Source organism: Coffea arabica, chromosome 2e, assembly GCF_036785885.1.
Source record: "Coffea arabica cultivar ET-39 chromosome 2e, Coffea Arabica ET-39 HiFi, whole genome shotgun sequence".
Taxonomy (NCBI): Eukaryota; Viridiplantae; Streptophyta; class Magnoliopsida; order Gentianales; family Rubiaceae; genus Coffea; species Coffea arabica.
The window spans coordinates 74,120,545-74,243,731 of NC_092313.1; the positions used below are offsets into that span (position 1 = coordinate 74,120,545).

The 123,187-nt window shown below is 35.3% G+C and overlaps 10 protein-coding genes and 2 long non-coding RNA genes across 28 annotated transcripts; 7 read left to right on the top strand and 5 right to left on the bottom strand.

Moving 5' to 3' along the window:
• Window positions 1–12,582: 12,582 nt before the first annotated feature.
• On the bottom strand, window positions 12,583–15,005 carry LOC140037085 (uncharacterized). The gene is made up of 2 exons (XR_011841030.1): window positions 13,145–15,005; window positions 12,583–13,044 (listed from the first exon to the last, which is right to left on the bottom strand). It is a non-coding gene; the product is annotated as an uncharacterized lncRNA (long non-coding RNA).
• An 11,177-nt stretch (window positions 15,006–26,182) lies between these two features.
• LOC140037086 (uncharacterized) lies at window positions 26,183–30,069 on the bottom strand. Of its 11 annotated transcripts, none has more exons than XR_011841033.1 (7): window positions 29,220–30,058; window positions 28,999–29,129; window positions 28,875–28,922; window positions 27,757–27,786; window positions 27,533–27,642; window positions 27,355–27,420; window positions 26,183–27,269 (listed from the first exon to the last, which is right to left on the bottom strand). It is a non-coding gene; the product is annotated as an uncharacterized lncRNA (long non-coding RNA). The 11 variants fall into 11 exon arrangements; XR_011841038.1 differs by having other exon boundaries at window positions 26,183–26,468; window positions 27,038–27,420; XR_011841034.1 differs by having other exon boundaries at window positions 26,183–26,471; window positions 27,038–27,420; window positions 29,220–30,057.
• Window positions 30,070–30,577: 508 nt separating this feature from the next.
• LOC113733075 (early nodulin-like protein 18) lies at window positions 30,578–33,612 on the top strand. Its single transcript, XM_027259217.2, has 2 exons — window positions 30,578–30,874; window positions 32,834–33,612. Exons 1-2 carry the CDS (start codon window positions 30,661–30,663, stop codon window positions 33,280–33,282), a joined length of 663 nt encoding a protein of 220 aa, XP_027115018.1. The 5' UTR covers window positions 30,578–30,660; the 3' UTR covers window positions 33,283–33,612.
• A 3,789-nt stretch (window positions 33,613–37,401) lies between these two features.
• LOC113733076 (calcium-dependent lipid-binding protein) lies at window positions 37,402–46,104 on the top strand. Of its 2 annotated transcripts, none has more exons than XM_027259218.2 (12): window positions 37,402–37,836; window positions 37,926–38,035; window positions 38,962–39,063; window positions 40,925–40,975; window positions 41,837–41,957; window positions 42,260–42,381; window positions 42,528–42,626; window positions 42,766–42,846; window positions 42,928–43,013; window positions 44,560–44,785; window positions 45,286–45,450; window positions 45,642–46,104. In XM_027259218.2, exons 2-12 carry the CDS (start codon window positions 37,931–37,933, stop codon window positions 46,002–46,004), a joined length of 1,521 nt encoding a protein of 506 aa, XP_027115019.1. In that variant the 5' UTR covers window positions 37,402–37,836; window positions 37,926–37,930; the 3' UTR covers window positions 46,005–46,104. The 2 variants fall into 2 exon arrangements, with proteins under 2 accessions (XP_027115019.1, XP_027115020.1); XM_027259219.2 differs by having other exon boundaries at window positions 37,497–37,831.
• Window positions 46,105–49,262: 3,158 nt separating this feature from the next.
• Window positions 49,263–53,413, top strand: LOC113733077 (receptor-like serine/threonine-protein kinase At2g45590). 5 transcript variants are annotated; one of them, XM_072081075.1, is made up of 4 exons: window positions 49,263–51,593; window positions 51,904–52,003; window positions 52,116–52,185; window positions 53,065–53,413. In XM_072081075.1, the coding sequence occupies exons 1-2, from the start codon at window positions 49,595–49,597 to the stop codon at window positions 51,999–52,001; spliced, it is 2,097 nt and encodes a 698-aa protein (XP_071937176.1). In that variant the 5' UTR covers window positions 49,263–49,594; the 3' UTR covers window positions 52,002–52,003; window positions 52,116–52,185; window positions 53,065–53,413. The 5 variants fall into 5 exon arrangements, with proteins under 5 accessions (XP_071937176.1, XP_071937175.1, XP_071937177.1 ...); XM_072081074.1 differs by lacking the exon at window positions 53,065–53,413 and having other exon boundaries at window positions 52,116–52,445; XM_072081076.1 differs by lacking the exon at window positions 53,065–53,413 and having other exon boundaries at window positions 51,907–52,003; window positions 52,116–52,445.
• Window positions 53,414–56,057: 2,644 nt separating this feature from the next.
• On the top strand, window positions 56,058–57,532 carry LOC113733078 (probable carboxylesterase 8). The gene has a single exon (XM_027259222.2). The coding sequence runs from the start codon at window positions 56,207–56,209 to the stop codon at window positions 57,260–57,262; it is 1,056 nt and encodes a 351-aa protein (XP_027115023.1). The 5' UTR covers window positions 56,058–56,206; the 3' UTR covers window positions 57,263–57,532.
• A 2,234-nt stretch (window positions 57,533–59,766) lies between these two features.
• On the top strand, window positions 59,767–60,991 carry LOC113733079 (probable carboxylesterase 9). Its single transcript, XM_027259223.2, has one exon. The coding sequence runs from the start codon at window positions 59,872–59,874 to the stop codon at window positions 60,829–60,831; it is 960 nt and encodes a 319-aa protein (XP_027115024.1). The 5' UTR covers window positions 59,767–59,871; the 3' UTR covers window positions 60,832–60,991.
• A 3,856-nt stretch (window positions 60,992–64,847) lies between these two features.
• LOC113733080 (UTP:RNA uridylyltransferase 1-like) lies at window positions 64,848–72,064 on the top strand. Its single transcript, XM_027259224.2, has 6 exons — window positions 64,848–66,428; window positions 69,017–69,385; window positions 69,640–69,863; window positions 69,951–70,014; window positions 70,972–71,168; window positions 71,679–72,064. Exons 1-6 carry the CDS (start codon window positions 65,139–65,141, stop codon window positions 71,887–71,889), a joined length of 2,355 nt encoding a protein of 784 aa, XP_027115025.2. The 5' UTR covers window positions 64,848–65,138; the 3' UTR covers window positions 71,890–72,064.
• Window positions 72,065–79,437: 7,373 nt separating this feature from the next.
• On the top strand, window positions 79,438–82,775 carry LOC113733081 (glyoxylate/hydroxypyruvate reductase HPR3). The gene is made up of 2 exons (XM_027259225.2): window positions 79,438–80,058; window positions 82,056–82,775. Exons 1-2 carry the CDS (start codon window positions 79,591–79,593, stop codon window positions 82,590–82,592), a joined length of 1,005 nt encoding a protein of 334 aa, XP_027115026.1. The 5' UTR covers window positions 79,438–79,590; the 3' UTR covers window positions 82,593–82,775.
• A 7,124-nt stretch (window positions 82,776–89,899) lies between these two features.
• Window positions 89,900–92,148, bottom strand: LOC113733083 (gibberellin 20 oxidase 1-D-like). The gene is made up of 3 exons (XM_027259226.2): window positions 91,328–92,148; window positions 90,885–91,206; window positions 89,900–90,477 (listed from the first exon to the last, which is right to left on the bottom strand). The coding sequence occupies exons 1-3, from the start codon at window positions 91,924–91,926 to the stop codon at window positions 90,193–90,195; spliced, it is 1,206 nt and encodes a 401-aa protein (XP_027115027.1). The 5' UTR covers window positions 91,927–92,148; the 3' UTR covers window positions 89,900–90,192.
• A 9,304-nt stretch (window positions 92,149–101,452) lies between these two features.
• On the bottom strand, window positions 101,453–107,865 carry LOC113733084 (polygalacturonate 4-alpha-galacturonosyltransferase-like). The gene is made up of 10 exons (XM_027259227.2): window positions 107,303–107,865; window positions 105,506–105,540; window positions 105,367–105,426; window positions 105,132–105,269; window positions 104,917–104,983; window positions 104,781–104,827; window positions 104,260–104,594; window positions 103,822–104,179; window positions 102,825–103,412; window positions 101,453–102,260 (listed from the first exon to the last, which is right to left on the bottom strand). Exons 1-10 carry the CDS (start codon window positions 107,463–107,465, stop codon window positions 101,985–101,987), a joined length of 2,067 nt encoding a protein of 688 aa, XP_027115028.1. The 5' UTR covers window positions 107,466–107,865; the 3' UTR covers window positions 101,453–101,984.
• A 2,161-nt stretch (window positions 107,866–110,026) lies between these two features.
• LOC113733085 (histone deacetylase complex subunit SAP18-like) lies at window positions 110,027–113,707 on the bottom strand. Of its 2 annotated transcripts, XM_027259228.2 has the most exons (6): window positions 113,515–113,704; window positions 113,003–113,035; window positions 111,415–111,525; window positions 111,235–111,330; window positions 110,341–110,418; window positions 110,027–110,262 (listed from the first exon to the last, which is right to left on the bottom strand). In XM_027259228.2, exons 1-6 carry the CDS (start codon window positions 113,650–113,652, stop codon window positions 110,224–110,226), a joined length of 495 nt encoding a protein of 164 aa, XP_027115029.1. In that variant the 5' UTR covers window positions 113,653–113,704; the 3' UTR covers window positions 110,027–110,223. The 2 variants fall into 2 exon arrangements, with proteins under 2 accessions (XP_027115029.1, XP_071937179.1); XM_072081078.1 differs by lacking the exon at window positions 113,003–113,035 and having other exon boundaries at window positions 113,515–113,707.
• Window positions 113,708–123,187: the final 9,480 nt, after the last annotated feature.

The window sequence follows — 123,187 nt, forward strand, 5'->3', positions numbered from 1 at the left end:
GTTTCCTGCATTATTTACTTTTGAATTGTTTCCAAAGTTACTTTCGAACCATTTTCTTACATTATTTACCTTTAAACTGTTTCCAAAGTTACTTTTGAACTGTTTTCTTGCATATCATGCGTGCTTGCATATGAGTGTTCCTTGTTGGCTGTATTCCATGATTTATTGGCTTGTTGTTATTGATTGATAATGTGTTAAGTGCTTTCAATGATTGTTAAAATGAGTTTTCTAGGCGAGTGTGTATTTTATCGCACTCGACCTAAATAAATATGAAATTTTCAATGATTAATGATTAAATGCTAGTTGCGCATGAATGTAAGCCATTTGGCTGAACTGGCCACTGCCCTTCGTTACCGATCGACTCGAGCCAGAAGCGGACTCGGTCGGGCGATATGGTGACCCTGGGTGAATTTGGTATACTCGAGTATTACCTTGTAGTCCGGCTACGTCCGAATGGGTGGAGTCCGGCTACGTCCGGATGGGTGGAGACCGGCCAACGTCCGGAAAAAAAAAAGATGAACGAATAAAAAGATGAACGAGGGATTATTTATAAAAAATGAACGTATCCTTTTCATGAATGTTACTATCGCTTTCCATTGTACATGTTTCTTGAATTATTGATACTCCATATTTAATGTTTTGTAAATGCTGTAATCGTTTCTGGACTTATCATGTGATTTATGACATCATTGAAAAGAAATATTGTTAAACCGATTGGATTACTGATTTTCTGGTTACTCGCTGAGCTTCTAACTCACCCCAAAAATATTTTATTCCCCTCCACAGGGCTCAAGGCGAAGACAGGACTTGTTGTGCTTATTCACGTGAATGGATGGCCTTTATGTTGTACAATTTGGATTTGGAATCATTTTATGTATAGTTGGGAATTGTTTCCGCTGCAATTGTGACATGTAATTATTGGAGACTTGGATGTATATTTGTGGACCATGTGATGTATATTTGAGATTTATATTGTAATTCATTTGAGGATTGTAGTGAACGACTGAGTTCCGGCGAGAACTGGGCAGGCGACCCGCCGAACCCTCTGGTTCGCCTTAGGGGGAGGTGGGGCCGTCACAGAAATAACTGGCATTCAATTCTTTTTTGTCTTTCTTTTTTGACTTTCAAAGTGCTTCAACATAAAACAAAGAATGTCTAGATCTCCCTTAAAACAGAACAAAATAGAGAGGCAGACAGAAAAATCAAAAGTGGGTCATGCATATTCTCATGAGTGAAAAATCAAAGCACAAATGAGGGAAAGCAACAATTTATTGCCATTCAACAACTAAAGAAACTATCAGCAATCAATTCTAAGTCTTTAGTAACTGAGACAAGTCCATTTTCTTTTCTCTTCTTTTTGAGAATTTCCATCTAAGCAAATGCCATCATTCAATAGACAAATTACTACAGAACATGCCTGGGCAGCATAATTGAAACTAAGCTAGATGTCTTTCAGTAAGTATTTCTAGCATAACCAAAGACAGCTGGTGCAAAAACAAGCAAGAAAAGATAAATTGTATAATTCAACAGTGTAAACAGACCACACGACAGAAAATCTAAAGTAAACTAATCAAAATGCTAAAAGTAAGCAAAAGTATTCACTAATATTTTTTGCCCTGGATAATCTATTTGCTTGACTCAAAAACTCCATGTGGTTTAGACATATACCTTCTATCCATTTGCGGCTTACAAAAAAAGTACCGCAACTCATCAAATGAATAGGCATATGAGCAGATAAAATAAGTCATAAAGGACAGATGTAATAGTATTCAAACTACCAAGATCAAATAACTACTCTAATCCCTTCAAGCATGATAGAAACATGTACAAATAACTGGTGAACAATTTTATGCCATTTAACTTCTATAGAAATAACTGGTATTCAATTCATTTTTGTCTTTCTTTTTTATTTTCGAAGTGCTTCAACACAAAAACAAAGATTGTCTAGATCTCCCTTAAAACAGAACAAAATAGAGAGGCAGACAGAAAATTTTTTAAGACCTTCAGTTTCTAACATGTATAAACCAGACTAAAACAAATTAAATAAAACAGCAATCTACATGATCAGAACTCAATCGGAAGCAAGAATCCATAAATCAAGGCCTACAGCCACTTTATGCAAACCCATGTACAGTGCCAAAATTCACAAATAATTTGGCTTTAGGTCATAATCGATATCAAATAACAGATAAATCAGTTATATGCAGCAAGAAAGCACAAAACTTGAAGAATCTCATCTTCAAGAAGGGAAAGGGGGGTAGAAATAGTAAAGAAATAATACTTATCTGAAATTGTTTCTCTCAAAAATCTTTATTCACTGCTGGAAAAGAAAGCAATTCTCTTCATTCAAACCTTTCTGCTCACTCTCCCCCCCTCTCTCACTTCTTTGAATTTTTGGAAATGGAGAATACAACTGCGAACTTTATGTAGAGGCTACTGGGTGCTGGTAAATGGCTAATTTTTGCTCACTAGTGAGGTCCAAATACTAACGGTGAACTCAGAAAGTTTGGTTTGGATGATTAGTTATCATAAACTGGTAACTTGGGTTGAATAGAAAATTATGCTGGAAAAGTTGAAATCCAATTGAGAGGTGTTTGTAGACAGTTGACATCGACTAATGAACTTTTTGGAATTAAGTCAGTAATGTAGACATTAGTGAGGGGCCAAAAAAATTGCAGAAGTTTAGCTCTCAGAAAAAAGGAGATAGGCAAGAACAATTGGCTCCTCTAGCGCTGAAGACGGTGGCACGGATAGTAATACATAAAGGGCTTTCATTAGAACCAGATTTTCAATCTAAGAATCAAGAATGCAAATATGAAGTTGATGTTGTTTGGATCAAAAGAGTTCACTTTTATGAGTTCAGACTATTGGAAGGACTTCATAGGTCACTAACAATTTTCATATACCACTTTGTGAATTCTTGGCCTACTGTTATGTATATGAAATCTTTGCAGGGGTACAAAATTGTTTGTGATATGCTATTCCATTCCCTTGTGGCTTTAGGAAATACTCATACCCAAGGAAGTGGATAGGTTTACAAGAAGATAAGATAACAAAAGGGAAATGTAACCCAAAGACAGGAGCATTTTCAGGGTAATAATTCCAATAAAAGAATTGAAGAAAGGTGAAAAGGAATATCAGACGACACAAGAAATGATGGATAGAAAAGCCTATCCCTCGGGCCTGATAGCAAGCTGAAGTTTCATCCTAGAGAAATGACTCATGGAAGCTATATCAAAGAAACTACGATAATGTTCAATTGCCTACATGAACTCCACAGAGAAAAGCTAAATTATTTTGTAGAAATCGTAACAGGACAACCTCCAAATGAACCTTGGTGCAACATGCTTTCTTGTCATTCTTCAGGATTTCTAGAATCTGAGATTTCACTTTCTAATGACACTTTTTAGATCTCCAACTTATTTCACCAGAACACTACTTATTCAATCTCACACTTGTAACTCGTAACTCGTACTTGAGATTTGTTGACTATCTCTCAAACTCGTAACAATCTCACAAATAAATTCCAGGTAACTCACCTATATTAATTTCAATTCCCCAACACAATATTGGAATCCAACAAGATGCAAATTACTTTACTCCTCCCATCACCATCCAAATATTCAATTCAAACCCTACAAGGCAACATCCTTACTACAAGAGTCAAACTTTAACTTGCAAAGGGATAAAACTCTGCACAGTTCCACAAGATACTTACTAAGCTTGCTAGATTGGTCACCCTTTGCCTTAAACCTTGAAGATTGGTCAAAAACAACCTTTAAACGAACCATTGTAAAATTTGCATTTTTGAATCAGGATTTCCAGAACCTCAGTTTCAAATTTTATTAACATTTTTTCCTTTCCCAATTATTTCACTAGAGCACAACTTATCTACCAAAAAATCTATTGTCAATAGTCAAAAATTATAACTGACAGATAAATTTCAAGTCACTCAACTACATCAGATAGAATCCAACAAAATCTCAGAATCTAATGATACATCATACATAGTTCATTGTGTCACCATCTGAATACATAAACTCTAAAGTATGACGTTAGAAAGAGTCCTATATTTTCCAGCAATGGAACCAAACTCGGAACAAATATATGAATTCCGCACTAAACTTAGTATGTTTTTGTTACTTTTTGCCATTAACCTCATAGAATGGTAAAAACCAACCTATAAACCTTGGTGAAATATGCTTTCTTGTAATTCTTGGGATTTCCAGAACCTATGTTTCAGTTTCTAATTAACCTTTTTTTTCCCCAAAAGCATCACTTATTAAAGTCATTGACAACATTCCAGATTTTTTACAAACCCAAATAGATTCCATGGCACCCACAGGAATGCTAGAGGAGCTAATTGTATACGTATCTTCTCTTTTCTGGAGATTAAAATCTAGCATTTTTTTGTCCCTCACTACCCAATGCTTTCCATTAAGTTCATTAGTCTTTATTAGCAATCTACAGCCATTTCAACATTAGAATCAAAATTTTCTAATGTGATTTAGGATTATCTCTGTTGGGTTTCAATCTCAAATGATAAGTGGCACAGATCAAAAATATAACTGAGCTCAACGACTGATTGTGCAGTTATTTTTCATTCTTCAGTCTCAAATGTCTAAAGTCACTAGACGTATTAGTCAAAGATTTTTAATGTAGGCAACAAGTAAATCATTCACTTAAGAATTTGGCCAAAAATAGTGCACTTGCATGACTAAAACTCCATATGGTACCATCTATCCCTTTTTGGCTTACAAAAAAAGAACCCATACCCTATCTAATTCATAGGTTTATGAGTAGATAAAATAAGCCAATACGGCCAACGGGCCAATACGGCCAACGGCACATCATTTAAACCATAAAAGGTCTTCAATCATGCAATTACACTATTAGAGGCCAAAAAAATTTAGTGAATAATGACTTGTAGCCTACTTTAAGCACTTAGACTAATATTTCTATTGATTTAATCATTTTCAAACTAAAGTATGAAATAAACTGCACAATCAGTCAACGTGCTCCCCATATATTTTTGAGTTATGCCAATACCATATGAGAATGAAACCCAGTGGAGAGAATAGAAAAATCACGCTACAAAATTTGAAATCTAACTGTGAGGTGGTTGTAGAGAGTAGATATAGACTAATGAACTTACCGGAACTAAGTGGGAAATGCCTGCAGTAATGAGGGTCCAAAAAAATTGCAGGATTTTAAATCCCAGAAAAAATGGAGATAGACATGCACAATTGGCTGCTCTAGCACTAAAGATGGTGCCATGGATGGTAGCAACTAAAGGGCTTTCATTAGAACCAAATTTTCAATCTAACAATTAAGGAAGCAAATTTGTGATGGATGTTATTTGGGTCCAAAAAGTTCATTTTATGTGTTTAGATTATTGGAAGGACATCATAGGTCAACTAATAGTTTTTGTATACACTTTGTGAATTCTTGGCCTATTCACATGGATATGAAATCTCTGAAAGTGTACAAAAGTGCTTGTGAAATGCTATTCTACTCATACCCCATGAAGTGGATAAATTACAGGAAGATAAGATAAGGTATAAAAGGGAAAATGGAATAGCACCAAAACTGAGGGCTTTGCCTAAGACATGTTACCCAAAGACAAGAGCACAAGCAGAGTAATAATTCCATGAAAAATTGAAGACAGGTGAAAAGGAAAATTAGACCAAAAGACAGGAAATGATGGATAGAAAAGGGACATCCCTCCAGGGTGACAGGAAGCTGAAATTTCTTCCTAGAGAAATGACTTTTAGAAGCTATATGAAAGAAAGTACGACAATGTCCAATAATCTACATGAATTCCATAGAGAAATGTAAAATTATTTCGAAGCATCAATTATATCATGATACTGGTTGTCCCCCAAATTATCTTTTTAATGTAATTTCTTAAGGGACCATAAGTATCAAGGACACCTACTGGAGAGAATAGATAATCTCATGCTAGTAATCTGAAAGTTTAGAAGGATGCTGTTACCAGTAATAACTGTTTCATGCTATTTAACCCGTGGAGGAATAGTAATAAATCAACTACAGCAATTTAAAGGGGATCAGGAAATTTCTTTTTATCTTTTACAATCATTTCAGCATAATCAGAATGTTTAGTGGATATCCATTTAAACAAGGGGAAAAAACCTAACCCTATAAGAAGAGTTCTAAAATCATGTACTTCAAGAAGTATATCTTTCTATTTCAATTTCTAAAATGTGAGGTGTTGATCACTGACAATCGAATAAGACAAGGAAAAGCTGGAGAAAAATAGAAAAACACATGAAGCACTACTCCTACCTTGAGCTTGAAGTAGACGAAGATCATGCATAAAGAATGATAGAATGAGAGCAGGCTTTTTATCAACAATGCGTACCCAGATGACTTCCCCTGCAAAGTATCAAAGACCAAATTCCTAGCAGCTGAAAAGAAACCAAAGTATAAATCAAGAAAGCAAGAATTCAAAAATAGAAAATCAAGAAACAAGTTTATCCAAATAAACCTCATGAAAGGAAAAATTGGGAGAAAATGGAGAACTCAGCAATAAGGCTAGAATTTATATAACCATCTAAAAGCAAACTTGGAGGGAAAAGAAATCATTCACTTAAGATAGGCTGGACTTTCATTCAGGAGTTCCTCATTGATAAAAGAGGGAAGATAAAAACAAGTAGAGACACTGTTGACTGGAAAATAGTATACTGCTAAACCAACAATGGGAAAAACCAATATGAAGATGAAATGAAAGTGAAGTACAGGAATTGGACAAGAAAGTTGCAGTTTGGTAAGTTATTTTTGCCATAGGAGACGACCTCTTACAGTTAAACAATATATTTTCTGACTCTTGTAACTTACAAAAGAGTACATGTACCTCAAACTGAAGGCTGATGGTATACAAAGAAATCAAAAGTGGGTCATGAGGATTCTCACGAGTGAAAAATCAAAGCATAAATGAGGGAAAGCAACAATTTATTGCTATTCAACAACGAAAGAAACTATCAGCAATCAATTCTAAGTCTTTAGTAACTGAGACAAGTCCATTTTCTTTTCTCTTTTTTTTGAGAATTTCCATCTAAGTGAATACCATCATTCAATAGACAAATTACTACAGATCATGCCTGGGCAGCATAACTGAAACAAAGCTAGATGTCTTTCAGTAGTATTTCAAACATAATCAAAGACAGCTGGTGCAAAAACAAGCAAGAAAAGATAAATTGTATAATTCAACAGCACAAACAGACAACACGACAGAAAATCTAAAGTAAACTAAATCAAAGTACGAAAAGTAAGCAATAAGTATTCACTAATATTTTTTGCCTTGGATAATCTAGTTGCATGACTAAAAAACTCCATGTGGTTTAGACATATACCTTCTATCCCTTTGTGGTTTACAAAAAAAAGTACCCATTACCCATCAAATGAATAGGCATACGAGCAGATAAAATAAGCCACAAAGGACAGATGGAATAGTATTCAAACTACCAGGAGTTTGTGATTCAATCACCTATATTATCTCAGGCCAAAATATCTAGTCAATCATCTACCTGCTTCTTTTCATTTTTTTTTAGGGTTAAAAACAAAAAAGTCCCCTGTGCTAAACCTAATACACAACTAAGCCCTCTATGGTTTCAAAATATGCAACGCGACACCTCGTGCTTTGAACTAAGTTGTAACACTGACGGAAATCGGTAAAATTAACGGAAACTGATGAAAGGACCAAAATGCCCTTGTATAATACCCAAAAGGCAATTGAGCGGACTCATTTCTTCCCTTCAAACCCTACGAAGAGAGAGAGAGAGAGAGAGAGAGAGGAAGTAAATCGAAGGAGACGAAGGAGACGGAATCAAGTAAGAAAATCGAAGGAGACGAAGATTTATTCCAGAAAATCGAAGGCAAATGGGTATGTATGCTATACTTCGTTCATGTTATAATTAATTAAAATCAGTTCATGCATGTTATAATTAGTTTACAATTTAGGGTTACCCATCTCAGATTTTGAGGGCTGATGATGTTATTTACACCCGTATTTGGGTGTTTACCGTAGAAAATTCCTGATTTTGTGAGTTTTGAAACTGGTACTTTGGATTTAAAATGAAGATTTTTGCTGTTTTGGGACTACGACTTTAGTTTTGAAGCCGAGATTTTTTTTAAAAATTTTGGGTGTTGGAACTAGGAGTCATGCAAATAATTTCTGAAATGTCCATTTCTGATGGGAGATTTTTGCTGATTTGGGACTGCAAGTTTGGATTTAAAGTTGAGATTTTTGTTGATATTTGGGTGTTGACTAGGTGACGCAAATAATTTCTGAAATTTCCATTTGTGATGGGAAATTTTTGCTGATTAGGGGTGTTGAGTAGGATCTGTTTCTGTTTGTGTGTGTTTGTGTGTTTGAGTACAACTCAGTCACTTGCTATTACAACAAGATATTTAACAAAGAATTGTAAGTAAAATTTCTATAATTGTTACTGTCTTTTCTGGTTTAGTGGTCCAGAATGCTATTAAAATTGGTTTTCTGTTTGTGCTTTTATGTTTATTTGGTTTTCTGTATATCAATGATGGAGACATAGTAGTTGGGAGACTAAAGCATATTTATTATATTTCTTGAAACATTCAACAGAAGAAGACAAGTCAGAGGAGACAGTAGATATACATATGTATTTTGATGGAAAATTTAGAGAATATCCTGCCATCCACTACACAGGAACCCGTATGGCTATCTTTAAAAATAGACTTGAGGACCACATCTGCATAGTTAGCCTTTGCAGAATGTTTAAAAAAGTGGATGAGGATGCAACTAGAGTGACTTTCTGGTTTTGTGCTCCAGGAGTAGACTTAGATGGTGGTCTACATCCAATTAGGGACCATGATGATGTTAAATTAATGAATAAAGCACATTGGGGTTTGGCAACAAGGATAATATATGCCTGTAGTGGGGATGATCCTTTTGAAAAGCCACTAGAACATGGTGGGGACAATGTGTTGGAGCCAAATTCGACAATGGATGCATCAACAACAATTAAAAATACAGATGGGGTACATAACACCAAAATAGACAGCAGAGATGGTGGGGTACAAAAAAAAGATGATGGGGTTAGTAATTGCAATCCAAATAAGCCATTTAACACTGATGATGATGATGATGATGATGATGAGCCTGAATGGTTGAAGGAGGGGTTGGAAAAAAAAGAGGATGAGGACATTTTCGCAAGTAAAAAAGATGTGGACAGAAGTAGTAAACCAAAAGGTGGGTCCATACTACATTCCACTCATTTTAAACCTTATCACGTGTTCTCTTTCCCTGAGAATGTGGCTATCAAGAGCCTTGCCAAAAATGAAACTAGTAAGGAAAAAAAGTCTAGTAAAAATAAGAAGCAGTCTGCAGGGCCAGATAGCATTGGAAAAATTCCACCTCATATCTCATTTCAGAATTCATCTCAAGCTGCATCTCAAGCTGCTGACCAACACCCATCTCAGATCCCATCACAAGCTGAAGCAGGGAACAGTAAAAAGGCTGAGGAAAGTTCAACAGAAGAAGGAGCACCACATACACCCGAAGAGGATTGGCAAGAACCAGTAATTTCTGATGAAGAGTTGCTGGACAAGTGCGGATCTAATGATGAAGGCCATGAAGAATGTCATGACTTTAACCCTGAAGTGGAGTTTCTCAAGCCACATTTTGAGTTGAAGGTTGGGCAAAAGTTTTCCAATTTCAGAGTTTTTAGATATGTGTTGATCGAATAGTTGGTAAGAGAGGGATATGAGGTTGATTGGGTAAAAAATTACTCGAAAAAAATTATTGCGAAGTGTGCAAAGGGCTGTTCTTAGAGGATTCGTGCAACACCAGTCCAAGGTGAAACTACTTTTCAAATTAAATAATTGAAGGGCCAGCATGTTTGTGCTAGAGATTACAACAACAAGCATGCAACAGCCAAGTATTTGAGCGTGAAGTACCAAGACAAGATAAGAGGTGACCCGCAGTATGCTGCAATAGGATTTCAGAATGATATTAGAAGAGATCTAATGATTAACGTGTCCGTTGCCAAGATACGCAGAGCAAAGAGATGTGCAAAAGATGAGATGCTTGGCACGGATATGGAGCAATATCACCACCTTTGGAGTTATGCAGCTACAATTAGAGAGACAAATCCTGGTAGCACTGTCAAGATTAAGCTTGATACAGCAGAAGAAGGTTCACAAGGGACATTTCAAAGACTGTATTACTGTCTTTATGCTTGCAAACAGGGGTTCCTCGATGGCTGTCGATCAATAATTGGTCTTGATGGGTGTTTTTTGAAATCTGCATTTGTTGGTCAGTTGTTGTCAGCAATTGGTAGAGATGACAATGACAATATGGTTCCAATAGCTGTAGCAGTGGTAGAGGTAGAGAGGTATGACTCATGGAAGTGGTTTCTGGAACTACTAATGGCTGATCTGGGACTTGGTGTGGAAAACATACCCTGGACATTCATCTCAGATCGACAAAAAAGACTGGTCCATGCAGTGAATGAGTTATTTCCAAATTCTGAACACAGGTTTTGCTTGAGGCATATGTACCAAAATTTCAAACAGAAGTTCAAAGGAAAAGAGTTGAAGGACTTGTTCTGGGCAGCAGCAAGTGTTGGGAATGAAGTGGACTGGAAATTAGCAATGAATTCCCTTGAAAAAGCTTCAAAGGATGCAGCTGAATGGCTGCAAAAAGTGCCAAGTGTTTTATGGAGCAGGTCACATTTTAGACAAAGTAGCAAATGTGATATTCTTGTGAACAATCTTTGTGAGTCATTTAATAACTATATCTTAGAAGCTAGAGAGCTACCTGTCATAGGGATGCTTGAGTGGATTCGAAGAAGGCTCATGCAAAGGATTCAAGTGAAGAGGACTGGTATGCAGAAATTTCAAGGAAAAATATGTCCTAACATTGCAGAGAAGATTGTTAGGAATCTGAAATTCAGTAGGCTGTGTATTCCCACATGGGATGGCAAGAACAAATATGAAATTGATTGTGGGCCCAGAAAATCTGTTGTGGTGGATCTGAAGGAAAAGACTTGCACATGTGGCTATTTCCAGCTTACAGGTTATCCTTGTGCTCATGCATGTGCTGCAATAGGAGCACGTAGATTGCCTTTGCTTGATTATGTGCATGCCTGCTACAGTAGAGAAAATTACTTGAAAACATATGAGCACACTATCACACCTGTCCCAAGTAATAAGTACTGGGTGAGATGTGAAGAACAACCACCAAAACCTCCTGCAGTTCGAAGAATGCCTGGCAGACCCAAAAAGATGCGGCAAAGGGCAGCCGACGAGCCTAAAAAGGGTCAGGTCTCAACCAGAAAGGGTCTTGTGGTAACTTGCAAGAGATGTTTTCAGCCAAGACACAATTCAAGGACCTGCAAGAATGCCATTCATCCCAACTCTAAATTCTACAAGGTAACACAGCTTACAGATTTCATAGGCTAAGACTAATTGCTGTCCCAAATCATTTTAATTGAACATTAAAATGAACTTGTTTTTTATAGGCTCCTGACACCAATGTAGCTTAATCAAGTTCAGAACTTCATTCATCAGCTCCTTCACCAATAGTACCCCCGCAACCAGTCCCAAATCAAGAACAAGCTGCACCTGTTCAAAAAAAAAACTGCAGGCCCGGGAAGCAGTATACGCAGCCAACAATTGCGAGTGTAGCAAAAAATGTGCCTGCTAGACAATCATGTTCTCAGGTTGGATTTCATGTAACGCAAAAGTGATTTAATGAAGCATTTTTCCTTCAAACATTCATATTTTCTACTTCAATTGCAGCCTGTGAGTGGAACAACTTCACTAGCAAAAGGACCCATTCGTCCTACTGTTGCTGATGTTCTATACAACCTAAGATCCAAGAAAGCAAGAAGATGTTAGAGTTGAATTTTGAAGTGGACTGTATGTTTGTTGATTGCCTTTTTGTGTAGTTTTAAGGAATTAGTGGTTGCTGTTAGAGTTGGTGGCAAACAGCTGGAATGTATGTTTCTGATGTATTTTGTCTACTCTGTTTGGAATTGTTATCAATTATTGCAAACTGGAAACTTTGATGTATTTTGATTGGATGCTGTTGGCTTCAGCAATTTGGAGGATTCTTTGCTGATGTTGGACACTTGAATGTACTTATTGACTGTTTTAATGGAGCATTATGATTATGGGCTGCAATGGTATATCTCAATTGCAGAAGAAGCTATTTCTGGGCAGTTTTTATGGGCTAGAATATTTAATGTACTGTTTGTCTGGGCAGTTTTTGTTTGGTGGGATGTATTTTGTCTACTCTATTTGAAATTGTTATCGTTTCTGGAATGTATAGTGGGATATATTTCTGGAATGTTGGGTGGGATATATTTCTGGAATAGTTTATGGACTGGAAATTTTAATGTACTTTGGTGTACTTATTACTCAAAATTGGAATGCAGAAGACGTTATTGTGTGTGCTTATTGCTCAAAACTGTTTTTAATGCACAAATATGCTTACAAGTGTATATAATAGTTAGATGTTTGTTTCATTGTTTTAGGTAGGACATCTTTTGGAAAAACAGAAGAATAAAGTGCACATTTCCATGAACAAAACAAACTACCTGATTTTCTTCATTTCCATTCATAAGCTTCTTCATTGTCTTATTTTACAGACATTTTCATCAACAAAAGCAAAAGTGAAAAAATAGATACCATTAGACAATAGCTAACTAGTACTTTCAAGTTCTTCACTTCATCATTCAAATTCTTCACTTTAGAATTCGAGTTCAAGCACGACAAATGTTCTTCAACCATTGGCCTCTCAAACAAGTTTCCTCTGCCGGTTTCATCTCTATAGATGGGATTACACCATGAGAAAAATCTGCATTCATCCCTTTCACAAATAAAGTACAGCATCCCTTTGGATGGCTTTTCGGACTCAACAATCTTCACCTTTGCCTTTCTTCGACAGTCGCACAGCTTATATTGGTACCGTAGATTCCTAGCTCCACTATCCCCTCGAGAGCTTGAGGAAGACATGAGCAAATTTTTTAGCCAGTCATTTCCCTTCATCAGTAGATAAATCCCAATTTAGTTACCAACATTCTTACTTTAAACCCTAATAACAACAATTTGTTAGCCAAAACCCAAAATCAAATGCTTTTACCTTATGGGCTGCAATTTGTTAGCCAAGATTGTGTAGAAGTTCCTCGCAGGTTGACTTCGTAGATAGAGGATGGCTTTACCTTTCAAACCTCCTGTGTGGTAATTTGATTTCTCCCAAAGGCTAGTTCAATTTCTCTCCATCAAGTAGAAATCGATTCTATACACAAGCATCGCTGGGAGGGAGTTTTATTGGGGGCTAAGGGGTACAATAGGAATATTTGCTAAAAATTAAGTATAAAGAATTTGTTTTTAGCTTCCAGTACATCAGTCCCGTTAATTTTACCGATTTCCGTCAGTGTTACAACTTAGTTCAAAGCACGAGGTGTCGCGTTGCATATTTTGAAACCATAGAGGGCTTAGTTGTGTATTAGGTTTAGCACAGGGGGCTTTTTTGTTTTTAACCCTTTTTTTTATCAGAGTAGGTTTCAAGCATGATATAAACATGTGCAAATAACTGGTAATCAATTTTATGCCATTTAACTTCTATAAAAATAACTGGTATTCGATTCCTTTTTGTCTTTATTTTTTGATTTTCAAAGTGCTTCAACATAAAAAAAAAAAGAATGTCTTGATCTCCCTTAAAATAGAACAAAATAGAGAGGCAGACAGAAAATTCTTAAGACCTTCAGTGTCTAACATGTAAAAATCAGCCTAAAAAAATTAAAGGAAACAACAATCTACACCATCGGGATTCAATTGGAAGCAAGAAGTATTCACTAATATTTTTTGCCCTGGACAATCTAGTTGCGTGACTCAAAAACTCCATGTGGTTTAGACATATACCTTCCATCCTTTTGCGGCTTACAAAAAAAGTGCCCATAACCTATCAAATGAATAGCCATACGAGCAGATAAAATAAGCCATAAAGGACAGAAGGAATATTATTCAAACTACCAGGAGTTTGTGATTCAATCACCTATATTATCTAAGGCCAAAATATCTAGTCAATCATCTACTGGCTTCTTTTCATTTTTTTTATTTATCAGAGTAGGTTTCAAGCATGATATAAACATGTGCAAATAACGGGTAATCAATTTTACGCCATTTAACTTCTATAAAAATAACTGGTATTCGTTTCCTTTTTGTCTTTATTTTTTGATTTTCAAAGTGCTTCAACATAAAACAAAGAATGTCTAGATCTCCCTTAAAATACAACAAAATAGAGAGGCAGATAGAAAAATTCTTAAGACCTTCAATTTCTAACATGTAAAAATCAGCCTAAAAAAATTAAAGGAAACAACAATCCATACCATCGGGACTCAATTGGAAGCAAGAATCCATAAATCTAGGTCTTCAGCCACTATATGCAAACCCATGCAAAGGGACAAATTCACACATAATTTGGCTTTAAGTCATAATTGAAAGCAAATAACAGATAAATCGGTTATATGCAACAAGAAAGCAGGGAGCTTGAAGAAGATAAATCAGTTATATGCAACAAGAAAGCACGGAACCTGAAGAATCTCATCCCCAAGAAGGGGGGAAAAACAAACAAACAGTAAAGAAACAATACTCATCTGAAAGCGTTTCTCCTCAAAAATCTTTCTTCATCGCTGGAAAAGAAAGCAATTCTCTACGCAAAAATCAAATTCGCCCCCCAATTTTCTGATTTCTCTGCCCTCTCTCTCCCCTCTCTCTGTTTTGAACTCTCTCTGTTTTGAACTTTTGGAAAGTGAGAAGACAAGCGCGAGCCCTATATATAGGCTGCTGGGTGCCGCCAAATGGCTATTTTTCGCTAGCTCACGTGGTCGGTAAACTCCAACGGATGGATTAGTTACCATAAATTGGTAACGTAGGTTGGGCTACTTGTATTTAGCATATGACAGACGGGTTTGGTATCAGATTTCATTTGCCTAACCGGGCTTGAGCACTCATTATGGGCCTCAGATTTTATATTCTTAAAAAGAAGCAGTATACGTTAACCCAAAAAAAAGTGACAAAATACAAAGAAGTGATCAATCTATTTCCTAAATTATTCAATATTTATTAATATTATACAAATAAACACTCAGTAGAAGTGACTTAGATACATAGTGGTTAAGGCGCACCTAATGTGTGTGCTACTAATAAAAAGATATTAAAAATAATTAGTATTATTTTTATTGAAAAATAGTAATTTAAATAATTACAGTGCCGTAGTCTAACTATATAAAAGTGGGAGTTGCTTGAATGAACAGTGAGAGAGTGTTTCCGCCGGTTATTTCGGCATTGCTTGAAATGTTGAGGGTATTTCGGTCCATTTGCGTCGGTCTCTTGCATTTCTGGTTGTTCGTATGATTAGGATTAGCCTTAGTGGTTATTCATTTTTCGGTTATGCCATTTCTTATTCCTCTTTTACTCAGCACATGGGAAGATCGATGGTATAGTTAAGTGATTTCTTTGTAATTTTTTTGTTCTTTGTTCCTCGTTTATTTGTATCTTTCTTGCATCTTCTGATCCATAGACATGGCCCACATACATATTTATGAGTATTACTTTAGGCTTGGGTATCTCTTATTTTTCTGTTATGCCATTCATTGTTTCCTTAGTTCAGCATGTATGCTTTAGTTGCTTGGTTCCTTTGTAATTTTATTGGCTTTTGACCCTCATTTTTGTTTACTTACTGTTATCCTATGTGGACCAGACGAATGGGGAAATGGGCTGGCAGTTGACGGCCATGATTTGGCCAAAAAATTTTGTGTGGCTCAGATCACATCTTGTAACTCGATTTTCATGCCGTGTGTGGGACCCACAAAAATTTGTTCTAAAGTTACGTCGTGTGCAAAGAAAGTTACACCATGTGTAATCAAAGTTACGCACAGTGAAAAATGCACGCAACCGGCAGAAACGGTTGCACCTGCAACCGTTTGTGCCCCTTGTCCGACGAATGAGCCGGTTTTTTGTACCATGCTTTTGCCAACCTCTGCTGTTGTTTATTGGAAAATTTCCCTTTTTACTTTGTCCTTTTTTTGTATCCCACAAATTTTTCTTTTATATTTTCTATAATTTACTGGTTTCTTTTATATTCTTAGAATTCATCTTTCTCATTTAAAAAAAAAAACTCTTTCTTATTATCGATATTTTAATTTTTTTCAATTAATTTCGTAATTCCAATGGTTCTTCGAATGTTTGGTTTATGAACCACATGCACATATATAAAAGTATATAAAAGGGTGAATGCTTTGCATGGATAGGCAAATAATTACTTTAATTGATTGCTGTAAAAGTAATTCCAATGATAGTTACAAAATATACCATGCAATGTAAATTCTACATGGAACAATGAGTTTCAACTTATATAGACATTTATATGTATTCATAAAGAAAATAAAAAAAATATCCATAAAAAAATCCGAAGAAGTTGTGCTGGCTAAACTAAAGCAAAGAAAATATTGTTTCTACCAAATTTAGATCTCTTCTTAGCATTTGTTTTGGGTATGCCTTGAGCTTTTAACTTTATATTTTATTACACAATTATAATCATGAGTATTTTAATTATATTGTAAAAATACTATCTTTTTGCCTCTTTTATACAATTATATCCACCAGTTCATCTTCATTCAGGTACAATTACTATTTAAAACAAATAAAAAGCTAATATATCCAATCTTACTTTATAACTAACTATTATTTTATTTCTCGTGTTGGGTTTGGATTTTATCGCACCAATATTCCAAGCCCAACATGTCCATTACAGTTTTTCCAATCAATGCATTCTTGATGCAGTATAATGAACTAGACGATGATACATTGGTATCCATTTTATAAAATTTCCTTAATTTACATCAATTTTGCTCCGAAACACATTTAACACAAATTTAGATCTTAATTGCAGGTCATACCACCAAAAATTATACATTACTTGGGACCACACATAAGAAGAAAAGCAATTTTCAAAGTTGGAAACAAAATATGGTTTCTAAAACTAGATGAAAATCCCCAAAACTTTGGATGGAAAAAATTCATTGATGATCGCAATCTGCAGCCAAACTCACTAATTCATTTTTTCCACATTGGAGTGATGACATTTAGAGTTCAAATTTTCAACCCAAATCACTACACTAGCTTCTATGAATGGAATATCATCCCTATTGAAAGCACATATGCAAAAGCAACATGGTAACATAATTAATAATAAAATATATCCACAGAATTCAACAATACAACTTCCTATTTATTTATTTATTTAACAATTGCAGGAATTTTCTGCAAGATAAAGTTTCCTCATAAATTTTGCATTTTATGTAGTCATCAAGCCCATGGACATGGAAATTTTAGTAAGCCAAAATTTTTAAACAGGTATTAACCCAAAGACATACAAAAAAATTGCACATAAATTTATTTTAGCCATTTATGTTATTCTGCACAAATTCCATCCAGAAGATACAGCAAATATATTGCCAAACAAAAACAATATAATCATCTTCTATTACCAACACAAATGTTGGGACATCAAAGTTGAAGATAAATTTTTAACCTATGAATGCAAAAAAATGCTATGATACCATATTATTCGACCATGCTATGCTCTCATAATTACCCACTTAGGCATGAACGAGTATCAAATGCACATATTCGATAATGAACTTGTAAAAGTTGCTGCAATATGAAATAACTATAAAGTTATGCCTTTCAACATTTAATACTATTCCCATATTCTCCAATTTCATAACTATACAATATATATACGCTATCTTTTTACTTCAACATTAAATCACAATCTATATGATAACCTACCAACAATTCTTTCCAATTACCCTCATTCAATCAAAACAAACTACCTCGTAATTATTTTACATATTGCAAAATATTTTTCTGCATCAATTCATACACCACATTACACAAAATTTTTTTTTAAAACATCACCACACAAATGCACTATTAACACGGGTCACGAATGCTCACCCTGCGCATAGCGCAGGGCCTCTGGACTAGTATTTTAAAAAAATGATAGTTTTTTGTTAGATGACTGATAGTTTATTCAGTAGATCTAGAACGGTTATAGGGAGATGAGTAGTTAAAATGATGCAATTTTCTTTAGAAGTAAGGGTTGTGAGAGCCCGAAAATTTCATGTCTTATTTAAAAATTAGAGCATGTTACATTTTTCCTTTTGTTATTGATTGATTCACATGTTTATTGCTTCTTTTAATAAACAAATTACTCGATACACCTTAAGAGGAATTGTACCCTTTACACCATAAAACATTAGTATTAGTTAGAATCTGTTGTGGTATTAGAAAAAAAAAAACCTGGAATACATTTGTCCTAATGCATATAAATGTCTAACGTACTTTAGAAAATTTAACAAATAATCTAATAAATTTACAAACATCTCAGGGCCCAAGGGTGAATCGAAAGAGGGACTGAGCACCGAGGAGTGAATTTCAACTACTTTGGATGAGTGATCTACATTTGTGTGTTTAAATTGCCTATGTGCCACTTAAACGATAGTTATATGATTATGCCAGTGTTTTATTGGGAAGTGTTTTCAATTGTCCCTCGCTTTCTAAGTCGGGAGTGTACTTTATCGTACTCGATTTAGTTTGAGATTGAAGGTTAATAATTGACCAAGTGTTATTGTAAGTATGCATGACTGCAAGCCGTGTACGTACTTCATCGTACCGGTTGAATTGGGCCCCAAAATTCTTTGTTCAATGGACTATTCGAGCTAGTAAAAATGTTTGGTCAGATAGGACAATAGTTTTGGATAAGTGTTTTGGTATACTCGAATATTACCACAGAGTAGTAGATTACTGAATTGATATGACCATTTAAGTGAGAGAAGTGTTTACTATTTTGGAGGTTATAAGGATAAGTTCGGTGGAGTGTGTAGTATATTGAAGTGACTCTAATGCGAGTACCATATCTTTTTAAAAGTAATTGTTCAGTGAAGTGTTCTTTACTTTATTCAGTGAAGTGTTCTTTTCTTATTTAATTTTGATTATGTGTTAAGTATTTGATGATTATTGCTTGTTTGGGAAACCTCAATAGTTTGTGCTCAATCCATTAGTTTGTTTTCCTTTCAAGAGGGGAAAACGAGAATAGGGAATAGCCAAGAGTTAAGCTAAGACCCAAAATTTTACTTGAAAGATTCCTTTTGTATTTAGTGAGTTGATTGAACAACTTGTATTTTGATCCATTTAATTGTACATATAAGTATGAATTATTTGAAAGATTGGATGGTTGTAAAGTTTAGTTGTGATGTTTTAATACTTACCTTGGAGTTAATGCTAGTGATTGAAAGATTTTGAGTGAGTCCTGACGATAGTTAGGCAAGTGGTCCGCTAAAGTTTAGGGTATGCCCTAGGGTCTGACTGGATCATCACAAGTGGTATCAGAATAATTTCACATAGTCTCTGCGCGAGGTGAATTTGGGTCAATAAGAGACTAAGTGGTCTTATTGAGCGTAAGTAAGGACAGGATTATTGAACCATGAATGTTAGTATATTAAGTATAAAAATTTTATCATGATACTCGGGGAAATTAGAATTGTATATCGGGTAGGAATTCCAAATATGGTTGATTTACTCCTGGGACCGACCGACTTGACTTGTGAATTATTCTATTTTTTGATTCTTGTACCCAAATATCAAATATTTCATTCAATGGTGTATTTACAAATTGGGAAAGATTTAGTATATTGCATTATGATATGATTATAAATTACGATTGAATTTGGGAAAGTAGAACCAAAGAGACCAAGGTTAGCTTTTGAGAGTTAAAGGTGAAGAAACAGTAGTGAGATTTTGAAGATTTGTGCAAATTCTACATTTTAAGATAAATAATTTTACTAGTCCTTCAATGATAAATGGATTATATGTCATCTCTTGCCTAAAAATATTATTTCACATCTGAAATTTGAGTGAAATAGCAGATTAAGTAAGGACTATGCGGCTGTGAATAGCTTTAAATTGTGAGAAGAGTTTTTAACTTGAGGTGAGATAAGTTTGACAAATCTGTCATGTGATTAGTATGCTACCATTTGCAATGAAATTATACGTGAGTTCTCGATGAAATTTGAGGAGAGGTTTAATTATACGTGAGTTCTCGATGAAATTCAGACTCCTTAAAATTGATTAGAGGATTATTGGAGTTAATGTCCAATAGAATAAAATACCTAGTGGTTAAGTTATTAGAAGACCCAATGTATGAAATGTTTGAGTTCATTTAAATACTTAAGAGTCATTGATATATTTATGTAATGATTATACCATTTGATTTGGTATCGGACGTAGTAGATCTACAATTTACTAAAGAATTTTTGATTAGTCTTACTGATGAGGTAATTGGACTTGTGAATACATTTGAAGATATTATCATTTTGACTATTTTGAGATTCAATGATACATTGTTGATTTTGAAATGGAATATTTGTATCTGACAGTTAGTGTGAAACAGGCTATGATAAATCTGAAGAAAACTAGTGCAATAATAATGAAATGAGAAGAAAGTGTAAGGCCTAAATTTTTATTAGTGTATGCATTAGACATTTGTCATGAACCATGACACTTGTCAGCATTTTTCTTTTGCCATTTGTTCAAAGCATCTAATGCTTTTAGCAAGACAAAAAACTTATTCTTGCATGTTCCTTTTCTTGGCAACCGAGACAAGTTTTTGCTTGTTTCTTTTCCCTAGCAAATCGAGAGAGAAGTAGAATAAGTATGGATGATTTGGAATATTGGATGGCTGTAATGTTTAATTATGGTATTTTATTGCTTACCTTGGAATTAATGCTATTGATTGGAAGATTTTGAGTGAGTCCTAACGATAGTTAGACAGGCGGTACGCTAAACCTTAGGGTATGTCCTAGGGTCTGGAGGGGTCGTCATAAGGGTAAATTAGACAATATATTAAATGACACGATTTGTTTATACCGAACCTCTCCCTCCCACTTTATATATAGTAAGATATTTGCCCTTTCATTTTTTTCTTCTAAAAGTGACTTAGATATATTTTTTATCAAAATCATTTAATTTTGCTGGGGACATAATCTATTCTTTTATTGTACCATGTCATGTGACAGAATCTAATTTTACTTGTAATTGTTAGGTTGATTGTATTGTATGAGAAAAAGTTGATATGTACTTAATATATTGACCTACTAGTTAGTTAAATAGTGGCAGTCACTGTCACTTAAACCAGCTAGGTGTTAATAAGTGTTATCCAATATCAAAATATCAAAAAGGGAAAAAATAAAAAAAAATATTTCAACAAGTGACTCTATTTGCAGTGTTATTTAAAAAAATTACTACGGCACTTTTTTATGATATCATATATGTGGTAAAAAGATGATTATGAAAATAAAAAGGTAATTGAAACAATATACATATACGTATACTAACCTCTCTTATATTTATATGCTTTTCCTAATTAATCTTATCTTTCAAAAAATCTAACACCTAAAGTACATCTTAATAAGTGCCTGACAGTTAGTGTGAAATAGGCTATGATATTTGTATCTGACAGTTAGGAAATGGAATATTTGTATATGATAGTTAGTGTGAAACAGGCTATGATAAATCTGAAGAAAACTAGTGCAATAATAATGAATAAACTGAAGTATTTAAACAATTCAATTCAATAATTTAGGGGTGGCAATTCGGGTCCAAATCAGGTTGGCGGGTCGGGTTCGGGTCAACCCGTCAGAAAATCTGTTGACTCGAACCCGACCCGCCAACCCGTGACGGGTCAGGTATGCTGACCCGAACCCGAAAATTTCAGGTTGACGAGTTGGCGGGTCGACCCAAAATGAGCCGAAACTTAATTTTAATTTATTAATTTATCACAGTAATTTCTAATAAAATCAATTTCTCACAAAACTAATTACATAATCAAGTAATAAAAATTTAAATAAATAATTCCAAACCAAATCTAAAATAAATTAAACACCGTAAAAGTGTTTTATCCCAAACAAAATATAAATTAAATTAAAACAATATAAAAGTAAAATATAATATAATATATTATTTGTCCAAATATAATAATTTCAACTTCACACAAATTAAATAAATTCATTTAGGATTAAGTAATTAATGCCTTTGAAAAAAAGAATAACTTAGTTTAGTTAGATAAAATTATTTTTATGTTTATTAAATTATTTTTAATTCGTAAACGGGTCATATCGGGTCATATCAGGTCACCACGGGTTGACCCGAAATCGACCTGTTTTCTTTTCGGGTTCATCGGGTCCAACCCGATTCTGACCCGAATTCCCGAAACCTCAACCCAAACCCATTAATTTCGTGTTAGATTCGTGTCGTGTTTTCAGGTCGTGTCGAAAATTGCCACCCTATTATAGCATATACCAAGAGAATAAAGTTAATATTATTGAAGAAAATGTACCCATTGTTAAAATTATATGAAATTGAACAATGGTAGTACGAGAATTGAAAATTTCTAGATATATCTGCATCTACTGGCTTATCTTAATCTAATATTGAAGAACCTAAAACTTGATAAGTACTCTAAAGTTAACAAAAGTCAAAACATATATATTTAAAGGAATAATCATTCAAAACGTAACTCATATTTTGTCAAATAATTTTTTTTGTCTTTTATTTTTAAAATAGTAATTTTATGTCTCTTACAATATCAAGTTGATAAAATTTAGCCCCAACTTAAATTTTTGATCACTTTTTAGTTTAAAATCACTACATAACCCACATATAGTCAATTTTTATGTACAAAAAGGTAAAATTTCACTTTTTCGATAGTAAAAATAAATATGAATTGGATCCGATATCACTTTTTTAGGAAAAAATAAATATGGTTTAACTTGTATTCTACTTTTTTTAGGGGCAAAAATAAAGTTCTAACCTTTTAATAATTGAAAAGTGATTGTGTGTAAGTCATGTGATGGATTCAGAATAAAAAATGGTCAAAAATCTAGGTTGGGATCAAATTTACTAACTTGATTTTTGTAAGGAATGTAAAATTACTATTTTAAAAGTGAATGACGAAAAACTTTATTTGACAAAATATTAAGGACATTTCAAACAATTTTCATATTTAAAATTAGGCCCCTAAAGAAAGGATTGAGATAAAACAATTGTTAGGTTAAGTTCAGAACAATGTCGGCAATAAAATGTTGCAAAATGACAAAGTAAGGTAAAACTTCAATCAAGTGGCACACGCACTCAGCTATCTTTAAAGTGGAATGGTGCAAACACATTAAATAACCTCTAGGTATTTTGACTTTTGGCACGAACTATGACGTTCTTCGGTTGGTGTCATATTCACATGATAAGGAGAAGGAGGTGGGAGGGGGGGGGGGGGGGGGGGGGGGGTTTTGCAGTGGTGGAGGAGGAGGAGAGGAGGGATGGTGGGTAGAAGAAGAAAAAGGTGGTAAATTTTGATATATATATATATATATATATATATTATTAGGTCTATTTGAACATTTTTTTATGTGTTTTTAAAAATATTTTTGGAGTATTATGGTAAACTCCCAAAATAAAAACTAATATCTCGAAAAATAGGTAATCCATGCACAAGAAATTGTTACGGCTTTGTTTGGACAGCAATTTTCTAAAGAAAAATTGCTATACTTTTTGTACACAAATTTTTCAATCACTTTTTTACTTTACATATATCAAATCGTTACAGTAATTTTCTACCCAAAAAAATCTAAAAAAATACAAGCCAAACAAGGCCTAATCTTCACGGGAAGACACTGGCAAAATTAGTGAAGCCATTGAACCAATTAGTGGAGTCAATCCAAACGCAACTGGTGGGCACCGAATAGGTGGAATGTATAATTTCTGAATCATGATCAAGAAACTGATTATGCCCTCTTTCTCCTTGAATCTTTGACTACTCTAAGCGTGTGAAAGCGCGTTTCTGGATCTGAGTATTCTGCTTATAATTCAGCCATAAGAGAAGTGGTTCGGTACTTTTGCCTTTTGTATGGAAAATCATGTTCTCTTTCCGTGTTTGGAAATCTCATGAACCAATCTTCATCAGTCATCTCCATGTGGCTCTGGCTGGTGCCAGAGCAGCAAGCACTACTACTGAAATCGGTATTTTAAGTCAACACTTCGTTTGGATTAGTTGCTTTTAAAAATATTTTTGAAAAATTTTACTATAACAGTGTATATAAAAAATTTTTACCATAAAATTTTTTGATATATTGTATGAATGAAATGTTATTTGAGTTATTGTGTATTATTGTAACATTGTATTTGAAAAACTTGTTCTTGAAAAAATGGTCAATCCAAACGGAGATATAATTACAAATAAATTAATTTCTAGGTTCTAAAATTGATACTATACATCTTTGGTCCCATTCATCGTGTCCATATGTGCAAAACGAAAGAGCACTTTGAAAGAGATCCGAGGGACTTTTGGATGAGTGTTGTTTTTTGACTACCAAAGTTGGTGCAATGAGTCTGCACTAGGGTCTTCTTTGTTTCAAGATACTAGGAGGCATGAACGCGCTTTGCGCGATAGAAATATAAAATGCCATGCCCAGTTTTGAACTAATCAAAATAATAATTTATGTAGAAAAGTCTATTTTTTAGTATAGGTATTCTACAAGTCTTTTTTTGTCAACGAATTTTCGTCTTTGGAGGCCAGAGAAGCTTGAAATACACAAAGTGAAATTCAATAATTTTTCCTAAATTATTGAGTTGCAATCACTTGTTTATGCCAAGTTCTAAATAATTATATACAAATGAGAGATAAATTTGTTCGTTTCATTATAGTTTTGCTCTGTCTACGTATATTAAATATGTATCTTAATTAAAATAACAAAATGATATTTTGTATTTGTTTGTCTCTTATTGATACATTTTGTTTCTTAATTTTAAAAAAAAGGTTGGCATATTAATAAAGCTTTATAGTTGATCATTTCATGCAAGATTAGATCTTTTGTGAAATCTTGTTCGTTCTGGTGTTGGGTGGGATGGAAGAAGTAGGGAGTCAAAAGTTGATGGTAATAGAGACAGCGAGATTGTAACCCTTCATTCTAAAGTCATATAGAGCTGGTATTTTATTGGAGAATGAATTTATTTTTATTTTATCCGATAAATAAATTTGTTTATGAAAAAATGGGTACTCTGTTCTTATAATGGAGGAAAGTCATAAAGAACTGGTGTTTTTATTGAAAAATGAATTTATTTTTATTTTATCCAATAAATAAATTTGTTTATGAAAAAATGGGTACTCTGTTCTTATAATGGAGGAAAGTCATAAAGAGTTGGTCTTTTATAGAAAAATATGACTTTTATGAAAGTGACCGCGATTTGGTTTATAAAATTATAAACAAAAAATTAGAATGAATTTGTTTGTTTTGAAAGTTGTATAACGGTCGTTAAACTTCAAATATCCCTAACTTCAAAATCAAAAAAAAAAAAAAAAAAGAAACTGGGCAGAGCACTCAAAATCTTCTCAGCGAATTTCCGTCTTTGGAGGCCAGAGAAGCTTGAAATACACAAAGTGAAATTCAATAAGGCACTTCACATTAAAAATGACATTACTTGTTTTTGTATATAAAAATGACATTAATTGTTTTGTATATAAGAAGGCATTTCTTTTAGACACGTTAACAATTATGATATACCCAACACTTTTATAGGTTATACAAACGTCATAAAAAGAAAATTAAGATCTAAATTGTGGAACTGATAATAAATTAATTACTGTTGAAAGTATATTTAAACTATTAATCTAATCTAGGACGAACACAAAAAAAAATGAAAAAGCAATGTGCAAAAAAAAGGAGGTCCAAGAATTGAACTTATTTCAAAAATAATGAACCAAATAAAGAATCAATTTTAGGAAAGCTCTATAATCTCGCTTTACATTACTTTCAACTTTTTCTCTATATGATTTCTTGATTCTTAACCCCAAAGTCTTTTTCTCCCATCAAGAATGCTTCAGAAATTATATGATCAATGTTCACTTGTATAGTGTGACTGCTATTCATCAGCGATTGAGTGGGTTTCAACTTCATGAGCTAGGAAAGTACATCTTCCCGAGCTCCTAATATACCATTTTCACATTGTACCCTTACCATTATTCAAGCAGAAACATCTATCTAGGCAAATAGAACAAAATATGTTCAGAGAAAGTCACTAACTGCATGGAATACAAAAAATGTACATAACATCATGATCCATAAATACATATAAAAAGAGTAAGGTATATACAAACTGAAATGGCAACAACCTAGCTATTACAGAATTTCTGTGCTTGAGTGCTCTAACAACTATAACTACATAATACACATTAACTAAAAAACATCCAATGAAACTGCACTCATAATCAAACGACATGAATGCCTAACACAGGACAGCAGATTCCTTCCTCTTTACTGCTTAGCCACATGAGTACTCAGTTCAGCATTCTGCTGCAAAAAATCAGAAACATAATCATAAAATGCATAAGCATAAATAACCAATGAATTCCTAGTCTGTACACACTATTTATTCAGTCAAAAGCATTCAAAATCATTCAAGAAGAATAAGTGTAATCATTCAGAGTCTGTAATCATTTACCAAGATTTTGATGTGCAAAAAAAGTTAAATGAAATAAAAAGCTTTCATCATGGGCAGATTATTAAGTATATGAACTTGGGATGCTCTAAAAGCCAACAATGCTCCATATCCTTTCTTCTAGTGCATACAAACTAAACCAATCTAATAAATAATCATGACAATCATCCAAGTTCATTTCATGAAAAGCAATTGTAAGAAAAAGACGAAACACCATCTACTTAACTCTTTCAAAATTCCTTGATAGATAAATAAGATAAGATAATTCAAAAATTAAGATAAGACAGATTTTTTCTTAAAAAATAATGAAAAAAAAGGCTGAAAAAAGAGTTCAACAACTCAAGGTATATGCCTAACCTCATTTTTTCTAGGTAAGATTTGTTTTTCATGCAAAAGTTCAGCAGAAATACAGCCAACTAACCACATGTCTACTGCCGAATCATATTTCGTAGCTCCAAGAAGCAACTCTGAAGGTCTGCTCAATACATAGAAGAGTAAATTTTCTTGATTGAAAATTAAGTTATAATATCAAAGACATGGGTCAGCTATAAGGGAAAATCATCATCCATGGACTGTGGTTATTGGAGAATGATTATGGTAGTCCAAAATCTGCTAGCTTCAGGTTTCCCTTATATCTATGAGCATACTGGAGCCTGCCAAACCAAAAACCAGAACATAGTATCATATGCACACCTAAAATCCTAGATAATATGTTTAGAAAAGAATAAAAAAGTTAACCTTTGATATCTGCACGTTATTGAGATGACAGTAGTGAAGACCAGTAAGCAGCTACTTCATATAACACTACAAATACATATTATTAGAACAAGTTGAGTGATGGATGCTTTGTTGACAAAAAAAAAAGTGATGGATGCTCATTATAATGAGTAAATCCTCCTTGTCCAAGGTCACATACATTGATATGTTGAATTGTAAATCTCAATCCAGGACAATCAGCAAGTCCCGTCAAGCTGTGGTCCATATACCCAAAAATCATGTAAATACTGCCTTTGTATCTATTACCTTCTGCATTTCAAAAACAAAATATCATTTTCGATCTCAATATTTGGGAGTTCAGGGGCATTGAATTCTTACAGAAACAGGAACCACAAACTTGAAAATTTCTGCACGTCTAGTTACCTTGATTCACTTGCTTATCAACCTCATGATCTGAAAAATAGTTTATTATATGTAAGACAACAAAACATATAGTATATGTTTGATGTTTATGAATTAAATAACCACTCTGAACATATGGAGAAGGATGAGTACCAGGAGAGGCCACAATCTCTTTCAGTTTAATGACATTTTCATGCTACAACTTCCTTAGAATTTTTATTTCATGCATGGCAGTTACAGGAAACTACAAGAAAAAATTATGAGTGTTCTAAAAAGAGCAGGCATAACCATTTATCCACTAAGGAAATTAAAATGTCATAAGCTAAGAAAATAAGAAATTGGGTAGAATAACAATAACCCTTCTTTTTCATTGTCCATGCGTATCTTCTTTAAAGCAACAACTTCTCCAGTTGCTTTCTTTGGCCATATATGCTTGGTTGAAAATTTGAGAGGAAAAAGAAAAATCATGGACTACAAAGAAAAAATATAAAATAAAAAGAAAAAAAGGGAAGCTAAGCATCCCAGAATGATGTGATAACAAAAATACAAACAATAATCAAAATTCATGTAACCATCTAAAAGGCACAAGAGAAGGAAACCTTTATAATCATCAAAAGCAAATCTAACAAAACAGAACTCAAATCTAAGAGGGGAAGAAAATGAGACAGATAGAAACATAGCAAAATCTTTTGATACAACGAGAGAGGGAGGAGAGAAAGCAGAAGTAGGAGAATGAGAGAGGTAGGAATGGGAGAAAAGATAGAGGAAGTTTGAGGAAGAAAACTGCTGAAAGCGGTAGATTAGTGGAACATTGAACTGGAAATATTATTGGTCACATAATTACTAACCTTCAACTCAACTGATACTTATCCACATACAATTCCAAATTATTTCATTGATAATGCAACTAATCATTCAACCCAATTATTTCCTCACACAACGAGTAAACCAATATCTCAAAATTTGAAATATGCATCTCATTTGATGCAAAAAATGAGAAAGAGGAGGAAACCAACAAAAAAAACACCAAACCACCAAATGCAACAGGCAAGCTATTAAAAACCAGTAAATTAGACCAAGTTCCCAACACCATTGTCGCCATATTGCGACCAGGAAATGCAAAAACGAAAAACATGAACCTTAGGAAACCCTTCGAAAAGTCAATGAATAGCATCCGAACATCGAATCTGCATAGCATCAAGAAATAGTTGAATTAAAGAACTATTTGTACAGTATTATTTCAAGCTACAATCCACAATATACCATCAAAATAAACAAGCACTTGCTTCTCCAAGACGATCTCTTGCAACAAATCCTGACGGGCTCAACTGATTACATAACACCCATGAATCTCAGCACTATCCTGGCCATGGATTCTTAAACATTGCCAAACCCTATACATTTAAAACCTAGACAGGATTAATCAAATCAAAAAATCAATTTACTCTAATTCAAACAAAAATTGAAATATTCTTGGTTCTTACCTCATGGCACATGTGCTTTATTTGTTTCCTTGCAAGAACCAAATGTACCGAAACAGTGCAGCACGTTTGAGCCCACGTTTGGAATAGAAAAGCTTGTTTGAGACCACATTTAAGAGAAAATGAGAAATTTGGTGGCCTTCACAAGCCAACGAGAAAAGCAAAATCAAAGAAAAAGAGGAAAATCACCAAGCTTTAAAAAGAAAACGGGTTCAACTGAATGGAGTTGGCAGAAGAAAGCTGAAATTAACCTATTGCTAATGAAAATGATGGAGACTAAGCAGAAATTAGGTCCAGAAATTAAAAAAAAAAAAAAGGAAAGGCAGAGGAGAGGAGGGGCGGCGCTGTCTCTGCAAATGGGAATGATGCTGTAGAGTAAAGGGAAAGAGGAAAGGGAGTAGCTGAATGGAGTTGGCAGAAGAAAGCAGAAATTAACCTATTGCTAATGAAAATGATGGAGGCTAAGCAGAAATTAGGTCCAGAAATTTAAAAAAAAAAAAAAAAGTCAGAGGAGAGGAGGGGCGGCGCTGTTTCTGCAAATGGGAATGATGTTGTAGAGTAAAGGGAAGGAGGAAAGGGAGTAATGGAGGTATACGGATAGGGCAAGGGAGAGCAAAGGGGAAAGAAGGGAGAGCAGGAGGAAGAGCGGCGGGAGATAAGATACGATACTCTTAGGGTTAGAAATTAGAAAAAAAAAAAAAAAAAGGAACAGGCAGAGGTGAGGAGGAGCGGCGCTGGCTTATAGGGTTAAAAATGGAAAAGGAAGAGGATCCCGCGCAATGCGCGGAGAGGATGAGGGGGTCACGTGAGGACGACGAAATCACACGCGGAACGACGAAACCCTTCGGCTCTTTATCTACTTATGTTGAAAACTCTATGGCCTAATATGATGGATCAGGCATTGGCTTGAACCATGGTCTAATGTGATGGATCAAGTTTTTCCAAAGAAAAAAATTATGGATCAAGAAGTTTCTTGCACCAATACCTTTGGCCACGTTGACAAAATACCTCTTCCGCATTAATTTTTCAGTTATTGTTGTCGCCCCACATCCTACATTAGCGGAAATAGGGCAGGGACGATCATCAGAAGGACCGTTCCTAAGCAGTTCACGGCCAAGGTTTGATCAAAAAAATTTTATGCAGTTCAGATTTTATTTTGTATTTTCATATGTATTTAATATGTGTGAAATTTACAAAATTTTATTCTAAAATTACACATTATTGAAAGTAAGTTATACCATATGCAAATAAAGTTGCGCGCGGTGCAAAATGCACGTAACTGCCAGTGGTCCCACATTAGCCAACTTTTGTACTTGCTCGGAAGCTGTATGTCTTTCACAGGTAAGACTCAACCTCGGCCACCTAAATTAATCTTAGTACAAAAAGTCACTCGGGCATTTCAGATCTTCAGACATCAGCTGTACCCCAATAGCCCACCACCGCCATGGCCACCAAGACCAATGCACTATGTGTAGTGTTGCTGGCTATAATGATCAATGTGGCATCCACTGCAGCAGCAGACACCGCCGCAGCCGGATACATTAATCACACAGTTGGAGGTGCAGCTGGCTGGTCCTTTGACACCACCACTAGCAAGTCTTCCGCTGATTACTCTGCTTGGGCTGCAAAACAAACTTTCAATCTGGGAGATTATTTGAGTGAGTAAACTTATATGGATATGTAATCTAGCATCTTTTTGGTTTGATCTTTTCTGGGTTTTTATCTCAGAGGATTTAATTTTGTTCTGCTCAAGTCGTTAAAGATTTCATTTTGATGATTGTTGCCTTTCTTGTATTGATTTTTTTGGTTTGGTTCATTTTAATTGAGTACATTCTGTGATTTGAATGATGACATTTTAATTGAGTACATTCTGTGATTTGAATGATGACATTTTAATTGAGTACATTCTGTGATTTGAATGATGACTAGTTACTGCAATGGCCCCCCAAACAGGCTTTCAATCTTGGAGATTGCTTGAGCAGAAATAGAAATTTAAGCTTTAGTGCTATGATCTATCTTTTCAAGGTTCTATCTGTCTAATTGTGATATAAGGCGCACTCCATCTTACTTTGCATTTTGTGCTTCACTGATGAGTTATGACAAGTTTAACTGCAGTGTCCCAGATCGACATTCTTGGCTTAGAAGATTGGGGAAGACAAGAACCTTTTTAAATTTAAAAATCTATAGTCTCTGTTTTTCTGATTTTATTTTCATTGTAATCATGCCAGCTAGCCTGAAAGATATAGAATTTTCAAGGGTATAGAGTCATCCCCTGACAGCCTGGGCTACTTAACTGCCTTTACAGAGGCACACGGATTTTCAAGGATATAGAGCTTCTTGTTCTTTAGTAGGGTTATAACTTTATAAGGCTAGAGTAGATTACCATCCATAATAGTGTTTAAAGATTTGCAAATCAACATTTGCAGGAGTTTTATTGGATAACTGAGGCAGATTACTTGCTGCTATTGAGTACACTTGACACTTATGTTTTGCTTTAGTATATTTAAGAGATCTGGAAATTGTAAGTTCGTTGATGACAGGATTAATTCAAATATAGAAGGCAAGTTTATATTGTATTCTGAGACTTGGGATACTTATTCCATTTTGCAAATTGATTTGAGATTTTTCATGTTAGCTTGAGTAATTCGTAATGGCAATGCCAGAATTCTTGCCAGGTGAACCTGACTGATTATTACTTAATAGTTGACAAGCTCATGTCTTTAGATGGATGATGAATCATAGGTCCAGATAAGGCATAATGCTAGCTCTCACACTCTGGAGTAGGCTTCCCCAGATTAATGATTTGGTTGGTCTTTATTTCACTACTTTCAGCACTGAACAAATAAATCAGATGATCCAATTACTTTCCAACTGAAAGGATGGTAAAAGAGTTGCATCTAACTTAATCACATTCTGATAAGGCAAGCACAGGCACTTGTAAAGGTGCAGATGGTTAGAGACATGAGCTTGATTTCCAGACTCCTCATCATTTGGTCATTCAAGAGTTTCATCCAACATCTAAGAGCAAATTCTAATGCCAAACATCTAAATGCTGTTCAAATCAATGTTTTTGGAGTATTGGCAATTTGGTCAGTGAAGTTCATGGCAATATTAGCTCGCAGTTAGCGTATCTACTGGCTTCATCTTAGAATATACTGGATTCATTTCAGAGGGATGATTCAGGAAAGCATTAATAGGACAAATTTAGGCTATTGAAATACAATACTATCATTTCGAGGACTGTGATAAAATCAGGGGGCATGTCCCTCAAATACCAGTAATTATTAAAAAAAATAAATAAAGACTCAAGACACATCTAGTAGTTTGTGCCATAACTATCCTCTCTAACTTTACAAGACATAATTTAGTGCTTTGTATGGCAGTAGTATGTAAACAAGCTCTTTTGCTATTACATTCAATTTCCAATTTTGCTATATAATTTTGTATGTTAGTTGGTAGTCCTCTCTGGATCTTGCAGAATGGAAGTAGAAGGCTTTAACAGCTTTAGAATCAAAATTAATTCTGGCACTGGTTTATGCATTTCTTAACAGCCTATCCTTATGCTGCATGATCGAATTGCATTTCTGAGATACTAATGCGTTCTGTGTACTGTGCAGTATTCAATACAAACTCAAATCAGACGGTGATACAAACATACAATGAGACTACATACAGAAACTGCAGCATGGATGATGCTTTAGACACTGATACATTTCAGTACGAGGGAGGCAGTAATAGCTTTGGGAAGCCACTGACAATAGCTGTACCGTTGACTATTGAAGGTCCCCAATACTACTTCTCCGATGCTGATGATGGTTTTCCGTGTCTGCATGGCATGGCATTTGAGATCAAGGTGGGGCATGGACTGGGACTTCCTCCAAACCTCAACCAGCCTCCTCCTCCCCCCTATGTTGAGCCACCATCCACAGCGGAAGAGGGGCAGTCACCGCCAGTCACGATAATATCCAGTCCACCCAGTGATGGTACGAGGAATGGTGTTCACTTTCCTTTGATGGTTCTGATGGTTAGCTTGGTGTTGTATCTGTACGACGAACCATCAAGCTAACCATGATTAGCTTGGTGTATCTGATGGTTAGCTTGGTGGAATGGTGTTCACTTTCCTTTGATGGTTAGCTTGATGGTTCTGGTGGTGTAAAGATATATTTCAGTGTCAAACAAAACCATCAAAGGATACACCACCAAGCTGACCATCAGAAGAACCATCAATTTACTCTTTCTGATGGTTAGCTAGGCAAATGAAAACGTAACGAAACATATCTGGTCTAGCAATAGATAAAAGGATTTAGCAATTTAACATTCAGTTTATGAACCTTTCAATTTCTTTTAGAAAATTTTGGGGTCAGTTAATTTATGGTACATTTTGTCCAATTCCAAATATGCATTTTGTACAAGTTTTCTTTTTGCAAGTGAAAAAACAAGCAATGAACTAAAACATCAAACACAAAAAAAAAGAAAAGAAAAAAAATCATACTCAATAGAAAACATATCCTAATAACTAACCATAGATAAGATACAAGACAGTTTTTTGAATCAGCTGTAGAGCCTTGACGTATCCTGGAGCCACTGTCCAACGTCTATACTAGAGACGTGTGCATCCTTCAATGGGGACACGATCTGCTGATAAAGCCATTCTTTTGCGTCTGCATCCCAGTATACCTCCAAATGCATTATAAAGACGCAAAAATTGAGACGGAGACCCAAAACTTAGCGGTGAGTTTGCGGCCAAAAATGAGCATTAGTCGTCATTTTCTGTGTTGCCAAGTAGCAACTTGACATGGATGGCTGGCCACCACGTCTCTGTCTTGTGTTTTCAGGAAAAATGCCAAGCTCGATATGCCACTGCCCTTGTCCACGACGCTACAAAGAGGATGAGGGCGAAAGAGAGAGAGAGTAAACAACCTCTATTGTACCAATCATTGAAGATAGCTGTTAATGTTTTTCATGATTTCAGGTTCAGAATTTGAATTTTGTATTACAAAAGAACAATAATCTTGTACCAAAACTCAAACAAAGACTTGTACAGTTTTGCTTCCTGATGATTTTAATAGAAAAGATATTTAAGCAATAGAACTTAGGAAATTGGAACATATGGTGTCTAAAAAAATTAAAAATGACGTGCCAATTAATATCATTTTTCACTAACAGCTCTTTTCTCCTTTTGGTTTACTCCCTCTCAAACTCTCTTCTCTCCCTTCTCTCTAGAATTCTTTCAATTAAGATCTTCTTCATCTTTTCCATGGAAGAGGGACCAAATCTGGTCTTTCCCTATATGGAGAGGGAGGAAGTACTCTTTATAGTTTTTAGTTTCTCTTATTTGAATAAATTCTCTTCTAAGATTTGTTAATGAGAGATTATTCTCTCCTAAGATCTTTTAGTGAGAGTTTATTCTCTCCTAGATTGTTCTAGTGAGAGTTTTATTCTTTTATGAATTTTTTCTCATAAGAGTGGTTTAGGTTTTTATCTTTGTAAAATTTAAGATTTTGTACATCTAGAGTCTAATTTTTTAGATCTGTAATTTCTCCATTATTGTCAGATCTAAATTTCTTTTTGGATTTGAACCAATTTTAATTAGATCTGATTGTCTGCAGACATGCACTGTTGTATTGGTGATTCATCGCGTGGAAGATATATACGAGCATCAATGTCATCTTTATTTATATTATAGATGACTGTTGATTTTTAGATCTATATGTATTTATTTGATGTATTTTCTGTCATTAGTGCAAATTTGTTTAATGAAATATATATATACATATATATTAATATATATATATATTTATATATATATATAAAGTATCTCCATTTGGTTGTCTCCTCAGTTCTGGCTACTTTACCAAAAGCAACACATTAACTCCTTTTCTTTTCTATTCTTTTTTTTTTTGGAAGAAACTTTGATAAATAACTAAGGACAAGTATTAAACTTTGAATCACACCCACGCAACCCCAGAAATTAGAACTTCAAAGTAGGCACGACTTTCACCTGACAAATTACTTATCCCAAAGCAAGTAGGCCAGTTATTTGGCATGCTAGCTTAATATACAAAGCAATAATATGGGGCTTGTTGTTAGTTGATTATTTCAACCGATTATAAATTCTAATTTTGAATAATCGATGTTTGTGATGTACTCAATTCTTTTAATATTTTGATTATAAATTTTTTAGTGATGGAAAAATTTAAAATCTATAATTACTTTTTTCGAACACAATAAATTCTATTCTAAATATACTCCTAATCTATACCAAGGGGAAGGGGTGGATCCAAAGGGGTTAATGAGAAACTTAGAAGGGACTGAACAGCCACCGAATCAGACGAGTACTTTTGCACCTGTTGTTGAAATTTTCAGAAAATTATAGACAAAAATACAAGCCAAAGGGATGGACATCTAAGGAGAGCTGGCCAACTACTCTAGGAGTAATTGGTTTAAAATCTATATTAGTTAAAAAGTAATTTTTTTGTTGATTCTAATTTTTTTAATAATTAATTTCTATAATTAGATTTTATAAAATCTAAAATAATTGAGAACAAAACTATAGTAGTAAACTACTTTTACTTTTTTTTTTTTTTTTTTGCTGACGGAGTGGGTGTCCGGATCAAGACCGTAAAGGCGGCCCGACTAATCCCACTCCGGCCCAACCCAGTGCCCCAACCAGAACCAAGTACGATAGATGCACGGAGGTACCGATGTTGCTGCGGAGGTTCGACCCCAGGACCTGACGGTCCGAGGAAGAGGCACGAAAATTAGTTAAAACTTTTTTTATTTTTGACATACTTGAGTAGGGCGTGAGGAACGAAGAATTGACACCCGGAGTATCCATGTCAATGTCAATGCTAACCTGTCAAGTGAGTACGTGAATACGCGTCCCAATTAAGTAGCTTGGCTTGTGTTCATCTTCTACGATTGGCATTTAGCACAACGTCGGGCAAATGGTTTAAATTTGTCGTTTTGGTTAATGGATATTCAATGAATACTTATTTATTAATTTTGGTTAACAAGTGCCCAATACATATTTGTTAAAAGTGATTCCAAGTTTTAATTTTTTAAAAAATACAATTAATTTTATTAAGCAATGTCAAATTGCCAAAGTACCCCCCACTTTAAAAAAATTGCCAATAGTGGGTGTGCACTAAGCAAGAAGTAAGCTATTGCATGTCCCGGGCCCCACATGTAAAGTTGATAAAACAAGAGGATGATTGGATAAAACCATCCCCAATGATTGGGGACTTGGCCTTTTAAACAAGTGCAAAAGTTCCTGATTCCACTAGAAGGATCAACAAAGTGTTAAAAAAATAAATTGAATTTATTAGTGTTAAAGACGGCTTAATCTACTCTAGCAGGATTAGTACACAAAAGAAAAGGGACGGGCCTTTAATAAAATTTTAACGTTATTATACCCACCGTTGATCTCAAGATATTTTAAGACAAAATTAAATCGGAGCCACCTTTTTTTTTTTCTTGTGTGCTCTAAGATAATAGTAAAAGAGTCCGAAAACAATTAAACAAAGCATTATAATGTTGGTCTAAGTTTATTTTAGTTGTATGATTAAAAAATTGAACTTGATTACTAACATGATTTGTACTCAAATGAGCTATTTTTCAATCAAATTCAAATAAATATTTGAATATTGATGTGTTTTTTTTTTAATTATTCAATTATTTTAGTTATAATTATAAAATTCATTAATCCCTACTCAAAGCCTTGAAAAAGTCTTTTTTTTTTATGAAAGTCATAAAAAATTAATTCATTTATCTAATAATTTATGAATAAATTTTTTATACATCGATAATGTATACATTAGCAAGTTCAGATGTACGCTATATATACAAAATTTAATGTTTAAATTCAAATTCAAATGATTTGACATTTATCCAACTCTGTTGGCCTATACACTAACGGGTGTAGAAAATATTAAACCAAGATTTACATACAAAGCATAGCGATTTTTCAAAAAAGAAAAGAAAAGAAAAGAAATCTTTTGTGTTTTAGCCTAAAATAGAATGAGTTCCCAACTTCCAATACCAGCATTTACAGCAAAATTGAGGTGGCACAATGGCAAAATAAATCCCACCAAAAAACGTAACAGTTGTAAAAAACGGACCGACGAAACTTTGAAAAGTGGAAAAGAAGAAGAAATCTGACAATTCAATGCGTTCCCTTTCTTTCTTCTGCATTGTCAGCAGCAGTAAAAAATAAGAAAGTCTAACCAACCGACCGACCTGTCTCGTTTATCCAATTTCAATTACGGTTGTTTTTGGTTCATCATCGTCAGATTAGATATTTTAGTGATGTGATGAATTTCTCCAATAGTCACTCATAATAAATACAAGAAAATCCTAACAAAATTAAGAAATCTTGTGGAGGAAATGCCAAAGCCAAAAGCCACCAGATTGTAGAGGGCCTCTCTCTATCTCTCTCTCTCTCCCTTCATTAATTTCACTAACATAAAAGTCATGCTGCATTCAATTACAGTATAGTAGTATTAACTGTGGAAATAATTTTCGATAACGGTTGTTGAGGAAGAGGGGAAGAAGTTCTTGAGTTAGTGGTTTTCTGAGTGATCCATTTTCCCAGATCAATTTTTTCAGATTCAGTTGTAAGGTTACACCCTTTTTCTTCTTTCTCGCTTATGGGTTTCTTTTCGAGTTCAATTATCCTCTGATTTTTTGATTTTTTGCGTCAATTTATAGGAAAAATGGGTTTGATATCTGGGGTTGTGATGGGTATGGTATTCGGGATCGCGTTAATGGCCGGTTGGCAACATATGATGAGGTACCGAAGCAAAAAGCGTATCGCTAAGGTACTTCAATTTGTTTTTTGTCTTTTGTTGTCATGAATATTGTTCTCCTCTTTATTGGTTCTTGAAATCTCGTGAAATTGGGCTACCACTCCATGGTAGATAGTTTTATATTTGTCTGAATTTTCATTTGATTTTTCTTTGGGTTTTTAGTTTTATTCTGCAAATTTGGGATTCCATCATGCGTATGTTTTGGGTGATTGGTGTTGTCACAAGAACATTGCTTAAATTTTTTTCTGGGGGAATTTCAGGTATCGAGGATGAGGTTAAGATTGGTAGGTAGTATCTATATGGGGCATGTTTGAGTGTTTGTGATGGAGTTTTTGAGGATAATGCTGACGGAGTTTGTTGTAGTAATATTCAGAAGTATGTAGTAAAAGAAAAGTCGATTCATGTGGATTGCCGGTAAACTAGAAGTACGCTTTCAGTAGCTGAAAGACCAAAACCCTGAATGGAGAAATGACTGCATGAGTGTTATCAAATCACGACATGAAAGGAACCTTTTCGATGGTTTTCAGGGGAATCATTTAACTTGGCGAATAGAGCAAGGGATCTTTAATAAGTGTAATTGCTGGACACCTAATAGTCAATAACCTGGATAGTGCTATGACTTCACTAACATTTTGTATGGAGGATATGTGACCATCTTCTGAGTTTGTTGCTATTTACTTGTGTATGGAATAGTTGGGCTAACTTTTGCTTGTAATTCAAGAATTCTTGTAGTTAACAAGTTATTAAGTTTGTGTTGTGATAGCCGTCATTGTTGGTTGAGTTTTTGGCACACATCACTTTAATCATGCTCAGTTTTCTATTGGCATTTACTGCTGTTTGGTCCTTTACTACAATCAGCTAGCGGTAAACTACTGTTTGTTCCTTTTAATCTTTTAGTGCTAATTTACATGTCCTTCACTTTTGTCTTTCTCTGACAGGCAGTTGATATAAAACTACTTAGCTCCCTTGACAGGGATGACCTAAAGAAAATATGTGGTGAAAACTTTCCAGAGTGGATATCTTTTCCAGTATTCGAACAGGTAGATTTATTCTTTCCTGGTAACCTTTTTCTGCAATATAACTTGAAATTTGGAAAGTGACATATACATCCTAGATTTTAACTTCAAATCACACGTCAACACCTTTTCTTTTCCTTTTACATCAATTCAAATATCTAAATGGAGTGCCATGCAGTTGCTTTTTTGAGTTGTGCATCATCTGAGTATCTACTTCAAACTTGGACACATCAATAACCTTCTCTAGTGTTGACTGGCTAATCGATATTTTAGTTTTATCTGGTGGATTTTAAGCCACATCCAAATCCGCCAAAATAGAAAAGAAATAATAATTGGAGAGCTTTGTAGGACTTTTTAATAGGAGAAAAGAATGTCAAAAACCCAATATCTGAACTTTTAGGCCTAGGTTGGTGGCTTTTGGCATGTGAGCTTCACAGTTTTGTCCGAGTTGGGGTGACAGTGAACTGTGTTTGGATATATGGTATGGGTTGGTGGTGATGACCAAAAATTGGTTTGCCGTGGTGGTATGAAGAAAGTGACTTCATGGTGTATGGAATAGGATACACGGTGGTACGAAGAAAGCGGCTTCAGGTGTGTGGAAAAGGATACACAAGAAAGGGGAGATGAAGAAAATATGTGAAGAGCAAGATCTGAAAATAGCCCCATGGGCAGGGGGTTTTCTAGTAGTGTAAGGCGAAGTTTAATCTTTGCGTTCTAATCCAACCAGGCTTCATGTTGTCCCAATAACTTTTATTATTGCCCACCAATTGGGGAACATAAAATGGAATGGGCAGGGTATCAAACACAGGCCTACCTCGTGAGTTCAAGGGCGACAACAAAAGAAGAAACAAGTTTGGTTATGAGCAGAAAGAAAAGAAGAATATCTTGAGAAATTTCTCTTTGTTTTGTCTGAAGTATAGGCATGAAATTGGATTATTTAAACTCAAGGGCATTGTTCTGTACCATAATGTTTGTGCGTAAAGTTGACATTTCAACAGGTTTATATGGCTTCAATTCAGCTTCATTTCCTTCAGTATGGTCATTTCATTTCCCTCCACCTTTCTTGTAAAAACTGCAAAACAAGGAAAGAGCCTTGTGCCCCCCCCCCCTCTTTATTTGAATCCTTCCATCCAAACTACGGCAGAATGATGTTGGGTTCATATTAAAAACTTGCCTCATCCTTGTTGCGAAAATATCCTTATGGTTAAATACCCGTTGTATGCATTGACTTTGCCTCATTTTTAATAACATGAATCTCGAAAAGGATCTTGGATGTGGAAGAGTAAGGGAAATGGAGGTTTAGAGTCAAGCTATTCACATACTACTGTTTTATTTATTTGGTGTTTATATTATCTTTTTTGGAGTTTTGTGTTGGTATTGGAGGTGGAGGTTGTGATACTTGATTTACTGATCTTATTTCTCTTTGGGCGTAGTCTTAAATTTTAATTATTGGTTGGAAAATCTGGGTTATTAGTAGATAGAACAGAGAGTTATTCCACATCTCAGTCACTCCTGATGCAAGGTTTACCGTAGAACTACTTTTTGATGACAGAAATTTTGACTTCTATGAGATACTTTTATTGAAACAGTTTCATCCAGCTGAATCTTTATTTTCTTGTTGGCCGTATAACAAAATTTTTATGAGATTTTTCAAGAGATACATCTCCAATTAATTGATCTAATTTTCTTGTTCTAAGTATGTTTGGAAGAGCCATGTGCTAGATGTTATACATTATTGAAACTTGGGATGTAAAACATGCTGCAATATATCTGAAGAATGGCATAATGTAATAGGGTCAAATATTACTGAATGAATTGGTGCAGTATAGCTTCTTGGAGCTGTAAATGATACATTTATCTCATATTGCTCGACTGAATTTTGCAGGTTAAATGGTTGAACAAACAACTTGCAAAACTCTGGCCATTTGTTGCAGATGTAAGGATTATTAATAGTCTTCATAGTTAATGTATAAGAGTGCACGCTAAGATACTTACATATAGCCGGCTTTTAAATGGTTTTCTTTGTCATTTTTGTTTAGGAAATTTATGGCGGGCACGTCCTTCCTCTTTTAATGTTAGAGATCATATATCTAAGAATTCTGTCCTTTTATTGTTTTATCCAGCTTTTAGCTGTTCTTGTATTGAATCTGTTGAAACCTCATGGCTCAATATCCATCATATGAAAACCTGAGTCCATGCATTTGCTGCCATCAGAGTTACATGGTTACTAGTTTCAGTTTTGATTACATGAAATTTTTCTAATAAGAAAGATATAATAAAGCCTTGAGGATTATTTTCTTGGGTTTCGGAGTTTATGTTCAATTAGACCAAATTTGAGATAGAGATCTTAGTAGTTAATGAGCTTATGAACTATCTGACACCTTTAAAGCTATTGTAGAAGACTTTTAAGTCATAAACATTTCATCTTCATTTTAATGTTTGCAGAAAGAAACAAAGGAATCTATTTGAAATGTAAATGATAGATTATAATGTTGACCTGCAGAGTATAGAAAATGTAAATTCTAGATTTTAATATTGACCTGCAGAGTATAAAAATGGTGGATAGATAGGCAATTTCCCCTTGAAATGGACCCAACAGTCTGCTAATTGTTTTTCTGGAAGTGAAGGTCACTTCAAATAAAGTTTAGCATGAATAACACTTGTTATGAAACCGCAATTGCAGTAGTTTATCTCTTATCGTCATAGTAGAACCAAGCCTTTCCACATTAAATGTAACAACAGACCTCAGGTAGGAAAGCGACATTTTATAACAATGCTGAATTTGTGTTTTTCCCAGGCAGCAGAGGCTGTGATAAAGGAATCTGTGGAACCTCTGTTGGAAGATTATCGTCCTACTGGAATCACATCTTTGAAGTTTAGCAAACTGTCTCTTGGAACTGTGGCGCCTAAAATTGAGGGTATCAAGTATATCTGAAATTAAATTTTTGTTGTCTACATGTTCGCTTCTCAGCATCATGATGCTCTACATAATTGCCATTTTGTACTTAAAACTGACTGTTATGTTCTTATTTCTGAGATTAATTTTACTATTTTGTTTTAAAACAATTTTTATTAGGGAACTAGTGGAACTAACCCCCTCTCCATGTCTTCATCTCTCTCTGTCTCTCATTATCTTAGATAGCTTTTCCTTCAGATCTATTTGATTGTATATTTGCCGTATTAGCCAAGTCATTTTGCTAATACCTGAAAATTTGAGCAGGTATTCGTGTTCAGAGCCTTAAGAAAGGCCAAATCACCATGGACATTGACCTTAGATGGGGTGGTGATCCAAACATCATTTTGGGTGTTGAAGCTGCGCTAGTTGCATCTATACCCATTCAGGTTTGATAAACATCAACTATCTTAGTTGCATACTATTAATTCACTTAGTTGCCATATTCTTGGTTGTTAACTTCATTATAACTTCATTCATATTCCATATTAGTCATGTAGTTTAGACAATACTCATTAATCAACATTGGCTGCAGTTGAAGAATCTTCAAGTTTTTACAGTTATCCGTGCTATCTTTCAACTTACCGATGAAATCCCGTGCATATCTGCAGTTGTTGTTGCTTTACTTGCTGAGGTACTGTTTTGTTTCCCCTTTTTTAGATACGATGTGGAACTACAAGTTTATAAATTCTTTTTTTTATTGTCTTCCATTGTGGACGGAATCTAAGTTTCTTAACTGCTTTCACATGACTAACTTGATATCTCTCCATCAGCCTAAGCCAAGGATAGACTACACGTTAAAGGCTATAGGTGGAAGTTTAACAGCAATTCCTGGTCTTTCAGACATGATTGATGTAAGCTTTGTCTATGGTGTTTTAAGTTCCGGTTTAAATGAGTTTGTTAGTTTGTCTGAAGGCGCCATCTGTTTTGTCTAGGACACTGTGAATTCCATTGTGACTGACATGCTCCAATGGCCTCACCGTATCGTTGTTCCTGTTGGTGGCATACCTGTTGATTTAAGGTAACTTTGACCAGTCTATTTTTCACGTGCAGTTTGCATGAAATCTGCTTTGTTGCTACAGCCTACGTTCGAAACAGAGTCACGTCGTCAGTTGCCTTTAAAGTAATGGTAGCTGCACAATTTCCTTTGGAATCCTTTGTTGGTGAACTTTTGAAGAGAAATTTTCGCTTGGCACTATGGAAATTCTCGCTGCTGCAGTTCACCCATTTCTGACAGTGTCTCTTTATCTATTTTTCTTGAATCCTGGTACATCCTTAGTTATAGGGTTTGGCACACCTCCGCTGAATATTGGAAGGATCTGATCTCAAAACCAATTCACCAATCTGCTGCATTAGACAGCATGCAATGCACTTAACCACTCATTTTATAACTTGAATTGATGATCTGTTTAAGACATTAACTTAATGGTTTGCTGCCCTGCAATATTAACAATTCCAGCCTGTTGAATTCTTTTTTTTTTTTTTCGATCTTTCGAGATCTATGGTTAAAGCGGCTGGTTCTACTGGATTGTACACCCTGAGATTAATCTATTTTGGCTCATTATCAGCTGATGACTTTGTATTACAGATGCACTAAAAAGAAAATAAATTTTTCTCTTTTTTTTTTGGGGTTGTTGGGGGGGGGGGGGGGGGGGGGGGGGGAGGGGGAGGAGGAGTAGGAGTTGGGGAGGGGGTGAAGAAGGTAAGGCTGAAGTTCTGGTAGTGATCTAGATTTTGAAAGTAAATAGTCTCCACATGACATGTCCCTCCCATCCCGTGAACTTGCATTGCAACTTAACACTTGTTAGATCTTCTGGTGCTACAGATGGTGTCCATTTAGTACATACCCTGAATCTTATAACAGTTTCGAGCTTTGTGCCACAGGGAGAGGACTATCATGAGGCCAGCACCTTCATGTTTAAACAATTTGTTGAAACACTTCAAGCTTGTCTATTTTCACTTCCACAAGAAGATTCACTTGCCTGTTGGTTAGGTTTTTACAGGATGGATCTTTTTTTTTTTTTTTTTTTTTTTTTTTTGTAAATCTGTAAACTTGCGATGCTATATGGCTTTGACCTTTTCTCTAAGCCAGATAGATGGGTATAAAGTGTAGAATGCCATTGTTTAATGGGACAGTAAATAGTTTACGGAACAAGATAATAATTTTGATCAAAAATAGGATACCAAATGAATTTTCTATTTATAGACAATACCGTATCTTTATTGGCATATGTTGAGTGATACTGTGCTAGCCATCACTGGTTAAAAAGAAGGCCCAACGTCCAGGTGTCAAATGATGTTATGTACTGATGTGAAAATATAAGCTCTTTTTTATAAGTTTCCCTGATAATGGGTCGATCAGTTTCTCTAGCACCTTTTTCTTGCCTCGCAATTCAAGGACTTGAGGCTCGTGATAAGAAATTGCACTAACACAGAAAACTTTGTACTACATGCTTAGGCCTGTGTCAACCAGTTGGTAGTTATCCATGATACAGGGTAGCAAGTTTTCTTCTTCATCTTCTTCTCTACTAGTGCATTTGAATAACATTTTCGCATATGATGTGCAGTGAATTGGAGCTCAAGCCACAAGGGAAACTCACAGTGACAGTAGTGAAGGCAAACGACTTGAAGAACAAGGAGTTTATTGGAAAGTCAGATCCATACACAGTTGTCTATGTCCGTCCATTGTTCAAGGTTAAAACGAAGACCATTGATAACAACCTGAATCCTGAGTGGAACCAGACATTTCCTTTGATTGTTGAGGACAAGGAGACGCAGTCCCTTATTATTGAGGTTTTGATCTCTAAACTCATACCCCATATTGTTAGGACCTGTTAATTGCTGAATCTGTATATGAGGCTTCCTAAATCAATTCTAGATATGATAATAAAAACAAGTTTGTTATGCAAGTCATCATCCCTGCCATCTGCATTATTTTATTTGTTAAGCAGTTGAAGTCTGAATCATTTCTTATTTGATTTTATATTATTTCGAGTGATACGCTACTCTTTCTATTTCTACAAAAAGTTCCTTTCTTGTTGGTTTTAACTAGCTGTGAAGTAAATGTTAAGTAAAGCGAGCCCTGGAATTCATAGAATCCTTTGACATTTCAGAAGTTAAACTTTTTTTGAAGCTCTTTAAGATTTCAGAAGAACATCTGGATCAGTTCACACACCCTCCATCCCCCAAGCAACACAAACACATGTTCGCTGTCTCTCTCTTTCTCTCTCTCCCCCCTCTGGTTGTATCTGGCTGAAAATTTGACTATGTGTGTCCTTCAATTCCTTGAACAGGTTTTTGACAAAGATGTTGGGCAAGATGAAAAGTTGGGTGTTGCAAAAGTGCGTCTGATTGAGTTGGAAGCTGAAAGGTCAAAGGAGCTTGAATTAAGGTTGTTGCCATCCCATGACATGCTCAAAATAAAAGACAAGAAGGATAGAGGAACAATTACAATTCAGGTAATCATTTATATCCATGAAACCATCATTTACATGAGCAGGTGGCCTCCTCTCCCTGCCGAGCAATACTTCTCCACCTTCTTCCTTCCTGAGTTAGTTGTACAAAGTGTAACTCCACAACTTTGTATGTTGGGGATGGCATTAATATGATAATAGGCCTGTTGTTGACTAGTAAATTGTTTGAATTTCAGTTATTCTATCATGAATTCAACAAGGAAGAGCAATTGATTGCCCTTGAAGAAGAAAAGCAGATCCTAGAGGCAAGGAAGAAACTTAAAGAATCAGGAGTGTTGGGGAGTACAGTGGATGCTCTTGACGGAGCAGCATCAGCAGTTGGTTCAGGCATAAATGCAGGAGTAGGGCTAGTTGGAAGTGGTGTAGGTGCTGGCGTTGGCCTGGTGAGTACTGGCTTTGGAGCCGTAGGTAGTGGGCTGTCCAAAGCTGGAAAATTCATGGGCAGGACGATTACCGGGCAGTCTAGCAATCATAGGAAGAGTGGTTCGTCCACCCCTGTAAACTCCGTTCAGGAGAATGGTGGTGCCAAGCCACTATAGAGAGACTCTTTATGATAAATTTTCTGATTAGATGTTGTGAAGAAGGTAGGGCTGTTGATTAGGTTTTCATTACTTATGCTTATATATTTTTGTTTGGTTATATTGGGAGTTGTTTGAAAATCAATTGGATAAATTCTTAAACCGCTTTGGGCCAAAGCTGTAGTGGTTATGTGTTGCCTTGAGCACGAATTGTGAATTTGTGTAATCACAGTGTGCAACCTCTCTGCCACTTTATTTGTGTAATTTGTGACAGAGTTATGGTCGACTTGTAGTTGTAGTAATAATGTGCCGCATTTTCTACGAAATAAATTGGTTTTGTTGCACAAGCTTTTGTATCAATGTCTTAATAGTCATAAACTAGCCTCACCAGTCCCCGTGGATCCTTGTGGTTCACGGAAATTGAAGAGTTTTATTATGGTCCTGTTTGACAAGTGAGTTTTTTGATTGCTTGTCTATAATTTTACTGTAACTTATTATAGAAATTTTTTAAAAAATTTTTGAAATGTGTTTTTTTTAGCCCCATTTTGGGTGTTTGTCTTTCTCAAAATTTTTTTTGAGATTACTGTAACTAAAATTTTTTAAAAACTTGTAGCAGACAAACTTGATAAAAAAACTTGTCTGCCAAACAAAGTCTATATTCAGCATCCAAAGTTTTTCCGTGATCCTTTTTTTGGCCTTTTGGTTTGGAGAAAGACGGCATAAAAAGTAATTTAGGTTGTCTCGATGAGTAAATTCAAATCATCTTTTCATGAAAAGTGTGTGTGTGTGTGTCTGAATCTTATCTTACTAGTAATGTATTAGTAATAGTTGTGTTGATCCGAGACTCGAATGTATTCCACTTCTTTACAAATCCTCCAAATTTTTTTGTTTTAGTAGGCCTAGATCAGGGCTTTGCGTGGTATGGAAAAGGCTTCGTGCTGGTTCACCATTTAAAGCATTTCTCTTCTTATACTACTGTATAATTTATTAAAACGTAAGAAGAGGAAGATATTGGTGGAAGAAGAATGAGGGAATCTTGACGGAGGTCAACGTCGAAGATGAAAAAGGGGCGCGTGTGGTGAACAGATAGAAGATTGCGTAAAGGGCACCGGGAGCCTGCAAAGACAGCGAAACTGTGCAAGTTCCTTCCACCTGTTTCAATCCATGCTAATGAGCGACAAGGCGACCTTTTCTCACCAGCACCACCGACGGACTGACAGACAGTCAGCGGAGGATGACACGAGGAGGGGATTGAAAAATATATTCATAAAAATTATAAAAAGATGTACTATTTAGATTGATATTTTTAAAAAATTTTCTTACTATCACTTACTGTGTGTATATATTAAAAAAAAAAAAAAATTGCTGTGTATATTATATCGCTTTACTTTTCTTACTCTTTCTAGTGTTTTTTTTTCCCATTTTTATATTTTTCCATCTCTATCATTTCTCGTGTTCTTCTGAGATAATTTATTTTTCTTTCTCTGGGCCAGCATTAACAATCTTCCTTCTGAATTAAACCTAATGGAGGGAGCCCACAAAAGACCGTTTCTAGTTTGGTGAACAAAAGAAATAAATCATCCATTAACAAAAAGATGATCATCCCAAGCATCAAAGCCCGCAACGGCTCCCTAACTTTTTGGTCTTTTGCTGATAATAAGACTCTTAGATATTAAATTTGTTATCTATCTAAACCGAAAAGCCTAAAAGCTAAGGACCACCACATCCACATCCACATGCAAGCAAGGACCAAAAGGCAACACTAATGTATAATGAAAACCATTGATTCATTGGTTGCACAGTTGCACTAGTCTTCCTCTTGCATCGCTTCACTTACTTGGGGACTCCGCAAGTATTGTATTATGTCATTAATTAATATATTCGTTCGCTAGTCAAAAAATCTTCTCTATACTTTGAACGAAAAAAGAAGTCAAAAAATTTTTAATTTGATCTTCTTAATGCACATATATTTATATTTAATTCAGCTGATCTCTCTTTGTATTTTGTCAACTGATTGAGATTCAATAAATTATGTCATTCGTTGTCTCACATTAAGGATTAAACTAATAAAAATCTGCCCTACGCCTGGTCCCGGCACAGCTCTATCAGCCCCATTTCCCATAAAAATTAGAAACTGAAAATTTTTCAAACACATCCTCCACGTTTAGTTAAATAAATTTGTTCATCGTTCATTTTCAAAATATAAATCATTTACAAATTCAAGTTGATAAATTTTGATATCAATCTAAGTTTTCGACCACTTTTTTATCTGAAATTATCACGTGATCCACGTGCTGTCATTTTTTTTATGTATAAAAATGTCAAATCTCATCTTTTCAGTGACAAAAAATGAATATAAATTCGGTCAAATCTCACTTTTTCTTAGAGAAAAATAAATATGATTCAGGTTAAATTCTATTTTTTAGGAACAAAAATAAATATGGATCATGTAAGGTTGCGGGATAGATTCAGGGTAAAAAGTGGGTTGAAAACTAAGTTGGAATCAAATTTTACTAACGTGATTTTGTAAGGAACATAAATTTATTATCTTAAAAGTGAAAAACAAAAAAATTCATCTGACGAAATGTAAAGAAATTTTCTCAAATCAAAATTTCATTAAAAAAAAAAAAGTGAAATATCTACGTGCAGGACATGGATGGTTGTCAGTGACGACCGTCGTTTCATAACACTTCTTAAATAAATTGTAACTACATCTTAATTGTTTGTACGTACTTATTATAACATGAGTGTAATAATTCTATCATTGTTGATAACTTCATATGAGTCCCATGCGTAATGCGTCTTGTTACGAAGTTTTACAAATAATTTACTTAGATCCTGTTTCATAACTCAATTCAGCACTTAAATTTAACGGATTCAGATCTTAACATATTCATACTGTTGGATAACAAAAAATTAAACATCTGAATTAATTAAGCGGCACTGAATTTTCTAGGTAAAACTTACTCCCAAAATTAAGTGATAAGTTATTTACTTACCACTGAATGTGAAATGCACTCAAATGTATTAAATTTAATACTTAATAATTTAATGAATTCAAATTTTAATTTTATCAAAGGCATGCTTGTAGTTATAAAATATACGGTTACAAATGTTTATAAAGTATTACCTTGTCCCACAAGAGGCCGCTCCCTCCTGAGTCCTCTTGTCGTAACCCATGACTCACCGTCTGTCTTTCACACAGAACACACACATCACACGTGAGAGAAATATATGAAGTCACACACCAAAAAAAAAAGAAAAAAAAAAAGTTCACAGGCCCGTGACAAAAGCCTTTTGACTTCTATTACTAGTACTTGAGTTTCCTCCTCAGTCCTCAGTAACGGATTAGGAGAGGTGTTAGGAACAGAACAAGGACGAAAGGAAACGATAACAACATAGGAGTAATGCATTTTCACTTCCTACAACTCACTGCACTTACACTGCTGCTAACAGCGACAACACTTTACACGCAGTACACGCACTGCTCTCTCACCACCCTTTTCTCATCTCATCTGCTGAACTGAAACAGCTCTATCTCCCTCTCTGCAAAATGCATCCTTATTAACGTATTCAAAGCATCCACTTGGTTGCCCCTCATATTCACAATAATGCCACCCTTAGAGCCACCCGAGGCACCATTCCCGGACTTCCCAGTCTCCATCACTCCACCGCCACCGCTAACCCACCGCCATTTTCACCTCGGCCACCCGTCCCCCCTTCTCCCTCCCATCCTGGCAGCTGCAATAGCTCTAGTGTTCCTTCTTCTTTTCGCCATTATTTACAGAAAGCTCTCAAATCAACGTACTGCACCTGTGGATCTGAAGCCGCTGCAGCCTCACCGCTTCTCTTATTCCGTCCTTCGCCGCGCTACTGCCTCTTTCTCGGCCCACAACCGCCTAGGACAAGGTGGGTTTGGGTCTGTTTACAAGGGAATCTTGCCCTCCGGCCAGGAGGTAGCCGTGAAGCTAATGGATGCTTCAGGCTCCCTCCAGGGCGAGCGAGAGTTCCACAATGAACTCTCCCTCGCCTCGAAGATAGACACCACGTGCTGCTCTCATTTGGTGTCCATCCTCGGCTTCTCATCCGATGACCATCACAGCAGACACCATTGCTCCGTTCGTCATCAGAGGAGGAGACGATTAGTACTAGTTTATGAGTACATGCAAAATGGAAACTTACAGGATGCCTTGTTAGATCGTAAATGTCCCGAATTGATGCTGTGGAGGAAGAGGTTTAGTGTTATATTAGCCGTAGCGAAGGGCATTGAGTATCTCCATAGTTCATGTGATCCGCCAATCGTTCATGGAGATATTAAGCCTTCGAATATTTTGTTGGATTCCAACTTTGACGCGAAGATAGCTGATTTTGGATTAGCACAGGTTTTAAGTAAGGATGAGAATGGAGCTGTGGAGACCTTCATCGAAGACGACGAAAAAACTGAGAAGGGGCAAGGAGGAGGAGGAGGAGGAATTGAGAATGGAGAGGATCATGGGTCCATAATAGAAGAAAATGAGAGTGTGATGACAGAGGAGGTGGCAATAAATGTGGATCAGTCTCCAGAGAGTCGTTGTGTTAGGATTTTGGATGGTGAAATGGGGCCAGTGTCGCCGGAAGCTGGGACAGTGGAGGCTTCACCTTCTGAGGGCCTCGATAAAAAGACTAGCATATCCGAGGGATTTTTCGACAGTGTTAGTGTTGATAGTGGCAGTAGAAGAGCGATCGGAAGGAGGAAGAGCGAGTCAGGGAGGGATTGGTGGTGGAAACAGGACAATGTGAATGGGGGGTCGGAGTCCGGTAGGATTAAAGACTATGTGATGGAGTGGCTTGGGAGCGAGATCAAGAAAGAGAGACCTAAGAAGGACTGGATTGCAACTCCAAGCACGGCGCAGGAGGGCTGCCCTAAAGTGGAGCAAAAGAAGCAAACAAAGAAATTGGAGTGGTGGGCATCTCTAGACGAGGAGAAAATGAGGAAGGAGAGGAAGAATAGGAAACCGAGGGAATGGTGGAAGGAGGAGTTTTGTGAAGAATTGACTAAAAAGAAGAAGAACAGGGACACTAAATCAGATAATGGGGGAGAAATGTGGTGGGAGAGGAATGAGGCTGTGGTGCCTGAAAGGAAGAAGAGGAAGAGCAGGGGTAGTAGAACCAGTATTGACTGGTGGCTTGATGGGTTCAGCGGCGAGTTTCGAATAGGTAGAAGAAATAGTCAAGATTGGGCTAGCGGAGATATCCCCAAGAGCGGAGGTATCAGCAGTACTCCAAGTATGAGAGGAACTGTTTGTTACATTGCCCCTGAATATGGTGGTGGAGGGCAGCTTTCTGAGAAATGTGACATCTACAGCTTCGGTGTTCTGATTTTGGTTCTAGTCTCTGGCCGGAGGCCTCTCCAAGTCACGGCCTCGCCAATGTCAGAATTTGAGAGGGCTAATCTGATTTCATGGGCGCGGCAGCTTGCCCACATTGGGAGGCTCCTGGATCTTCTTGATACCAATATTCAGTCACTAGACAGGGAACAGGCTTTACTCTGCATCACTGTTGCACTGCTTTGTCTGCAACGAACGCCTAATAAGCGCCCTACCATGAAAGAGATTGTGGGGATGCTTTCAGGTGAATCCGAACCTCCCCATTTGCCGTTTGAATTTTCTCCCTCACCGCCATCCAATTTCCCATTTAAGTCCAGGAAAAAGGCCCGGTAACCGGGAGTTTCATCGTCATGGAGTGCTCTGCTCTTTATTAATTTCACTGACAGTAAGATGTACTATAGGCCATTTTTATGTCCCAATTATTTTTTTGGCAGAAATTCTGGTGAAAAAGCAAAAAGTAGAGTTACATGTTTCGTGATCCGCTTTCTCTTTACTTCATTATTTTCAGCATACTTAGATTGGTTTCCAACCTTACTTTTGACTTGTCCTTTTAGAAGTGATGATAAGACTCACAAAATGCCATTCTAATTTGGCTCCCACAAGTTGCTGGTGCCTGGTGGCTGGTGGTGTTGTTGAGGAATCCCAAGCATAAAGGTGAACGATCAATCCTGATATTTGCTCAAACTTTTCTTGAGTGGTGACAAACTTGAAACGGAGAATTTATTCTCCCCAAACTCTCATTACTCCACTCTTTATATATCTCTAGGATTTGCTCTATCGGGTCCCAGGAAATATTTTACCTTTTGGTTGTCTGCTTCCTAGCCACAGCAAGTAAGGTGAGCCTTTTCTAAAGTTGGCATTGATTTCAGGAGTGAGATTTTATTCTTGGTCCCAGTTCTTGAAGTGCATTATACAGTAGTACATCACTGGATATTATAAAGCATTCCTGCCTCCAGAGTCAGTATTGCATCTATGCAGTGTATGCAATTGTCAACATCTTTAATGGTGCAGATTTGCTAGCTGTAATCATACTCTTTCGTAACAGAGGTTCCATTTACATTTGGTGTCCAATTAGAAAAAGAAGAATTATCTGAAATTTTTGAAGTTCTTAGGCTTGCTGGTTTTTCTGGCTGGCGTTTCGTTTCTTTTCCACCATTAACCTACTTTCTTGGCCCATGGTTTTCAACTGCCTGCTGTGTAGAGTAGGAAACCTTAGTAAACAGTGATGCACGTATTAATTAAACAAATATGGTTAAACATTACATGTCCACTGTAGTGTTTGTTTGGATAGTAGATTATTTGAGATAATTTTGTGAAGAAAATACTGGAGCACTTTTTTGATGTGATGTATGTGAGATAAAAAGGTGATTGGAAATGTGTTGATGATACAAGCAAGTCAGTGTGTGTAAATAAAGTGTAAATAAGTGTAATCCAAACAAACTTGCGATACGAGTAGATTCGCAATAAAGCTTCGCATCTCTACCTCAAATCCTGTATGAGTAGATTTTGATCTATAGCATTGATGGATGGTGGTGTGTGCTGGATTCACCTGTTTCTTTTCTGTCCCCTCGAGATTTTTGGCCTCCGACTCTAGCTTAATGCTATCAATTACACATGATTACTCGGCACGTTAACCTTTTACACTGATAACAAGCATTTTACATATTCCCTCTGCAACTTCTAAGCTTAATAATGCTACGGGCACTGCCTTATAGGTCTTTTCCTGTTGAAGATTAAGCTGCTATATATACATGGATTTCTTTTCCTGTTGAAGATTAAACTGGTAGTTTCTGATAAGCCAAAACTATTACGATTAACTTGTATGGTTGCGGCAAGAGAACTCTACTCGGTCATACATACATGCATGCTTGATGCTTCTTGAAGATTGCAGTCTCCTGGTGCGTCGGAGTCTCGTTCAAGTCAAATCTCCACAGCAGCTTATGCTGATCTTTATGTGAATATTATGCATTGCTAGTTTTTGCGAGTATACCTATTGTTGGTCCATGTTTGGAATACCTGAAATATTTCTATGAATCAATGGTTTTACAGACGTGGTTAAAGGCAGGTTGGTGGAATGGTTTCCACTTGGTTGTGCTATTCTCTTCTCCTCCAATATGGGAGGAATAAGTCGGCATCCTCCGTCGTATAACTCATCTCTCGTATACTTCATTAGAATCTTCTATTGTTTAGAATAAGTTTTGTCTAAATAAATAGAGCTAAACATATTAAGGTTTGAACTCATTAAATTTAAATACTGAATTTAAGTCCTAAAAAAAATTGAAGTGCTGAATTAAATTATTAAATGGGACTCAATTACCTGGTAATACGAACGAAGCACTATCGTAAAACTTTGGGTAATGAAGGGCAAGATTTCAGACACGTACGTAGCCGATAAGCTGAAAGAGAAATGTTCTATTCAAGCAATAAAATTGAGTGTGTTTGGATTGTAAGTTCTCTTGCCGCAACCATACAAGTTTACGGAATACCTACCCAAAAAAGCGTTTTAAAACCATCCCCAGGGCTGGTTCTCACGTGCAATTGTTTTTACGGCTAATTACTTAGGATATTGTCAAAAAAAAAATCGGATATTTACCGCTCTGAGAATGGTGTTTTAAAAAATAGCACTGGCTGACACAGCCCTGCAGCAGCTGCAAAAAGTCAAAAAAAAAAAAAAGCCTGGCAGACGCTTGAACAAGCACAAGGAAATTGGAACGAGAAGCTCATCGTAAAGCTACTTCCCTGTTCATGGCTTCATTGGGAGCCTCCTATTTTCTTGACTCCCAAATTCCTGAATGCGGCATTTCAACATGTGAGATTTTCTAGCATCTTTTTCGTTCGGTTTTTCTTCCCCCCATCGTACGATATACTACCAAATAGATGCTAAATCGATGGTTTTCATTGCTTGATGTCTTTACTTGGGATTGTAGCTCATTAACCATGCACGTTTTCGTTAATTTTCCTCTCAGCGACCGTTATGCTGATAATGGCTCAGTTATTATTATAGATGCCGGCCACCCTGTTTGGATTGTCATTTTCTGTCAGAAAATTACGTCGTTTTCCGTGATCACATTTTCCTATTACTTTTTTCCCTCACGTACATCAAATCATTACAGTATTTTTTCCACGGAAAATGATGGAAAATACAATCCAAACGGGAAAGTTTTTCACCGGCGCTTGGTACGTACAGCAACTAGAGTGCAATTTGTGCCATATTCTTTTTCATCGAGTATGCCAATATATACCCATGGCACATAACTTTTCCGATCTATTCATTTGTCCAAATGAAATTTAGTGTTCTAATTGCTGTTGTACTAATTAGAAAGCATTTAACCCACAAAATAAAGAAGCAAAACTTCATTAGTTCTATTTTCTGATTGTGAGGACATGTAAAGAAAGGAAATGTCGTAGGAAAAGATCGAGATAGCCTAAGATCCTATATGAGAGTCCAGTGTTTTTCTAGAACTGTGCTGTATGTAAAAATCTTAGAAGGCACCAGACTTTGAACTTCATCAAATTAAGTACTTCAACCCAACTAACCACATAGTTTCAACCGAAAAGCTGTCCCAATAGATAATTGACATATATTATCATAATGAAGTTGCTTTGTCAGTTTTTCATCACACAAATAAGTTTCAAACACATAATCCAATATTAACTGCGTGCGTACAATGTTTAATTAGGCACCCTGGTGCCTAGGAGAAGTTTGTCAAACGCCTGACACGGCCGCACAAGTTAATTGATTACCTGCCAAATCATATTTAAGGAGCTGCCCGAAGTTGCAAGTTCTAAAGTTAAATACAGGTCCCAAGCTTCCTAGACCATCTCCTCCTCTAGTTGAGTACAACCTATGAAGTTTCCTACAAAATTAAAAAAAAAAAAAAAGGTCCCAATCTAATTAAATCAGTACCATATAAATTATAATTCTCAGCAACAAAAGCATCAGACTGTTATTAGGACGAGGATCATAAGGTTATTGTCATTTAATTCGTGCTAGTTAATTTACTTACTAGAGAAAAGCTGAATGGTAGGGAAGGATCAGTTATTCCGCCATCTAAAATTTATATAATTATTTAAATTCCATTTATACTCTCGATATTCTCTTATAACAAATGCAGACCAAATGTGTTTCTTAGTGTACATTCCTTCAAAAAAAGCAGCAGCCCGGCAGACGCTACTTTTCTTTTTTCTTTTTTTTTTTTGACTTTTTGCAGCTGCTGCATTTTTTTAAAAAAAAAAAATTTTTGATTGGCTGCCGGCCTGTGTCTTTTTTTTTAAAAAAAAAATTTTTGCTTTTGTTGCCGGGCAGCAATAGTTTAATACCATATCATTGTCAGAGTCGTAAATGTCCGATTTTTTTTTGGCAATATTCTAAGTAATTAGCTTGTTTTTTCTTGTCCTTCTTATTATTTTTTTTAATTTATAACAAGCTAAAACCGTTAGTAAGAAAAAAGATGTGTAATTCAATTAAAATATGATATAACAAAAGTATATTATTTTTTTTTATTTTTTGAATAAAAAATATAAAAATTAAAATGATCATTTTGCCCTAAAATGGGATTTTTCAGATGCGGTTGACATGACGGACCGAGCATGCATTTTCCGTAGTATTCAATTCTATGCGGTGTATTAATTGGTGCCCCAACTAAGCCAACAGCAACTTAATGAATACTTCTACTAATAATTACACGTTGCTCTTTCAAGTCTCAACTATTTATTCCCTTCCAGGCTTCGACTTCCAAGTTCCAACTCAACTGCCCCAGTCACTTTCAGTCCCCCGTATTCCTCTGACTCTGAGGCTTTTTTTACTCCTCCGTCTTCCCTCTCTCCACCACCACCCTCCTCCCCCTGTAGCTAAACATGTCTGAACAACAAGCCACCACTCCGGAGCTGTCAAGAGAAGATGCCTACAAGTTCCTCAATCTCCTCCCAAATCCAGATGGCTCTTTCACCAGGCTAAACCAGCTCCCAACTTTACCCCCAACCCCAGAAATACCCCCTAATCATCAGGACCTCGCTGCTCCACCACTCTCCCTCTCCAAAGACATCCCTCTCAACCCAAAAACCAACACTTTCATTCGCCTTTTTCGACCCGTAAACCCTCCTCCCAACACTACGCTTGCCATCATCATCTACTTCCACGGTGGCGGATTTGTTCTCCTCAGTGCAACTGATCCAATCTTCCATGGATCATGCAGCACAATGGCTGCTCATGTGCCGGCATTGGTAGCTTCGGTAGAATACCGCCGCGCCCCCGAACACCGCCTTCCGGCAGCCTACGATGATGCCATGGACGCAATCATGTGGGTCAAAGATCAGGCCTCAGGAGGAACGGAAAACGGGTGTGATCCGTGGATGCAAGAATATGCCGATTTTTCCAAGCTTTTCTTGATGGGCAGCAGCGCTGGCGGCAACATGGTCTACCATGCAGCGTTACGTGCGCTGGACGTTGATCTCGCACCGGTGCAGATCTCAGGGCTGATAATGAACGAGCCGTTCTTCGGCGGTGTCCAGCGGTCGGAGTCGGAACTTAGGCAGAAACATGACAAGATTGCCCCTCTCCATGCAACTGATTTGCTATGGTATTTGTCATTACCCGAAGATGCTACTCGTGATCATGAATATTGTAACATAGCGGCTTCCGTCGCGTCCCAGAAGGATAAGATCGGACGGTTGCCGAGGTGTTTGGTTAGAGGTTACGGAGGAGATCCGTTTGTGGATAGGCAGAAAGAGCTGGTGAAGGTGTTGGAGGGCGGTGGAGTGGAGGTGGTGGCAGCGTTCAGTGAAGACGGGTATCATGCAGTGGAAGTTTTTGATCCAAAAATGGCTCAAATTCTGTACGACGACGTCCAGAATTTCGTGACTTTTTCGTCTTCTGCAGCTGAGAATTTGAATCCAGAAAAGTCAGCCATGTAATCAATGGGAGTTATTATGGCCGTTGAGCGAGCCAATACATATACTACTGGTGCTATTATTAATGGTGGCAGCATTAAATATTCTGCTTGTTTTTTCAGCTGGTTGGTCAAGTATGTTTTGATTTTAACACCCTCCTCAATGGGAGTATGTTTTTTTACTTCTCTAATGTGTGTTTAATTTTATCATCAGCCAGTAATGATTTACGTATTGAGTTAATTATCCTGCCTGTACCAACTTGTGCTAAATTATGAATTTCTTGAACTTTTCTGATTTCTCTGATGCAGTAATTAATACTACTGCACAATTACTTGTAGTCAGGTCCGGTGCTTGACTTACAAGTTACTCGTGAGCTGTACATCGTGTCGTTGTTCAAGTCAAAACGCAAGCATGCTCTGCATGCCTAGATCAACAAGAAAACAAATGAATAAGAGGAGACCTTCTTGTTGGCATTTCATCATCACTTCTTGTTGGCATTTTTCTCGATTTTTTTAGGAAAATTATTGTTACGATTTAATATATATGTAAGATAAAAAAATGATTAAAAAATGTATTCAATTTAATATATATGTAAGATAAAAAAATGATTAAAAAATATATTCAAAGAAAACACGTAACAATTTTTCTTTAAAAAATTGCAATCCAAACGCACTTATGTCCCAATAGTTGTTTCGAATCAACGTAAAATTTCTTGGCTTGGCTTCTTGAATCATGTAAGGATCTTTCAAATTGAAATGGGTGCTAAAATAAGAGGGTTCCTATTGTGGCAAACGCTTACTAGTGGATTGTAAATTATTTGGAGATATTTTTACTGTAACACTTTTTGTAATGTGATGTATGTGAGATAAAAAGATAATTGGGAAGATAAAAAGATGTATTGAAAATTGTAATGGTGTTGTAAGCAAATATATTTGGGCAAATAATCTCCTGTCCAAACACACTTTTGTTTGGATAAGAGTTTATTTGGATGATTTATTTGAGATATTTACTGTAGCACTTTTGTGATGTGATGTATGTGAGATAAAAAGGTGGTTGGGAAGATAAAAAGGTGATTGGGATTTGTGAGGCAAAATTTTTTTTTCTAAATTTCCTTTGTCCAAACAAACTCCTAATGTCTTTGGGATTCTTAATCAGTAAGTAGTGGTGAAAAGATCACCTAGAAGTTACAGAGGTGCGAGTACTTTGACAAATACATATCAGCAAAAGAATTTATAGTTGTCATTGAAGTTAAATTAAAAGATTTTCCATTGTTTCTATTCTAATCATATGGTTCTTGATTAATTGGTGCCGTAGTCTAAGGTTGTTATAACATGGTTCATCTCGACACCACCTCCTCATCTTGGTCAACCATGTAGTAGTAATTAGTAAATCTATTGTTGAAATGGTATTTACAATATTGTTGAAATTTCCAGAAGATTGCGGATAAATAGGCGCATATAGTGTTGGTAAAGCAAAAAGAAACACGCTCAATATATGTTGACTCGCATCAAATGATGCGTTCCAGTTGCATTAATGCATCCATCTCGTAAAAGATAAAAGCGTGTTTTTTAAGCCTGTTTTTCATTAGACAAGTTTTTTTTTTTTTTTAATAACCTCTTGTCTACATTAACTCCTAAAAACATTTCAAAAATTTTAAATTACAATTTACACACACTCCAAAATACCCAAAAATACCTAAAACTTTTTCTTCTTTCTTTTCTTCTTCATCCTCCCCACCTCAGACCACCATCGTTGCTTGCACCTTTGTCGGCGTCACTACCCTTTCTCCCCTCTTTTTTTTTCCCCTTCTTTTCCTCTCTTCCTTTCCATATAAAATAAACTGGTATTAGCTCCACCACATGCCATCTAAATGTTTAATTAAGTTGACAAATGGCATAATAGCAACAAATTGAGAAACAAAAGGCGAATATGAAAAACTAATTAGGAAGAGAAAAACGAGGGTGTGTTTGGATTGCAATTTTTTAAAGAAAAATTGTTACGTTGTCCGTGGACAGATTTTTCAATCACCTTTTTATCTCACATATATCAAATTATTACAATATTTTTTTTTCTATAAAAGTCCAGAAAAATGTAATCCAAACAAAGAGCCTTCTACCCGAGTAATTAATAGTGATGCCAAAATTGTAGGATGACACCTTAATAATAATCTAATTTGTTAAATTTACTTGGTTTTTCATTTAATAAATAAAAAGTTTTGAAATTAATATCTTCTACTTATAATTCCTCCCACTTTATCACTTAATCCAACCCTCTCCCAATTTTACTTGGTCTTCAAACCAGCTATGCATGCAGTCTTTCTACACCGAATGAGATGGGCCTTCTGATCTGGATGCTTAGAAAAAGTAAAACCTTTCAAATTAACAGCTCGCTAAAGCCAAGATCCTATTTTACACATGGCCTTACAAGCTTTCACCGCCCCTGGAATCAAGGGTAGCCACATTTTGTCTCAAAAATTTCAAGACACAGGGACCAAAAAAGGTCAAAAAAAAATGTGAACTCTTTCCTGCAACTACCATCTAAAAGGTGAAAACATCAAACGCAAATTGAAGAATCTTTTTTAATATCCTTAACTCCTCCTAATCACTAAAACTCGTCATCTTTAACATTTAACCATGTCCAAGTTTGATCCCTACGAACACCTTAAAGTTGCCTTGAACCCTGATGGTTCTCTCACTCGTTATATTCGGCTTCCTACAACTCCAGCAACAGGTGAAAACACGCAACTTGTAGGGCAATCAGCAGCGAGCAAAGATGTTGTGTTAAGTGAAGAAAAGAAAACTTGGCTCAGGATTTATCGTCCGGCCAAATTGCCTTCCAATGACAAATCAATTGCCAGACTTCCAATCATCATATATTTTCATGCTGGTGGATGGATTCAAATGAGTGTTGAACAAACCGTGATCCATGAGAGCTGCAACTTGCTCTCTAGTGAGGTCCCGGCCATTGTCGTGGCAGTCGAATTCCGTCTTGCTCCTGAGAGCAGGCTTCCAGCACAATATGAAGATGCGACTGATGCGATTCTCTGGGTTAAAGATCAAGCTGTCAATGAAAATGGAGATCGATGGCTGAAAGAATTTGGTGACTTCTCCAGATGTTATCTGTACGGGGTGAGTTGTGGAGCAAACATTGCTTTTAATGCTGCATTGCGAGTTCAGGATATGAAATTGGAGCCCGTGGCCATTGCTGGCCTAATCATGAACCAACCCTTTTTCGGTGGGAAGCAAAGAACAAAATCTGAGTTGAAGCTTGCGACTGATCCCTACTTTCCTTTGCCGGTGATAGATCTTCTCTGGGAGCTTGCATTGCCGAAGGGGACCGATCGTGACCATAGGTACTGTAATCCATTTGTTGATGGTGCATATAAAGAGAAAATCAAATCTCTCGGAAGATGTTTGGTGATTGGTTTTGGAGGTGACCCTTTAATTGAAAGACAACAAGATTTTGTGCAAATGTTGGTATTGCAAGGAGTCTTAGTTGAAGCTCGATTTGATGACGTTGGATTCCATGGAATTGATATGATCGATACCCGCAGGGCTGCAGCTATAATCAACTTTATCAAAGAATTTGTGTGACTTTTCTATTCTCTTTATTCACTCCATCAATTTGTACTTGGATTACTAGGTAGGGTTGCTGTCATTTTCCTAGAAAATCAGCTGCATGCATGCAAAGATATTCTTGGCTATTGGGCACTTGATCTTGTTAATTAACTTATATAGCTGCTGTTTGGCTGAATTATTTCACAAAATCTTGGCTAATAGTAGTATTAGTTAATGATCACCATTCCTCGATTCATGCATAGCTATCAATTTGACATAGTTTTGCCTTCTGGATTGAGTCAGTTTAATTTAGTTTATAGTTGCGCATGACATAATAATGTGTTTCACCTCTACCGCGATCATCTAATATTTTTTAATGATGACTTTAAAGGATCATCATATTTTCATATAGACATGTGAATGGATCGAGTCTTACGCAAATTCAGATGTAACTCAAACCCTCCTTATTTTTATTGGGGTTTGAGGCTGATTTTCGAAATCTAAACTCAAAAAAAAAAAAAAAAGAGATTTATGAATCTAAGTAGGATTTGCATTCATATAATTCAAGATGAGATCTAGTTTTACCCAAATCAATGGATTGGTATTAAATTAACTAAATAATGCAATAGATGAGGGGCAATAGTGATATCACATTACCTTCTCTCTCCTAATATCATATTTTAGTTACTAATTGGATCTAGATGTTATAAGATAATGAATTACAAGATTGGTATAATTTTTAAAATCTTAAGGGAGGTCAGTGAAATAATCAGAAACTTCGTGAGAGGTTTTTGAAATTATTCAAAAATACAATAAGTTGTAGTATTTCACACTTTTAGTCACAATTCTTGCCTGCCACTTGAATGTTTATTTAATTATTTTTTAGATATTTATTTTTCTATAAAAACTCTTACAAATAGCAATCCGAACATTCTGGTAACCCCAAAAACATTTTATTGAGGCTATGGCTGTTATTTTTCATATTTTTGTTAAGTAAAGGCATGACCAAAAAACGAAAAAAAAGAAAAGGAAAGGAAAGGAAAGGAAAGAAAAGGGTTTTTTCCTATGGAAACATCGAAAAACATAAAGCAAACTGGCTGACAAGGACTACTTTCGGATATTCCTCTGCCAGTGTGAAATCTCCTCCTCCGTTTTATGAGAGCATAGAAAAGGGAAAAGCATGAAAGGACGGTAGTGAAAAGTGGAACCAAGTTTCTCACATGGAAGTGATGGAACAGACACTTCTCCACTAGTTAAGTCTGTCAAAGGCTATTGTGGAGACTTCATGGCTAAGTCAAGCAAAACTTCATGGTTAAGCCAAGCATCATCAATGAATTTGATATGAAGCTCTTTGATAAACCGCCGGCTGCTATCAGGAACTTGTTTTGTTGGGAGCTGATATTATGGGCCAAGCTTGAGGATGGAGCTTCACAAGTTTCATTCTCCATAAGTTTGCCTTTTAGTATAATTAAATTGAAAAATGGTGGAACAAAAGTTTCAATATGAAGTAACTGAATCAAAAAATGATATAATAAAATGTCAAATTATTCATTTATCTTGAAATGGAGTAAAAATACAATTTGTGCTGCCTCGGGTGCACTAGCTGGATATGTGGGTCGGGGGCGCCTGGCTTCCCCTTAGGTGGAATATCTTGCATTTTCATAGTATGATAAATTATAATTTATAAAAGTCCATTAACAATTGATTGCCCTGTTTGGCAAAGTGAGTTTTTGCCAAGTTTGTCTCCTACCAATTTTTTGACAACTTTAATTATAGTAATTTTAAAAAATTTCTTAAAATTTTAAACTACATACTTCAAAGGAAAAATCGTTCAAAACGTCTCTCACATTTTGCAAAATAACTTTTTTCATCCCTTATCTTTAAAAATATAATTTTACGTCTCTTACAAATTCATATTGGTCAAATTTGGTCCCTACTTAGGTTTCCGACTAGTTTTTTGTCGGAATTCACCACGTGCCTTGCACGTGATCATATTTTAAGGTCAAAATTATCAAATCGAATTTTATATAATTCGATTCATAATCCCTCACATTTCATAAAATAAATTTTTTCGTCCCTTACATTTCACAAAATGAATTTTTTCATCCTTCACATTTTTTCAAAATAAATTTTTTCATCCTTTATTGATCATGTGTATGAATAATTTTTTTAAAAATTCATGTATATATCTATTTGATTTCACCTGAATAGTACGAATAGCATATGAAATCAAATAGAGATATATTACATACTATTCGTACTGCTCAAGTGAAATCAAATAGATATATATATATGGGTTTAAAAAAATTGTTAGTTTTTCACTTATATTCATTTTCTTTTACTCGAAATTTGAAAATAAAGAAGGCATTTAATCCTAAATATTATCGAGTGTTTCTATCGAATTAAATTTGGATAGGAAAAGTAAACAAAAGAAAAGTATGACAAAGAGAAATAAGTGGTTGACACTTTAAAATTTTAAGACAATCACAAGGCAAGTAATTCAACTGTTGGTCTTAAAAGTGTTTAATAGAAATTTCAGATTTAAACTGAAATTTGTTAGCATAATTATAGAATTCGAGTTAGGACCCATTAATTAGATGACCTTATTATACAATTCAATAAATAAATTATTACCAAAAGAGAAGATCACAAATATTGAATAGATTCAAATGGTGAAATCATATAAATATATATACGGGTTTCAAACAAAATTATTAGTTTTAAACCCCTATATATATATCTATTGAATAGCATGTGTATAACTACGATTAACATGTTTAGATGAAATCCAATAGAGATAAATTACATGTTATTCATACTGTTCAGATAAAATTAAATAGACATATACGTGGAATAAAACTATTCGTATACATGATCAATGAGGGATGAAAAATTCATTTTTGAAAAATGTGAGGAATATAAACATTCATTTTTTGAAATGTGAGGAACGAAACAATTCATTTTGTAAAATGTTAGGGACGAAAAAATTCATTTTGTGAAATGTGATGGACTATGAATCAAATTATGTAAAAATTTGATTTGACAATTTTATCCTTAAAAAATGATCACATGCAAGTCACGTGGTGGATTCAGACAAAAAACTAGTCGAAAACTTAGGTAGGTACCAAATTTGGTCAATGTGAATTTGTAAGGGATATAAAATTATACTTTTAAAAGTGAGGGACGAAAAAAGTTATCTTGTAAAATGTGAGAAACATTTTGAACGATTTTCCCTACTTCAAAATATCCAAAATTTCTCTTAGGGGAGGGAGAGGTGGCAGGGAAGGAAGAGGAGAGGAGAAGGGGAGAGGGAGAGGGGGAAGACGAGGAGACAGGAAAAAAAAATTTGTTTCTATTGTTGCAACTTTCGGCGGGAGAGGGAGAGGGCGATGGGGAAGACAGAAGAAGAAGATAGAAAAGAAAAGAAAAAAGAAAGAAACAAAAAGAAAAGAGAAAAGAAAAAAAGAAAAGAAAAAAAAGATTTTCATTTAAAATTTTTTTTACGACTTCTAGAGTAAGTTATACTAATAAAGTTACAGGCAAACACTCACAAAACTTATTTGCCAATCTGGCGGATACGAGAAATGCAGCACTAGTTTTATTGTGGGAAATAGTAAGAGGCACTAGCTTGGGTTTATCCTTTGGATTATATTTCCCCATACATTGACAGTTGCTACCTATTGGAGCACTTTTAATTATAATAGGCTTTTCAAGCCTGTGAAAAAAAAATTCAACGGATCTTCTGTTACATTATCTTTATCAATTTCTAACCCACATTCTATTATATTACAATTTATCTTTTATAAATATCATTTTTAACTCTTTTTTTTTAAATCTAATAACTATTAATTGAATAAAAAATAAATATAAAAATTTCAAAAAAATAATATATAATAGAAAATTAAAAAATCTCTTTTTTTTTTGTGTATTTTGATTTTTGAGTATGTTAAATTTTATGTATTATTTAATTAATAGATATTGAATTTTAAAAAAATAAAAAAAAATTAAAACACGATGTTTTGATAGTAGTACTACTTTGACGGTCGCTACTTACTGGAGCACTTTTGATTATACTAAAAGGCTTTTCAAAGACAGAAAAGAAAAGAAACGTTGTAGGAGTGGACGAGTAGAAGTTGATGAGCAGAGGAGCAGAACTCAAATCAAAATGGAGGAGTTCCTCCTCGTAGAAAGGAAACTGCTTCGCAATTTCCTAATCCAATTCTGATCCGATCTGCCCATCCAACTTCACCATCTACCCATCTACCCATGGCGTGTAGTGCTTGCTGCTAGTATTACTGTATCTGCTGCCTCTCCAACTCTTTTAGTCCTCTGCTACTTCAACTATGGCCGGCAGTGGAAGCGAGGCCCCGCCGCCGGTTGACGGCGGAGAATTCCTTCTCCAACTCCTTCAAAAGCCCTCTTACCACCACCACCAGCTTCAGCATGCCCCTTCCCCACAGCCACAACCACAACCACAACTCCCCCCGCCGCCGCCTGCCCAGATTCTTCCTCACGACCCCGCTGTTGCCGCTGTCGGCCGCACCCTCCCCTTCCAACAGCTCTTTAATGGTCCAGTGCCGCCATGGCCTCATCCCCACCACCAGTCTCCACCGCCCTTTGTCCCCCACAGCTACTTCCTCCAAAACCCTAATAGACCCAACCCTGGCCCAAACCCGAACCCGAACCCGAGCCCGAATTCGAATTCGAATTCGAATTTCTCCTCGGCATCTCCGCCGGGCTTCAATCAGGGCAACTTTCAGCAACACAACGTTCAGTTTAACCTCAGCGCAGTGGGGAACGATATTAGAAAATTAGGTAACTTGGGAAATCCTTCCAACCCCAGCTCAGCTTATTCTCAGGACCCAAAAGATATCATTTTTGGGTCTTTGAGGGGTAATGACGTGTTACTGAATGGGAATTTTGGCGAAAACTTGCTAGTATCCCAGCAGGAAAAGAGCAAGTTGGGGGTTTCACTACTGGAGGGGAACGTTGGCAGATTGAATGGTTTTGAAGTTGAATTCCTGGGAAATTCAGTTGACCAGCGAGTTCATTCTAGTGGTTTGAGGGGTTATGGGAATTTCAGAGGTGATACCAGTAGTAGAGGGACTGGGTATTGGGGTTCACAAGGGCCTGATCGGAATGATCATAGGGCAGCAGTACCGCCAGGTTTTATTGGCCAGCAGATGAGTGGGAAGGAGTACGGCAATAGGAAGAAGGGTTTTGAGCATGGTGGGCAGAAGGTTGGGAGTAACTTCGGAGAGTCCAGGTTTCTCAGTGGTAAGAATGAGAAGGAGAGGAGATTTTTGTCAAGGAAAGCGGGAAATGATGGTGATTGTTTGGATGATAGAGGGTTGAGTGTTCAGCTTGATTGCCCTGGTTCTCCTCCAGGAAGTACATTGCAGTCAGTTTCAGCTTCTGATGTTGAGGACCCTATGAGGACATTTCACGAGGAGGATAGTAAGGGTGGGAAAGTATTTGGTAATGGGAGGAGGAAGAATAGCAAAGAAGATGGTCATAATGGTCACGAGGATTTTGATGATTTGGAGGAACAGCTTGTGGATTCTCTGGGCCTTGAAGACGAATCAGATAAGAAAAGTGATAAAAAGAAACGTCACGGTTCTTCTCGCGATAAGGTAATTATGTAATACATATTTCACCATTTTCCTTCTTTAAGTAAGTTGCAATGGATTTGTTCTGGATTTGTTATCTCTAGCATGTACGATTGGCACCTGCTGGTGACAAGCAAGAAAAGGATACTCCTATTTAAAGGAAGATATTGAGTAATTATCCCTGCTATTAGTTGCATCATTAATGTTGAACTATTTGATTAAGTTTGCTTTAAAACAGTATCAACTCCAAGATTTGGAAATTGAGTACTTTATGTAGCACGAAGGTGGTGCAATTACTCGGTTGATCATGACCTTTTGGCTACAACATTGACGAACAAGTAGCTTGGAACTTTCTACGAATTTTCAGCCTAATTTAGAATGAAGTAATTTTTATAGATCTACGTGAGCAGACTATCGGTGCACAGGAAAGAAGTTAAAAACTGGTAACAAATGCTAAAAAGGAGAATGTGAAATATGATGGACGAGGACTCTTATGCTCTGTGGTCTTGGGGAAGATGTGACTTTCGCTTATATTGACCCCACAAACATAAAATCATGCTGCAAATTTATATTTGATAGGGATTTCACTGTTAAACTTCTACATCCCCTGACATCTAGCAACATACATGACTGCTCATGATATCTTAGTTATTTACAAGTGTTAGTTGAATATGGGTTCAAGTCTTCAGTCTCACAAGTCCCGGTCACAATGCAGTTGCCTCAATAAAAGACTTCCACATGGGATGCACTATCCATGTCAGAATCTTTCCTATTTCACAATTGCGATAGGCTAAAACTTATACGGCTCGGCCCTTAATATTTAAGAAAATTAGAAAAATCTAATGCAAAGGATGGATTTTCTTCTGTCTTCTCTCCACCAAGTGCGCAAAAAAATGTGCTTATTTTTCTCGTTCTTTACCATGGATGACCAAAGAACTAGAGAAAGGGCAAAATCCATGAGCATTTTTATTCTTCTGAAAAAATCTCCTAGTGACCAAAGGAAGAGAAGAAATAGGGAAAACCGATGGAATTCATTTAAATATTTTGTACGTGAGTTTTTTTTTTATAAGAAAATCAAATATTTTTTCTTGTTTCTTCTTTTGTAGCGACTGAAAGAAATTTGACAATCTTTGGGATTTAGTTTATAAGCTAACAAATTTAGGGATTCAGGGATAATCTTTCGCGCTTTGCATATTTGCATCGATGTTTGTGGAATTTCTTCATTCCATGTGGTGTTTGGAGGGTTTAGTGTTCCTCGCCTCTAATTTTTTCAATATAGGATGTGGAAATGGTATGTGGATAGTGGATCCAACGTGGAAGTCTTTTATTGAGGTGACTGCATTGCGACCAAGACTTGTGCATCTGAGGATATGAAACCAATTGAATGTGGAGTTGGAAATTTACTCATAAATTAGTGCTTATGTTGCCTAAGGTTAAGATGTAACTTAAGCACGGTTCTTGATATTATATTGGACACATGTATCTTAGCCAATTTAAACTTACATTCCTCAATAAGGTTAGGAATCACCATACGTGGGCCAAATATGGGTCGAAAAGTCACGGCTCCGTTAATGACTATTAGACACGACGAGGCTGGCATTGTGTTAAAATTTCTAGCATATGTATTTGAGAAGTAAATTTCCATCTATCATGAAGCAAAGGCTGACATTGAAAAACTTTTGCTCCGTGAGAAGCATTCACTGACTACATAATGTAAGGTGGATTGAGTCCTGGAATACATTTTCTTGCAAACTAAACGAGTGAAGTGATCTGACAGGTGTTTACTTGATAGAGAGGCTCAGGAATATGCTAGATCAAGGAGATTTGCACCTGATTCCTTCTGGACGTTGATAAATTTCTGATTTACATCTTAGTATCTACAATATGATGCCTGTTCATTAGGGTGCTGAGTTTTTATAGACTAAACTGAGGACATGAACTATTTGTTTGAAGTAAAATATTCTTATGCTATTTATTGAGCAAGATCTGTGCTCCTTTCCAAAAACATGGTACAGAATGTAGTAGGCTGTCAATTGTATTTGGTGATTGACTTGCGCTTGGAACAATCATTCTTGCATCATGAGTTAATGCTTCATTACAATCGCTTGTAGTCTGTGCTCAGCAATTTATCTCTGAAGTATAAGTTGTATAAGTAAAAATTAAAGCTCTTCCTCATCCCATCATCAAGATTTGGTACCTTTTTCCATTTGGTGTCCCGATATGATTTGCAATTTGTTCTTTTTAGGAATCTGAAAGAAAGCAAAATCCGGAAGACGGTTGAAAATTAAATGCAGAAACAACTATTAGTAACTGTCACCCCTGTTTTCTGCCTATCATTCTTAGATGCTGCATTTAATAAGAGATTTCTTAGTGACAGTTCTCGTGATTTGCCCCATGGAACTGTCCAAAAGAAGTGCCTCTGCTGGCAAAGTTCATAAAAGGAGAAAAAATAAATATCATTGGCACTTTGTGGAGTTGATGCTTGAAGTTAACAGTTGGAAACTAATCTTTTCCTATTGACATTGTACTTCTGTGTGTGCACATGATTGGCTTAATTTTTAGTATTTCTTTCCCTTTCCCTGTGAATAATGATGCACATGTTCCATGTTCAGGATTACAGATCTGATAAGAGAGGAAAGTGGCCTCTAGGCCGGAGGATGAGGAAGATGAGAAGTGAGGTCGCATGTCGTGTTGACATAGATGGGCTGAATGCTCCTTTCCTTACGATTTATGAGTCCTTGATACCAGCAGAGGAGGAGAAGGCAAAGCAAAAGCAGTTGTTGACATTATTAGAGAATATTGTCAGTAAAGAATGGCCTGAAGCTCGCTTGGATCTTTATGGATCTTGTGCCAACTCTTTTGGGTTTTCAAAAAGTGACATTGATGTTTGTCTCAGAATTGCTGATGCTAATGTTAAGAAGTCTCAGGTTTTGTTAAAGTTGGCTGACTTGTTGCAGTCAGCCAATCTCCAGAATGTGCAGGTCTGATAGACGTTTTCATGTCTATATTACAAATTGAATTACAGAAGATATGAATTAAGTATATACTTAGATGTCATAATCTGTAGGTATGCTTGAAGTATTAATGTGTTCTGACCCGTTATAAGACGAGGACATATGTACCTGGGTGCTGTATTACATCTGGTTTTTCTGTGCTGCCAATTCTTCACTCTCTCTGGTGAGCACAGACATTAGCATGCATTTTGATTTGGAATTTTATTTGTCTCTTTCTGCAGGCACTAACTCGTGCCAGGGTGCCAATAGTCAAGCTTATGGATCCAGCAACTGGTATCTCTGGTGACATATGTATAAACAATGTATTGGCTGTTGTTAATACAAAACTGCTTCAGGATTATGCACACATAGATGTGAGACTGCGCCAATTAGCCTTTATTGTGAAACACTGGGCCAAGACAAGAGGAGTAAATGAACCTTATCAAGGCACGCTGTCCAGCTATGCGTGAGTTAGCAAAAACTTCTTCCTGAAAGTGTTGTTTAAACCTTTCTCTTTCATGCAAGATCAATTTATTCCAATGTTCGATTCCAGGTATGTCTTAATGTGCATTCATTTCTTACAACAGCGGAGGCCTGCCATTCTTCCTTGCTTACAGGTGTGTTTTGCAAATCCCTGTGAGTATTAGTTTTGCAGTTATCTATTCATCCTGTGATGCGATGGGTTAAGTGTTAAATTTTTGTGATAGAAAGTATTTTCTTCATTTTCTTAGGTTTATGTTCTATGTAGCTCTAAAAGCGGGAAAAAAGGGTAATGACCCTGGGGATGAGATAGATATCTTCCTTATAGCCCCCCCCCCCCCTCCTCTCTCCCCAGGGATTTATCTCTTTCATCATTGGCCTAGAGAAAATTTATCTCATCTTATGTGGATGATCTAGGGACAGAACTTTGGTCTACTCTTGTTTCCAAGTTCTTTCACAAACTATTATCCGAGTCTTTTGCATTTTGTTCTTGTTGTTGACCTTTTTGTTGGCCCCTTTCTTATTTTTTTTGTGAAGACATGAGTGAAGTACTATAATCTTTTCTTTGCTTTCAACTGGATGACTAAAGCTAGTAAATGTTATTCTCATGATATTTTCCCTCCGTGAAACTCTAGAGCAAAACATCTGGTTGGCTGGGTATTTTATCTATGATATTGGATATGATTTTTCAATACCATTTCTGGATGACCAGGGATGTCCTCTCTCTTACAATGCATAAGAGGGCACTCGATTTGGGGTGTATTATGCTGTTTCTTAATGTATATTTACACCAAGAATTTTCCTAAAAGGGAAACATCTAATGGTTGTCCCATTCCTTTTTCCTTGTTTTGTTGGGTTGGGAAGGGGGGTGGGGGTCGGGGCAGGATTATTTGTAGCAATCTGCAGTTTGGTTGAAATTTCATATGCAAAACTGTACTTTTCTTTTTTGCTTTTTTAGGGGATGGAGACCACTGATTCTGTAACTGTAGACAATGTGGAGTTCAGAACAGGATTATTTGTAGCAATCTGCAGTTTGCTTGAAATTTTGTATGCGAACTTGTACTTTGTTTTTAATGCTTTTTTTGCTTTCTTAGGGGATGGAGACCACTTATTCTGAAACTGTAGACAATGTGGAGTGTGCTTATTTTGATCAAGTGGAAAACGTCATTGGCTTTGGATCCCATAACCGGGAGGGTATTGCTAAGTTGGTTTGGGCATTCTTCAGTTATTGGGCCTATTGTCATGATTATGCAGATGATGTCATATCCATTCGTACTGGAACTGTTTTGAGGTAAGATGCACAAATTTCTTTAATTGAAGAGATTGGAGAGGTGCAAATTGAATCTGGTCTAAATATGTTTCTCCAAGTGTAATTTCTCCAACTTGTTAAAAGAATTTGGTTTCTTTATAGTGACTCTCTTGACTTAAGAAGCATCAACTTTATTATTAAAAAAAAGGAAAAACCTTAAACATGAGACATGGGTATGGTGGTCCACTATCCCTTTATACATGGGGATTTTTGTAAAAGACACGATCTGGGATAAATATTTTTAAATAGAATGTTCTCTAGTATCTATTTATTGTCTTTTAATTGTATATTTACACACGTCATCTAATAGCTTATTAATGGTAGAGCAAGTATGCCAAGTGTCTGGTTGGACACATTTAGTTTGACTTCTGATTTTAGGTATCTTCATGATCAAGGGAGGCTGCGTGCTGGATTATTGCACAGCCATCTTGGTGAGTGGTTATTAGCTTTAGATGTCCCTGAATCTGATGGTGTGTTTTTTTTTTTTGACAGCAAGCGCACTAAAGACTGGACTAGGAGGATTGGAAATGACCGGCACTTGATATGCATAGAGGACCCTTTTGAGACATCTCATGATCTTGGCCGAGTGGTTGATAAGTTTAGCATCAATGTTTTGAGGGAGGAGTTTGAACGTGCTGCAGAAATCATGCAGTATGACCCTAATCCTTGTGCGAAACTCTTTGAGCCCTATGTTCCTACTTGATTTCCCTGTTTTTGTTTTGAGAAAGATGTGGATGTAATTATTTTCAACTCATCCAGCTTGTAAATTCTCCTAGCCTTTATTTTGGTTCCAGTTCATAATTGTATGTAGGGTTTTGGCCTGTCGTTAATCTCTCTTGTAAATGACGCTCATAAAGGACCTATTTTGCTTGTATTTTTATCCTGTTGCAGTTGAGCAGACCAGTGGAAATATGTATTGTGTTAACATCATATTCGAAAATCATTAATTTGTACATCAGGGAGGAGAAGTAAATTTACATGGTAAAGTTGTCGATCATGTTTTTACAGACCTGACCATTAATGGTATACGTAAGATTTTCTCCACCCATTCCCTTTGCTTGTATGGAAGGCAAGCCTGTCTCTGACCTAACTCTTGACTAAAAGGGAAAAGAAACCGAACCATTTCTATCTAAACTGCATAGGGTCATCGGGGAAGCAGAGATTTCCAATCAAACGAAAGTAGGAAACGACTGAAAAAGGAAGCCTCCCATCCCATGTGTGCCGTCGAAAGTTCCAAATTGGAAGAAGACTCGTATTTGTGTATCTGAACGTTTAAGCTTACGTAATGCTTTAGTCACATTAATTATTCGTACTTTCTAACCGGGTAACATTGAGCATAAGGTCTCAAATTTTGCTATTTTAGGATTGTTTTTTTTTTTTTGTCAATCGGCAACTTTACTTGCTCTTACTATCTCAATTCCTATTCTACCATATTTAAGGGAAGGTGTAATTGGATCAAGAAAAGTTAAAAGGGAGCGGTTCTTACTTCTCAATCAAAGGAGTGTATTACTGCACGTATGCATACTTTTTGGATTTAGAAAAAGCCACATAGCTATTTCATTGCAGGAAATGGAGTGGAAAAAAAAAAAATCTGTTGCAATATGGGATTGGTTGGTGAAAATCAACCAAAGGACGAGTAGGATCTATCTTCATTCTTGCGTTGTACTCGTTGATTGGAACTGAAGGTCTGGACAGCCATTTAGCACAAAAAAAAAAGAAAGAAAAGTAAAACTACTGTTCTAATTGGGGTTACAGTTACCATCCCTGTTTGTCCAAGGACAACAGTCAGATTCTCTCGTTGATCATGCTTTGACAATTAAATTAAGGTGGATGACACCTGCATTTAAATTCTTTTGTTTCATAATGCGAAAAATTGATTTGTGGCTTCCTTTTACTTTGTAGAACAACAAAGAAATGAATTCTTGACAAATTAACAGAACTGTCATTAAACATACTTTGTTGACAGAATTCATCAAGAAATCTTTTGAAAAGTTCTCGTTCGGATCTATATTTAGAAAGATGGTGATGACAAGTATGAGAAAAAATCATAGTTGATGATTATGTGAGTTTGATTGCTTTAAGAGTGAGTGATGAACATACGCATTTATGGGACCGAACATTTACTACCAATTTCACCACTTACCAAACATCTAACCAACTCCTTTTCATTGACACTTGCGCCGCCGCGTCCAACGTTGATGATGATCCCATGCTTCCCCAGTGCTGTCAAAAACATCCTGCGACGTGTTTCATCTGCTGCATGTCCATGAACAACGCAATCATGAGAACTTTGCAATTTGAGGCAAGGTCGATCGTGAAGACTCGAAAAGAATTGATAGGGAAGGATGGATGGTTTCTTCTTTCTTGAATTGTGTGCAATGCTACCAACCATTGCTTCGAGCCTTTCTGCGACTTTTGAGCCTATGTTGCCGAATCAATCCCAAGTACTCGTCTGCCTTTCAGTCACCTAAATAGCTCAAAACTATGATGTAAAAGCAACTATTGCCCCTGCTATGTGAGTTTATATAATTGGGCTTATTGAGTTTGATAAATTTACACATGCATTGAAACAGATATGAATTTAAGTGTGTTTTGGGACCAGTTCATTTTACTCAATGCATAAGCAAGGATTAAGTTTACATTAAAGCTGTAGATTACATATTTTAATAACATTCGATGCCATTTTAACTTCGAGAAATTTATTCTTAGACTGATAAGTAAAGCTATCAGGTCATGTTCTCGACATTGTATGTTTACACATCTTCAATATGAGATTTCTAATACTCAGATAATTCCAAGTATGCTAGACACAATAGTCATGGAAAAGCTATAGTCCAATCATAAGATTTTCAAAGTTCGAGTTACGCCAAATCAAACTAAAGTAGTATAATGAAGCTTAACTTACATTTGGTGTATATTTATCATCAACAACTTGTTTGTAACTTTCGGGATGTAGAGTCTAGAGGTTTTCGATTCAATTTCCCTTCTTCTTTTCCCACTTCTTAAATCTCATCCTTTTTCTATGAAAGGAAAAAACAAGCACTTATTCATAACTTTCAAAATTATTATGTCTATGATATTACTACTAATTAAAATCCTATGTATTAACAACTCTACACTTCAGATGGGAGCAAAGTTTTTGTTTTGCGTTCTACACCTTACCAATTTAGCATTTGGTAGGACGCAAAACAAAAACTTTGCTTCCATTTCAAATGTTGAAGTGTTGCTCCGCTATCAGGTGCTATTGAAATTCTTTGCTCCAGCTAAACCGGATATGCTTAAAACTTTCAATATCTTAATACTACTCCATCCGTCTCACTTTAATAGGTCTATTTTTTTTTCCACACAGATTAAGAAAATTACTTAATTTTATTAGAAGAATAAATTTGGAATACTACTTTCCTAACATACCCTTACATTAATTTGAAGTTAGTCATAGCCTTACATTAATGATTCATAGAAAGTTGATTGCATTAAATTCATGAAAAGTTGAAATGAAGGAAGAATCAATTGTCACTTTAAATTTTTAGTCAAAACGTTTTCAGCTGCCTAGTGCTTCATTTCATTCTCAAATGAAGGCGAAGGAAGAGTCAATCATCACTTTAAAGTAAACTTTCAATCAAAATGCTTCAGCCGTTTTGTATTCCATTTCATTTTCAATCATCCACCAATGGTGCATTCAAGTTTTTACCATTATAATAGTCTTCAAATTTTACATTGGACTCTATAAATATGACAGATAATTAGGCTTAAACAGAGGCGATAAAAATGGATAGTTCATTCATCCAAAATAAGTGCCATGAATTTGAATGTTTTACCAGAAAATATTTCCTCACATTCCCAACAAAATACTTTCATTGATTTGAATTATCTTCTAAAAGCTGATGATTTTCTTGATAATATCTCACCTAATGATAATCCTATCTATCCATCTTCACAACAAAATACTTTGGTTGATACTTTCATTGATTTGAATCAATTTTCCGAATACGCTAACTCTCTTGGAAGTGACATTCAAGCATCAGAAGGTTCACATCACCCGCTGAAAAAGAAAATTTCACTACTGCCATGAAGAAAGCCATTTATGAAGTGCTACTCAAGGAATGTGAAATAAAAAGTTACCGAAGGGACTGATTGCAAAAGTTGCAAAACATTTTCATATTTCTAGAAGATCAGTTTCTCGAATTTGGCATTATGGAAAGTATGCTACTGCTGAAAATGTTTATCCACCAAATTTATCTCTAAAACTTGTCAAGACGGTTGGTCATAAGAAAATTCAGGTCAATTTGGAAGATATGAAAGACATTTCTTTACGTCGTCGAACAACTATAAGATCTCGAGCAAAAACTCTACATGTGTCAAAATCAATCTTACATAAAAGAGTCAAAGAAAGATCGATTCGACCACACTCAAATCCAATCAAACCATATTTGTCGATTGACAACAAGAAAGCAAGGTTGGAGTTTTACTTGTCAATGGTTAGCGAGTCTACATTTGCTTCTAAATTTTCATTTATTAATATGCACGATCGTATACACATTGATGAGAAATGATTTTACATGATTAAGACATCACAAAAGTATTGCCTCCATTCGTTGGAACAGGAGCCATATCGCACTTACAAAAGTAAAAGATTTGCTCCAAAAGGAGTATCTCATATTGCCCAGAAAATCATCATCTTTTGGAAGTTAATTCAAATCAATGAAAGTATTTTATTGGAAAGGTGAGGAAACATTTTCTGGTAAAACATTCAAATCAATGGCACTAATTTTGGATGAACTATCAATTTTTAAATGCCTTTTAAGCCTAATTATCTATCATATTTATAGAGTCCCAATATAAAATTTGAAGACAATTATAGCAGTAAAAACTTGAATGCACTATTGGTGGATGATTGAAAATGAAATGAAATAAAAAGCGGCTGAAACATTTTGATTGAAAGCTTAAAGTGATGATTGACTGACTCTTCCTTGGCCTTCATTTGAGAATGAAATGGAGCACTAGGCAACTGAAAACGTTTGACTAAAAATTTTCAATTTTTCATGAATTTAATGTAATCAACTTTTTATGAATTATTAATGTAAGGGTATGACTAACTTCCAATTAATGTAAGGGTATGTTAAGAAAGTAGGATTCCAAATTCATCCTTCCAATAAAATTAAGTAATTTTCTTAATTTGTGTGGAAAAAAAACACCTATCAAAATAGGACGGAGGGAGTAATAAATGTTTATGATACATTGAAATTGGTGTCATGCATTCAATCCCCTCCATTCAGTTTCATAACTTCCCATCCACTACTTGCAACTCTTCTCTGTAGCATTATACATCTGCATGCACCAATAATAAGTGTTATGTGCCCGCATCATAAATCATGCACGTCCATTTACCAAAGGCAAAGCAGCCACTCACTTAACTTGTATTTTTTTTTCTTTTAAAACATAAGGAACGATGGGCTAGTCAAGATCAGAAATACACTATTTGATGCCTACAATGAGTATGGGAAGACTTCCAACATATCTGATGCACCCCTACTATACTTTCGAGATAGCAATGAGATGTCTTCTCATGGAGCTAAGAGACGAGAAGACAACCAATCATTTAATGTTTTAGAGGTATGAAAATTAAAATTTTTTATTTTATTGCCTTATAAAATTATGATTGTTATTATGATTTTTAACTATTTTATTTTATTATCATATCTAATATATCTTTTTTTGTAACTTATGTAGGAAATTGATCAATTTGATACTTTTGAATTTGCCTCTAATACATCAAAAAGTTAATTAAACTTATATTTAGATGAATCAAGAGTTAAACGATTATCAGAGATTAATGTTTATGATTGTTGAAAATCATAATATTTTCGATTTTCAGATTTGAGTGAATTAGCAAGGGACATTCTATGTGTTCCAGTGTCAATAGTTGTCTCTGAATCTGTATTTAGACTTGGTGGTAGGATTCTAGATCAATTTCATAGTTCATTGTCATCACAGATTGTTAAATTTTGGTTTGCATCAAGGACTGGTTGTTTGAAGATAAAGGTGAAGGTACATAAAGTTTTTTCTTACATATTTTACTGTTCGAGTTTTGTCACTCATACATTTTCTTCATCCTTATAATGCAAAATCTCTAAATATAAATTTGGAGGATATAATTCAAAACATCATGCCTCTAAATAGTAACAAAAACGAGGCTGATGCAATAATAATTGAGAATTCAAATTCTAAAGTGGTCAATCTCCAATCCATGATGGTTGGTGAATAGTGAGTTCAGTTTCAAACTTGATTAAGTGTATTGCATAAAGATTTTGAACATGGTTTAACATCCATAATGTAATATTTGTTGCTCTCGTAGGTTAAGATCGTTCAATCAAACAGCGGCGTTGGGAAAAAAAATGGAATTGCAACATTGTTGATATCGGAAAATGAAATTGCAAACTTCTCATTTCTGTATCTCGTGCTTTTCTTGAAGCTATTTAAACTGTTAATGAGTGAACTGCGATTTTGTCTTAATACATCTTTCTTGCTTGTCGCTTAAAGGCACAAGTTTGATTTGGATTGTAATTTATTAACTTTAAACTTGTATTTGACTGGCAACAATTTGTTTGGATTGTTCAGATTGAATTTATGTGAATTATGCTTGGGTACTTCGGTGAACCACAAATCTCCAAATTGTCATTTGGTTTCTATGAAATTGAAATCATTATGGTTCATGTAAGAACTGGTCATTTTGGTTGACCTGCGAACCTGAAGGTTCGTGTTTAGGTTAGGTAGCATGACCTATTATATTTGAGTTGACAAGTCGTACGTGTTAATAAGTTTGGATAAGCAGGTTATTTATTATATTCGAGTGTCAACATGATTAGGGTTGCAAACGAGTCGAGTCGAGTTTTGAGCTAATCGAGCCGAGTCTCGACTAAATTTTACCAAGCTCAAGCTCGAGCTCGACGAGCCGGCAATTTTCAAGCTCGAGCTCTACTCGAATCAAGTCGAGCCGAGCTCAAGTCGAGCTCGAGTTCGAAAAAAATAAAAAAAATAATTATTTTATTTTTTAAAAAATAAATAAAATAATATTTTTTTCTTAATAAATAATAAAATATTAAGGATATATACGTAATTTTATTATAAAAATAAAAAATGTATATATATAATATACGTAATTTTATTATTAAATAAAAATAAAAATAAAAAAAATATATATATACTCAAGCTCGCGAGCTAACGAGCTTAATATTCTGAGCTCGAGTTCGAGCTCGAGTTTGGCTCGAGCCGGCTCGAACTCGACTCGATCTCGATTAATATCGAGCTCGACTCGCGAGCAGCTCCATTCGTTTGCAGCCCTAAACATGACATATCAATCCGACACCCCTTGATTATCAAGGGGGTTACCTATTATAGTCGAGTGTCAACGTTATCCATCGTTCTCGAGGCCGACTTGATTGCCACCCTTATCGAATTACACATGTCCAATTCTCGTTCAAAAGCGTCGTGGAATGGTTGTGAAGCGTGAACTCTTTCTCCCTAGTCCCACCCCCTCGTGGACATCTTTTCAATGGCAGGTAACCCGGATACTGGCAAGTGCATTTCTACCACTTTTTGATAATTGTGATATGATCTGGTGGCCATTCGCTCCATGGAAGTGCTAAGTGAGGTGATTTGACTGCATTCCTATTAAATGGTTTGTGGTGAAGCTCAAGTCTGTGAAATTCTTTAACCAATCACATTAACTGAGGATTGATTTGTTGAAATCTCATGTAAGAATTTATAAGTCCCGGCAATATAGATGATGCTACTTGAAAAAAAGAAGAAGAAGAAGCAGAGATGGAAATTTTTATTATAAACTCGGCCTGCACGAACGAGTTTGGCTTAATTAATAAAGATTTGATCATCGACCCATAAAGTCAAGTAATGCACTTGATGAGTAGTTTTTTGAGATGTAAACGAGTCTAATCAAATCAAACAACTTAATATTCAAATTTGTTTGATTATTTTAATGAATTTGAAATTTTATTCAAATTTGACTGATTTATTTGTCGAACTGATCTCCAATGAGTTTTTTTAATCTTGAAAGTTATTAGATATAAAATACTGTTCGTGTTTGATTTGATTAATTAGTAACTAAATTCGAACAAATTATTACAAAAACTGAATTCGATTAGGGTATTGAATAATTTGATTCCTCCTTTCAACCTTTAAGTAATTTTGGAACGGAGTGACCCTGCTCTCTTCTTTATGTCGACGTTACAACAAAAGGGAACGCGAGGTCCCTATAGAGGCCCCTTCACGGGACCCTCTTTTCCAGTAGAGACGGTGCCAGATTAATTAATGTTCGGAAAATGCCCCGTTAGTACCATTAGGCTGCTCTTCCTACTTTCTAAGTTTCAATCCTCAACTCAAAAGCCTCATGGCTCAAATTCACACGAACCAAACATTATCAGTAAATCTTCCCGAAGTCTTAGTCCTAGGTCCGCCAAGTATATTTCGCATATACGAGAAGCATCTTTCACAGAAATTCATGTTGCTTAAACCGTGGGAATCTCCTATTCCCTTGGAAGAGTTCCTCTCCATACATGCACAAAATACAACGGCAGTTCTTACTTCATCCGTCGTTGCGTACCTTAGTTCCGCCCTCCGCCTTCTACCGTCTGTCCGTCTCGTTGTTACCAGCAGCGTTGGCCTTGACCATATTGATCTTAAGGAGTGTCGCCGCCGCGGTATTTCGGTGGCCTACGCCCCTTCTGTCTTCTCCGCCGATGTAGCCAACTTGGCAGTTGGGCTGTGGGTTGACGTGTTGAGGAAAATCAGTGCTGCTAATTGCTTTCTAAAAACTGGGCTCTGGCCTGTTAAAGGAGATTATCCTCTTGCAACCAAGGTCCTTGTCTGTTACCATCTTTCTGCACCCCTTTAATTTTCAACATCCTTTTTAAAAGGGCAAATTATGCTTTACCCCCTGTAGTTTAGTCTTTTTATTTCTACGTAACCCTCTACGGTTTCAAAAACTATACATAATCTCCTCATTATTTAAATTAAAGTGTCAAAATGACGGAAATGACCATTCGTAACGGCACCTTTTTAAATATCGAAATTACCCTTTATAAATACATGACACACTAACCACGTCGAGTTTTATATTTTATCATATAACCCTTTATGGTTTAATACTTTACCATATAACCCCCTTATGATTTTCAAAATATGCACATAACCTCCTTTGGTTAATAAATAATTTTCAACTTTACATAAGGGTATTTTTGACAGTTTAGGTTATTCTGTTACGAATGATCATTTCAGTCATTTTGACACTTTAATCTAAACTATGAGGAGGTTATGTATAGCTTTTGAAACCGTAGCAGGGTTATATGGAAAAAAATACTAAATCACAAGGGAGTAAAGTGTAATTTGCCCTTTTAAAAATGATAAAATTCGGCTTCTGATATTCGTAATTGCACTACTGAATATAGCTTTAGTTTCCAGCAGAAGTAAGATGCTTAGTGTCACAAAATTAATGCTGCAGCTGAGTCGCTGGCTTCATTGCACTTGTATTGCAGTGTTCATTATTAAATATGAAGATATGACTGAGACTCACTTTCGATGGCTTTACCCAATTAACCGAAATAATTTAATCGTGGGAATTGATGTGAGCTATATTTGGAAGTTAATCCCTGTTTGTTGACTTCTTTGTGAAAATAATTTTTAGTTACAGACTTAGGGTGCTTTTGACAAAACTCAAACCTGCAAATTGAAATCTAAAATTTGAATTCATTAAGTTACTGAATTATTAAGTATTAGTCTAACACATTTGAGTGTGTATCATATTAAGTGATAAGTGAATAGTTTATCACTTATTTTTTGTAGCAAATTTTGCTTAATAAATTCAGTGCTATTTAATTAATTCAGATATTTTATATTTGGTTATCAAATACATCTGAAAATGTTAAAACCTGAATCCATTAATTTTAAATACTGAATTAAGTTATTAAACAGTGCCTTAACCATCAATAGTACTTGTTTTTCCATTGTGATTGTTGAGGATTGTAGGGGAAGAAGTCAATAGTGATGTTTGTGACGTCTGGCATGCGTTATTAAGTTTCATTGGTATATTATACTTGAGATAATTAAGTAGTAGGGGTTTCATTTTATTACTACTTGGTTGTGTATTTCTACTTGTAGTTAAGTACACTTAAGTAGGGCCGCGAGGGTTTTGTTTTGTTTTATTGCTTGATTGTGTATTTTCTATTTGGCGGCCCAAGTTGTAAGAATTACTTTTGCAAGTGGTAAATGTGAAGAGTCTCTGCTTTGATTTTTCTTTTCTGAACAAGAGGTCCTCCTCCCAATGTTGGCTGTCCAGTGCTGGACCCCAAATTTATGTGCTAATAGCTGACACTAGCTTATGCCTGATCATGTGAAAACTGTAGCCTTCCAACTTGAATGAATCGCTAGGAATTTAGGCCATACAAGTAATCATCGGAGAGTGGCTAAGGAGATGCTAACTAGAGCAATGCATCTTGAATCCAATTCTGAGTTTTTTTGTGACCTTAGCCTTTGATATCCTAAATTTCGTCGGGAAGACAACTCGAATTGCATTTGTGAATTCCTGGCAGGATGTATTTATCCACAATCTTTTTCCTGTAAATTACCAATTTAAGCTGAAATGAGATGTGTAAATCCACTGTGTTTGATACCGTAAACAAAAATGACTACGGATACTGGGCAGGTTCACTGATTCTAGGGTGCATATCAATGACATCTGAAAATTCCTATAGGGTGCATATGAGAGAGCCAACGCTGCCTATAGGCATCTGAAAATTCCATTGTCGTGTGATTTACCTTTTCAATTCAATATCAATGACTACAAAATTGTGATTGCAGCTGGGAGGCAAGCGAGTTGGCATAATTGGACTGGGTAGGATTGGCCGGGAAGTTGCGAAGAGGCTTGAGGCCTTTGGCTCCAAAATCTCATACCAATCCAGGGAGAAGAAGCCTTCTGTTTCATACCCTTTTTATACTGATGTCTGTGAACTAGCATCCAACTCCGACGTTCTTATTATTTGTTGTGCATTGAATGACCAAACCTATCACCTGATCAACAGGGAAGTTCTCCAGGCACTAGGTAGGCAAGGAGTAATTATTAATGCTGCTCGTGGAGCCATCATAGATGAGAAGGCATTGGTGCAGTTCTTGCAGGAAGGAAAAATTGCAGGAGCAGGGTTGGATGTTTTTGAACATGAACCTAATGTTCCTGAAGAGCTGCTTGAATTGGATAATGTTGTGTTTTCACCACATTCTGCCGTCTTCACAGAGGAATCTTGTAAGGATTTGTACGATCTCGTGGTCGGGAATTTGAAAGCTTTCTTCTCAAACAAACCATTACTTTCTCCTGTACAATTCGATGATTTCATGCGTTGATTGCACTGTAATTTGACAATATCTCGTCCTTCAATCTTGTGGATGAATTACTGGCTTCTTCAGCTCCACAGGGTATTAGGAAAGCTATGTCATCTCATATGATTTAACTCTGAAATGAACATCTTTCTGATGCAAATAAGCAAGTTGTAAAGCAAAGAGACACATGATTCTCTGTTTCCTGAATGTTGTCTTTGGAGGTTGATACACTAAATAAGATTTTATTCTGCAATATTTTCCGGGTAACATTCTAATTTCAATTGACTATGCTGCATACTTATTCATGCTACAACTAGGAATGCGTATCAGGTGACTTTGAGGTGTGAATTTTAGCGGTAAGTATTAGTAGAGGTGGCAAAATGGGCGGGATGGGCGGGATTTGCTTGGGTTTGTGATGGAACCGAGTCATATGGGTTTGGGTCCAACCTTACCCATATGTATTTTGGGACTAACTTGGGCGGGATCACTTTGGGATGGGTTTAGATTGATCCCGCCCAATACCCAAATCTATTTTCTACATATTTTTTTTCCTTTAATTCATTTTTATTTTTTATATAATTTTAATATTTTTTATATATTAAATTTTTTTTAGTTTTATTAAATAAACATGCAAGTGCTTTATACTCAGGATTCCCATAAAAAATTGGATTAACAAATAAAGGAAAAAATAGATATACAGTCATATTCCAACATATATCAAGATGACCAAGGTACTTAAGGTGTTGAATATTTATCCTCATCATTGTCCAAAGATGACAGGTCTAAATTGACTGAAATGTTGAAAATTCTTGTGGATAATGACTAGGAAAACTACTAGATTATATTCTCTAGTATGGCTATAAAAATTGTTAAAGATAATTTTTTAATTTAAGACTCCGTTTGGATTGGCTATTTTTTCAAAAAATAAGTTTTTCAAATACAATGTTACAGTAATATACAATAACTCAAAAAACATCCCATCCATATTAGTATATCAAATAAAACAAAAAAATTTTATAGTAAAAATTTTTCATATACACTGCTATAATAAAATATTTCAAAAATACCCCCCAAAAATAGCTAAACCAAACAGAGCCCTTGTTATTTGAGCCCAATGGGTACCCAAGTATTTCCCAAGTATTCCCATCAATTAATGGGTACAATTGGGATTTGTCCCATTTTAAACCCAATATCAAAATCCAATACCCATCCCGCCCAAAGTCCCCATGGGCATGGGTAACCCATTGGGACTTGGGACAAATTGCCACCTCTAAGTATTAGTGAAACAGTGGATGTGTTGATGAAATTGAAAATGATGCCGCCGCTCATTGAACTGTCCAAGCTGTACGATGACGCGTTTCTAGTTAGTAAAACGTTTCATCTAAAATCGAGAGATCACGGGTTCAAATTGTTAAAGAAATAAGTGGAAACCAATCTTGATCTTCTTCTTTTTTTTTTTCAAAAAAAAAAAAGCACCTACCCAAGCTGACTGATACTGCCCCCCCTAGTTTGCCAATATTATGATTGCTTTTCAACTTGATAATCAGAAACTAATGGTGCATAAATCCCTTGCCCAGGCCGATGATGAAGATTGTTTCCTGAATATCTTCCTACCGCAGTATCTTTGTCTTATGGCCTTGTTGGGTCATTTCCCCTCCTGATTGGGCTGTTTGCCCAAGCTATAAAAGTAAAAGAGAAGTGTATTTGAGTTTCGCAAAGATTGTTCCTTTACACACTGTCAAGTTTTCGAAAACTAATTCCAAGTTTTATAGATTTTTTTTTAGATTTATATGAAAAATTTATTTATTTTTTCTGAATAATGAAACATAGATGTTTTTGGTGTAGAATTTGGAAGATGGGGTTTGTAGGAGTTGTATTTTCAGACCAAACATGAAAAAAAAAAAAAAAAAAACACAGGCCCTCAATTGAGCCAGCCTGCAGAGCCCAACAAGACTTCAGAAGTTTTATTAACCGTGTAAATATGCCATTAGTTCTCGTTTGGCTGGGCTTTATTGTCCGTCAATTATTTGTTACGGAACCCAATTTTGCCGTCTTTTTCCAATGCAACGGGGAATTATTTTCTTTTTTTATTGAATGCCGGGGAATTATTTTCCAGCCACAACTATTGAAATATCTACTATTAACAAACCATAGATGGGATTAAAAGTGATTAATGAAAATTCGTGCACCAATCCCCATAACCAATTAGCTCAATTAGTTTGATAAATATTTCATTAATGTTTGAGAAGGAAGGCTTCATATTGCACAACTTTAATCTCATTATTTTACCTTTTGACGTTGTTAAAATGTTTCACCTGTAACAAATTATTAGGTCCCATTGCGTCCTACATGGGGGTGTACAATGTCAATTAGTAGAGTCATCAAGTGGTAAGTAAAATTATCAATATATGAAATGCTTTAATTATTACTTTCTCTTGCATTTATATATTTTTCTTAATTAGCTTTATTTTTTTTATAAAAAAATTAACACCCTAATTACATCTTAACGAATTCCCATTTAAACACTCATTAGACAGACCCTTTCACTTAATTTTTAATCTCGTTATTTTGCTTATGGACACTGCTAAAACCTATGATCAATAGGCCTCGAGTTCTAAATGAGGGTGTGCAATTTAACGTAGTCGAGTCATCAAAAGATAGGTGAAGTTCCACGGTTGGTTTTTTTTTTTTAAAAAAAAAAAAAAAATGGGAGTGCTCTCAATAGAGAGGTGAAATCCCACCATTGACCTCTTAAAAATGACAGGGAAGCTTTTAATGTTCGCATCACAAAGATAAGAAGTTTATAGTAGGACAAAATTTAATTACCTAGTAAAATATAAGGTTTTACTCATATACACTGTAGCATGATGTTAAATTGTCAATGACCTCGACCATGACACCCTTAACATTATACAATCAAGTCAGAAGACTTAATCCATTGAGTCAAAGACATTGTAGTTATCTCAGACGTGATTCTACTAAAATATCAATATATGTTCGCATCAGGTGTTATCTTCCTGTTATCAACAACAGGAACGTTGTTGTTGAACATTGTAGGTTTACCATTGAATTCAGTTGTCCATTCAATTATTCAGTCACATTTTGTTCTCTCCCTCCTTATAGATTAATCTTAAGCAGTCGTCTCAGTCAAGACAACGTGGGTTTGCCTAGCCCTGCTAATAGATGAGGTAATGATCATGTATAGATTAGAGCTTATGGCTTTTATTAGTGGTTAGATCATGTTTTTTTTCTACTAAATTAAACTAGTTAACAGTGAATTTTGGATAAAGGAAAGCGAGATACAAGCTATATATATGGAATCTCTTTGGCTGTTTGTCGAAAAGTTTCAAGCATAAGTCTCACACATTAGATTGAGAAAGATCGTACAGACAAACAAACAAATGAAAAATAAGGTCACCTCACAAAAATGTGCAGTTATGACTTTCAAAATGCTTACGAGACATGGTGCATGAATTGGTCTAAGCTTCCAAGCTCCAAAACTTGTTCAATCAACTCAGTGCAGCCTGCTATTTCCTTGTCCGGTTTTCTTGATGTACAAAATCTGTCTCGTAGCTTGTTTTTCTACATGCCAAATTCAGCGGATTTCAACTCCAATTGATCTTTGCAATCTCAGGTGTCGTTATCGATTTGTGAAGTTCCAGAATCATCAAAAGCTGAGGGATGCTTGCTTGATCACATTCATGGTTTTTCTTCTTCCTCAATCCATCCAGCTGAAAAGATAGCCATGTATCACTAGAAGAAAGTGCGGAAAAAATTCCATGTCCACTCGAATTGAATTATGCAGCAAAGGAAGTTCAGCTAGGTAACTTATAATGCTAATTGATCTTCAAAACCCTCAATCCAGAAAAGATAGCACAGTTTGATTACAAAAGCACTTCTCCATGGGGAAATGTTGGGATTTTTAAGTTGGGATGTCAATCATCTCATTAGAGCTTATACATTCAAAGCATTTAGTCACCCTGAGGATGAATGCATGATCCCAAAAACTTTGAAAAAAAAAGAAGAAGTCAATTTTCACTTGATTACTTGAGCTAGCTTTTAGTTTATATTGATCAACTAGCTGAAGATAGACTGTTGCAACCTACTTTTGAACATGAAAACAAAGAAAATGACTAGTCTACTAATCTTCCAATTCCATGGCTGACTCAGTGACACCATCCTCAAAAACTAATGTTTCATCGGAGAATCTTTGCACAAGGAAACAAAAGGAGATTTTGACATTTTGTCTCTACCTTGGCTGGTCAAACCAAAACTTCAATTTCAGAGCATCACTGGGTAAAAATATAAAACATTTCCTTCCTGTGAGGCTTGTTCTCCGTCGGACGCCAATGCCATCAATACGTTTGTTTGAAATTTCAAGTAAGAAATTTCTTTTTCTCTTTTGTTTTTCACGGCAAAGTTACCCATGCATGCAGATGATATACAGGGAGGGATTACTGTTGTTGCTGTTAGGTTTTAAATTCAAAGTAGTCCCAAAAGAGAAAAAAAAAAAAGATAATCCAGTGTAACACAAGAATTCAGGTTAGAAGAAAAACGTCTGGTTTAATTCAATTGAACCTCAATTATGGGAGTTCTATGTAGCCTATCCCAAATTAATCTACCTGAAACAATAGTGTATGAATAAGCAAGAAAGGCAAGAAACTTTTCTATGAAAACTAAGCCTGGTGTACATGACAAATGAAATGAGACACAGGGACAAGAAAATGCTCGAAACTGTTGCATGACTGTCGTCTACCGTGTCTCTTATCAATAAAATCCCTTTATTTTCCATTCACTTTTTTAAAGATCACTTTTTGTTAATGCCATTTCTACCTGGAGAGCACACTCAAAACAGGCAAACTGCCCCTAACAGCTTTAATAAATCTCATGCAACCTTGTACTGGTAATGGTTCCATAAATGACGGCAACGATTTGTTTGTTGACTTACACCATTTTAGGTTGTACTTGACCCATTATAGCCTGGGGGATCTTCTTCATCCGCCCAAAATATATGCAATCATGTTTAAAGGATCCCACCACATGTGCACGATGTTTAGCTACTTTTGTTTCTTTCTAGTACATTAAAAAAGAAGAAGAAGAAGCTATAATTAGGTTTTCCAAATTGCCTAATGCTTGCATAAACATATAGCGACATTAGTGATATTTCTAACTTGTACAGTAATTGCCCCTGGACACTTTTCTCCCAATACTCTTCATTTTGAATCGGGGATAATTTCAGAAACCTTCCCTGAGGTTTTTGATAGTTTCACTTGGTGCTCTCAAATTTCAAAAAATCTCATTTGGCTCTCATATTTTAAACTTTTTGTAACATTTGAAACCCATTTCAAAATATAATATTGAAAACTCATATTTGGAGAGAGAATATAATTTCATTCTAAATTTGCCCTTTTTTGGTGATTCCTTAATTATCATAATACACTAAATTTATCTCTTAATTTTTGTTAATTGATTGATATAGTTTTTGTACTGAAAATTTAAAAGTTAATGACAAGATCACTCTTTAATAGTTTTTGTATCTTTGGTCCGAACAAGAAATGTTAAATTACTTAAAATTCTGAATGATTTATAATACTCTTAAAAATAACTTGCAATAATTTACAACCATGATAATACCTTTTTGCCCCAACTTAAAAATAATACAAACAATTATATATATAATTTTTAGCATGTTGTATCCTTTTACTTTTCAAGCCATCGATTTAGGAAAAAAATAGAAAATTTAAAAATATGTAAAAGATTTATAAAACAAATTAACTCAAAACATTCAAAACTTCATCGTCAGATTCGGGGTTCAAATTTTGTACCTGACAGTTGGGGAAGGAAGGATGTAAGGATGGGGTGGGAGGGTTACAAAAAATCTCATACAATGATTGATCCATCTTATTTGGCATCCTTTTTTTATTTTTTTCATTCCACATAACTGCATGACATTTTCTTAAATGTGGACAACTTAAGATTATGATGTAAATTCAAATATTCTAACATGGTGCGATGGGATTGGAGAATAACTTTGTCCATAAAAAAATTGTTCCAGGAATTGCTTTTCTTTTTCCTTCATTTATCGTCCAATTCAAGCCTTGATCTCCCTTTTGCATATCCCGCCCAAAGTTTCTTGTCAAAACGTTATCGGACTTAGTTGGCATTGAGATGCTTGCTGCACCCCCTCAAGATCTCAGTATTCGACCACGGCTGACAACTCAGGTATCAGGAAAAAGAAGGTGATATGATAGCTCTATAGCGGAAAGATACTTGTCAGGGAGGGCCATGAAGAAATTCCTGAAGAAAGGGTCCATATACATGGAATAATTAGTTGCTTCAGGGTAACAGCCATAATAATGATGGTTTAAGATCAAGTTAGTGCTGCTGCAAAACTGGACATTACAACTCCAAGGGCCACCGTGAAGATAATGTAATATCTCTGCCTAATAATTGGAAAACATAGCTCAACCGCAACCCAATACGTGTATTTTTTCACACTCGTGCTTTCAAAGAATTTCCAATCAAGTAGCAACAATTGACTATTAACAAATGTTGATGCAAGTGGAAGGGGGCTTGCATTCCTTAACCATGAAGTTTCAAATTTAAAACCCATGAAAATGAAAGAATAACGTTGGAAGAGCTGTCCCCGTTAAAAATTTGACCATATTCAAATAAAATTACTCGCAAATCATAAAATAAATGCGAATACCTGTTATTTATTTAGTCCAAGGAAAATATTTCTGGGATAATGGGTGGCACGAAAGCATTTAGCATCAATGATTGTATTGGTAAATACAATCCACATATATTTATTCCATGCTGATCTTAGTCACGAGGCGTAGCATGATAACAATATCGACTATTTAAAGCATGGCACCTTATATTTTGTGCTCTTAGGTAAAAGATTAAAAATGGGATCCGTGTAAATTTTTCTGGCAAAGTGCATACCATTTAGAAATGAGTGGTAATTTTATAGTATGGCCACCAATTTTTCTATTCTTTTTCTTTTTGGAATTTTATAGCATCAGCACATGTTAGAGTACAAAAATCGTTAACAATAAATCAAATAAAAGAAACCCTTAATCTATATATCATGGATTTTGACTATTATGTTCTAGCACTTAATCAAGCTTCACTTGCATCTGGTATCATCTTAAACTTTATCCATTTTTCCTAAGGGAAGGCATCATCCAGTTTTTAATTTTGTTTGGTACTTTCAACTGTACTGTACGAGTGCGTACGGATTCAGCTCTCCAAGTCAAGAATGGTCCTGAATGGATGACCAAAGGCAAAGTAGACAGGTATCCCTCAGCAGCGATGAAAAGCTCAAATGCTATCATGAAAACCATAAAGCTCTTTATTCTTAAAAATTGGATATTGCACAGTCTCATACTGGATTTTGTTGTCTGTAGAGGCTATATTATAGTCTAATACTATGTAGCACAGCATCAGCCATATGTAACTGCAATACTACCCTCCATGATCATCATAGGCTTTTTGGTGGATTCTGTCTTTTAACTATTTTCAGGGGTTGATGGTCCATCTTTTTGCTTATACTTTCCCGTCGTCTTGATCTAAAATTCTTAGGTCTAATACACTAGAATTTGCAAAATATTTGACTTGACTAATTAAGTTGCTGTATCTTGAGAATCCCTTCGGTGCTCAGCCATTTCACAAAAGCTTCCAGAGTTTTCATGTCAGCTCTGTAATGTTTCTGAGTGAATTCAAGCAGGGCTGACCATCTAAAATCTGGAAACATCCTTGGATAATCAGAAGAGACCAATTCTTTTGGAGGGCTTACAACCTTATCCATTTTGGGACACAGGAAGAATGCAAGAGATTTTCTCGGAGTTTGAGAGTTCACAATAGCTCTATGCAAGCAACTTTTGTAGATGCCATTTGAAAGAGCCTGAAAGACATCCATCCCCAATTAGTACTTCAATCATACGTGCAAAGAAGACGAACTCTTTAAACAAAATGCATATTGTTAAGGCAGTTCCTTTCTCCTTATTAAGTTGGTCGAGGGGAAATGAGCTTCCTGTTAGACATATTGGATTAAGAGCTAGTAGGACGATGGAGAACTTGTGTCGAAGGTCCGGTAGAAATGATTGGTTCATATTTAGACGTAAAATTAAAGAGATTACTACAAGCACATAGTCTATATCCTAAAGTTAAAAACCAAAAAAAAAATAAATATAGAAAGAAAGAAAAACATAAGACAAAAAATTTAAAGAATTGGAACAAAGCAGTAGTTGAGACAAATCAATGAAAGAGCCAACAATAGTGAGACCAAGGGAATACTATGTTGTAACTCACCATGAACGTGTCGCCAATATTGACAACAAAAGCTTCAGGGTCAGGAGGAATGGAGTGCCATTTTCCATTTACGTACACTTCAAGGCCCCCAACATGATCCTGATGAAGAATTGTTAAGGATGTAGGGTCACAATGAGGGCCCGTTCCAAGAGTTAGATCAGGTTTTTGGCATGGAGGATAGTAGTTTAATCTCATTATTGAATCATTTCCTGCAAAAAATTCTCTGAAATGTATCGGTCCTACTCCAAGACTAATTCCCAAAATCTCCATAACTCTAAGAGAGAGACTGCTCATGGCTTCACAGTACTTTTGGTGTACCTTCCTGAAGGGGAAGGAGAAGCAAAATTATTGCGTCAGTAAAAGTAGGAAGAAATAAAACTCGTAGTGTTGGGCTAAAAAAGTAAGAAGACAAAACAGCAACGGGTATAAATGCAATTGCATACCCGAATTCTCTGTAATCTTCACCCATTGCATTCAAGAAGTAGCTTTCGACGATGTTTGAGGCCTGTTGATCATCAGCACAAAATCTAAACGAGAGTGTTTCTTTCCATGGAAGTTTGGAGGAGAACCTATTAGTGAAACTACTAGCATAACCACAATGGTCCCCAAGCTTTCTCTGGACTCTCTGCTTTTCTTCCAATGGCTTGTCAAAGAAGAAATCCATGCTCTTGTGGGCTGCTTTTAGGAGTTGTGAGTCGACCCCATGGTTAACCACAAGAAAGAAACCATGTTCAAGACATGCCTGCCTTACTAGCTGAGTTGTGGTGGAGACAGCGAGAGGGTCAGCTGAGAGGAAGCCATTCAAATCTACACAAGGCACATGAAGCATGGGAGGAGGTTCAGGACAAGGCTTTTCATGGTCCGGCCATATGAACTCGTGGGGTATATGGGATTGGTTTTGGAGAAAAGATGCATCAAAGACAAGTGACTTTTGTTCATCTTTTGTTTCATTTTTGGTTGGAGATGGTGAAAACTGATGATCAGCACTAGGCATTGCCAAGTTAGAATATCTGACCTTGGCAATTGCCAGTGGATGTTCCATCTGTCTCTCTCTATATATGTGTATATATATGTATATGTATGTGTTCAGAGTGGAAGGTACAAGAAAATTTTTAAAACGATCACAAACAATTATTGAAGGTGATACTTGAGAGGGAGTTACGGGAGAGGGTGGTTGCCAGAAAAAGAAAGACACAGCAGCCTGATGAACGTTTGAGAAAAGGGAATTGAAGATGTTTGGCCAAATTCAGGAGTTGGAAGTGAAGAAGAGAAAATTCTAGACAATAGTCATGGGGGAGCTCGGCATATTAGTACTGGAATCTTTGTATTCACTATTGCGTCATTCTTCCTCTCAAAATTAATGATTGTACGTGCGTTTAATTAAATGAATCACTTGTAACATGGCTTCTAGTTAAGACCACCTTTCCTACATTGATCTTTTCAAAAAAAAAAAAAAAACCTTTCCTACATTGATGGTCAACGGATCTTCAGTCCAACTCCTGTGCCACTGTCCCATTTTTTATTTCTTTGTTTATAATATTTAAACATCAGTCCCTGTACTTTTGTCTTAATTTGGAAAGGTCAGCAAATCACTGCTGCTTGCATTTATTTCCTCTCAGCGTGTGTATGTGCGTTTTATGAATCACATGTGATACGATGGATTTCTTCGTTACTTATGACCATTTAAAAAGTTCCACTATTTTTTGAGTTTCTTTTTTTCGGTGCTTTTCTGCGCCTGTTATTTCTTAACTTGTATTATTTGCACTTTAGTCCTTGTATTTTTGTCTAAGTTTGGAATGGTCAACAAAAAAGCTAGAACTTTGTACTCACTGGTACATCGTTCTTCCTCTCAAAATGCAAGTGTGTGCACGCGCGTATATATATATATATATATGTGTGTGTGTGTGTTTATGAATCATATGCGACATGGTCGATTTCTTTGTCACTTATAACTATCGATAAAATTCCGCCGTTTGAGAGGTTTTTTGGTGCGCTTTTCTAAACTTGTTATTGCCTAGCTTGTAATACGTGCAGTTTAGTTCATGTATTTTGTCTTAGGCTCTGTTTGCTAATTCAATTCATCACTTAAATTTAATGGATTCAGATCTTAACATATTTAAACGTGTTTGATAACCAAAAATTGAACATCCGAATTAATTAAGTGACACTGAATTTTCTAAGCAAAACTTGCTCTAAAATCAAGTGTGATAAGTTATTCACTTATCACTTAATATGATATACATTCAAATGTGTCCGATTTAATACTTAATAATTCAATAACTTAATAAATTCAAATTTTAGATTTCAGTTTTTAAACTTCAACGGCTGTTGACAAATTAATGGTGCATCTTTATATTCATTGCTGTGTCATTCTTCCTGTCAGAGTATGCGTATGTGCGTTTCATGAATCGCATGTGGTGCAGATGATTTCTTCGTCAATTATGATTATTTAAAAAATTCTACCATTTGTGAATCTTTCCGGTGCCTTTTTGTATTCGTTACTTCTTAGCTTTAATATTTTCACTTTAGTCTTTGTATTTTTGTCTAAGTTTTATATAAGAAATTATTCTTAGTCTAATCCTAAATAAACCTAAGAAACCTCCAAATTCCAGTTTTAAGCCAAAACATCATTAGTATAGAAGATCATAATGGTTAAAGTTTTAATTGAGATTATTCGTACATTGTTAAGCTAGATCTTACCTGTTGGGTCCTTTTGGGATAAGCAATAAAAGTGAAAGAATGAAAGAGAAATAATTGTATTGAAAGAGAAGAAAAAGAATAACTTCGTCTAAAATATGTATACGAAACTAATGAAGAAAATCTAGCAGGAATAATCAATTTCTTGGTAGACAGTGGATGAGATATGATAAGCCTTTATGTTAATACTAAAACTAACGTTGAAAAACAACGTAGAGCTTTAAATCAAGATACCAAAAAATTTTTGAGAACTATATCTAATTAAAAGGGAGTTAACCAATTCTAGGGCCATAACGGAAGACAATAATAATAATAATAAAGAACTTCCAAAATGGGAACTAGAAGAGCTCATCATGAAATCTTAATCATAGACTATCAGAAAGAAAAAGGAATAAAAGATTTTTAAACATATAAATAGATAATGGAGCACTGGAGGTCTAGATATCAATAAACCTAGTAAGTATTTAAATTAAATACAAGCATCTTTTAATAACATAAAAATGTATTTCAAAAATATAATTATGATTCTGTTTGGATGGTGTGTTTTTTGGGTATTTGTCTAAAATTTACTGCAACTCATTAGTGTAGATTTTTTAGAAAAATATATTAGTATTTGTCCAAAATACATAAAACGCCTGATCTTTCTAAAAAACGCCCTTTGTCCTTCTTCTCTTTTTTTCTCTCCCTTATTTTACCACCTTGCTCCTTTGCATACCCGTCACGCCCTTCCTCCATATCTTTCCTTCCACATCTTTCCCTTCTACTACCCACCTCGCTACATCCTTTACATTATATTGGATAAAAACAAAGACAACCCAAATCAAATTTCAAGCATTTTCACATCAATAGCCCACAAACTTTTATGAACTTAGAATGAACTATCAAGAAAAAACAAATATCATTGAAACTAAAATGGATCCCATTAATTGTGAAGAAATTTTTTTAACTAATAGTTCGATTAACAATCCAACTCTAAGAAAAATTTCATATTTGATTTCATATTAGAGGGTGGGCGGTGAAGAGGAAAAGAGAAAAAAGAAGTGGCTGGTGGGTAAAAGATGATGGTAGAGCATGGTAAGGAGGAAAACAGAAAGAAGCGAAGGAAAATAATAAGAGGAAAAGAAAAGGGGACGGCAAATGGGATAGGAAAAAGAAGGAGATAAGTAATGTTTTTAAACTCAAACTCAAACTGGAGAGCGAATCCAAAAACCTTTCGGTTTGCGATTCAATCGGTTCAACCGATTCAACTCCGGTTCAAAGGTTTAATAATTTATTAAATTTATCTTCGCATTAAAAATTTTGAATAAAACTAAAATATTTATTTTAGAAAATAAGAATTTAATAAAAATTGGTTGAACCTCCCAATTTTTACTGGTTTAACCGATTCTTGATCGGTTCAATTAATTCTTTGAATTAGTCATTGAATTGGACCGAGGCATGACCGATTCATGGTTCAACTAGTCGAACCGGCTAATCCGGTTCAGTTTTCAAAACACTAGAGATAGGAAGATGAGTTAGTGGGAAAGAGAGAGAGGGGCGTGGGGACATTAGCAGGGAGGGCTCTAGGTGGTGAGGAGAGATATTTTCATGGGAGAATCAAATAATATCAAGCGCTGTTCAAATATTTAATTATGTGCAACTAGGCTTTTGAGTTCAGACTTAGATTCTGAAAATGACGACAAAATTTTAAATGAAGTTAGAATAAAAAGAAGAAGAAACGTCTATCTCTATAGTTATCCCGCTACAGAAGAAGGAAGTAAATAAGTGTAATGTTGCAACTAATATATTTATTCTAAAGAATATAATACGGTAATAGATGATTGTACGCAACAAGCAAATAAAATTAGCACTAAGTAAACACAAATTATTTGATATTAGTATATATGCTGATTCTATGAAATTCTATTAAGGTTAAAAGATATGATTCGTTAGATAAAACAGTTCTTCTATAAACCTTTTAATACAATCCATGGGGAGAAATTTGTGAAAGGTAATAACCAAACTATCTTAAAAAGAACCAAAATACAGAAAACTTATTAAAGACTAGAACAACCTTTTTGTATAGAATAATAAAAGAACAGTAGTGTTTGCCAAGAAAAACACATAAAAATATCAATAATAATTAACTTTCACATTCAAGTTGTGATAAAGTACTTAATAAAGCATGAGAAATAGGACGAGACCCTTATAAAAGAAAAAAAGAAAAAGTATTTTGGGATTCAAAAATAGAAGAAAAGAAATAATATGCTACGAAGATCAAGAAACAATTCTATAAGAAATTGAACTTGCTTGTTTTGTAATGAAAATGGTCATATAGCACCTAATTAATATCCTAAGAAAAATCCTACAGCAATAAAATTCCTTGAAAAACAAGAATTAAAAATACGTCTTGGAAAAGAAATAGAAGGATAGATATGATGCATTGTGTCTGAAGTGAACTCCATTTCTTCATCTGAAAATGACATTAAATTTATATGTATGGTAAAACATGAACAAACAGAAAGTTTTGAGATTGTGTATGAAGTTAACTTTAAATCTTCTGAAAAAGACATTAATTGATATGTATAATGGAAGATGAACAAACACAAACTTTTGACTGTTCAAAAAAATGAACTAAGCAAAATTCATTTAGGAGATGCGGTCAAATAAAAATTGACACTGAAATAAATAAGCTTGCTAGGTATAAGAGTCTAAAAATAAAAAATTTATTAAAAAAAAAAAACTCTAGATTTAAACCATGACAAGCTAGACACTATGATATGCGTGAAAGGGTAATATAAGCTAGCAAAAACTACCTCTGATGGACAAGTTGATATGCAGCTCATTGGTAAAAACAAGATCAAAAAGACTTAAAGAAACAGTATCCTAAAATTAGAATAATAGGGCATGCTTGTTACTCCTCTATGTATGTTGTTATAAATGTCTATAGGGATATTACTAACTGTAAAGCCCCAAGTCCAAGAGCTGGTTCAATAATTTTTGAACGGGACTCAAAAGTCCAAAATAATTTACTCAAATTATTAGTAGTCCATCAACCGTGAACTTATATATCATTCATGTTCATGTCAAATATTACTCTCAATGTGGAATCAACTGGGGCTACAGAAAAGATACCAAAACCAAAAGTAGTGGTCACCTGCTGTGAATTTGAGAAGTACCTTCAAGGAATAATAAGTAGGGTTAATCACAAGAGGTCCTCCTAAAGTTTGGTGTATTTTATAGTTTATCTTCTAGCATTTTATTTTTCTCACTTTATCTCATTGACTAGTAATCAAAGCAATTATATACTCCCTCCCTTTTTTTATAACTGACGTTTAAGGTTTTGCACACCAATTAAGAAAAGTTTTTCATTGCTTAAATCTGTACACTACTTTCCTTTTGTACCCTCATTAATTATCCAATTCACCCATATTTTCTCTCACTAGAGTAATAAATGGTGCTGTTTTACTAGGCCAAAAGTAGTAATTAAGAACCCTGTATTGGAAAAGAGAGATAAAAGGGTAAAATTGTGAAAAAATAATTAATACTGTATGGGGATAATAAAACGACAGATAAAAGTACACTAGAGCAAATTTCTTAAACGTCAGTTATAAAAAAAGGGAGGGAGTATTTAGTAATGGTGTTGACGGTTGATATCAAAAGGACAATGCTACCTTTAAAAATATAATGAATAGAAATAAATGCCATAGGTTCGAGTCGAATATAGCACATATTTCTCTTCTTTTACGCAAATTTCCGACTCTATCCATTTGAAGTCTAGATAAAATAAAAAAAATTCATATTTCAAATTATTTTTCTAAAAAATATAAAAAATAATATAAGTTTATCGTAAAAATCAAATCTTATAATTTGAATATCCAAGAAATCTCCTTCTAGGATCTTTCAGTGTCCAAAATCTTCTCAAGGGTGCTATTTTATTACATCTACAGGTTTCTTAGATTGGTTTTTCTGTATGGTGTGATGAACAACATCTAGAGGAAGAGTAAGGAAATGAATTTGAAGAAATCTGGGATATATACATATATATATATATGTATAAATGTATGTATGTATGAATATAATGTTGTGGATGCAGGAGAAAATTTTTTGGACATGATGAATGTTCAAGACATATTAGAAAACTTCTTGGGATCGCTTCTTTATAGAACATGCATAGTGTCATCTTTGTTAGAAATTTTAACAATTAAAATAGGGTTTAGTTTCATCAACTATAATGTTTTAACGGTCCATTTGCTGAGATGGACTAACAGAAGGGATAAAGTGAGACAAAAAAAACGTTAAGGAGTAAACTACAAAAGACACCAAACCTTAGAGGGACTTCTTGTGATTAACCCTAATAAGTATTAAAAAAAATAAGTGATAAAAAAGTGTCCCCCTGATTTGATAATTTTGGAAAAAAACCGTAATAAACAGGGGAACTGGCCACGGGACGAGGATGTGGTAATGAATAGAGCAGCAATTTCCAAACTAACTGGTAGTGGAAAGAGAGGTTCAAGATCTTTATTAATTAATTAATGCAGAATGAGAAGAGGGAATCCAATGAGCGAAGGAAAAACAAGTAAATCAAAGCATTGTCAGTATAGAAATCTGTAAAGTCTAGCCAATGCACGGAAGAGTCCGAGTCATGTGACTAGTTCTGATATTATGTTAAAGAATTTGGACTTCCATCTCTAAATCAGAATAGAGATAACCAATATCTTCATCGAGCAGTCGAAGTGAATTATCAAGCAGTACTTGCAGAACCGTGCATGCTCCTCTAATAATGGGGATATTCCTCCATAATAATACGGTCACTGAGCAGAACCATGAGTACGACCATATGTATGAAGGCTCTCCCGAATCTCAGACCATCTCCTTTTTGTGGCACAGTTATAACATCAAAAACTTCAGTGGATCAGTTCAGGGAAAGTTTATAACGGATCAGATCTATGTAAGGTACTTCCTTACTTATTTCATGGGTAGAGACTATTGGAAAGTACCAATTGACCATCTGCCCGTCCAATAACTTCAGATCCTTGGAAAACAATCTACGTTTGGAATCAGTAGTATTGCTTACATTCAGTATTTTAATCTATAAACTTTCTAAAGGATGACGTGCTTAAACTAAATTCTAGTTTACTTAAAACATGTACTTTCGTACACAATACATTGAAAAGCAAATAATAGTGTGATATACCCATGTTTGCATGATGAACGTAGCAGCAAAGTGGCTGCTTTTGCATTATTAAAACAAGAAAACCTGATCAGATCCCCCTGTTCAAACTTGAAACAACCAATCAGGTGGGTGAGTAGTGATTCTGTTGAAGACAATAAAGAAGAAATTGATTAGTTGATTCCTCCAATGAATAGTTATATGGTGGAGGATGTCTTGCCTTAAAAACCAAAGTTACTAGTATTAAACTATGGGTATCATTTTGAGCATTCTGAAGGAAACAGAAACACTTTTGAGAGTGGTGGAGAATTTAGGCCTTAAAGAAACTGGGAGGCAAAGGTAATCTGAATCACATTTTTTGGCTCCAGAATGGTGCAGCTGAGGAAAAAGGTGGTAGCACAGACGATGGTGGGTAGAAAAAGGCTGTTTCCTGCAATATAGATTAAGCGAATTGGAATCAGTGAAGTGACAGAGTCACATCACATCCGAGCAAAGAGGATGGCAGAAGCTCGTCTTACTTACCACCCCCACCTAATCCCACCGGCCCACCCCTCCCAAAAAAAAAAAATACCCCCAGTGTGGTTATGCATGTATTGACTTTCAACTCAACATGTTCTACAAGACTTGACTATAGAAGACGATATAATCGTCTCAATCAAACTATTGTGTCAGACGATATACAGACCAACTCTATGAAGCAATGGTGCTTAATTAAATATCTTTGGCCTCTAGCCTGCTCAGTGACAATTCTACTATGCAGACTATCATTCAACAATCAAATGTTCTTCCAGAACTGTTCTAGGCCTTCATCTACTCGTATATATACGCATACATTGCTTACTTCTGTACACCTTGTTGATATAGGGATATGCAAAGTACTCTAATCCATACAAATTCAGATTGTCAATTATGTTCCTGTAAGCACAAGCCCTCTATAACCATGTCCTTTCAGTATTTCATGAAGAGAGGGCAACAAGTGGTTATTTCAGATCATTTGTAGTCTAGATTAGTATGTTAGTTTTACAACGTCAGATGAATGGGTGAGGTTATACATTGTGAGTTTGGGTCTTACAATTATTTGTTCCCTGGTCCAATATGCCCATTTTCAACGTCTGACTTGACTATCATTTTGCACATATATTATGAGTTGACATTTTCATTAGTGCATCCATTATGTTTCTATTTGAAAAGACTTGATTAAATGATGGTATTTGTACTGCTTATGGTGGAGAAATATGGTGGATGTTCCGCTTGTTTGTGCGCATCAAGAAAATGTGTCGTGAAAAAGGTAAAATGAAGTGGACCCAAGGAAACTATTTAATTTTCCTCATAATGCAAGAAATTAGGAATTCTTGTGTTTGTTCAACTAAAAAGCAATGGAAACATAATTGGTTAGCAATGTTAGTTAACAGAAAATTAATTGTATACTGAACTTCTTTTTATTTGCATGTAAAAACACCTTTTACATATTAGAAGAATTGTTTACATAAAAAGGGAGCACAATATGTAGAAAGGAAAAAAAAATTACTAATGTCTATAGACTCAACAAAACGTCTAACTTGATTATTTTTTTTTGAATGTTTTAACAAGCAAAATTTTCAATTCTATGTTCAAGGGTGTTCTAACTTGTATAGAAGTTTAGAACGGAAGAATTAGTTAAGAAGAGAAAGGGTTATAATAATATTCAATAAGTTGAAACTTTCCTATGATGCAGATTCCTATATATGTGCAAGACAACTGTGACAGGGAAAAAGGTAGTGCTGTTGGATTCGGACCGGCCGGTCCAACCGTTTCTTTTCGAGTTGATTTGTAATATAAAATCTTTTTGGTCAAAAACCAGTTAAAATCATCAAAAATTGACTAAATCAGTGATCCGATTCGACTGGTTGACCCGATTCTCAAACTTTTCTTTCTTCTTTTCCCCAAATATAATTTGAGTTAGTTAAATTGTAATATTTTCATTTATTAATAGGAATAAGAAAACGTCACCCATTAGTAGTGTAAATACCAAAATCACTCGCTTTCATAAATAATCTCTAGATCAAGATGATTTCATCCCTATAATCTCATTAAGTTAGCATCAGTGATTCCAACTTGTATTAATTTATTTTAATTTAGTTTTTCAAGTAGTTTTGGAGAATGAACATATTTTAACCATGAATTACATTTTTATATATACTTATTAAGTATATATTTGATTGCAAGTCTAATATTTTTGGAACATTTTTCATGATTGATTCAAATATAACCAAGAACTTAATTTCAATATTTCTGAAACCTTTAAAAATATAAAATAATTATAACATCATGCTAACTTCAGCAAATTTTTGAAAACGGTCTGACCGATCCGACCAGTAGACCCCTGATCCAATAATTTAGCTGTCGCTATCCAATCGAGTTTAACAACATTGGAAAAGGCAGCACTTTTAGAAAATTTAATGTAATTGACCTCATAAATTTCCTGCACTCTGCAAAATTTTGTGCAACGGGCCTTATAAATTTCCTGCCAATCAAACGCCTTCAATTTGCATTGCAACCAAACACCAACTGAAAGATTGGAAGCATGGAGGAAGGATTGAGCCATGTAGTCCAAAGCGTTGGTCATTTCTCACAAATTATTATCACTAAAACAATCAGTTACAACCGTATTTTTCAAGATCCTAGCAACAGCAGCGTTGGCCAAAACAATTCCCACCCAAAAATACGAAGGCAAAAGAAATTTATTTGGAAGGAGATCCGGCAAATGCATTTATTTGGTAGTCTAACCACAATAAACAAACAGCTTTTCACCATTTTTTCCCCTCACTTTTCTGAGAAGGCCAACGAGGACGTTTGCTGACAAGTTACAATTGGTTGAACAAAGTGTGCATACAGCTTAAACTGGTTAACAAAGACAACCTAATTCGTTTATCTCTACAAACATATGGTTGGTCGTCCAAAGAATACTAAAAATTAAATCCTAAAAACAATGAGGTTTACAATCACCCAGATCACAAGTAGCAGGTCCGGAAGCTCAGTCACAGCTTACAGGCGGATGAGGCCCCAGATATAATCCCCTAATCCTGGGGGACTATACTAACAAATCAAATTGAATCACGCACGAGAACAAACAATGCGGGGATGGGCAATAGGTGCATGCCACCGTATCAACCGCCTTCCTTTCCAAAAGGACTACCAAGAATTATATGAATAGTCCATTGCTCATCAGGGAGACGAGGAAATAATGGCTTTACCATTGAATTCATTGTTCTTCACTCACTTAACTTGCAGTTGCGAAGGTAAGGATGATCGAACTTGATGTACTTGGTCCAGTATGAACGGTACTTAGTCATTGCCAACTCAAGCCATGGTTTCATGTTTCCATTATAGTGTATGACAGCTGCACCATCAATTTCGGAACGATCAACACTTGGGTTGTAACCCAGGCCAAGCACATGCCAAGACTTCTCAAGCGGATGAGTAAGCCCATAAAAAGTGATCAGTCCAGGAGGTAAAGTACCCAGTTTCCACAGAACCCTGTCTTCATTCTGAGAGCATGGCAGAGAAGAAGAATAAAAAAGTTCAGAGCACTTGAAAATCCTAACTTACTATCCTACTCCACAGCTAGGTCATTGGCAGGCATTATATATAATTTTATCATATCTTGATCACAACTCAACAAGACTAATTATAAATTAAGTACAAAGAACTAACACGTTGGAAACCGTGACCAAAATCAGGGGAATCAGTCGATCAAGCAACCTATCTGCACACACAACTGACCCATATGCACAGGCCTATGGCACAAGGCCCAGGCCTATGGCACACCTTATAGCGCCTCAAGCAAGCGTGTCCCCAGCAACCAGCTTAGGCACACTTGCCCGTTGCGCAGCACATATTAGCATCTATGATAGTATAAATATTTAAGGTCTAAAAGACAATCACCTTTCTAAGTGATGACATGAAAATGTTTTGCCACAAAAAACCAACACAAAAAATTAGCTAGGTAAACAAAGAAAGTATGTCACATAAATGTGTCACAAATTCGCTCAAGCAAGCTTATGTATACCAAAAGAAAATAAACATAGCCATGGAAGTTTCAAAGGACTTACCATATTCTGCCATTTATGGTATATACCCGTAATATCCTTTTTCTTCCATGCCTTAAGATCGAAAATGTTCATTCCATATGCCCAACCACAAGCATTAGGATCAAAATTTCGAGCGATATGAGGATTTGAAAAGTTCAGATACTTGTCAAAACGATGAAAGCTTTCACCACAGGTTTCAACAGCACCATTAACTTTCCCATGCAGATCCACTGACCATAGTCCCGTCAGGTCTTTCTGAACAACAATATCATCATCAAGAAACAGGATTTTATCCAATTTAGGGTACACTTTGGGGAGATAAAACCTGAGATGGTTAAGCATTGAAAGGTACTTGGGATTTCTATACTTCAGGTTAGAAGACCCAGCAGAAAGTGTGGTGGGATGAGCTGCCTTAAAATAGTACTCCTTCATGGCAGCAGACTCAAGCTGCCGTAGAACTGGACAATAAGATGAGTTAAGCCACTTAAACTCATCAACATTTTCAACATGGATAGTAGCTTTTCCTGGAGGGTTCAACAAAAACCACATATTCATTGCTCCAAAGTTTAATTTGTCAGTCACCAGATGAAAAACATGTTTCTCAGGTTCCTGCAATTTAAAGCAACAGCATATTAGAGATCTTCAAAGTTGCAGATCAAAACTAGACTTGCAAGCATACACCCAGCTGAAAAGTATAGTTCTGTTCAACCCACATCTTTGATGACCATGACCAATTTCAAACAGTATCAAATAATGACAACTGAAACAATACAAAATATCTCACTTAAACAAACCCCAACTTCACAAATCAGAAAATGGGCCACCATGCCTAATGCCTATTGAGCATTCCATTACATACTTAATTAGCATTATGCTCTATTGTAGTAGTGGTTAAAAATTTTCGATGCCTCAAAAAAGAAAGCACAAAACAGAACGAAACAGTATTTTCACAATTTCTTGCTACTATATTCAAGTTGGAACAATAGTATAAAGTTCTATTAAAAAGAAGCACAGGCACCTTAGCATTCATGATGGTTGAGTTAACAACAACTGAGGCAGCAAGAACATTATCAGAGAAGAGGGCATAATGGTAAAGGTTTGGATTTTCTAGATTCTCGCTTCTAGGGAAGATCCTTTTTTCTGGTGAAAGCATATGATAATCAATTGTTAACCGCAGTGACAAGCAGTGGATTCCATTTGGAATGGTCTTGGCAGCCAACTGGCTTAGAAAGGTGCTCTGCTTCTTCAAACTGCGGACTTGTTCATCTGCAGATTGTAGCATTGCTCTAAGCTTCCCAGTCACTAGCTTACAATCATACAGTTGTTCTCTAGCTTTTGATAGCACTTGGCCCATAGCTTTGATCTTTTCAGCCGCACTGTTTCACATGACATAAACACTAGAATAATCAATATACTGGATAGGGCAGGAAGCAGACAACATGATAGCACAAAGTACCTATGGTGAAGATCGGAATCAGTGGTAGCCTCTCCTAATGCACGCTGACTTTCTTTGAGCCGATTTTGTAGCTCTCGGCCCAAGTCCGGCTTGTCCTTCATCGTTGCAAGACTTATGTACACCCTAGCCATAATCATTTGGTCACGCATCAAGCAAACAGTCGAATCAGCATTCTCATTCTCATTCTCTTTCCTCCAAATACTGTATTTGCCCAACACTGCAGAGTCAACAGACTTTGACCGTTCTATGGCTGCATTTTCAAGCTTCACAGTTACTTCTTCATCTTGTTTTACCAAGTCAGCAGCACGTTTTTCACGCCGTTTCTGTCTCAGTTGCTGCAGAATGATTAAAATGCGAAGTAAGACTTGAAGGCTGAATCTTAAGGGAATAGAGAAAAGGTTAAATCAACAGAAGAAGAATGTAGTTCAACGCTGGATATTCCGCAAAGTCAACAGTCACAAGCTGGCACCACCCTGCTATAAATCATCAAAAGCAGAATATATATGAAACCGTAAACTCACCCTTCTTGCTACTTTAGCAGGTGCATCAATAACTTGAGATCGATCCTCTGCATCAGACAAGCATATGTTGACAGTGAAGTCAATACAATTGCAAACAAGCAACTATGAAGCCAGAAAGTATCCAGAAAAGCCATACCTTCTAAAGAGGCATCAACCTTATTTCTAGAAATATCATGTTTAATAGCCGCACCTCTTTGATTGTTCTGGAGAACAATCACATATCCAAAAAAAATGAATCAGAATATAAGTAAAAATTAATCACAATATACGTCTAAGTGATTTGTTAATAAAAAATAATCAAAGATGGGAATAAGAAGTCAGTCTACGTGAAAACAAATCTTTCATCCTGACCTCAAAAGACAAAGCACTATTCTCAGCAGGAGTTTCTTGTCCAACGAATTTCCATGATGCAGACAGGTTGGTTTTCCTGAAAGAATCAAGACTTAGCGGCCCTAAATCATTTGTGTTGGCTTTAATGACGTCCATCACCTAAAATATGTGGTTGAAAAATATATCAGACAATATTTAACTTAAGATTACAAAAAACCAAAGCAAATAGGGTAAGTATCATGAATTAAGTATGTGCCTCTCTTGTAAGTAGAGATTTAACATGTTGCAATGCCAGCCTCTCTCTCCAATCAAGATCCTGCAGAAAGGAACCTTGTAGTCATCAGAAGATACACATCCTAGAATCAGTGTAAAAAGCATCTGGAGATGAAAGATACCTGATTTCTAGAACTAGTTGAGATTTTGTCTTGATCTGCAGAAAAAGAAAATTAGCTTGTTCAATTGAGGCAACAAGCAGCAGAAACTCAGCACAACGGAGATGCAGACAGATGCTCTTAATTCAAAAGGAATAAACTGTCTCAGACTCTCAATAAAGACCAACATTAGTAATAAACCCCATATACAATCTAATTAGAATACATGCAATCAATTAATTTTAATGATGTGCATATTTTGTACATAAATATAGATCAGGTTTCATCAAATTTCACTGCAAAAACAAACTCCACTCATAGTTTAGCTTATTTTGGAACTTCACACCAACTCCATCTCAGTCACTAACTACGGCACCGGTTACTGGAAAGGGAGTATTAATGTTCTACAATGAGTTTCGTGAAAATGTAGTGGTAATGCATTTACTGAATTTTTACATCAAAAGGCAATTCAATAAAGTCCTTGCAACTTAGCATTTCACCAAATTCAACTTGCTATCTTTTAGTGTAAGTTTTATATGACACCACATTTTATACTTTTCGTCATATACTGGAAATATTGACTTCACTATATGACTATTAGCATGCCACAGAAGTGTTGTCTCCTTTTAATATCTGACACTGCAAATATATGTAAAACCCCGATAATTAGGCTAAGGAAACTAGAATGTTGGATGAGACGAATAATAAACTATTCCTCTTTCTCATTGCATAAGTAGACAAATACCAATATGTCAAAAGGGCCAAGAAAAGCTAAAAAACATTTGTGGATCAATTGAGTACTTGAGAAAAGTGATTAAACTCAATATCTCCTTACAACACTAATGTAAAGAGAAAAGCATCAAAATAAGTTCTCAATGAATTTTGGTTTCTCATAAAATTGACCTTGCATCATGAAACCACCAACAAAAACATTCAAAATGACATTGTGTTTAACCGCTTTACTGGTAACAACGATGTACATCAGTGCAATCCCAATTAAATGAACAATTGAAAAGGCAACAATAGACCATTAATCTTTCTATCTACCTTAACAGTCAACCTTTTATGTCTTCTTTCTTAAGTCTAATATGCCCACTAAAATTAATCTAAGAAACCCCCAAGCTGCTCTTCCTTCATCCAACTCTACTACAGGCACATTCTATCTCTGCCCAAAACATTTCCAGTGAAATATCCTTTTAAAGTGTTTTAGTCACCGATGAAGAATTGGTTTGAATTAGAAGATCTCTAAATAAGTATGTTACTTCAATCTTCACACAAAAATATATCACCAAAAAATATAGGACGCGGACACAGGACAACCTGAGTTAGTAACGTTGAAGTAATTATTACCACTCCTCCTGAGAATCCAAAAGCCTTTAATTACACACTTCTTTGGTTCAACTTAGATAGGAATTTGGACTAATTACTTCTGATTTCTTTATTTCCTGCTTACACCATTGAACTTAATCTGTTTCCATTTCAGAAAAACATCCAAAAAAAAATCAGTATCTGAAAAGAAGTCAAGCCCAACACCTCTGTCACATAAACCACGATCTATCAAGTGAATAGATAAATACTTCTGCTCTCGAATGAATAGAATCACCCGCAATTCCAACATTTAAATACCAAGATCCAACACAATTCCTACAACATCATGTCATAAACTACCAATTGCGCATATGCACCGGATTCCTCCATAACCAAAAATACACACCTAGATGTCGTTGTACAAATTGCATTACCCTAACACATTTTTTCTAAAAAAAAAAAAGAAAATAAAAGAAAAAAATAGTATGAGATAAAGAAAGTATAAAAACTGACCGGTTGAGCTGGTATAAAAGATTCCGCGGCCAACCAAGAAGAGGAAGGAGGGAGAGACAACTAAGCAAAAAATGAGGATTGCGGCCCCGGGGAGCCGAGATCCATAGCCACCGCCTTTGCTGCTCTTCCCGGCCACCGTTATTCCCCTTTTATTAGTCCCCATTTACTATTTCCGCACTCCTCCCAATCTTCCTCAAATAACAATGAAAACCATAAGATTGATAACCTAATACAACAAAACCCTCGCCCCAGTTAAAAATCACATTCCTTCATTACACATTCCTATATGTATAAAAAGCTGCAGATTGATTGATTTATACGTATCTTGATTTAGTAAGATGAGAAAAAAAAATTGAGGAACTTTTATGGGAAAACAAACGAATAAATTCGGTGGGTTTTTGCGGGAAACAGAAATAGTAGAAGAAGACTGGAACTGTAAAAGATTACGTAAGACCAAGAAACAGAAGAACAAGAAGAAGAACGATCTCAGATTCGTCGGAGGATGGGACTTCGATTTTTTTTATTTTTTTTTTTTGTTTGCCCTTTTCAACGTTTCTTTTCCAGTGCGTCCTACTCCTTAATTTGGAAATATTACATAATACGACGTCGCGAAGGGCCGCCGACACACTCGTCATGGTAGTGTCTATTACTGTGAGTGAAAAAAAAAAAGCGAAAAAGAAAATGTACGGAGAGTTGTGTGATAAATGTCATCCATTCTCAAAGACATCACTTTATTGATTTCTTAATCTTTGTTTATCCTACTTCACTTTGATTATTCATAATTACAGCACAAACTAATTTTATTTGAATTGTACTTGACTACTTTTAATGTTTTCCGGAAGTACATATACTGGGTTTGGAAATTGGTATGCCTCACATATTTAGAAAAGTTGCTGTGTTTGGACAGTCATTTTCCGTGGAAAAATTGCTACGTTTTTCATGCATACATTTTCTTATCACTTTTTTACCTCACATACATCAAATTGTTACAGTAATTTTTCTACAAAAAATCTAGAAAAATGCAATCTAGGACTAAGTGAATTAAGTGATGAAGATGAAAACCAAGATCATCCACTCTATAGCTACTCTTTAGTGATTTCGCTTTGCGTAGTATAACAAAATGGTGTTAGTTTAATACAAGTAGTTATTTGAAGGTTTGCCCTAAGTATCTTTAACATTTTTTCTATCCGATATGTATAGAGTGTGTTTGGATTGCAAATTTATCTCAAATAATATTTCGCTTGCATCATAAACACATTTCCCAATCCACATTTTTATATTCCCAATTACTTTTTATCTCACATACATCACATCACAAAAAGTGCTACAAAAATTATTTCAAATAACTTTCTTTTTGTCGAGGCGCATTTGATAAAATTATGAAATTTGAAATTTGAATATATTATGTTAATGAATTGTTAAGTATTAAAATTTTAATATTTGAGCATGTTTTACATTAAATGATAAGTGAATAGTTTATCACTTATTTTTTGGAATATGTTTTGTTTAGGAAATTCAATGCTACTTAGGGTGCATTTGATAAAATTAAAATTCGAAAAATATGAAATATGAAATCTGAAAACTGAATCCATTAAATTATTGAATTGTTGAATACTAAATTTGATACACTTGAGTATGCATCGCGTTAAGTGATAAGTAAATAATTTATCACTTATTTTTTTTGGGTAAGTTTTGTTTAGAAATTCAGTGTCATTTATTTAATTTATATGATCATTTATTGTTAGAGGAAACTTTCTCGACAACCCCTATACTATTGCCTTTGTACGATTTTGGCTCCTTAACTATAAATTGTCGCAAATAAGTTGTTGAACCAAAAAAGAAAATTAGTTTAAGGACTTCCATCAATTTTGGCCATTAAAGGTGACAAAGTTAGGGGCAAAACTAACCAAACAAATAAATCAACCCAGGAAAAGAGCCTAAAAAGGCCTCATTGACTAATTATTTCATCATATGAGGGTTAAAGAAGGTGGAAGACGATAGAAGAGAACAAAAATTGAACTCCATGTTATTAGTTGACTCAATATAGTCGGTGTTTAATCAAATCGTGGGTTGATTTTTGCCCCAAATTCCGTTACATTTAACCCCAAAATTAACGAAAATCCTTAAATTAAGCATTTTTTTGTTCAAGGACTTATTTGTAATAATTTATAATTGAGGGGTCAAAACTATACAAAGTGAATAGTTTAAAGGCTTGCCAGAAAGTTTTCTCCTTTTGTTATCAAACGCTTTTGACTCGTTAAGATCTATATCCAATAAATTTAAGTGTTAAATTCAATTATCAAACAAGGCCTTAATTAATTCAAATATTTTATTTTTAATTATCAAATGCATCTCAACGTATTAAGTATTGATATGACTCCTTTATTTAAACTAGCACTAATAATTGAATAAAATAAACCTTATGGTTTTGACATCCGTAGTCGTTTCAACCCGCTTCATTGTCATTCTTTTAAATATGAAATTGACTTCACTGTCCCTACTTATCCTAGGTTACAAAAAATTGTCATTCCATATGTATGTTTGTAAAACGTCTTTTAATGTTCTACTATGTATTAATACACATAATATGCCATGATGACCTTTTGACCCCCAAAAAAAAATACAACAGAAGAAATATGCCTCTTACGGTTCTCTCCAGGTAGTACCAATAAAAAACTATCAATAGAAGAAATTAGGACCGACAAGAAACACACGCGACAAGAGTGAGAGTGCATAAAATATCTATGATTACTCCACGTTTTAAGGCTACAAGGTTCTGTTTATGCTGCATAGCACAAGCACGAGCTAACATTGCCCCAAACCAGATATTGGACAATATGCATAGACTTTGTGAGACATATATAGGCATCCATTTTATCAAAACAATCTTCCCAAATCTTAACTCCAGAAAATTGGATCCATTACTGCAAAAGTATAGCCACATCCAAGTAATCTCCTATCTGCAGATGAAAAACAGTCCAGTTAAAGAAGCTTTCAACTACAGCAGAAACTATGCATCCTTGCAGGACATCATTTACCTGAAATTTAAGTTCACCTAAGGCCCTGCTGCCATCGTCCGCCCGCCTGGCATTTGGGTACGAATAGGTTCTGCCCACCTTCAACACAAGAAGCAAGGAGCACAATTTAGAAGTAAACATGGTAGAGCACAGATAACTGTAACTACAAGCCGTTTGGTTGTTTACGTGCATATATAACTGTGATAGCATGGGCACAACAATCTTGGTATAGTATGCTGCATCTCTTGAACAGAAAAGGTTGGACAGACACAGCCCGCATCAAATTGAAATAATAAGAGTATCGAATTCGAGAAAACACATCTTAATCACGTTCAGATTACTTCAGTAAAGATCAGCGCTGACCTAGTTTTGTCCAACAGATTACAATTATGGCAATCATATTAATAGCTTCCATGTTTTGACAGGAAAATTGCAGGATAACTTAACCATCTGAGTCAAATACATGAATTGCAACCTGAACCATCTGAGCTAAAACATGAACCAAATGCTCAAAAGACCAGCACCAACAAAAAATTTGGAAGTAATGCAGTACAATTATCTAGCTCGCAAATTAAAAAAGAAGCCTCGCCAAGTATGAGGCCAATGAGAATTCCAATTTTGTCTGTTAATATGTGCTAACAGGAAACAAATGCTGCAGTCTACTGACCATTTGATTTGCAAACACTCTGACAAGCAGCAAATTACATGATGACACCCAATCTTTGAAGTAACTTTTAACCATTAGAAAAACAGAAGTGGTTCAAACCAAAAGGAACAAGTATGAATCAAATAAAGTTTCAAAGGCAGCAGAATATTAAAGACCATTTGGCAGACAAACATTAAGAACTCAAACCCCTTTAGTTACTCTAAATTCCATGGGCTATACAAGAATGAGAGAGAGAGAGAACAGGATACCTCACGAACAACAAAGCGACCACGGCTATTAGGAAACACAAAAGCAAATGACAGCGTTGCATCTCTTCTTCTTGCTTCGGGTGCTACTTCTTTTACCTAGAAAACAATTGTAGTCAACAAAAGGACATGGGAAGGAATTATGCCTTCACATAGTATAAAGAAAGTCAAGTATTCTTGTACCAGATCTGTCAATTCCCGCAGAGTTGCGTCCATCCATGTATAGATTTGAACCTCATCCTTGGGTTCCTTCCCTCTCACAGCAAAATCCACCTCGTTATGATGTCCTCCAATCTGTAGATGTCAACATTGAATTGAAGCTTACGTATTCCATGGCCATAAGCAAACAATGGTACAACTCAGGTGCAACTGTTCTAGACCCAAAAATGGAGACTTCACATATTTTAGCATTCTCTCTTCTTTTTATTTACATTTTCCTTTTCTTCACCATTAAACAACAGCAAAAAGAACCTAGAAGATAAATCTGCCTCCTCTGCAACAGCTTATCTGACTTCCAAAGGTCAATATTTCCCCAACCAAAACCATTTTCTGGAAGAAAATGGTAGACAAATAGCTTTAGGTTTGTTAACTAGATTCATAGGACTCAAAGTCAGTGATTTATACATAAAAGAATTATATGCAAACAATTGTATCACTAGTTATTGGAACATTCTTAACCAGATTATAAACTGAGATCACAATGAACCATATATGGAGTAGAAGAATGTCTTATTTTTGTATAACTTTTATGCATCAATGAATTACTTGTCTACATAATTTTTTCATCAATACTACTCTAAGCCTTAAAGTATTTCCCACCATAAACTCTTATTTGGTATAAAAAGTTTGTTATTTAACATTCATTTAGCATGCTCCACAGCAATGATTACATTTGGATCATAGCTCACAAATTGCTTTTCAATAGTGTAAATATAACCACTCAGCTAAAGAACTCATTAAAAAAAAACCACTTTAAACCACTTTAAAATGAGTGAAAGGGACTTCTTGACAAGGAAAGAATATACATACATGAAAAGAACTGCCAAGGAAATGTCTATGTATTCAACCTATATCCGCTTCTTTTGAATAGACTATTTCAAACTCAAAACATTTTTCCCTGCATATCTTTCTTCCCTGAAGACTCATTTTCATTTCTAATCCAGGATCTTCCTTTTCTTCAGCTTAGACATAACCTTCTTACTTTATCCTCGTAAATTCTTGCAGTTCATACTTTATCCTGTTAAATTCTTGCAAAAATATGACGTAATACATAGGTAAGATTTAACAACAGGCCACCAAATTTGGCTCTAAAAGCAGAGGAAGCAATAAAGATACTAAGAGTAGCAATACTCAAAGACCATAGGGTATCTGTCCAATGGGAAACTCTTAACTAAGTGAAGCACACATGACAAATTCTCACAAATGCAAAGGAATGGCAAAAATCTTATAATTTCAACCAATTTTTAGTATTTATGATGCCAATGAAATATTACATGCACAAGCATCTCTTTGATTTCCTTTTTCTTGAGATTGAAAAGTTCCATACACCATGGCTCCCAAGATATGATTTTCCAAGTACATTAGTTCACTACAAGAGAAAGTGAGCAGCAAGTAATTGCTAACTGATTACTGCTTTATACAGGAACCAATTGTTTGAACAAGAATGCTAAGAACACCTAGGCCAAATAAAAAAGATTAAAAAAAAAAGGTACACATCATCAAAAAAGAAAAAATGAAATGCAAACAAAAATCTTGAGAGTTAAAAGCATACCTTGGTGAAAACACGAAGCAGTAAAGGACATGTCTGGTCACAAAAGAAATATTAATCAGTTTGGGATAACATAGTGAAATTTTAAGAAGAAAATAGCCAGCAGCGGTCCAACAAATAAAAACTGGAGGTTGGAAAGCAATGAAGAAAGTACTTCACATTATACATTATAACCATCGGAGAGGAAATATATTCGCATTCTTTACAACACAAGAACTAGATAATTTTCTTCCATCAATTCCATGCACTTGAATAGAAATTTGGAATATCCCTCCTTTCTAAACCCAAATTTCCATGACAGAAATTTCTAAAAAAGTACCCTAAAAAAAATAAAAGATTAAAATTTAAAAGTAATTATATTCTTTACTTCTTCCACCAACAAGCGTTTCAATGGTACACACAATGTCGCTGTAATAAAATAATACCAATCCTTAGTTCTAAAACCATAATTCCCAAAACCCTAGAGAGTTCTGAATGTAGAGACAAAACGATAGTAAAAGAGAAAAAGCGGCAACCTTCTCTCGATCGACCGGTACGAAGCGAGGGGCAACCTTGGCAGTGGGTGGCGGTGGAGGTGGACCTCTAGCCGATGGGGGCAACGGTCTTCCCCCTCCTCCTCCTCCTCCCCCTCCCCTTCTCTGCACTTCAGCCATTGGAGCTCTCTCTGTCTTCTCTTGTACAAACAATCAAGAAAATACTACGGACTTCTTGCTTCTAAGTTGGTGTAGCTTATATGGGTTAATGTGCTCGGCCCATCTGAGCTAGTGAGAATCTCAGAGCCGAATTGGTTCCTTGGCCCACTTTGTTAGACAAGGTCCATTTGCAATGTGAATAACATTTCTTCTAGCTCTGACTTGAATAATCATATATTCGTGAATTATAGGCTGTTTTAAATTAATCAATGCTTCTTCAAAAAAAAAAAAATTTTAATCAATGTCCAACAAGATTTTGGGCTTGGTCTAAATGGATTATTTTAACTTATTATAAATTCTAATTTTGGATAATATGTTTTTGTGATGTTCTCAATTATTTTTATATTCTGATTATAAATTTTTATTAATAACAAACTAAAATCTATAATCACATAAAAAGTAACTCTTGCTGATTTTGATTATTCACTAGAATCCGTTTCTATAATCAAATTTTGTAAAATTTAAAGCAACCGAAAACTAAACTTTTGTATTCACTAGCTCTTTAAATAGCTTGGATATTGGAACCTAGCGCATCAATTACAAGGATTATCACTATTCATTTTTTTTTATCAATTAATGTTTATTTAGTCTGGTTCCTTCGCATACAAATCTAGTGTTTGGATACAAAACACAGACTTAAACACGAACTCACATAAATTTCTTCTTCTTTTTCTTTTTGGCCCTAGAAATAAGTACTAAAGGTTTGGTGTTGGGCGGACAGGCAGAAATTACAAACCAGTGCAATTCAAGTACCGGAGAAGGCACTCTTACAATATGGATTATAACTCGAGTATTTTCCCCGACGTATGTTGTCACAGTTGATAAAGATGAATCACTTTCTTACAAAAAAGTAATAGTATATTCAAATCTCAATGTTGATGTAAGAATTATGATGAGAGTTATAACAGTAGATAATCTATTAGTATGCCTAATTAAGTGAGTTATGATCCTGAGTGTATGTTATAATGGTGGATAATCTGTTAGTATCCCCAAGTGAGCTATGGTCGCGAGTGTATGTCTAAAGTTATAATGACAATTACGATGGTGGATACCACCCGTCCAAAAGTTAGTGGCCATCACCAATGCATTAAGGCTTGGTGGGATGGGAGGTAATCCTGAACCTTACCTCCCATCAATTTGTCACAATTAAATGTGACTTTATTTAAAAAATTCAGGCGGTGTGCGTAGTGCACCCGTCTGGTCCGGTGGTGATTCAATCCTCTCCGGATTATTTTAGGATCTCTTCAGGCTCTCCCCCTCCTCATAGTATAGGAAGCTATCGTATCGAAAAAAAAAAATTACGATGGTGGATAACGTGCACGCACCCTTGTAAATTACCTATGGTCGCGAGTGCGTATCTCGACTTGCAATGATGACTAGAACTAAAACTACCACCCAAACTTTTTATTATTAAAAAAAAAATAGAAGATTTTTTTTTTCTTGTTCCATGTTGTTAATCTAAGAATTAATGTATTAGGTAGCATTCCACTATGACCTTTTTGGACATGTTTTGATAGGTCTAACGTTCAAATGTGACTTATCCCTTAAGCATGTCTGGGAATGTGCATGAACCACCCCAAAAGTAGGCAGTGCTAACAATAATTTAGACTTGCATATTTATCATTACCTACTTTATCGACACTCTCTACAAAATTTTGATACTTTCCCGTTATTACCTTTTTTTGGCCATTGTTAACATTAAGGTTCCAAGCGTCCACACTTAAGAAAGGCCTTTCTAGTTCCTCCTAGTATATATATTTAGTATATATTGTGTTCAAAGTTTTCTTCTGGTTGTTAAAAAAAAAAAAAAAGAAGAAAATGATCAATATGAAATTAGATTGAAACACGTACATCTACAATTTCAAATCCAAATATAGGCAAAGAATTGCTATAAAATTCGACCCTCAAAAAATTTTCTTACATCGTGCAATTTCTTCTTGTTGTTCGCCGGAATTTCCATTTTCTTCCCATCAGTCAGAGACTTTCCTTGTTTTACCCAGTTGAATGAAAAGCAACCTTGGAAATCCTTTTCCTTCTTGGGTAGCTTGGCTCTTATAATTCTTACACATCCTATATAAATGAAGTCCAGGCAGAGCATATCTTCTGTAGGAGCGAAACATCCTCCATCGGCAATTAAATTTATGGTCCCATATCCTAATAATACTTTTTAAAACTTTAAACTGCAGGCCGACAAAGAACTCTTCTAGTGAGACAAATATTTTATACTTGAGAGAAATTGCAGTTTTGGGTTTTTGGTTCCAAATATTAATTTGGAGCACGAGTGCTTCTTCTAGTCCCTAAAATTTGGAGAAAAAAAAAAAGACAAATGTAGTTCCAAATGTTTCAATCTCTAAGCATATTTAATCCTAATGACTGATTTTTACCAATTGCTACCGGAATCCGTCAAGTGCTAGCTATTACGTATCAAAAACTAATTTTTTTTTAAAGAATTGAAAAAAAAATTTGTGGCCATAATTAATTTGTAGTAACAGATGACTAGTTACTCGCATGGTGATCGATCACGTGAGTAATTAGTCTTCAGCCTAGAAATACAAAAATTCAATCGACAAAAAAAAAAATAATTTAGTTTAGAGACTAACTGCTCACGTGATTAGTATATAAGTAATCTTTTATTACAGTTAGCAATATTTCATTGATTTTAAAACTTTTTAATAACTAATTGTTGGCACATGAATTCCGATAGTAATTCATCAGAAAATCATCAGAAACTCAAGAAAATGGCGAAGTCGTTGTAATTATGTCAAGCCTGATGGGAGGTGGATGTAATTTACCCTTGTCATTAACTCACAGGTCACAGCAATAATTCGGTCCAAGGAATATGACATAATTGGAAAAATAAGACAGATGAGGGTAATGTGCACCCACCCCCCTTACCCGTAACATTACCTTTTCCCTTGGCCAGGAGGGGGGGAGGGAGGGTGGGAGAAGAGGGGGGGGGGGGGGGGGGGGGGGGGTTTGCAAATGGTCCCATGTTTTTACAAACACAAGAGTACTAATGGGGTATCCCGATGTTGAAATTTGAAAGCTCCACCGATAGGGAAAGGATTGGTAGGAAATGGAAAGAGGGCTTTAAAAAACCCACTCCGACCATTAAAAACCTTCTCAAAATGGAAAACTCTAACCACCACCACCACAGCCCAAAGTCCTTTGCCCACTGTGGATGGTTTAGTTGCTTTGGGACAAAAGCAAAAGCATGGGACTTTCATTGATCAACCTTCAATTCAAGAGCAAATTATCTTAGATGGTCACTAAACTTTTAAAATCGTTGAGTTTTGGTCACTGAATTATTAAAAATTTAATTTTGACCACTAAACTATCTAAAGTTTAGGTTCCGAGCCATTCCGTTAGATTTGATCGTTAACTATACCTTTTTCTTTTGTCTCATAAATCGTGCGGACACTCAAATCTGGTATAGTTAACGATCAAATCTAATGGAATGGCCCAGAATCTAAATCTTAGATAGTTCAGTGGCTAAAATTACACTTTTAATAGGTCATTAGTGAAAATTCGATGATTCCGAAAGTTTAGTGGCCATCCGAATAATTTGCTCTTCAATTCAATGTAGCATAGTAAAAGAGACTAACTATAATTGTACCCTTCTACATCATCAGAAGATATTAGATATTAGTATTAGTAGTATATTATTTATTTGATAAAAAAATTATATGAATTTGATTTCGATCGTCACCACAGATAAGAACATATCCCAGAATCATGCATAGAAGTATTGCGGCAGTACATATATTGACAAACCATAACCATGCATACATGGACCAAGCTTTATTCTCATGCAACGCTATACTTCAACAACAACAACTACTACTCCTACTGCCATTCTTTTGCTGCATGCCTTTCTATTTTTACCATTACTTTCCTACTTGCTGCCCTTTGTGGTTAAATCTTTGCAAGTGGTGCTTTGTCGTAGGATTTTCATGAAAGATGAAAGGGTGCATTCTTAGTCATTCCAATTCAGTTAAAACTTTGGGGCCAAATTTTGAACCAGTGCATGTGACTGTTGTACAGTGGTATTGTCTGTGTCAATTATTGCACTTGGATTCAATTTATGCCACCGAATTGAAAGGGCAGGTACGTACTAACCCGCTTTATATTCTCCTTTTTTTTTCTTTTTCCTTTTTGGCTTAATTTGAACCGGGGAGTGCAGGCAGCTGATTAATTTGGTGATTTATTAATAGTCTAATCCAATTTCCTTTTGTAATTGGGCAGGAACCTGAATTTAAAAAATTGGATATTCAATCTAGTTTGATTGTTGTTGTTGTTGTTGTTAATTATACCACCCAAATTTTATAGACTAATTTTTGCACAAAATGTCAAACTTGCCCTTCTCAAGTCCAATTGCAATTAGAACTTAAAAGGGGTAGTCTTGTCATTTTAACAAAAATTGCCGTAGAAATAAAATGCGTGTTGTGTTGTGGCAATATATTATTATTATTTCCCATGGATCACAGTCAAATTAGAGTTTACAGGAGGACAATTTTCAATAACAGAAAGGACTGTCCTTTTTTAAAAAATCTCCACTCCCTAATGTAAAATTGTTGAGCTCTTTCACTGGTCGGAAAATGGGTACAACAAATTACAAGAGTTAAAAAAAAAAAAAACTTAACTGACGTCCACGTCTAATTAATAATAAGCTATTGAGTCTTGATCGTGTTTTAGTACTTAGCTTCAATCAGTCGACTTGTCAGATTTGCCTAGCTACCTGGCTGGTTTGCACTTTACACCAACCTATGATCTTACCATCCTCCAACATGGGATTGATGTTGAAGACTGAAGAGGCATGTTTTACAGTTTAATCTTCTTGTCTAAAATATACCCCAAAGTAGCCTTTTCCATCTTTATCTGGTGATAACTTCGACTCTAAACAAAATCAACCATCTGTAATTAATCAAATTGGCAAAGCATGGTATAACTAGAAGTGGCATAGCTAGAAACAATTTTTCTAAATATTATAATCTCCGTTTCGATTAGCTGTTTTTTAGGATGTTTTTGAAAAATTTTACTGCAGCAAAGTTTTTAGAGTATATTTTGGGATATTTTTAGAAAATATTTTGAAATATTTAAGAGTGGTAGAATTTTTAAAATATATTTTAGGATTTTTTTAAACACTAAAAAAATTTTAGACTACTTTTTAGAATACCTTTTAGAGTACTTTTTACAATTTTTTATAGTATTTGAAAAAATAATTTTTGAAAAACTAGAGGATGCTTGTATCACAAACACAATTTTCAACCGCATTTTTCTAATCCCGTTTATCTTTTTATCTTACACGCATCACATCATAAAATGTGTTATATTGTTAGGTTAAATAATTTTTACAAACAATCTCCTATCCAATGATGCCCTTTTTTTTCGGTGACAAAATCTCTTAAATGACCTATGTTTGATGAAATACACACTCTATTATCATGAATTTTCACATGAATAGACATTTTATGACTTTTTATCCACTGTCCTTGACCTTTTTTTTTTTGCCTTTTTGGTTGGGGTAAGTACTGTTGTTGGATCATTTATTGGATATTCAAATCGAAACACATTTTCATAAACCTGAACAGACAAAGAAATGTTTTTACAGCATTAATGTTTGTAGTACAGCGACATGCTAATTGAAGAAGTTAGGCTTGCCGAAAATATTAAATTTCTTCAACTAAAAATCCACATCTTGGCAGAAAAACATTCAAGGATGTCATTTAATATCATGCATATATTCTGTACCCAATCAAGAGCCCCAGGCCAGATGATGATGTTAAGATGTTATTTTTGCTTCTCATCTTAAAGTTTCATGGGGCACCAGATTACCACAGCCTAATTATGACAACGCAAGTGACAGCTCTGCTTTCCCAATTCTGGAAGCAATGAAGGCATCCGATTATTTCGTAGGAGATTAAGTGTGTAATTTTGAAGACGACAGCAGAAAATGAAGAGCTTAAACTGGCTACATCCTAGTAAGGCAACAAGATGCTTCTTCTTTTCAGGGTTCAACCATAGTTATTAAACCCGGTCCGTTAAGGAATCCAACAGAGGGATTGGGTCACTGGTTGAACCGGTGAGTATTAATTTAATATTTATAAATATAAAATAGTAATTTTAATATGTATAAAATATATAATAAAGTGCTTTTAGATGCTAATTATTATACTTAGAAAGATATATAATTAATATATAGATATTAATAGAAGATTTAATTTCATTTTATCGTACTTTTAAATAAATAAATAATATAGTCAAGTATAAAACAAAATTTATATCGCTTTTGTCAAAAAAATATAGCATTATTTTTTATTTTTTTATTTTTTATTTAAAAACAAAGTAATTTTCTAACTAATCAAATATTGTCAGTTTAAAAGTTAAAAGGATTAATTGTATAATAGAAAAATAAACAAGTTTATAAAAAAAATATTTAGTTATCAAATAAAAGCTAAGTAAGTGGTAAAGTCTATATACATTTAAATGAAGATCCAATGTACAAATCTTATTGAAAGCATATATACATTTTGTTTAAAAAACAAAGGCCCACAATTAAAAAAACATGTAAATTGGGTCAATTAAAAAATTGGAAGGATTCGTTGTTGAACCATTGGGTCAACCGTATTTGTCCAAGTCAATTGCTCGTCTGGTCAAACTAGAGACTTGGCCTGATCGAATGTCCGGATCACGGGGCTGACTGGTTCAACCGTCGGACTTGATCGGGTTTAATAACTATGGGTTCAACTGAAAATGTAGCTTTAAAAAGGAAAATGGAGAAGGCTTTTAGAGTTGAATTAGAAGCCTCGTCTTTATCTAACTAATGCCTTCGCCCTCCAGGGCTTGGTCTGGTGGTTGAGGTTGCTGAAAATGGAGTCTTAGGTCCCTGGTTCGAACCTTGCTGCCAGCAAGTTGTGGAGGGTGGGGAATAGTCTGCGGGGTCCACTCCCTGCGGGACACCCCTAAAAAAAAAAAAATCTAACTAATGCCTTCACCAACTGAACTGGGTTTTACGTCAAAATGCTTTTCTTATAGTTAACGGAAAATGAGTAATATCTAAGCAATTATATCAGACAACAATATGCTCTTACTATAGTTCACACGAAATAGATTGGTTATTGCGTTAAATTTAGTAACTGAGAATGATTTTTATGCAATTTCTTAATTTTTCAGTAATTATATGTGTGACTTACATGAAATAGTCATAATAGCTAAATTTACTGATTCTACAATATCAAGGCACAAGCAGGGGCAACAAGATTTTCAAAATATACGATATACTCGAAGCTTGAATTCGTGATCAGACAAGGCGTTGTAGCGTTAGCTCTGAATGTACAAGGCAAAAAAGAGTGATATCATAAGTTACAGTAGTAAATAATTAGCACCTAATCAATAACTGCCAACAATTGAAAGAATTTACCAACAATAAAACTTTCATTTATTTCCAAAACAACCCAATTATGTTTCCCTAATTCCTCCCACAAGCATTATTAGCTGGCATGTGGACCTACTGATACAGTACTGGTGGTTCCAATGTTGCATGCGATAAATCAAAATAAAATACAGTATCAGTCAAGATATGCTCCCGAAATTATACATCGTTTATAGGAGTTTTTACATATCGTTTACAATCTTTACATCGACATTAATGGGATTCGAAAACATGATTCTTTATGAGGAATGACCGTCGTTATCAACTGATCCAACTTATATTAGCACGAAAATTATTCTTTAATGCTAACAAAAGAACCTCATTTATGTCATGTTGATGGAGGTTGACTTCCTCTAAATTCCTCAAGGTTGGGCAAAAAAGGTGTTCGTCTAAAGGTGATTCTTGAAAATTAGTGATTGGAGAATCATTTCCAGAAAAAAAAAACTTAAAATTAAAATAAGCAACTTCTTATTTGAATGGAGCATTTGTAATGTCGAAGTCTTACATGCAACCCCAATAGCGTCATTAGATTCTGCCAAACGGACCTTAGGTTTCTTTTGCTCTGCTATATTCTGAATTCTTCGTAAATTGCTTGAATCCTCTAAACAAAATTATACAATGGCTGATATTGCACTATTCCCTTATAAATCTTTTCAAATTTTAATTAGTAAATCTGAGCATGAAAGTCCAATAAGAAAAAAAAAAAAGAAGACAAGAAACATACACTTACAACAAAGAAAACAAAGAAAAAAGAAAGAAAAGAAAAGTCATATGGAGATAAACGTGCAAAGGGGTATAGTCATTTCAGTGATAAAAGTAGAGGGAGAGCGCAATTGATGTAAAATCGCATTGTCTCAATGTCTATGCCTGAATTCTGATGTGCCCACTGGCCCCTGGGTTGGGTTTGACAAGAAGAAGGACGAATTTAAATTTATCATCACCATTGCCTGAGGAGCTCCCCCTAGGACTGGGGCCACATCACACGTCCATCTATTCACCTGGGATACATATTTATACCGCATCATCCATCCACCATTCAACTAGATGCATTTTGTGCAATGTCCAGTTATTTTTTTCTGATTTTTTTCTTTTTTTTTCTTTTGTAGAAATGTCAAATGATCTTTCCGGCTTTCATCGGAGCTTTTAACGAGTCGAATGCTTGGCGTTTAGATTCTATTTGTATATTATACAACAAGGTTCTAGTTCGATCGAATATTAAATAAATTATAAATATTGTTCGAATTCCATTTTTAATTTGTATAAATATTCGAGTTTGAATTCAAATTGTGCTCGTTATATTGAACGAGATGGCTCTGAGCTCAAGTTCTAGCTTGAATTTGAGTTTGAAAATTATTTAATTATACCTTTCTAAAAATCATACATGATTTGGAATAAATTTATTTATGTTTCTTTGTTTCAGAAAATAAATAATACTAATTTATGTATAATTACATATTTGAAGAAAATACAAGATATATATACCTATATTTATTAATTTAAAACGTACTTATACTTATGTTTAATTATTCTTTATAATTATCTATGTATTCACGAATCTATTCGAATAATTTCGCAATAAATTTGTGTTCGACTCGATTATCAAACAAGTCTAATATCATGCTTAAAATTCGAACTTAAACGAGCCAAATCAAACGTGCTCACGAACCATTTCTTACCCTTCCTTGCCTCACTGGCATGTGATGAAGGTTTTTTTTTTTTTTTTGGGAATGGATAAGATTCACATGTGAGTTTTTCCAAGATTTAAGGAAGCAAGCTAATATTTTCATAAACAATTTTTTTTCGCAATAATATTTTAAGGATTTTTCTTATAGAATGAACTCTAGTTATTACACTTAAATTATACCTAACTGACATGTAAATATACGTAATTACAATTATTACATTATCTCTAATTTAGACACTTTCTTAGATCAATTATACTTTTTCAAAAAATTAACACCTAAATCCTTTTTAACGAGTGCCGGTTGGGTATTCATTAGCCAAATCGATATTTTAAATCATTAGAATCCTGGAAAGAATAATTATATGATTAATTCAACAACT

Excerpts from the sequence above, each read along its gene's own strand:
- LOC113733083 (XM_027259226.2), bottom strand. The coding sequence starts at position 91,926 with ATGGAACATCCACTGGCAATTGCCAAGGTCAGATATTCTAACTTGGCA. Across the intron at positions 91,207-91,327 it reads GAAGATTACAGAGAATTCGG|GAAGGTACACCAAAAGTACT; the intron begins GTATGCAATTGC and ends CTTCCCCTTCAG. Across the intron at positions 90,478-90,884 it reads ATATTGGCGACACGTTCATG|GCTCTTTCAAATGGCATCTA; the intron begins GTGAGTTACAAC and ends GATGTCTTTCAG.
- LOC113733085 (XM_027259228.2), bottom strand. The coding sequence starts at position 113,652 with ATGGCTGAAGTGCAGAGAAGGGGAGGGGGAGGAGGAGGAGGAGGGGGA. Across the intron at positions 111,331-111,414 it reads TGCGGGAATTGACAGATCTG|GTAAAAGAAGTAGCACCCGA; the intron begins GTACAAGAATAC and ends ATTGTTTTCTAG. Across the intron at positions 110,263-110,340 it reads TAGGTGAACTTAAATTTCAG|ATAGGAGATTACTTGGATGT; the intron begins GTAAATGATGTC and ends TTTCATCTGCAG.
- LOC113733080 (XM_027259224.2), top strand. The coding sequence starts at position 65,139 with ATGGCCGGCAGTGGAAGCGAGGCCCCGCCGCCGGTTGACGGCGGAGAA. Across the intron at positions 66,429-69,016 it reads ACGGTTCTTCTCGCGATAAG|GATTACAGATCTGATAAGAG; the intron begins GTAATTATGTAA and ends TTCCATGTTCAG. Across the intron at positions 71,169-71,678 it reads CGTACTGGAACTGTTTTGAG|CAAGCGCACTAAAGACTGGA; the intron begins GTAAGATGCACA and ends TTTTTTTGACAG.
- LOC113733077 (XM_072081075.1), top strand. The coding sequence starts at position 49,595 with ATGCCACCCTTAGAGCCACCCGAGGCACCATTCCCGGACTTCCCAGTC. Across the intron at positions 51,594-51,903 it reads GATTGTGGGGATGCTTTCAG|AAGTGATGATAAGACTCACA; the intron begins GTGAATCCGAAC and ends TTGTCCTTTTAG.
- LOC113733081 (XM_027259225.2), top strand. The coding sequence starts at position 79,591 with ATGGCTCAAATTCACACGAACCAAACATTATCAGTAAATCTTCCCGAA. Across the intron at positions 80,059-82,055 it reads ATTATCCTCTTGCAACCAAG|CTGGGAGGCAAGCGAGTTGG; the intron begins GTCCTTGTCTGT and ends TTGTGATTGCAG.
- LOC113733075 (XM_027259217.2), top strand. The coding sequence starts at position 30,661 with ATGGCCACCAAGACCAATGCACTATGTGTAGTGTTGCTGGCTATAATG. Across the intron at positions 30,875-32,833 it reads CAATCTGGGAGATTATTTGA|TATTCAATACAAACTCAAAT; the intron begins GTGAGTAAACTT and ends TGTACTGTGCAG.
- LOC113733084 (XM_027259227.2), bottom strand. The coding sequence starts at position 107,465 with ATGGGGACTAATAAAAGGGGAATAACGGTGGCCGGGAAGAGCAGCAAA. Across the intron at positions 104,828-104,916 it reads GGTTGATGCCTCTTTAGAAG|AGGATCGATCTCAAGTTATT; the intron begins GTATGGCTTTTC and ends TGTCTGATGCAG. Across the intron at positions 104,180-104,259 it reads GATTCCGATCTTCACCATAG|TGCGGCTGAAAAGATCAAAG; the intron begins GTACTTTGTGCT and ends CATGTGAAACAG.
- LOC113733078 (XM_027259222.2), top strand. The coding sequence starts at position 56,207 with ATGTCTGAACAACAAGCCACCACTCCGGAGCTGTCAAGAGAAGATGCC.
- LOC113733076 (XM_027259218.2), top strand. The coding sequence starts at position 37,931 with ATGGGTTTGATATCTGGGGTTGTGATGGGTATGGTATTCGGGATCGCG. Across the intron at positions 42,627-42,765 it reads TTGTTGCTTTACTTGCTGAG|CCTAAGCCAAGGATAGACTA; the intron begins GTACTGTTTTGT and ends TCTCTCCATCAG. Across the intron at positions 43,014-44,559 it reads GGCATACCTGTTGATTTAAG|TGAATTGGAGCTCAAGCCAC; the intron begins GTAACTTTGACC and ends TATGATGTGCAG.
- LOC113733079 (XM_027259223.2), top strand. The coding sequence starts at position 59,872 with ATGTCCAAGTTTGATCCCTACGAACACCTTAAAGTTGCCTTGAACCCT.